At 26.7% G+C, this 144,179-nt stretch overlaps 8 protein-coding genes across 13 annotated transcripts; 4 read left to right on the top strand and 4 right to left on the bottom strand.

Moving 5' to 3' along the window:
* Nucleotides 1-35,399: 35,399 nt before the first annotated feature.
* Nucleotides 35,400-73,126, bottom strand: LOC132931828 (protein unc-93 homolog A). Of its 2 annotated transcripts, none has more exons than XM_060997860.1 (8): nt 72,683-73,121; nt 65,493-65,768; nt 57,013-57,426; nt 53,469-53,715; nt 48,261-48,511; nt 43,641-43,770; nt 43,320-43,457; nt 35,400-39,307 (listed from the first exon to the last, which is right to left on the bottom strand). In XM_060997860.1, the coding sequence occupies exons 1-8, from the start codon at nt 72,893-72,895 to the stop codon at nt 39,075-39,077; spliced, it is 1,902 nt and encodes a 633-aa protein (XP_060853843.1). In that variant the 5' UTR covers nt 72,896-73,121; the 3' UTR covers nt 35,400-39,074. The 2 variants fall into 2 exon arrangements, with proteins under 2 accessions (XP_060853843.1, XP_060853844.1); XM_060997861.1 differs by having other exon boundaries at nt 39,170-39,307; nt 43,320-43,473; nt 72,683-73,126.
* Nucleotides 73,127-79,845: 6,719 nt separating this feature from the next.
* Nucleotides 79,846-85,891, top strand: LOC132931876 (acetyl-coenzyme A transporter 1-like). 2 transcript variants are annotated; one of them, XM_060997941.1, is made up of 10 exons: nt 79,846-79,985; nt 81,508-81,731; nt 81,831-81,957; nt 82,018-82,177; nt 82,238-82,392; nt 83,329-83,519; nt 83,788-83,972; nt 84,548-84,674; nt 84,873-85,088; nt 85,470-85,891. In XM_060997941.1, the coding sequence occupies exons 2-10, from the start codon at nt 81,525-81,527 to the stop codon at nt 85,683-85,685; spliced, it is 1,584 nt and encodes a 527-aa protein (XP_060853924.1). In that variant the 5' UTR covers nt 79,846-79,985; nt 81,508-81,524; the 3' UTR covers nt 85,686-85,891. The 2 variants fall into 2 exon arrangements, with proteins under 2 accessions (XP_060853924.1, XP_060853925.1); XM_060997942.1 differs by lacking the exon at nt 79,846-79,985 and adding an exon at nt 80,697-80,830.
* Nucleotides 85,892-87,441: 1,550 nt separating this feature from the next.
* On the bottom strand, nt 87,442-90,001 carry LOC132917733 (adhesive plaque matrix protein-like). The gene is made up of 3 exons (XM_060978611.1): nt 89,849-90,001; nt 88,632-88,719; nt 87,442-87,895 (listed from the first exon to the last, which is right to left on the bottom strand). The coding sequence occupies exons 1-3, from the start codon at nt 89,867-89,869 to the stop codon at nt 87,534-87,536; spliced, it is 471 nt and encodes a 156-aa protein (XP_060834594.1). The 5' UTR covers nt 89,870-90,001; the 3' UTR covers nt 87,442-87,533.
* A 3,129-nt stretch (nt 90,002-93,130) lies between these two features.
* LOC132917838 (acetyl-coenzyme A transporter 1-like) lies at nt 93,131-98,854 on the top strand. The gene is made up of 9 exons (XM_060978779.1): nt 93,131-93,423; nt 93,554-93,680; nt 95,171-95,330; nt 95,395-95,549; nt 95,927-96,117; nt 96,702-96,886; nt 97,299-97,425; nt 97,914-98,129; nt 98,525-98,854. The coding sequence occupies exons 1-9, from the start codon at nt 93,217-93,219 to the stop codon at nt 98,708-98,710; spliced, it is 1,554 nt and encodes a 517-aa protein (XP_060834762.1). The 5' UTR covers nt 93,131-93,216; the 3' UTR covers nt 98,711-98,854.
* Nucleotides 98,855-101,815: 2,961 nt separating this feature from the next.
* On the top strand, nt 101,816-109,190 carry LOC132917603 (acetyl-coenzyme A transporter 1-like). Of its 4 annotated transcripts, none has more exons than XM_060978418.1 (10): nt 101,816-101,941; nt 102,011-102,245; nt 102,354-102,480; nt 103,061-103,220; nt 103,403-103,557; nt 103,780-103,964; nt 104,733-104,917; nt 105,423-105,543; nt 108,096-108,311; nt 108,939-109,190. In XM_060978418.1, exons 2-10 carry the CDS (start codon nt 102,027-102,029, stop codon nt 109,143-109,145), a joined length of 1,575 nt encoding a protein of 524 aa, XP_060834401.1. In that variant the 5' UTR covers nt 101,816-101,941; nt 102,011-102,026; the 3' UTR covers nt 109,146-109,190. The 4 variants fall into 4 exon arrangements, with proteins under 4 accessions (XP_060834401.1, XP_060834404.1, XP_060834400.1 ...); XM_060978421.1 differs by having other exon boundaries at nt 101,820-101,914; XM_060978419.1 differs by having other exon boundaries at nt 101,831-101,914; nt 101,984-102,245.
* A 342-nt stretch (nt 109,191-109,532) lies between these two features.
* Nucleotides 109,533-112,564, bottom strand: LOC132917604 (phenoloxidase-activating factor 2-like). Its single transcript, XM_060978422.1, has 6 exons — nt 112,374-112,564; nt 112,057-112,160; nt 111,842-111,967; nt 111,177-111,304; nt 110,229-110,676; nt 109,533-109,945 (listed from the first exon to the last, which is right to left on the bottom strand). The coding sequence occupies exons 1-6, from the start codon at nt 112,495-112,497 to the stop codon at nt 109,793-109,795; spliced, it is 1,083 nt and encodes a 360-aa protein (XP_060834405.1). The 5' UTR covers nt 112,498-112,564; the 3' UTR covers nt 109,533-109,792.
* Nucleotides 112,565-112,684: 120 nt separating this feature from the next.
* Nucleotides 112,685-128,749, bottom strand: LOC132917605 (cathepsin O-like). The gene is made up of 7 exons (XM_060978423.1): nt 128,495-128,749; nt 127,528-127,733; nt 114,915-115,050; nt 114,073-114,221; nt 113,961-114,005; nt 113,620-113,879; nt 112,685-112,928 (listed from the first exon to the last, which is right to left on the bottom strand). Exons 1-7 carry the CDS (start codon nt 128,675-128,677, stop codon nt 112,888-112,890), a joined length of 1,020 nt encoding a protein of 339 aa, XP_060834406.1. The 5' UTR covers nt 128,678-128,749; the 3' UTR covers nt 112,685-112,887.
* Nucleotides 128,750-129,376: 627 nt separating this feature from the next.
* On the top strand, nt 129,377-134,663 carry LOC132932439 (calpain-D). Its single transcript, XM_060998817.1, has 12 exons — nt 129,377-129,530; nt 129,626-129,863; nt 129,920-130,203; nt 130,268-130,836; nt 131,590-131,773; nt 131,946-132,148; nt 132,206-132,705; nt 132,769-132,936; nt 133,001-133,206; nt 133,887-134,032; nt 134,097-134,275; nt 134,336-134,663. Exons 2-12 carry the CDS (start codon nt 129,634-129,636, stop codon nt 134,514-134,516), a joined length of 2,850 nt encoding a protein of 949 aa, XP_060854800.1. The 5' UTR covers nt 129,377-129,530; nt 129,626-129,633; the 3' UTR covers nt 134,517-134,663.
* Nucleotides 134,664-144,179: the final 9,516 nt, after the last annotated feature.

Raw genomic sequence — 144,179 nt, 5'->3', positions numbered from 1 at the left:
TATGTAATTATCATTTTTTTTTGATAATTTTTTTTTAAAAATAAGAATTCATATCTGACCATGAAATCAACTGATCTGTCTGAGTATTCACAGCCAGTGCACCCCGTGTGGTTATTAAAGTCTGTTCACACTTGACGCTAGATTGCACAAATTACTAAGATATGTTTCCGTGGACAGTTTCGTGATCAGGAAGAGTATGAAATTTGTTACACGTAATTATATGTAGGTATTGTTGTAAAATAGATATAATAATACATGTATTATAATATGCGTACAGATTGTACATCACAGTGCACTGTTATTACACAAAAAAATCTCAATCAAACCAAACACGATTTCCGTAATTTAATTTGTTCAATACAATGGTTTTTAAATCATTAAGTTACCTACAGATTAATATTTTTAACGTTAATATTTATTCATTATTCTATACGAGTACGAATTTAAATTTATATGTGGATGCTAAAAAAATGTTATCATACCAAATATAATAATATATTATTATGCTATTTAAAACTGTATGTATAGAGGTATTTAATATAATGTTTACACTTTACACCTATACTTAATAAATAATAATAATAATAGTATCATCATTAGATTTTTTTTTACTTTATATTTCAATAAAAAGTTTAATTTAAAGGCTTAATTCAAATAATAAGATAATAATAATCATAAAAATAAGAATATATTTGATTATTATCTCAATTCACATAGTCTCTCTTCGACAAAAGAGGTAGGTTCTCTCAGGTTTCTGCCAAAAATTAAACTTGTCACTGAAATGATATATTTACGCATCAGTATTTTTGATTATTTATTGATATTGTACTAGAATTGTAACTGTAATGGACTTCACTTAATAATTAATTAGTCTTTACTTTTCAGACAATTAATTTCTTGAAGTATACGACATACCAACGTCTTATAACAGTCTGATTCTAAAAAAATACAGGTATACATAATACATTGTTTTCGATAGAGATAGCAGGTCTATTTCATCCTTGGATACTTGGAAAACATACTAAATAAATTTGCAGTAAGGTCCTCATGTAGGATATAAGGCTTTAATCACGTAAGAATTTTTAACTTACTGTAATATGTTTATATATGCTCTTAAAAATCATTTAGAGCTCTTTGATGCGGTAAATTCTTAACTAAGAAATAGTCTTATGATATATCCTTGAACCTGAGTATTGCCCACACTAATATAATCATTAAGTCTTAGAGTTGGAGCATAGAAAATGTTTATGGTTGTAAATGTCTAGGTCAAGTTATACAATTTAGTGTATAACACATATTTATAGAAAAATAACCAATAATTGAGAAAATTACCATATTGTATTTTTTGAAAGTTTAGGCTTACATAATTTCTTAAACTGTAGTTATATTATTGTACATAATGCAGCGAGACGCAAAATTAAATTAAAAAAAAAAATTCATCTAAACATATTAAAATTTCCTTTTTGAATCTAACCTAACCTAAAATAAAGCATATAGATAAGATATAGCAAATTTACTAATAGAAAGATAAAATGTGTAGTACTAGTTGGCCAAACTATTTGGTAGGAAACAGGTGACATTATTTTTTTAAGGCCTGTGAACAAAAATGGTTGCTGGTTGGGCTTCACAAATTGTACTAAAATGTATATTAGCTGCAATTATTCACTAATAAATTTAAAGGTTTAAAATGTGGTTAATAAATAAAACGTCAAATGATATGTTTTGTATAAAATAATATTTTTTTTATTCGAAATTGTTTAAATATATAACTTATTATTGTAGCTTTTATTAAAGTTAGTCATTGTGCGCAGGTAATTTATATAGATTATATTATTATCTAGTAGATTTATATGTTATAATTTCACTAGGTAGGTATATGTTATTAAATATATTTGATAATTTAGTTTGACATTTAATGTGTCTCATATTAGGCTATACATATTTTTTTAAATTTGGTTTTTATTTTTTGTAAATGTGTCCTTCAAAAATGTCGAATATTGAAGTTATTACTTACATATATTATTTTATTGTGAGTTACCTTCCTAATTTACCGTCCACGCAATTGCAGATTGGTTGGAACAAACGTGGTTGTTTATTGCAATTTTTGGTTAAAAATTGAAACGAAATACATCCGGAATATAGACATTTATATTTATCTCAAGGAGGCGTTGAAAAAATATTCACATTTTTGTTTGAAATTTGTAATAATAGATTTCCTAGTCACGCCAACACATCTTATAATCCAATGTCAAATTGTTACATTCAGTAAGAACAAAAAAACTATAAAATTACGCATAGCTGTACCGTAGGTACATACGATACTGTTTATCTATGTCACTTCCTGGAAATAAAAAAAAAATCACAACATCCACAACAATCCTATAATATATTTTTATTGTCTATAAAGTCGCTTAAAAATGTTAAATATTTTTATATATAGCCGCAAATTGAATTATTGAATATTATTGTAATAGTAATGATATTTTTTCAATAAGATAATAAAATATAGAATCGATTAAGACTAATCTAAAGATTTGAAGTTTATAAACATAAATATATGCTTTACTTTATAATTTATAAGGACTATAGGGTGTCACAACATGATGTAAACATAACCTACACACAAAGTACATGCATTGTATTTTTAATTTTTGATTAAGATAACCAGTTTATGTTTGTATGTTTTTTCAAACCATGGACGAATAATTGAATTCATTTCTATTATTTTTTATTACCTACCTAGCTAGTACCTATTTAAATTTTTTTTTTTTTTTTTTTTAGTTAAATATATATTATTTTGTATACATTGTTAATTATGTCCAGTATAACACGTATTATTAAAGATCAAATAAAAATATAATCAAGACTAATGGGATTATTTATTATTATTATATCAAACTGGTTTAGAAGTTATGGTTATGCTTACATAAATTATTCTAGTATTTGATATGGCTTAAAAGAGTAAGATATATTATGTTTTAACATGTTTATTTTTATCATTATTTAATTTTGTATTGTATATTATATATTATTATCAAATATATTTTATATAATATATCTATATGTATACAGTATACACATATTTTATATGTACACGTTTCGTTTGTAAATTGAACGTAGGTATATTGAAATTATATAATTTATTTTTAATAGAACACTACAACCTCATGTGTTATCTTCATCTTACACATATAAAACATAGGAAACGCTGTTTTGCGCGGGGTAGAACCATTTTGGTTGTAGTGATAGTTAATACTCCAAATTGATGTATAATACAGTTAAGAATATTATCTGTGAAATATCGTTTTTATTTTTTTAATATCACTTATACGAAAAAATTGTTTCAAAATCCATTATAGTTTAACTTATATTTTTTTTAGTTACGATATCTAAAAAATAAAAACCAAACTTGACAGTCAAAGTTATCCTTTTTATATAGTAAAAATTTCGTTTCTTAGTTATTACTATAGCCTTCTCAGTTCTTTCCCGCGCTATACAAAGTTTGCTATGTTTTACATTTATAAGACGGAGACAACACATACGGGTGTAGCGTCCTCTTAATGTAATCATAATATTTTACTTTAATTGAACAAGACACCAAATCGGAAGTACTGATTTACAGATTTTATAATCTTTATGACTAAATATAATAATACTTTGATTTTATCAATTCGGAATTTAAAAAATGGCATGTAAAAACTCTATTGGAAAATGTGTATGCAAGTACATCACAAAATGTAATTGTCAAACTTTAAGCGAATTAGACCAAACCTATCTATGTATATTTATTATATTATTTAGAGTGAGTTTGTATGAATGAGATTGATTATTTATAGTCACGATATTTGAGTTTACACCTGCAAGGATAAGGTATTAGAACATGATGTCTATTATCTAAACGTATAAACTGCATTAAATAATTCTTTCCTGTCGCTTTTTGAATATAAATGAGAAAATGAAATTGGTTATTTAATAAATTAAAGAAATTCCATTATTTATAATAATGATTGAATGTTAAATAGTCATTGGGAAACACGCGTAACTATAATTATAAGTAGTCAGACACTTTTAAGTTTTGTATTAGTAACTCATCTTACAGTAACATATAATTACAGTAAGTTAAAACAGCAAAGTAAGTAGGTATGCAATTTAAAAAGTTATTGTAGCGATTACTTACCTACTACAGTAATAGATGAGAACAAACTTATAGCTTATATAGTATACATTATAGTAGTTATAAAGTATTTTTTAAATAAATTTAAAAATCTAAATTTATTATATTTATTTTAAAAATAGATTAAAAACTATTTTATCTGACAAACTGTTTAAATAATATACTAATATACTTTAAATATACATATATTTGTATAGTTATTTGTATTATAAATATATATTAATTTATGGTTCTTAAATTTTTAAATATGTTAAATTTAACTTTTAAAAATATCAATATAGTTAGATAAATATATAGAAAAATGTGATATCTGTGTTGAACCATCAAAGTATAACAAGATAGCTAAACCTATAGAGTAAAAATAATGTTTTTCAGACAGACCAATGTTGGGTTTCAAAAACGTTCTTTAGAAATTTAATAAATTGTTAAATATTAAGATAAAATAATGAGGATTCTAAATAAGATCATAATATTGGACTACTAGTTTTCAGTTTTTAAGATAATATTTAAATCATGGTTGGTGTTGCAAATACACGTTTTATTACATGCTTATTTGAACCCAGGATAGTGAATTGGCCTTGTGTATATTATAATATTATAAGACTTTATAAGGTGTGAATATTATAATACAAACTTAATGGTTGTAATTATAATTATGGTTTACTAAATGAAATCAAGATATCACATCACATTCATTTAAGTCTGTAATAAATATTTCTGTGGACTAAAAAGATAAACTATGCAAGTCATTATGACTGAACTATGGTGGTTTTATAGTGAAGAAAAAAATCCATTTGTAAAGGAGAAAAAACCATTTAAAATAATAAGTAAATAAAATTGCCAACTTATATGCATAGGCGCAACTAGACCTCTAAAACGTGGGGTACTAAAACTGTTTACAGTTTATCAATTGATGCTATTTCACTAAAATAATAATAGTAAGGTATAAAAATAAGGGGTGCTAAAGACATTTTGCACCCCCCTATTTGGGCCACTGCTTATATGTTGTTTTCGTACCTGCCTAATTATATCAATCGATTAAAAACTGAGTTAATTTCATTTGAAATTCAATTATTGTTAGACTGATAATAATTTATTGAACTTCATAGTAACTTAGTTTAAAAAATATATATTTAATTTTAAGACATGTGAATTTTTGTTACTATTTACAGAAAACTGGCTTTAAGCCTTTAAATAATAATATATGTTGTTAATTTATATTATGGCTTGTTATTAATATCCAAATTTAAAATATAATTTTCATTTGGTTCAATACTTGCTGGTGGAAGTATGTGGAGCGAGACTTTTGGTGTTCATTAATGTCTCTTTATTTGTGTATCCTATTTATCTTGTATAACTAATTTAATATAATAGATATATTATATGAATATGAATTAAGATATTAAGTTCCGTACGTATAAGAGTAACTTAAAATATTAATACCGCCGAACACATTATACTTAATAATGCTTGTGGAATCTAATATTGAAATGAACATTTAATAAAAACTTGAGTTAAAAAATTGTAATTTGTTTAAATGGAAATGTAATCTATTTTAGATACCTACAATTAATTGAATCTTATTCTCATGTCATGAAACATTTAAAATAAATTATCACGATATAAGCTATAAATATATACTTAAATCTTAATTGTTTCATATTGAACAATTGAATATTGAGAAATTGCTTAGTTATAAAAACATACCTTACAGGTTAATTTATATAAACATGATATAATATTAAGTAATTTTAAAAATAAAAATTTGGTAGCTATATTAAAAAAATATATATTAATATCTATTTTGTATATTTTAGTATAATATATATAAGGGTGAAATAAATATTTATAATAAATAAATTTAAATGTTGATTAAATAATACAATTATAGTTATAATTATAAATTAATTTCTTAGACTTCATAAAAAATTAGTACATAATATTATGAAAAATGGTAAACCAGTAATTTAAATTTACTGACCTTAAATTAATTTTAGGTATTTTTATCAGTTATCACCACCTACATAGCCTACAATAAATAATACACAGTTTCTATAACACTCACTTTTTCTTGACCAATGTCATGGACTTCAAGATAATTATTTCTATTATAATTATTTTTTTTTAAAATTATGTGTGTAATTAATCATTATTAAAAAAATAAAAAAACAGTATTTTACGTATATCAAGTGAAAATGCGTTTAATGTAGGTATACTACGTATAATATACATATTATATTTTTTACTATGTACATATGATAATGTAATTGTATAGTGTACAAGTAAACAATTTAAGTTAGAAAAACGTGTTCATTAAATTTAATAATAAAAAGGAAACATATATTTTTACGATTTCCCTTCTCAAACTTTTAATGAATCTATAATACATTGTTATATTATTATACCTATATAATATTGTGGAGTTTAAATTCCAAGCCAACCGATGAATTTATATTTTCTGTAGTCTTTGTAGTTTAATTATGTTTATTTTTTTACCTGTAGGCGGAAAGAGGGCTTGAAAATCTTAAAATTTATTTCAAAGTTTAAATATAGCATACTTATACCGGATGTACAGATGAAGTACTCGAAGCGATATTAATAGTCAATATCCATTCTCTATATCCAGCCGACTTTTTGGGATAACGATATGAGTACTGAGCGATCACGACTATATATGATTAGTGATTTATTATTCATGATAATCATTATAAACCGGAACACAAATTAATGTAACGTAGGTGTATGATGTACAATTAATTATTCTATTTCCATCTATGAGTATTCTGCGGATGTTTTGGATAATGTGCGTTTGACGTTTCGTGTATCTATTGCAAGAATTGAATAGAATAAACTACGAAGTACTTACAGAATGTAAAGATAGTAAATACTGTAACTACCTAGGTACTACCTAGTATACCTGCAAAACGTAGGTACCATCAACACGCTAATGATACAACATTTCTAGCTGGGCAGCTTCCAAGGTCTCCATCCTATTCTTAATATCGAGTAACTGAGGTCAATGATTATCATTATACTATTACTGTATTTATGCGACGAAAACGTAACATGTGACAATAGCAAGGAAGAGGTGTCGGCGAACGCTGACAGTTCATAGACCGATAAAGAATGATAGAATTTATACCGACCCGAGGTACAGGTTAAATAATATGTTAATTATATAGTTATATATAATGAAGGGTTATATAAACTAGGATTTGGGATTATGTGAAAGAGCGAATAAATGAACATTAAAATATCATATAAAAAGAGTTAATCACATGTATATAAAAAAAGTTCTAAATTTTCTTCTAAAATGTATATTGTATACAGTATTTGATAATACTCTATTAAATGCAATTTCACCGCAAAGTTTTATCAATAGGTTGATTCCTCACACATATCTAAACAACAAAATATTTAACATATCACTTTTGCGTGTGTATTGTAAAAAAATAATTTAAAAATTGTAAAAAACATTTATAATGAAAAAAAAAAATTAATTTTTGAAAATGTATAGGTACCTAATAGAATTGATATACATAAAATGTATTATGCTTTAACCACTAAAATGAGAACATAACCATAACCATATTATGTACCATACACATGTTATGCGGAATAATATTTTTCAATAGTCAATAATCAGTAGGTATCAGTATCAGTAAATTACTCAAATAATAGAAAATAATATAATCGAAAATGGATAAAAGCTAAATCCATACCCAATACGACTGCAAAGTATACCAGCGTTAGTGTCACGCGGATCGTAATAAAGACATGTACCAAGTACAGATTATTATACTTCATATATCTACATATTATTATATAATATATTTAGACGTGATAAGTTTATGAAATCGTGTTGACTTCAGTCATAGATCACGTATGTATTATGTTGTATAGGATAACATGGATTAAAACAATTTTAAATTTCAAAAGTTTTATTAAATCACCATGTTTAACTTGTGTCCGACTGTACAGTTTAATTATTGTAAAAAGTTCGACTCGGAAAAGCAATATTAGTATAAGAAAAAATTTAGATTTGGGACAATGAAACATAAACGCACTTTATCTAATAGACAATTTCGGATAAAAATTGTGGTCCGATAAATCTAAAATCATCATTTTAGTGCTTTATGTCGAGTCATCGTAATAATCTAGTGATAAACAAGCTTTAAATAGGTATTTATCTAGTGAGTTAATCAAATGACAAATTTCTATGATATTATCTAAAAGGTAGGCGCAAACTAAAATATGAAATAATATCTATACATAATCTATAGAAGTACATTCATTTTTTAATGCTCGAAAATTGTATCTAAAGAAAAAAAATAATCATAGTAAAGTATTCCTCACATCATTTAGAATTTAATATAGTTAAGCCAAGCTATTATTCAATTGTTTTGTGCACAGTGTACTGATCTTTTATTTTAGCCTCACTTAAAAAAACAACTACCTTATATGTATTATGTTTTATAAAACAGCTCTATTATCAGTAGTGACTAGGAGTATTTTAATATTCAATAAATTATATCATAATAATATTCTATTTTAGTCCAATACATTTCCATTAGTTCCGATAGTAATATAAACAGGAAATAAAATTATGCTTTTTTTTATTATTATTAAAAATACCGACCACGCCCATTTCAATTAATAAGATTGTAGATTATGGTCGTGGACGTTGCGGTTAGATTCACAGCAGGTACCTAGCCAAGTAAGTACATATTATAGTACTTTCCTCGCACACAACAGTAAGTTACAGTGTCATTTCCGCATCGACCTTACAGTTGCAATCCTCCTCATGGGGGTATAAGCACATTCGAAAAATAATAGACGCATAGGCACAAGCACATAAGAAATGAGAATTTTTTACCGGGTATTATGAAGTTTTTATAATATTGATAGAGAATGGTGAATGGTTCAAGGACAAGGTCGACCGGTGATTAGTGTACAATATTTAGAACTGCCACGGCGATGTAAAAGAGGGATAAACAGAGTGAAATATTTAGTTTGATTTTGCACAAGTCAGAAAAAGAGTTAATAAACTAGACAGAGACTTAGATACCGAACTTTAAGATGGATGACGTATGCCGCGTGTGTGTATAACACGTATTCCATGTGCGCGGTTTAGTTAAGCCACTGTATCAACATTACAACTACCAAAATAATCCGTGTCTAATTATGTAATAACCGTGATAATATACTAATGTCGCTATTATATTATGTTTAATTATAATTAATTAATTTTAATATCCTTATTGTTTTTATGATTATTAAATATTGATTTATGACATCATTAGTGTACCTATACTTATAATCATTGTTTATTATAGTGTAATTTGTGCATTTTCGAAAAAAAAAAATTTAATGAGCATAAATAAGGAATATACTACTAGAGTAGATGTTTTATAATGTAATTTTATAGGTAAATTACCCACCATAAAGTACCTATTATTCAAAACGGCTACAACTTAATAAATTTTTTTTTTTTTTCAAAAAAGTACATAGTAATATTTATCAATAATTATTATTTGCTTGGATTAGTTGCTAATCATGATCAGTTTTAAATTATTTGTAGGAATATATCTTTAGAAGTTACCATAAAATATAAGTTATTTGATTTTATATTTTAATGTGATTATGCGAAAATAAAAAAATGCAAAGATATACTTTGTAAGTTGTGTATATTTTTCAGTTTTTGTTTGTTGAGGTGATAAAAGATAATTGATATTATATTTCTTTTAATTACACAATTTCAACTAGTCATTGTATTGTTGATTATGAAGATAAAATTAATTTTTACTAAAATATTGAGTTAGACTTTTTATAAAAAGAAGAATAATATTAAGGTTTTATTTATTCTAGTCGTTATTTTCAACACCAACAATAATAAGTTATGAACTTAAAATTATTTTTGATTATTTTTTTACTTATTAGTTACTATATAGTATAATAATTGAATGATATTTTTTATTTGTATTTTCAATCTTATAGACATTAGAATATTTTTTAAGTTATGAAATAACGTATTTAATATTATAATACATTTTTATGAAAGTTATAATTTAATTTATGAACTTAGTTATATAGATTTATGTAATTACTAGTTATAATGTATTACTCACGTGTTTTTTAGGAATTATCCACTCCTACTTATATACATTTACATAAACAATATCTAGTAAAATAATATATGATTTATGAATTGATTCAAATGATTCAATAATATTATTTTGTCCAGGAAATAAATTTTATCATCAAATTTATTAGCTATCAATATATAATATATAAAAATATGATATAAATTATAACTCAATGTAACGTTTAAAAATAATTGCATTTATTAGGTTCATGCCATGCACATTTATAAATATTAGGTATAATTATAATTAATAATAATATGTAAACACTTATGCATATGTTTATTTATAAACTATCAATGTAATTTTATTAAAGTTATTCATTATATCACTTTATTATTAATTCTAAATGAATATTAATAGTAAAAAAAAAAATAGGTACATGTACCAATAATTTGGTGATTACTTAATATAATAATAAATGAGCTTTCAATTTGTTTGTGGTAAATATATTAATATTATTCATCAACGGAGTAATTATTTTTATACAATTCAGTATTTTACGATTACATATATGTTATCAATTAATTGAAAATATTTATTCAATAATTTATTTTAGGAGCGTAACCAAAGTTTTATTACTGATGGGATGAAGAATGAAGAGCTGGTAAATATAATAATTTATAATATACATGTGGTTTTGTGGTATACATATTCATATGGAATAAATTATTGAAAACATTTTAAGGAAAACAATCTGTGAAATAAAAAAATTAGATATTTTACAATGTACTTTAAAATAATTTAAAATGTCAAAGCACTCAATGTTTACTAATCATGATTTTTGTAATAAATTTGAATGATAATGACGAACAATTAATAATACTATCATAATTCATCAAATTTCTAATCTAAAATCATGCGTGACATGAATTTTGTATTTGTTGGCTTTAAATATGCTCAATTGTGCTTTAAATGTAAAAAAACAGCGTGATACATCATTTTAAGGTAATTATTTTTAACTCGTTCATTTCTTTATAAACAAAAATTTATGTTTGAAATTTTATCACACGATTTTCGAATAAAATATTGAGCACATTATCTATCTATCTAAGTTGAAAATATTAAATAATATAATAGGCGTGTTTCCCAGTGATATGTGTTGATAATATAAATATACAATATTTCATAGTTATTATTTCGTTAGCAACGAATCATCTACGTATGTAGTCGGCGTCTATACCTAGTACCACAATACTGTCTACATTACATTGAAAAATATGTTATAAATATTCAAATATTTTATAATTTATACCATTAGACTTTAGGAACAAAAAAAAGAATATAATAGTAATATTAAATATAATATCAAGTTTTATAATATTCTATTTTTATATGAATGTATAAATACATTATATTTTGTGGATATTTTATTAATTTTTGAGAGTACAGTAAATTATAGTTTCTATTATAATTGAAAATTGATTTATATCACATTGATAAAATTATATGTACAAGTTAAGTAAGAGAAGGTTATTATAATCCCACCTTAAAATTTTACTCAAAAATGTATTTATAAATTTTTAGATCTTATTTAGGTACTTATAAAATTATGTTAACTATCACACAAATACCTATTAGTTATTACAATAGTGGGTTGGATTAAATCTTTAAAGTATTTTGTCTACAATAGCTATCATACTATTATAGGTATTAAAGTCCACGTTTAGTCAATGGATAATATACATCATTTATATTATACTTGCTTAATGGATAAACAAATGTATACATATATTATGGCATTTTCAAATATTGTGATTCATTGAAAACAATTATATAACATTGGCCACAAAAATGTTTATACATTTTTATTTTTAAAAATAATTTTGTTATTGAAATTATATAGTATGAATAAAACTACAATTGTTTGTTAGTGAAATATAGACATTAATTTACAATACAGTAACATATAATATTATATTTTGAAAGGTGAAGTTGCATTTTAACAATACCATTGTTTCTAATTATATATGTATTTGAAACTTTGAGCATTTCTTCCTGGTAAAAATTTACCTTGAACATTGCCCCCGATTTTTATTGTTCCTCTTCCTTTGATGTTTTGTTAATAATGATAATATTATACATTAATTTAATGATGATAAAAATATTAATGATTGGTTATAATTCAAAAATGATAGATACAAATATACAACTAATTATTTTTGATCTAAATTAAATACATTTTTGGTGCAGTGTAATCTATAAAATTAAAATATTATCATAATATTATTATTTTTTTGGTTTATTTATTATTAAGCCACACTAAAATACAAAATTAAAAAATTAAATGAGAACAATTTTTAAAAATATTATTTTGTAATGTAAATTAAAATTTATTCATACATATATATTTATTAATTTTATTATCAATCAATAATTGAAGAACAATTTATTTAAATGTTAATTTAACATAAGATGATGCCTCACTCTAAAACCTTACCATTCTGTAATGTAATTATTAATGTTATTCAAATAAAAAATAACAATTTTAGTTATTGTGTTAAAAAAAATATTAGTCGTAGGAACTTGTAACTTTTTGTCATTGTATATAAAATAAATTATTTTCTTAGTAAATATTTATTTTGTAAGTTATAAGAAAATAATAGAAAAAAGTTATTATTTTAGTTTAATCTTTAACATGAATAATAAAACAATTTTCAAAATATTTAGACTAATATTTTAAACTAATTTAGTATCGATTTATTTACAGTTAATACACTATAGCAGTAGCACGTTGGTATTGACTTTTGAGTTAATAATAATATATGTTTATATATTAATATAATAACAATAATTATATAATACATGCGACGATTTCGGCAAAAATAATTGGTCACTACCATAATAGTAATATAAATAAATTATAAAATATCCATAGAATTAGAGGCGCTGACACATCGTATCAGAATCGTTTTTCGTGTACCTACCCAGTGATTTATCATTGAATTAAAATTTAACACATTCATTATAGTGACATACTCAATGACGAAGTAGTAAGTACACTCGAAATCTACTAGCGACTACCACTATGCTAATATTTCATTGTTAGTATCTTACAATCGTGCAGATTATTTTATTTCCTTTCTTTTCTATCGCCAGTTTCTGTATTAATAATAACTACCTATGCTACGTATTAATTGTACGTATTTGACGATTTGTTTCGATGGTGAAAACAAAACTTTTTCATTTGAAAAATATATTATAATGGAATAGCTGATTGGATTTTGATCAAAACTTAATTTTATAAGTTGACACAATATTGAATTTGATAAATTCTGAGTTAATTATGTTATTTCAGTATACGCCGCTAGTTTATTAATTAATTATTACATCCATTAATATATAATCGGTTAATAAAATTAATTAAATATTGCGTTAAAAATGAAAAATGATAATTGTCACTATTTTAGTATATTGTTTTATAAATACTTAATACTTTATTACTTCCTTAGTCAAAAATATACGTTTATTTTTATAAAAGTCCTTACATTAAAATAATTGAATTTATTCTTAAAACTAATTGTTTTTAATTGATTTTTATTTTTATATTTTATCATGGGTTTGCAAATATATTTATTTACAGAATTTTATTGATTTTTCATTAAGTTATAAAATAAAGGCCATATGTATTATTATTCTTATATTATATAATAATATAATTTTTGTAAAATAACTGATGTAGGTACTATTCATAATCATTCGTAATTTTTGTTATTAAGCTAATTACCTATTAACAAAAACAACATATAATATTATATGGTTTTCAATTTTATTAAGATTCAAATTTATTATATTTTGTAGTATAGTTAGTCTACAGTTTTACTCAATTTTAATTTTTTTTTAAAGAATGATCTGTGTATAAGTCTGATTTTTTCAGTTTTTTTTCATGTTACCCATAATATGTATAATAAGGTGGATCAATTGTATACTATGGTTTTAAACAAAATATTTCAAAAATGCAATTGGTAAAAATATTGTGATAATTTTTAATTAATTTCCTATACTACTACATGATCTTCCATTCATTATTCATTATTGATAAGTGAATTATAATTTGAGAACCACTAGTATAATCAAATATTATATCAATGAAATTAGAAGTGAATTATTAGTGTTGAGTGAATAAAATAATTGGATATAATATTTTTATCGATAACATATTTTACTTAACAACTTTGCAGTTGTCTGGTTTAAAGTCATTGCCATAGGTACATATAAACACGTAGGTAGACATAACCTGGAGGAGTCTAGTACGGAAGTTGAACAGGTTAAATTAAAACATCTAAAAAAATATATTTGATTTAATAACTTACCGTAAAAATATATTATTGTTTAAACCATTTATTTTACATATTTATAGTTTATAACTTTATAAGTTTCAGTTTTATAAACAATTTAATTTGTTTTGTAGGGGTAAAATATAGATAGATAATATTATATAGGTACGTATATAATAGATATAAAACTGATCAATTTCTCGTTAAAATAAGTACATGTTTAGGTATAAGTAATCAATTACCAATTAATACTATAAAACGATTATTGCATTTATTCTATGCAGTGGCACTATAGGATGCATACTGGTGTACCTTTTACCCATCTTAAATGCCACTAATGTAAATTATTCATCATCGAAATAACTTATTATACAAACATTTGTATAGATCGCATTTTTTTTTTTTTTAATAAAAATAAAACGATTGCGTTAAATTTTAATACTTACCACAGCTATCCTGCAGCCGAGGTAAACAAAGTAAAACGAGTGCCCATCACTAGGTCTTTGTCGCCTATCTGCATTTTTAATAGAACTTTCGACATAACTTGGCATCAACATATTTTGGCAATAAAAATGAGATTACCGGTCGTGAATTGCATACTATGTGCTAATATTAACCAAGGATACTATAACTTCTGAGAGCTATAAAAATTAATTATTTAACATATTATTTTAAAACACATTAGCTTTCCAGTCGACGTAGATAGTTTATAGATAGTTTTTAATTTACTCAATAGACAAGTTTATTGATATTGACTTAATATACAGCTATTAAATTCGTGTAAACCGAATAATGATATTGTTATATTTTTTTTGATTTCTTTTAATATTGGGAGTCAAAGAATATATTAGTGAATCCAATTATTTAATTTAAATTGAAAACACATATTCAACATATTTTAAATATTTAAAAAAAAAATAAATCTAATATTATAGTAATATACATATAGGTACCTAATACCTACTTATATAATAATAACATATAATTTGATATATATTATACTAATAAATTCAACCAAGTAGGTATCTAATATATTTTAATTATTTTTTTTTTTATAATTATTATTAGACCTCATTTTAATTTGTATAATATATGAAATAAAAAGAGAAGTAAAGAAAAAGTTATAGGTACATGTATTTATTAGATGAGTTAATGATAGTTATTCTTTATTATATTCAATAAGTTCATAAATTTAAATTAATTTTTTTCTTAACTACATTTTACCCACTTCTATTTTTATTTCTACCAATTTTCAATATATTTCTTATTTAAACAAAATGTGAATAATCAATATTATATTGAGATAGCCTATGTATGATATAACAGCTGTAATTATTAAGTTTATGTCAGATACTAGTCATGGTTGACGCTTATGTCACTTCAGTGAGAGATAACTTTTTAACATATTGGTATTTTTGTTTTCAGAATTCTGTTCGCAGCAGTACTTAAAGTAAATTATTTTACTCAAAATTCCTTGTTAGTTTTTCAAGATTATTTATTTAGATATTACATATTTTTTAATTTTTTATGTTAATATTTATATGAATGTTAAAATTAATGTAATGAGAATATGAATTGAAACAATACGTTAAAACAATAAGAGATTATAAAATTGCCTCTCCCGCTACTAAGGTTTAACCTTGTATTATGGAAAGAGAATGTAGTTAGATTATGATATAAATATATACCATTAATGTTGTATTTTAAGTTTAGTTATTTTAATAATTATTAAATTTGAAAATTGTATTAAATTACAACAAGAGAAAACAACACATTTTCAATACTCTACAGCTAAACAGAGTTCAAAAATAATATTTCTGTACAATGTTAAAATAAACATTCAGTTGATATTGCAAAATTAAAGAATAAAAATAAAATCAGCTAAACATAATTTAAATTCAAAACTGATGCGCAATAAAATTCACCGCAGTTTCGGAGTCGATAACTACCTAATTAAAAAAATAACCTGTGTAAAATATTATTTTAATTTATAATTTACATTCAATATATTGGATTACATAAAAATGTTAGTCTGTACTCTGTAAGAAAAGCTGATAAAAATATACTAGAAATAAAAATAAAAAACATAATAGATTAGGTATTCTAGAGTCTAATAATAATAAAAATCGCACTTTAAATTTAAATTATGACACGAATGTTTAATTTTTTTACTTGTTCTACTTCAAATAAAGTGATATTTGTATTGTGTTCAAAATAATAAAATTCATACTGACTGTATGCATATAGCGTTATCGGTAATATTACATTACGTTTATTTAAAACTCACTTGTAAGCATAAATCAAATTATTGTAGTCAAAATAAGGTTCCATCTAGGACAAATGTACTAGGACGTGGGCGATATATTCAGTTCAAATCTAAAATGTTTTTAAAAATATATTTGTTATAAACACCTTATAATTATATTGTAAATAATCCTCGAACAATGTCGTTTAGAATAAAAAAATCAACTGATAAACATAAAATGCTACATCGGTACCCACGCACAGAACTATACTAAAACACCAATTATTATTAATATTAATGCTTTAATTATAACGATTGCTTAACATAAAATATCGTACATAATCATTCACGTTTTATCTTATTGATTCAATAAATAATATTATTGAGCTCAGCTTGTTTTGATTTTTAAACATTCTTCGATTTGATCAGAGCTTTGTAATTATTTTTTTTTTCATACGATCCAAATTTAAATCAATAGTAAATATTTAATTTCGGTATATTATATAATTGGTGTTCAATAAATATATACAAGGCGATTTATCCAGCATGCAAATGTCATATTTTCCATTAATATTATTCAATTTCTAATTCATGGATTTTTAAATATACTGTAGGACTATATTTTTAAATACCTACTTAGATTTTTTTTAAACAGTTAAAGTGTCCCAATAGAAGCTTTTTTTAATGTGAATCTTTTTTATTGTGAATTGTAAAGCGGACGATTTTTTTAAAGGTTTAATGTATTCAAACTAAAATTCGAACAAATTGTGTTTGTATTACCTATTAAAATGTACATGTTTACTAATTAATTGAGAATAATGGTAATAGTTCTTTAAAATGGTTTTATAAAAATTTAAAATATTGTGTAATTTTTAATCCAGCATTTATTGGATTGAGGTATTTTTTTGAAATTCTTCAATATGCTAATATAGATGATATTTATTAGTTATTAGTTATTACCTAGTGTTATACATTTTAAATAATCATGTATAGCTTCTATATCTTCCTAGTCTTTTATCATAGACCTATTATTCTTTGTACACAAAGTTCAATAACTAAACAACTTTTCGTTTTAATTTATATAGTATGATATAATATATTTCCAAAACAATTACCTGATTAACAGTTTCTATGAAACAGAGTCATTCTCATTAAAAAAAAAAAGTTAATATTACTGAAAACTTTTTAAATTATATGAAAATTTAAATAATAGAAAAGTATGATCCTTATATTGTAATATCCTAATATAGGTATCCTTAAATAAGTATACTTAAAAATTTCTAAAATTAGAATTTTAATAAATTAATAATTAAAGGAAAAATATACTTATGTTTATAAGTATAAAAGTATATTTGGTGAATAACTTTTAATATAAAAGAAAATAAACATTGTCAATTTGCTTTAAAATATCCAATTATAAGACGAATACAATTATATATTATAAGAATATATTATATTCTTCGGAGGATAATCGGTATATCGCATCGATTTAGCCGTTTTCATCTATAATAATTAAATGAATTATAACATTTTATATTTGTATGAAAAATAAAATATATTTGTTTTTATCAAAAATCATTGTTTACTCGACTAGTTGCAACTACAGGGATTTTTTTTTTTTTATTTGCTAAATCCCAACACGACGATATTTATCCAGTAAAAATGGATTTAAGGTATGAATTTTATTTTATCCTGGCTATACGTAGTAAAACTATGTAGTACGGACTATGTACGATGTATAGGTAACTATAAACAATTTAAATGTCAGTGCACATAATACGCGTTTCATAATGACTTGTGCAAGTCGTGCGTGAATAAAGGACGATCACGATAGGTATTATTACACGCCTATACACACATTGACTTTATTATAATATTATATCCTAATATATCTATACTTGTATAGTTACGCTTACTTGTGTATAATAAACCTAGTTCGTCGCATTTTTTAATCGTAACGGTTGCCTGAAAATTGAATGGAGATTTACATATTATACATAAACAACTATACTGTAGTAGGGTCTACGACTTACGACTTACGACCATAAAAATTTTGGTCGACCAGTAAAGATATCCCGTTTTAGTTTTAAACAATCGTCCGTTTTAGAAAATAATAAGAATAAGCTGCATTGTTTTTAAATGTCTCTTGTATCAAATGTCATTCGTTATTCTCTGCGGATTTTTTTTTACTTCGTTTACGATTTTGGCACGTCTTATATTGTGTAGAAGAATGTCTAAAATGTTGCACGTAAGGTTTAATTGTGTTTGGGTCATTTTTCGTTTACTACTTAAATATTTTTAAAAGAAAACTAACATAAGAGAACCAAACAATACAAGTCCATAAAGGATATTATATGAAATAACTGAACTAAAATATATGTTTCATATCTTCTGTATACGTAGTAACCTAACCCGTGTATAGTTTAATATCTATCATAATTTAAGATGTGATCTCTAAATTTTTAATAGTTATGAAGTATAATATTAGCTCATCCAATGTGGAATACAACATTAGTTCTTGTATTTTATATGTTGTACTTTGAATATTGGAAATCTATAGCGTTAGAAATATAGAACGAACACTTGATTAAAAAGTCAATGATGTAAATTTGTAACCACCGTTTTAACAAAATTTTATTTATAATTTTTCTGTGGTGTTTCAATAAATAATTACTGAGACTTTGAATTTTTGTTGTTTTATATTCCATGATAAATATAGTCTGTGTACTTACCTATTTATAGATACATTTTTCATTTTAATTGTTCACTTGTTTTTTCAGCATTTTTTTTCTAACAAACTATTTTATTAATGTTTTCTAATTTTCAAAAATATTTATTGAAATTTTTTTTTTTATAATCGTATCAGATTTTAAAATGTACTATAAAATAAATTAAATGGTTGGTTCAGACAATTTATACTGTTTTTTTTTTTTTATTGAGTGTTTCTTATTTATATATTTAAAGTTTTGGTATACGCTTAATATTATATTCCACCTATATTTTTAGTATGAATTATTCGAATATATAATTATATTATAATATTAGTTTGTTGTCCATATATATAATATATATGTATATAGTTTTATATTAAGAGACAAAGTCAATAAAACTTGAATTCTTATCGTACATCTACCCCGATAATATTGTTTTTGTTTGATATTCTTATTTGTTTAAGTGACATACATATATTTAATATTTATTAATAATGCTAATATATCATATAGGCAATATCTATAAGTTGTTAACTATAATTAATTACACACCAACCTAGTTAAATATTTTTTAGCTGTCCCACTAAACAGTGGCGCCCAACCCTATTACTAGGTGTAGCGGTCGCTACACGTTGAAAATAAGGGGATGGTGGGTACTAGGTAATGGGTATGATAACATAAAATAATTAACTTGAAATGTGTTCATTATTAATTATTTTTATAAAATAATGATAATGTTATTGTATTTTGTTCATGCTTTATATTTCGTAAACCGTTTGAAATAAACAGTAAACCACCTATACTGTATACTATTTACATAATACTCGAAAATAAATTTTTATTTTGAAGGTTTTAATGAATTTAAAAAATATAATGCCTGTTACATATTGGTATGAATGTATATTAATGTATATTGGTATATCTCTTTAAAAATTAATACACCTTATTCTGACAAAACACAGATTATATTGGTTGGTACCTTAATATTTACTAAAATTATCAATTAAAATAATATGATAAAATGTATAAAATAATATTATTTTGACTTTTGAGTTTATAAGGCGGTGGGTGGGTGGGTAGAATTATTTCTTGCTACACCTGAAAAATATATATTGGGCGCCACTGCCACTAAATATAAAATAATATTATTGTGTTAAGCATTATAGCATTAACAAGTATGATTATACTACAATTAGATATTTTCAATTTTGGAACGTAAGTAAATTAATACTAAATATTTTTCAGTTTTTTATGTGCAAGATCAGACGTGTGAAAAAATATAAAAATTGTAATAGTTCTTTTGATTCAATAAAAGACATATATGTATCTATGTAGAAAAAAATTATATAATTGGAGCTTTAATAGCATAACATACATTAAAGATTATAAGTTATAAAATAAGTGTATTATGTATAGTCTATAAATTCACAACAGTTGGCACATAGTCGAGAAATATTTAATTTTTATAGAGAAGGACGTGGTCATACCTTGATTTTATATATTATTATATTATGTAGGTGTCTGTAGCGTAACCACTTTATTATCATAACAGACATAACATAATATAAAAAATATATTATAATGGACTATTGAAGTGGTTCATTATATTTTTCCAGTATGAAAATACTATATACTTGGCACATTTCAAACTTAGGTATATTAACACATATTCTGTAATATAAATATACGATTCGATTTTTCAATCAATTATAAAAATTAAAATTAAAACAAATTAATGTAAACTTGCAATAATAAGAGCTCGTTAAAAGATTTGTTAAAATTAAATGCATATTAAATTTTAAATTAATATTACATAGGCATAAGTTTTAAAATGTTCTTATAAAATAATTATTTTAAACATAATATTGATTATTACTTATTTTTATTCAGAATTATCGCTCTGCTCAAAATATAGATAAATAAAATAATATTTTAAACTTAGTTTTAAATTTTTAAATTATGCCTTTAAAAAAATAATATCTTTTACATACAGTTTAAAATAGTCTAAAAATATTTCGTACAGTTTAAGAATAAGCTTTATAAAAACCAAATCTTATAAAGTTTTATAAATATATTAATTTGTTAGGTACCCAACCAAAATACTTTTTTGTTAAAGACAACTATAAGTAAAATGTTTACATTGTTATAAGGTAATTTAGAAATTATATTATGTTTTTTATGTCAAGTGCTGTAATTTAAATTGGATTTTCTCTTTTGTTTTTTAATACCATACATATTTCCTTATGGTTTCAAAATACATTTTAAAATGTATGATTATTTAAAATGTCATTGTAATATCAAGTGGCTGTTAGACGAATGTTTGATATTAAAAACATACACTCACTTAATTTTTTATTACTTACACATTAATTATTATTCATTTAGTAAATAAAACTTCACGTCTATGTGTACAATAAGCATAAGCTGTTTGTGAAGGGCTTGTATTTTTAATTATAAAATACATATATTCAAAGAAAATATTATGTACTTATATACTGTAAATATTAAATTAAATCATTTTATTCGTGTCTTTTCTTTATATTTCAGTATTTTATTATTTAGATTTAAATTTAGAAAAAAAATGATAATCATAGATTAAGTGTTTAAAAGGAAGTAATATCAATGAATGGTGAAAATAACCACCGTTATTTTTTAACTATTCGACCAGCGTTTTAAAAATTGTAGTCCAATCTCTAATATAATTATAGTCTAAATTAATATGGTGTTATTATTAAATATAAATATTTTTTTATCGTAATTTTTCAATATATTGCCAAAGAAAAAGAATTAGTAATCTATAGTATAACACAGATGATAAATATTAACTATACTAAAATAAAATAAAAGTACTTATTTAATATTGCATTTTTTCTACCGAGTAAATAAAGCCTATAAGTAATAATAATTATTAGCTATTTATCTGAAGTTTTTATTTCTGGTTTTTAAATATTGGCATTCGTAGACATATATCTTGAAAATACTTGCTCAAACAACACCTTGAAAGTATGTGCGTGGGTATATTATATGTTTCCGACAAGGGGATGGGCTACATGTTTTATAGAGATAATCTCAAATGAATTTAAGTTGAGTATAATATTTATCTAACTGATACTATTACTAGTATTTAAAGGTTGTTTTTTCAATGAAAATAATATAATGATACATAAAAAATTCAAATGAAAAGATAAAAATTGTTCTGAATTGAAAAAAAAAAATCAAGACATACGAGTATAACCATAAAAAATATATAGAAATTTGTTTAGGTAAATATATATTTAATTTTCTAATGAAATAAATAATAATTATTTTATTTTACTTTTTTAACATTTACATAGATATTATGAATAATAAATATAATATTATTATTATTACTAGGGCTTTAAATTTGCAGAAAAATTATAAAATGCATTATTTTTAACTTACTATAAAATATAGCTTCCTTAACATAAAGTTAAGATTAGGAGCTAATGAATTAATTTTTCAAATTTTTATTTTTTAAGGTTACTTAATGCACTAAATTCACAAACTTTAAATGTTAATTACCAAATATTTTTTATAAATTATGTAATATGTTAATACAAAATTGGTACGGCTATGTTACGATGTAGATTATTTAAGAAATATAAATTACATTCTAAAAATCATAAATAAAAGGTATGATAATAAGATATTCCGTATAAATCCGATAACTAGACAGAGTCAAATATATAATAATATTAGTAGATAGGTAAGTAGGTATTATTATAACTTTAGGCTCCAAATGTATTTAATTTATTTAGTCACACATAATATGATATTAATAATATCATTTTGCGAAATAGAAAATTAAAGCAAATATTTATGTTCCGTAATCCGTATGAATTATTGTGTACCTATTATTGATTAAATATTTATAATTTTGCATTATATATTAGTTCTTGCTTTTAACTATAATATCTTAAACTATAAGCAAGTTTAATTATTAATTATTTATAAAATAATAGTTATGAACTAATATCTTATGAAACATTCCTCCAACTTTTAATAGCTGACTGTCTATGAGCACTAAAATAAAACATAAGAATTTTTTCTAGATTTCAACTTTAATATATATATATCTGACGATTTATTAGTCAGAAATATATATACAAATTAAAGAAAGTTATGATGACGACCTTGAATACCTCATGATGAACTGTATGACACACCAAATCAATTATAAAGGTAACAAGCTAATACTTTTGTCAAAATATAACGCGAAATAGAACGAGTGTTTTAACACAATTTTCAATCTAAACTAACATTTTTAGGTCCGATATTATTCTAACCAGTTTCGATACATTAAGTTGAATAAAAATAATCAAATATCTATTGTAACTTGTAAGTCATTATATTTTATGATTTTTAAATAAGTACCCACTATAATTATTTATTCTATTATAACTATATTACTATATATTGTAATAATAATTGTTAGTTGTGTTTTAATACATATTATATGTTTCAAGGCAATAAAAAATTCAGTAAAAAACCTCCTGAGAAGGTTGTTGATCATATATCCCCCTAAGTATAAAAATTGAGTCTTTATTATATGATGTACATATTTGACAAATTTCAACAAATGCAAAGATTTCAAGGTGGGTTTTTAACAAATTCAAAAGTTCAATTTAAGTATAATATGTATATGTAACATAATGACAAAATAACAATTTTTGTATTAACTTTTAACCTCGGCTAATTATTATTATTTTTTTTTTTTAATACCGAGACACTTTTTAATTTATAATTTATATTTAACAATATAATTTTAGAACATATTATTATTATTTTATATTTTATATATTTTCTAAAGATATAATTCCGATAGTAAATTGAATCTAATTTTGAGGGTTCAAAAATAAAAAATTCTCAGTACTTTGCAAAATAACCAAGAAAAAGAAAAAAGTATGTTGATATATTGTACTAGTAAAATAGTGACAATACTAATCATAACGTTACGCGAGTTTCCAGTATCAATAAAACCGGTAAGTCACTCTACTGCATTAGTATATTAGGATTCCAACGTACCTGGTGATTGCGAGTAGGTCATTGTAATGATCAATAATTGATGAGTTAAATTTTAATTCAATGATAATTTTGAATATTAGCATTATTACTACAACATTATCAGGTGCCAACTAAGTTACATTATTCATTATAGATTTAAAAACTAAATAATATTTTATTTTAAAAGTAATAGGTACCTGCACATTAAAATATTATGATTTTTCTATAAACACGGTAAAGTTATAGATTTTACTTAATAAATTGTCAATAGTTGTTTTTTTCTTAATTTTGTTGGTTTTTAAATCACGCTTAAAATAATATTACATAATGATTTTAAAAACTAAAATTATTAGTTTATACATAGGCACGAATGTAGCCTAACCTAACCTCGGACCACCGTATAAATTAAATTAAAACGAAACGAATTGTCATTATATTATAATATACTCCTAGTTATTATAATTTATAAATAATAAAAGGTCAAAATATTATAGGGATTTAACTATTTAAGTAATTTAAATTACTGGAAGTATTGCAGATTCATGAAGATATGTTTACGTACAAACGACGAATAACATATTTTAGTCGATAAAATGAGTTAACTTATTTAGTTTTAATTTTCTTTACACCAATACTAATTCACCATTTCTGTTTTAACGTGTTATTACTGATTTTATTTTAAAATATATATTGACCTAAGTTCCAAATCTCTCAAGTGCCATTGTATTATAATTATAGCATGTTTTTTTATCATTATTATTACTTAAATGTTTTTCTATTTTTTCATACATTTGTTAATAATAATGTATATTCTTGGTTAATATTATTTAAAACACACTAGGTAATAACAACTTATATAATATTATATAATGTATTGTTTACCGTTTAAGTTCTGTAATTTAAAAACAAAATAGTTTATATTATGATATATCATTTCATTAAATATTGGTTACACAATAGTTTAGATTCTTAAACATCTTATAATAGCCGTATACTCGTATATCTCCATAAAAACCCAGCATAATGTTAAATATTTAGCAGTTAGTATATAGTTGTTACTTGTTCTCATTGGTCATTGCTACCAATATGTATCAAGTATCAAACGTAGTTACAGAAAATTAGGCAATACTATTCTAACAAAATATGTTATATAATAATCATAAGACAGGAAGACATTATGTTTTTGTATCAATATATTCGAGTTTGCACACCATAAAAATAGTAACACCGTGTTACTAACAAGAGTAATTTATTTACTGTGCTCACGCCAGTAGTATATTTAAGGTTATTGATATGAACATAACTTACCCACTGTATACTGGAAATTGATTTTTTTTTTTATTATTGTTAATTATAGTTAATTTTTCAAATTATCGTTAAATAATATAAAATATAAAATTAATAATATTACAAGAAAAAAGTTAAAAAGTTGATAGTTGGACGTATAGGCTGAGAAAGAGAGAGGGAGTGAGAGGGAGTGCTCCGTTTCAAGAGTAATATTGTATTAAATATGTTTAAATAAATGTAGTCACCGCTCCCGCCGGGTTGAACTTAAAATTGACCACGGCCGTTCATATAGTGTTATACGACATATAATATGGAAGTCAGTGGCTCTATGTTGCGGTACATCGTTGATTACAATTTATAATAAATGATCATAATGTAATATTTAAATTTTTACTCACGTGAGCTGATCGGTTGGTTGGTGTGAAAATGTGCTGCTGCACTGGAGTGCAAATCGGTGTGGATTTCGGAGTGCGTGCGTAGATCGTCGCGCATGGGACGTATATATAAATTATATAATATTATAAGTCACTATTTCATACGAGAAATCCAACGTCGGCATAATAATTCTATGTACGACGGATAATAGTATACACGTGAACACTGAACAGTCAACGGCCTACGATTGTTTACTACGGTCCGACTATATATAGTATTAAATACTATCCGCATATCTAAGTAACTGTAATCCGCGAAGCCCCATAACTTCTGCAAATAAGTGACATACACGCGACTGTTCTGTACTGCTGTACTATTAGTACCTACGGTGACTGGTATAGTGTTTTAGATATTCGATTAGAATAGCATCTTTATACTGTATATTGCGTACTTTCGTAGAATGTATCTTATCTTAAGTCTTTTTTTGGCGTTTGGTCTTTAATTATTAAGGAGTTAAATCTACAACATTTTACAGACTGACCAGACAAAACATAGAGGGAAATCAAAAACGAAGAATTAAGCTATTTCTATGACCATCATATATATATATATATATATATTATATTCACATCGTTTGAAGAAATGTATATCCGTGTATGGTGTTCTCTATCAGTATCACCTTTAATTGTTACATGATCACGAAACTTGTTCAGAAACATGGTTTCATTTTTCATTGATTATGACTCAGTATAGAATATTCGTAGATCAAATTTTGTTGATTTGTAAGAAACCTGAAAGACGAGAACTTCACCTGCGCTTTGCATGAGACATTTTGTTATTTTGTCTACTTACAATTTACTTTATGTTTAGGTTACAGCAGCAATTGCAATTTTTCTTCTGGATTCTTTGAGGACATATCCAAATATGTCAATCAAAAAAGCATAGTAGATCAATATGAAAACTAATCAAAATTTGCAATGCACCATGCAGAGCTTTGTAAAATATAATAATTTACAAATTGGAATTTTGAATGGTATTTACTATTTAGAATGGTCAATCAAAATAAATTATTATTGTTGTATACGGTTTGTTTGTAAACCTTGATTTGATCAACTCAACAATTAACCATTTTAATATTTCAATTATTTTACTTACTAGTTACTGAGATGGCCGAAGAAAATGTTTAATTTTCAAAAAAAAAAAAAAAAAAAGCAGCAATTGTAATAATTTATGGCAATGAATGTGTCCATGAACGGCATACGTTCACTGTATAGATTCTATTAAATTGAGGCAGATTGGAGCTAAACCACAAACCGTCTTATAAAGTTTTAAATTAGTTTGGTATGTGTTTGTTTTGTATAGCATTGAATTTAATTCAATTCTTAATATGATTTTAAGCTAGTGATGATGTTTTAGTTTGTTTTCGTGAAAGTGAATAAGAATAATATTCTAAAGGTATTTTAATGTATTCCGGTAGTTGTATATTGCAGTTGATGATTTTTATAAACATAAGTCCTGTTATATTGAAAATCGTTAGTATTAAGTATTATTGGCTAACTAGCATACCTAACCTTAACACTAGATCATCATTTAATAATATTGCGACATTAAAACGCATAATATATGTATTAATTAATGAATTAATAAAACGAAAGAGACCTATTATAAAATACTAATAGACGAGTACATATATTTTAGATCTTGTCATGTATACCAATTTACTTTAAAACGAAAACACAAAATACACAATTATCTAATACTTTTGGTATTAAAAAACACTCGACCGCTCCACGGTGATATCATAAAAATCGACTACTACAACAAAAATCAATTTCATCATTTTTCCTTATTTCTTATAATATACGACATAGCTGAAGTTGTTTAGACTATTTAGATAGGTGTATATAATATATTATATTATGATACTGATAACTGTTTTAATGAACTTAAATTTTTAATATTATTAAACAATCCTTTAAAAAGGTATGATTTTTAACCAAGTTTTGAATTCTAAGAATGAATACATAACACTAATACATTAAAAATAGCTACCTTTTTCTTAATTTAGTTATAGTTTTTTAAATATCTGACATATTTACACATATTATATTACACTATTGCAGTGCCTGGCGTTACAGAAAATAACACCCATATTTTAATACTAAAACTAATAGGTTATTTAAACGATATATATAAATATAAAAATATTGAAATGTTGTGTATTGCGGCTGCTGTTTTTAATATTGTTGAGTTTCAATGCACTTAAATTAAATGTTTTACTTATTCATTCTTCTAATTTTTTTTGTGTATTTTTTCTTTACTTCAATGTCGTTTTTTATTTGTATTTATTCATATATTAAAAAGTAATCTAAATTTGATAATTTAAAAATACCAGATTTTAAAACAAAAATAACTAATAATATATTGGTATTGATGATATCAAAACAATTAACTACCTAGGTATTACACTACAACAACGTATGTCTCCTTTATTATGTATAAATTTTGTTACTTAACTATATGACTATAATTTAAATGTTTCTTAATAAGCAAAATAATTTTTCTATATTATCTAGAAATTATATAATAATAGTTCTATCATGGGAAAACTTGTAAGGTACTTTTAATTAGTACTAAGTATAATATTTAAAATTTAAAATTGTATCGAATAACGTGTGGTGTGTCTTCTTAAAAATCAATAAGAACATCACTCCGCTTCAACAGTAAAGGTATAATATTATAATGTGTATACAACAATGACGTTATTCAGTGGTTATGACATGCCATTAACGATAATGTTTACCGGACTTCAGCTGTAAGTTTCTCCAGGTTCAAGCATCTATAAGTACAAAACATATTATTATAACTCATAATATTTATAACGACATACTTAAGTACCTATATTTCGAACTTGGGTATCAGAATTATTGATGGATAAAATAAAATAGAGTAAACCATATTGTATTTCCTAAAACCTATCCTAATGAGTACAAAATATAACTGTCTCCAAATTCAATGGGTTCTCAACGTGGGTGCATTGCATTATTATCATATGATTCGTTACGACTTTCTCACCATAGTTCAAGCGTAAAACCTCAACGGACATTTTGTGAAGCTTTTTTGCCTTATTAACGCATTTTATTAATTGTTATTCGACGAATAAAATAAATTATGATAAGTATAAATAAAATGTATACACGAAAAACTGTATTATAAAATAAACATAAATCAAATCAAACAATCTATTCGTTTTACAGGATAAGTAAGTTATTCTTAAAATAATTTAATACAGTTTAATTCGATAAAATATCTAACTAACTATATGTATATAAAAGTTAAAATCAATATTAAATGTATGTATATATATAATAGGCGTCTTTTGAAATATTTAACTAAAAAAATACCTATAAAAACGTATTTCATAAACTATAATTTAATTGGTAAACATAATATATAAAAAATAAATTTTTTTTTAGTGAATTCAATAATGATAATAATAATATTGTTTAATATATTTAAAAAAAACAATACTCAATGAACCAGGAATCGAACACATCAGCATAATACATGGTTTTCTAATGTCAAAGGATATCCATTCCTGTAAAGTAATACTAACAGTCGTCGGTCAAACACTTAATGTCATAATATCGCAAATATAAAGAAATAAAGAAAAGCTTAAAGAATGCAAAATATACCCATTGCTTTAGAAATAACGTTAGGAATTAGGATCTAAGTCTGAAAACAATCAAAACGTATTATTATTCTTATGTAAAACCAAACTATAAAATGTAATTAAAAAAAAAAAACAAGTTTTAAATTAAAACATATTGTACATAACTGATATGGCTAAATGTCTAGGTAATGCAGCCGAGCCTATTTTAAATCAATGTAAAAATAGTTATAATAAAATAATATATGGTTTATAAAAATATCAAGTGACAACCTGTAGTCGAGCGTAACAGGTTGATAGGAAAAAACGCTTGGACACTACGCCAAGGTCGCAGCGTGAAGGAAATGCAATACGCATCTTGAGCAGCGCGGCGGCTGCGTATATGATATTATAAACACGAGTAAAGGTACCTACTAATTGACCGCCTCTGTCGTGGCGCGACCGCCGCCGCCGCCGTACGTGTGTCGCGTATCGAAAATGGTCTACATATTATTATTGTATATTTGTAGCACAAAACATGTGAAACATTGAAATTGAAAATGTTTCCTACTTTTGAAAACCTTCGTGGTCCAATCTCATTACTCGTTAGTCGTTTATAACAGCCACCACGTTTTAATGACTGTCGTCGAGCTTGCAGGAATTAAAGCGTGCGATTTGCTGCCGCATATTTTCCACCGATGTAGTTAGTTATGCCTAAATGATAGAGTAATAAGCTCTATCTACCTGTAATTTGTGCAGTAAGTATATATAATAATCAAAAATTAATATTATACTATCACAACATTCTAGGTACCTAATTACAGGTATACTCTTATAGGTAAGTACCTACTGTGTGTAAATAAATTGTATTGAATAGCACATTATTTTTGTAAGGACCACGCAAATTATACGTATAACGATATTATATAATAATAAGTATTCACAATTTTTTAAAGATAGAATTAAATTTGTTGGTTCACGATATCGACTGTAGAAGCCGTAACAAATATTTACATGTACAAAAAAGCGTTGTACGTAAATAAATAATACCAACGATAATATCCACGTCGTGTTTATCATGGAAGTCTTATGGCAATGATCGTATAGTATAAAAATATTTTCAAGGACACAATTCCAGAGAAAAATTTGGGTTCGCCAACTCTTCCCCCCACCCCTCACCACGTATAGTGTTTTCAGTTAGTCTTATGATCATAGAATAATCATATAATATAAATACTTAATAATGGCTTTAACATTAATAATGTATACACACGTGACACGTCCTATTAATCTAAAACATAAAAACAAATAAAATAAAAACAATTTACGGTATAAATTATGAGGGTATCGATTTCAGTACTAGAGATACTAAGTACACACAACAACACCTATCATCCAGAAGTGCACCTATAGTTAGGTATTTATGAAATATGTAATCTTTACCAATTCAAATAAATAATCGTAACGAATGGAATTCGTTATTTCTTTTTTATAATTATAACTATTTATCACGAGAGAAATAATACTTAATAGTAATCGATTGAGTTCAATCAGCATAATAACATAACAATAAAATGATTAATGACACACGACTTGTATCAACAGTCAGACAAACAAAACATAATAACGAACTGACGGCTGCTCTGTTTTCACATAATGAAACGTGCGCAGTCGTATAGGATCGGCGTGTACCCCAATCGTCTATGGCTCAAGGTTGAAAACGGAAAACTAATTCAAGTACCGGCTTGTTTAATCGACGATCTTGATAAACTATAGCAATCTCTTGATGTTAGGTTAGGTATATTATATTTGTTCAGAGAAAAATAAAAAATAAAGTCACCTCCTACCGAAAACCCGGAACTGCAAACATCTCGAGGTAATCCGATTGTAATCCGACGAGACTGTACCGTAGTGTCTCGTGTTGAACATTTTTATTACAAAATATTTCCAATAATGTGTTTATTAAGTATTGAATGCATATGATATACATGCTCACCCCCTTTTTTTTTGGTCTTCAATAATGCAGTCATTCAAAATCTGATTTTGGAATTTTCAAATATACTTAAAGACCATATTTTCTTTGAATTCTAGAGATTTTGTCCTTAGGAGTTTCCTGTGGAGATACAAGATTTTGTTTTTCAAATGAGAATACAGAAGTTTATATTGTGACTACTAAGACACTCTATTATTCCATAAATACTACAAACAAATCGCAAGTATTAAAAAATATGGTCTTTAAGTATATTTAAATATTTTATTTATTGATAATACACGCTCTATGCGAGCTCAATACAAAATAAAACATAATGCTATTAACAAGATTATTATAGAAAAATCAGGATTTGAATAAATTTATTATTACATGACAAAGTTGAAGTGTACATAAACTATTAAAACGTAACATAGTAAGTAACATAGTACGATGGCATGACGAGGTGAACGAATCCGCGATGATGACTTACTACAGGTACGAGTGTACGACGTCGATTATTACTTAACCGTGCGTTTGTTTATGATAATTATTATTTGACGGAGTATCCAACTCTATTAGATTAGTTTTAATAATATACTGTTGTAAGTGTATGTTGTATTGGTGTTGGAATACTTATATTTAAATATTGTTAGAAGCAGCCCAGACAAGCAGATAAAACGCCGCCGGCTGATTTAAAACGAACAGACCGCAACATGCACGAGTTGCGTGTAAATTATACATACACGATACACATAAACAGATAATAAATATGAACGTGTTTCTTTAATAATTCTCAAACAGCGTCAAAACATAAAGTTAAATTCTACAAATGTATGTATTAGGTAAGTATAGAATTTTGGATTGAACACGCAAGCAATAATTATAACAAAAAATTAGGTATCCTGTATTTATAATTAAAATATTCCATCGTGGGGATTTATTTTTTATTTTTTTATTTTTGTGATTTTAAAACTAAATCTTATAATATCTACAGTTCATTTTTTTGTTCAATTCTTGGGCGTTGACTAGAATACTAAAATTTATAATATTATTTTCCAAGCTTTAATTGACTTGGTGTCTTGAAATAAATCGATAAATCTCATTAATAATTAATGATAATGTAAACTGAATCAATTTTTGAACTGAATCGAACTAAGGTGTGAATTGATTTGAAACTTTTGAATTGTTTGAATGTTTGGTACGAGTTCTATACAAATTTGAATAACTTACAAAAGGATTCACAAAATATTAATACATTTAATATACTTATATACCAACAAATAAATACTTTACTAACTTATTTATTAATTTTAAATATTTACTCTTCAGTCTTTATATGAATTGTTTTATGTTAATACTATTCATTCTTAGAAATAATTTCATTTTAAATTATAATATAGTTTTTTTTATAAAGTTTATTATTGAGCAATTTTTACATATATAATATGTAAAAAGAAACATTTATTTTATAACTATAATAATAATTTAAAACAAATATTGAGAATTTCCTTATTTTTAATTAAATCGAACTTTACGAAATCGTATAGAGGATAAAAGTATTACCTTGTCATAATTTAATCAATCGCCTTTATAGTTTTTAATTGATCTATTTAAATTTAAAATAATTTATGTTTGCAATAAAATAAAATTATTTAAGTCATTATAACGAAACGAAATGTACATTTCTAAGTACATATTTAAAATTCATGTTAATTTTATATTTTTAATCATTGTTTGATATCTGCACAGATTAGTCTGCATCCCCCTCGGTCACAATTAGTGTAGATAATGAACGCTCTACAATACTTGTACATAGTACATCACTATTTTAAAAATTTCTTCAAGAAAAATTGTATCTAAGAACTAACACTGTTAACTTATTAGTTTTTTTGACCTAAAACATTTATGATAATCAATCACCGAAAGTAAAAAGTCAATCTTAATATAAAAAAAAAAAAATAATATAAGTTTTGAAAACATAATTTATTTTAATATTATAAATGAAAACAATTGTTGGTGTTTGGGATTGAGGAAATGTGCAATATTAAATATATATATATATATCTTTACTAGTAAAACTAGCGTTAGTCATACAAATTCACCTTAATGATGAGCTAATTATCAGGAACAAAAATCTTAAAATTCACATTTTGAAGGTGAGCGGTTCTAGCAAAATGTTCATACAATTTAAATGTGATGATTGCATAAATTACATTTTTATAGTATCTAATATCACTATATATGCAGTTTACTATTCTTTCTATACCTTTCTAACTTATAATATATGGATTGGGTAGAAAATGTTGTAAATGTTTCCCTGGTCAAAAAAAAGTTTACTGCGACTCTTTTTGATACCGTGATATAATTTTATAATCAAATTATTACCGAAACGTATAAACAATAAATTATTATTTATATCTCATAAAATGCATGAAATTGGAAATTCATGTCAAATTGTACTGCTATTAATAGTATAAAAACAAGAAAAATATAGTATTGTAAATTAAATAGTACAATATTATATTACTCATCAATACATTTATATAATATTATCCTAACTCACGTGTATTTTTAATTGTTTTCAGTTTATTATTAAACCTGTATCATTTCCTACCACATATTCATTATTTTTTGTGGTTTTAATATAGGAAATAGACACATGAATATCATCGATATCTAAAATTTATTTTTAATTGGAATGCAAAAATATTCCTATATTATACTTGTATAACCTAACAAGAATAACATATATCAATAACCAGATTTAAATAGTATTTGTTTGAATACAGCCTACTGAAACTGTTAACGCCTAATGTTACGTCATAAGCTCAATACATATCTCAAGGCTATTTTTAAAATAAATAACATCTTAAGAGATGAATGTGGGAGTTAGGCTAATTTTAATTCTTATATTTTTATTTATTGGTTTGATACTGAAATATAAAATTATGTCTATATATCATCTTTGTATATTATTTAAACATGCTATTATAATGATATACTTACGTATAAAATAATAATAGAAGCTATTCATATTATACTAAGAAGTATAAACGATACAAAAGCTGTAAATAACATTATATCTCATACGTTTTTATATAATTATAATTATTATTTTTAAATTTAAAATACATGGGAAACACATTCATTTACCTACTTATTAAACAAATTTAAAATATAATACAAAGCCATAATCCATACAAAATTACCCATTTTCTTATTATCTATTGAATAAAATTACAAAATTAGTGAAAATATTAAAAACAAGTACACAATATACGTGAATATGTGTTCTGCTTATAATAAATTTTACCTATCTGTTATATTGTTGTGAAGTAATTATTCCATATCAATAAGAATTTAAGACAAAACAAGTTAATGCTTTATAGTCGAAGCTTACTTTAAAATAAGTGTAGGTAACTATAATAACTACAATCATAAACATTTCATGGATTTGATGTAAATCTATCTTTCATATAGGTGTATGTGAGATTGCGTTTAATCAAAAGGTAAGTTAAATAAAAAAACAAGACATTAATCACCATTATTTTAAAACGTGTTTTATTAAAACTCTATACGTCATATGGCTAATGTACAAATTACAACATAAATCATCATCAGTATACACTTACACAGATAACTTACTTTTAGATTAAACTGAAAGCGGGAATTAATATTAATTTACAAAAAATCGCACCAAAGTGGCGTCTTAAATTTCACATTTTATAAATATATATTTAACATCCGTTATAATTTAAATATTAGTAGTATTATAATATAATATAATTCAACTAAATGCAACAGCATAAATATAATTATTATTATTTATATTTTTGAGTAATTGGCTTCTTCGTTGTACACAACAGCGACGAGAGTTAACATTATATTATTTGTGGCATGTGATATAATAAAATATTAAATTTACTCATATAGTAGCCAATATAATTATTTCTGACAATCATTACTGTTGAGCGACATTAAATAATTTTGGCGGTTAAATCATTTTCTTCAGCAACATATATTATATTCACAACACTTTATTAAAAAAGTACCTACTCTGAGATAAGGGTATACTCTAAGAGTGCCTCACAAATTGTATTAACTTCGTTATAAGTACTTAAATCTAATTCAATTTTTTTTTATTTTTTTAAACATAAATCAAAATTACATCTTAACATTCTTAACATTAAATAGAAATCAAATTCAACCACAAAATCAACTTAAAATAAAATAAATACATTAATAAATTATTAGGTAACAAATAGAGGTATAACACTTTCTATGTCAATCAGTGGCATAATTTTGTAGGGATGCATGGAGGTACACATATGTATGACCTCTTAAGTCCTGATATGATATTTTACTGTATACTCAAAGTTTTCAAGCTTCTCACATCTCATATTTTTTCAGCAGAACATAATGAGGTATATTGTTCATGAATATATAAATTATATCTAATATTTTCTTCCAAACAATCTATCGACTAAAAATATAAAAAAAAATACTTTAAATTAATACACGAGATTGATATAAACAGTCAACACTAATTAAAATATGTCTACGACATAAAATAATTAATTTAATTAGTTTGTTTATTTTATTTATTTTTTTTAATTAATAACATATTGAATTGTAGAGCGTAGACGTTTTCATTAGCATACTAAATTGTTATTAATATAGTGTATAATGTATAATAACCATTGTTTTTCGGAAATGTAACTTTAAAACATCTAACATAAAACAATTATTTTTCCCAATTATGCCACTGAAATGTTTGATTATTTAGTATAGAGTGATTTTAACAATACATTTAATAAACGATATTAAATAATACCGAAAGTTCAATAACCCATTCTCAACGATAAAATAAAATAAATTAAATTTTATTGGATTTTATTTTATTATTCACAGTCAATATATTATTTAGGGTAGATAACTAATATTGTAATTGAATTTATGAAGACATTTAAGTGTTTTACCCGAAATGCAAATATGCAATATTATTATTATTTGAAAATCAGTCAAATATTTGCTTTAAGAGATCAAGGAAATTCTTGAAACTATCATCTAAATAAAATAAAAACAAAATTCACAAAAATATTTATAACGTTTCTGTTTACATTCTAAATATGTATCGTTAAGTGAAAAGTAGTTTAATATTGTTACACTAAATAGATTATAATGAGTAGGTAATATTATATAGACTATGATTTAAAAATAAAAACACATAGGTACAAAGTTTATGAATAGTTATTCTTATTATTTATTCAAAATATCCATATTATATATTGTGATATAATATAATATTTTATTTGTTGATAGACATTTAAAATTATTCTTTTCGTATTTTACATCTAAAACATAAAAATAACATTCAAAAAAATGCGTTTATATAATACGTTCTGTTAAGTTTTTAAAGATATGCAGGACATTAAAATAGAACAATTCGGAATTTATAAAATTCCACATCTAACACAAAATAAACTTATTCAATTTTCGTAACGAATCAAAACCAATTATTGATTTAAAATTTAAATACATTTAAAAACTCAATACAACTTAATCAAGTATTTCATATTAATTTAATTAATAAATTACATCAATTACATTGTGTTGAGTTAAAGAAAGACATGATAGGTACTATAAAATCAGTAAATAACTATTATATTTTAATAATTGTTGGGTGTGGGAGGGGTAAATTTTTACTCAGATCTGAGAAACATACGCACATAACGGCCATAACTTGAATTAATAATATTCTATATTAAAGTATAGCACGAGTTTCCGTAAGTGTAATGGGCGGATTAGTGTCTATTCAATGCGTGGAATTTCAAAGTCCCATTTGTTTATGAAATATAAGTAGCAATGGAATGTCCAATTCTACGAATAATATTTATAATAACTCGCATTGGTCTTAAAAAAACGTTTATCATCAGCTGATCGAGTATTTAAGAATGAACGTAATTACATTCATGTGAAACATTGCGTTGTATATACATTTTATGATAGGTATGTATTATACAGTGTGATTTATTTTAAACAACCACTCGTCATTTCAGAATACTTAATATTTTATAAATGGTTGTTTGGATTGTATAACATTGTTAATCGTTTATAATACTATATTTTAGTTTAACGATTCTTCTGTCTTCTTACCGAATTTTACGTTTGTTGACGTTAACCGGTAGTCAGTAAATAAATGCAAATCAAGTAGATTTTTTCTATAATATACATAAATTACGAGTGGCACGTTTAAACAAATAAAAAAAAAAAACCACCCTGTATATAATTTATACGCAACATTATTACGATATCGAGACGAATATTTTATACATATACATATATATAGGTCTCCGTTAAAAAAAAATCAACAACAAATACGTTTATATAAAAATATATAACGTAGGTAATAATAATACATATTGTAATGGTCAGCGTGGACAATAAGTTGTTCATTTGCTTTGTACAGATCTATTGCAGCTAATAATAATATATTATGGGTAGATATTATATAATATTGTGAATATTTTAATTCGGCGAGACGTCACTGTGCTCTGCAACACGTGGTGCGCAAATAATAAAATATAATATTTGCGGTGCGGTAGTCAGTGCCGGATAGTGTCTCGGAAGGCCGGGGTGCAACAATACTAAAATTATTGGGAAAAAAAATCACAGTCATTTGATGCGTCAATCATATTTTATTTTTTAGGCATTTGGAAAAAAAAAGATGGATTTAAAAATGATAACATTTCAAATCACAGGACTCGCATAGGTAGGTAAGAATCTCGTGGCTCGTCGAGTGTTTCTTTAAATCGAGTCACGATTAGGGTCCACATGTAATAGCTTAACATAAATGCGGGTTTGGGTGATTTGTCGAAATACTTTTTTCTCGAACATTATTCGATATTTTGAATTTAATTGTGAACTTTCGAAAGTCAGAAAATCTAAGACACCGACCTCAGCCTCGAGGCCTTACGGTGCGTCCCTGCAACCCCCGCTAAATCCGGCACTGGGTTGCGCCGCAGACGATGACGGTTGACGACAAAGGCGGCGGCGGCGGTGATTGTGACTGCAGCGATGGAGGCTGCAGGTGCAGGGACGCGATGGGCGTCTTCGGATTAGCGGCGGGGGGGCGCACGATCATTGGTCATTTGGATCGCGGACACGAGTCGCTTTCGGCAGCGGGCTACTTGCCGGACGCGACTCCGATCTGTCGTCATGACGAACGGTTGGCGGTCCGCCGACGTTTGCCGGTCAGCTGCAGCCGCCACTCTAGCCAGCCGTACAGCACCACGGCCACCACCAGTGCGACCGACAGGCAGTACAGTTTGGTGGTATTGCACACGGCGCCGTGCATGCCGAACGCAAGCGCCATGCCCGCGTACCGGAAGAAGTAGCCGTGCGCCATCGGCCCGTGCCAGTAGTCCGGATACAGGGATATCACGAAATCTAAAACGAGAAAATATTTTATGTTATATATATATACTGTATATAGACGTCTAGTGCACAACACAGAGTGTATAAATTGTTACTTATTAATTTAGGGCTAGGATTTCTATGCAGTAAAAAATCGTAAAATATGCATTTTATTTACCAAAATATGCAAAAACAATTTTTTTTAAATATTATTTAATATTATTACATGCTATTTTTAAATTTTCAAATGTGAACGACCGGCGATTAAATCGAAGATTTATCACACGATGTTATTGGAGCATATTTAAATGACGTGATTTGTCCCGGATTTAAAGTAATATTGACATATTTTTCTTCCGTTGTTAATCACCGTTTATAATTTTACATATTTTTAGAAATGTATTGAATCCCTTATTCTTCTTTAGTATTAAGTTAATTTTAGTTTAAATAGGTATAGTATATATTTACGATAGTTCGAAAAATAAACCAATAATTATAGATGTCTATTAATAAATAAATACCATTTAAAATTAACAAGATTCTCAACAATTTATATACATGCAATTATATGCATTATGTTCAAAATATGCAAAAAAAAAACAGTTGTACTATTTAATCAAGAATAAGCCAAATCGTGGACATATCTGATAACCAATCAATTTGGACTTAAGGAAAAAACATTTGAATGCATAGAAATCCTAGCTCTACTTATTATATAAATTTAACGTAGTAATAACAAATATTATTGTGTATAATAATAAAAATAAAACAATACTACTTTTAAATGTTGACAAATTATAATAAAAACGTCGAAGTTATTAGAATCACTATCAAAGTCCAAATTATTAAGAGTTCTACAAACTCGAAGCATATGACTTTTGGTTTCATTAACACTATACGATTATGAGTGAGATGACTCATAAAAGGTAATCTTAAATCGATGTCGTGGCGCTGCTTTGGAAGCATTATTTTATTAATATAACATTATTATTCATACATTTTCTATTTTATTTCTCAAGTAGCACCTTTTAAAATATGATAATGTTATGCATAGACGAAAATGTAATATGATTTCCAGGGAATTGAGATATTGCATAAATTTAAACCTCAATCAAACCATTCTCAAAGCAATCTAAACTTATGTATTTACATCTATACATATAATATGTATGCATATAATATAATATGTCATTGTCTTTTGACATTTAATTTTGTAGACAAAACAGCAGCCGATCTATAGATATCGTCAGTTATCAAGGCGTGTCAAGTTATAATCAAAAATATTTATATTATAACTATTGACTATATTGTACTGCTTTTATTACTTACTTACAATATACAGAGTGATTCACCAAACATGTCCATCCCAATTTTTCTCCTTAATAATGAATTTATTCAAATTTTGGATTTTTAAACTTTTAAACATACTAAAAGGCCATATCTTAAAATATATAGATTTTTATATTATTTAAGAAGTAGGTATCCAATGGTAATACAATCTTTTTTTTCAAATGAGAATCATTTTTCATCCTATAAATTGTTTACCAAATAGTATTTGAAAATGTTGATATATCTAAACGAAAATTCTGTCGTACAGTTTTTTAATTATTTTATTTTGTGTACTAAAGATAATAGGTCCGTGATAATGAGTTTGTAAGATACGATCTTATGATCATTTGAAAACTGTGTGTATTAATCTATCGTCATTTTATAATTTGTAACAATTGTTGGAGTATAATAAATACTAGATCCAATATTAGATATATTTAATATTTTATGTTAAACCATTTTTAATGATTATTATTCTTAATTAGAGTATACATTTTAATTACTCAGAAACTGTGAAACTCGAAACCTAATTTTGTTTTAGATATCTAATATTATTTATCTTTAGGAAAAATAGGGAAGGAAATGCTTGGTGAATAATCTTGTATATCCGTTATATATATCTACAAAAAAAAAAAAACGTTCGAAAAATTTATCTAAACATTTTATTGTACAGTATGTATAAATAAAAACTGGAAATCCCTTATAGTAAGATAATTTAATGTAATCATTAACCAATACAATAATATATATATATATATTAATCTTATACAGTTAAATAACAAAATTGAATTCGTTGGTGCAATAAATAAGATAATAATAAATAAAACTACTAGGAAACAAACATTTTTTTGAGATAAAAATGTATTTGTTATATCTAAGACATCTAGGTATAAATAAAAACATTTGTTATAGTAATTTTTTTTTGCGGAATTGTTATGGTAAAAATGCTTATTAAAATTGAAATTTCATTTTAAATTTAACAAAGAAAATCTGTTTTTAAATTAAACTTGTCAATAGTAGTCTTAATAAACTATACAAAAATAATAGGATTTATTTTTTCAAGATTTTTACTCTTTCGATGTTTTACGTGACTAAATAATGTATATTATATTATACAAGTAGTATAATAATGTAATATAATACACTATATTTTGACCTCATGTATAATCTGGTCTCTAGAAACGAAAAAAAACACACCAAGTTCCTTCTAACACTTAAAACATGACGGCCATGGTCAAAGCCAATAAGTTCCGGCGCTGCAATCGATACAGTTATAAGTCGTGAACAGAAACGTTTTTTTGTCTGTATTGTGTCGCCCTAGCCCCACCTTATAAAATCGATTTTAATTTCGCATTATAATATTATTTGCAGACCACTCCGTATATTATGTACATATAAACGATTTGAGTACAACTATTTTTTCTGTCGCTAGATCTTGTCTACTGCGTATAGAATGCGATGGCATGGCATCTGATGTAACATATTACATAGGCATGTAGCTACCCAATTTTATATTCGTTTTACTTAACTAGTTATTGAAAAAAGAAGTTTAATAATCGTTAACGCCTTATTAGAGGCCTAGAATATAAGTACCTACCTATAAGTGAGGTCATTATTAATATAAAACAACTGAGTGTCCAGATAAGTATCTATTTAATATAAACATATGTAATGAATTATGAGATATTATGTTAATTATATAGGTATTAATGTATTATTATATAATGAAATAAGTATAAATTCGATGTTTATAAAACAAAATGTACGAAGGAATTTACCAGTCCTTGAAAAAATATATATTTTACCTACATAATATTATTTTTATAGTGTACTCCCAGTAGAAACATTACAATATTATGATTTATTAAAAAACTTTAGAAGTTGTGGCATTGTAAACACGCTCAGTACTGTAACATTACTTAACCTAATAAGTGATAATCACGAAGATAATAATGTTTGATTATATGCTTAAAGAGTCAATTTTTTCTTAAAATACATCAGCAACATATTTGTGAATAATACAAAATACGGAATTCGAATAGGTTCCTTCTAGTCACTATATAGTGACTAGAAAAATATTATTGTATCAGATATAATTTTTTTAAAAGAACATTATTTTCTCTAGATAGCTGCTGTATTAAAAATAATATAATACTTCTCTTCTAAAAAAGATAAATAAGCATAAACGTAAATTTCGCAATTTTTTTTTACCATTTAATATTATTTTAATGAATATTTAATTTCAAAGAAAGTGGCAGTCACTGAAAGACTTATGTATAATGGTTATCATATATAAATTAATTATGATTTATGATGCATGCAGCATGCTTATCTGAACCCATCGATATAATATTATCATCACCCCTTCGTAAATATGTTATTAGAACCCATTTCTCGGATACCTATAACACCTATCTCATTGTAATTAACATGGCGATATTATAATTTGAGTTTTCTTGTACTAAATTATATAGTATAAAGTAGTAGTAATATAGTATAATACATAGCCATATAGGTACCATTAATATATATTATATAATACATATACAATTCGAGTAAGTAGTTACTTTGTTAATATATTCAACAACATTTCTCAAGCATTGCTTTGATAACAAGTAATGATAACAATAACAAAACTATGAATTTAATTATAAAATGTGCAGATGTTCGGTAAGATAATCAATAATGTACCCGTTATATAGTTATTAATACTTACTAAAACACAGTGTGTTCCAAATGGCATTGCACACGCCCCAGGCGGCTGCTATGACGTACAGTAGCGCAGCATCGTCGCCGGACGGTTTCCACTTCATCAACACCATTAGCAAACACGAATGAAACGCGAACCCAATCACTGGAAAACGACAGTGCTAATAATAATAATATAATCATTACGTAATAACATCAACGACACCCAACTCGGGTCGGCCACTTTAATACGTTTTAATAATAATACACCTATATCACGTAGCTTAGGTAGATTGGTAGGTAGTACACATATAATATGCATAATATCGTAAATGTAATGTGTATATACCTATTATATGGTACCGGCGGATGTGTTGCAGGATCAGGCTCACGGTAAAACCAGCTACCAGTTGAAGCAGTCCCAAGCTCAGCAGAACTGTGGGCACATTGGACACACCCACGGAACACACGACGTAAAACTGTAATAAATTGCAAAAATAGACTATTAATTGTTATTTCATATTGTATTATTTATGTTTATAGTGCATATCACCACTGTGTTATTACGAAAATTAATTTTATATATTATTATTATTATATGCAAAGCTGGTAATACGTATATTAAGTACTTACAAACGTATATATAATTATGTTTCAGACGTTTCAAAATTAAACCATACATAATGAAATATACAATTAATACTGTGGCGATTGAACTGTGCTGCCGCACTCAAGTTTAAAATCCTATTTTTATGCAACAAAATAACGTACCTACATATACTATTTCGATAGGAAACTTTTAAAATACCATCATTAAAGTTCTATAGATATTATTTATTATTTACTGATAATCATTAAAAATTGTGAATATTAAGTTTAAATAGTTAAATTGGCCTTTTGTATAAATATTATAGTAGTATCTTTATTGTATATATATATATATATATATTATATATACACCAGTATACTATTTAAAAGCTTAGAAACTTGATTTTAATAAATATCCAAAGAAATCGTACAGTATTTTATCATCGTGTAAACGGTATTTTAAAACGTGTTTGTAGTGAGATGTGTGTTTTAAATAATACATTACTTTATAGTGTGTTCAATTATGATGTAACGAAAAACTATAGTTTAAAACAAATAACAATAATTAACGGCTTAATGATTATTTCACAATAATAATAGTATAACGTGTTAATTAATATATTGTTATCACAGTATAATTTTTTTTTCATAATTACTTATTATACGCATATGTTTCGACATCTTCTTTTACGTGGTAACTGATTTTAATTTAGTATTCTTCTAATGAAATATTAAATATTTTTCTTACTTATTCAATATAATAATAATTGTTTAACTTACAGTTTTTATTTTTACATATACCTGTATAATATTATTGCTTATTATTGTCTAATAATAACATACTTTATTGTATACCTGACCTACATTTTTATATATCGACGATTTATATAAATATTTTAAATTACAAAAAAATAACTAAAATTGTTTTTCCTTTGAACATCCAATTTCGGTAAAATTAAAACTTCGAACGCTTATAAAAAAAGTGGCTGATGAATTTTCGTTTTTTTAAAAAAAAAAATCAAATAAGAAAAACTTATAAGGAACCTTGTATTAAATTTCAAGATATTATCCTCCATCCAAAATCCACTCAAATGTCACACACAGACGTATATGAATTCGCAGCGTAAATCTATATTTGATAAATATATATAGATTGCCGTGATGTCAAAAACTTATCGCACCACGTAAAATAATCGTGTATAGGGTGTAGACACATAATATAAACGAGGTTTACCGTAATATTATCTTTATAAAAATATTATATATAATTAATTTTACCCTTATCGCGCAGTAGTAATAATTTCAAATTTTCGCATTAATTATTTCTTATTTTTTAGTGACATTGATTGTGGAATTCTAAAGTGAATATTATGCTGAAAAATCACAACTTATTAAAGATATTTCAAAAGATATAGCAGCTGGTAGTAATGTCTATATGCCGTCATAAAGTGCAAAAGTAACATGGTCATGAACGTCATGATCCACGCATTGACGTCTCAAAGAGTCAAAATCGAATGAAATTGATTAATGAATTCATTTAAATTTTAAAGTATGCTCTTTCAAAGCACACGGAAAATTTTTGGAGAAGTATTATTATGTAGCTATACGTTGTGTATGTGTTTGGCCGACTACGACGCGAGGCAAATCAACGTTTGGTCATAACAGGCTACACTGTTTATCGATAAGACCACCTGTAGTAAACGGAAAGTTCAGGTATCGTACGCAATTGTACAACGACTAAAGAAGGCTCATCTACAAGTCTACAGATATATATTGTAAAAATTTAAATTTAAATTTCTGACGGTGGACGTAGATATGACACCGTCTGATAAATTAGTTTTGATTACAGTGTCGAAGCTCAGCTGATTTAAATACAGTGGTGCAGTTAAATGTAAGTAGTAAGTACCTACCTAGCACTAAGCACAATTCCTAATACATTCCACTAGTGATTTAAGACCGTATAGCCACTAACCGTGCTCTGGTAACATATTAATAAAAAATTTCCAGTTCTAGTGCCGTACACAAATATGCAATTTTCGTTGTTTCATTTAAATTGTATGCCAATAACACATAATATGTATAATTGAAAGAAGGAGTGGTGGCGTGGTACTTCAAAATATATAAATATTATTTTTAATATCGATGTTATAGTATTTTCTTATTATAATATTGTTGGTAAATCGAATAATACTATTATTTCGCTCTATAGTAATTAATAAAATAATTTATAAAAATAAAGTTTATGGATAAAAACATGTTATTCCTAGATAATTTCGTTTCAAAACATGGTATTTCCGATTTTATTGTAAATCTATCCTTCACAGTTTATAATAATATGAAAACAACTTATATTTAAAAATTTACAATTGCCATTTGTCGTTTAATGTATTATAAAATTCCTTAATCTCAATTTGTGTTCATAATGTATAAACAACCCATGGTGTTTGTTATACAAGTCACTATTTTATTTTTTTTCTAGTAAAGTATACTAATTCAATTACAAACCAGACAAAAATTATTTATACAATATTACAAATCTAGTATCTTAATTTCTATAAGTACCACCATAAACTGTATTTTCTATTTGTATTTACTTATTTATATTTTAAATACTAGCTTTAGGCTAATAACATACGATGTCAAAGCTTTTATTAAATAATAATAAAAGAAAAATAATAAGTATTTATCTCATAAGTATATCTTAGGTTTTTTGGTTGTAATAATTTTTATTTTAAAAATCTAAGTGAAATTAAAAACACTATTTATATATGATAATAAGTAAACTAAAAATTGGTTATATTATATTGTTAACACACGGATATTTTATTGCCAAAAGAGAATTTTTAACATGTCCAACCTTCGGAATATACAATAAATGAATATAATATTATATATGTATAAAATATATATAAACCGTGTGTCATTAATATGAATCCAAAAAGGATAGATAACAATATAATCGATCACAAAATAATAAAAATATTTAATTTAAAACAAATTTATTTAAACGTATTTAAAAATTGGAAATTGGAAATTTTAAATTTTAAATAAATCTAACAATATTGATAAAAAAAAAAAAGAATACCTATATACATTCGTTATATAGTCAGTAATCATTAGTGTTGAAACACTTGAAACGAGTATACAACTCTTATGTCACTATCAATTTATTTAAAATTTCCAGTTCTTTAGTTTTCAATAAGTTAGATTTATTTCAAACTATAAGTTTTGATTGCATTATTTAATAATGAACAAGTTTTCCAAAACAATAAAAATAGATAACTATATTCAATAAATACAGTTGATTATTTAATTAAGATTCTGTTAATGATACATACGTTTTAAAGTTTAAATTGTAGTAGAAGCTTGAAAGTCGATAAAAAAATTCAAAACATTTGAAATGATATACCAAACAAATTATAATACAAGAAAAATTATATGAAAATCGTCAGTAGACATTCCTCACGACTATCTGATGACGTAGGTAATCATGGAGCTCAGTAAACGCTCAGAGCTTTCCACTACTTAACTATTTCTATGTAGTCACAAAAATGTCTGAATAGTTTCCATACCATACCAACATGGTATTAAATCGGCAACTCTGTAAACCATTTCTCGAAATTTTTGTTAATTTTTGGTAATTGTTTCGGTGCTGTATTCTTGGCGACGTCTGTAGAAGTTTATGTGCTTAACAATTTAATTTAAACTTAGCAATTTTTTGCCCATTTCTCATGGTTTACCCACCTAGTGTTCCCCGCTAAAACAAATATTTTTTTGTGCTTTATCAACTCTGCGGATAATTAATTTATGGAACTTTTGGATAAGAAATTCTTATTAATAATCAGTTGTTTTCACAAAGCTTTATCAACTTATTATGTATTTATAAATGTTATAATCATTAATTTAAATTTAAAAAAGGAGAAAAATGATTCATCTATATAGTATTAGTTGAGACAACGTTACCATTCAACAGTAAATACTTTAACGGGTATGTTAATTTTTAATTATTGTATACGATGAAAACCGATTATGTGCGAAGATGGTCAACATTTTTGCTTATGTAATTTATTTATTCATTACTTTTATTTTTTATTTACCGTATAAATTTTATGATTAAACGTAATTTTAGTTTAGTAGGTTAGGATCTGTCACTAAGGTTTATGCAAAATCAGACGACAATTCATAACTATTAATACCTTCAAAAGTTGTGACCACCGCCGTGGTAATATAAATTATTAGGTATATATAATATTATGCATTACAATACGTATGATAATATAGATAATAGCCAACAAAATTTGTTTTATTTATTATTGTGTATGGCCAGAGTCCAGATACTTACAACATTAAGTATCACTAATAACTAAACAAAAGGGTTTACCTTGGAGAAATCGGAATAGATAAATCCTTGTTCGAGTCCAATGAACAACGACAGCGGGGCTATGAGCTGAAGTTTGGTGTTGCGGAATGCATCGCGGACGGCCGTAAACGACCGAGCGCTATCCGATTTTCGTTTCTCGGACGCGGACGCGTACACGAATAGTCTAATGCGGGTCATGAAAGTCGCGGTGACAGCCACGCCGACAAAACAACATCCAGCGAACACACTGGCCAACAGCTGCGTGGTTTTGCCTGTAAATATATATTATAATATACAGCATTAATATTAATTTACTTCTTCAATGTTTCAAGACATTTTATGGTTTTAACAATTTTATATTTTATGCGTAACTATTTATCTATGTTTTTAGATTCAGATCGTAGCGCGCGGAATGTATTTGTTTTATATTTAATGTGTGTGTGTAATTTTTTTTGTTATTTTCGTATGTAGATACTTTTATAGTAAGAATGCATCAATCATCAACTTTGATAGAGTTTTCTGGTTGAAAATTGAATTTAAATAGTATTTATTGGAGTTAATAGTAAATTTTGCAATTTTTTCAAAATAACCAAAGAAAAATCTCCAGGGTGCATATTTTTTAATTAAAAATTTAGAACAAAATAGATATCTTTATTTATCTGTGAATATGAAATTTCGTAAAAGTTTGAACTTCAAACGCTTGTAAAAATGCAATTTGACTTTTCGGTAGAAATATTTTTTTTATTATGCGTCGCAGAACGTACATAGAACTTTGTATTAAATTTTAAAATCTTAAGTTTGAATATTAAAAGTCTTATGAATTTTTAACAACAAAATAATTTTGTAATTTCTGAATTCATAGAATTCGTAAAAATGTTAACTTTTACGCTCAACTCTTTTAATATTTCTATTAATAACTAATTACGAGGAATTTCGTATTAAATTTACATACTTTTTTCGATTAAACTATTTTTTATTAACATTAAAAAAATACGAATAATTCAATTGCATGTATATATAGTTTAAAAAAAAGTCAAAGTACTTTAAAAATATACCATATTTAAAAATTAATAATATAAATACTTGGTAAAAATGTAAAGTTTTTACGGTTATTTATTTATTTATTTTTTTTTTTTTTTGTAATTATAATAAGAAAAAAAAATTAATTTTATCAAAATAGGTTTCTTATAAAAATGTAAATATTTTAACTCGACAAAAAGTAAGCAATAAATTAAAACGTAAAGCTCTGAACGATCAGTGTAAGATTTTACATAAAAAATATTACGCGAAGGGAATATTCATAGTTTGAATACTATATATAGACACTATGCGGATAAGAAAAAATATTCACTACGCATATTTAAGTATGGTTCCAAAGAATTTTATTAGACTTTATAACAGATTTAGGTTAAATTAAAATAAATTGAAATTAAATATTTTTGCTTATAAAAAATTCAAAAAAAAAAGTACTGTTGGTATGAAAATAAAATTATAACCTGTTTGATGTTCATAGAAAAGTAGCCAGTTTATTTATTTCTTTGGATTTTTTCGTATAAAACCAAAAATGTACCTATATTGTAACACATAATATTTTTCATATAATTTTTTTTATTGTGATTAATTGAATTTATACTGCATCTTTGATCAATTTTTTGATTAATCCGCAAAATTTTACCGAACTAACTTGATTAATCGGTCGACTTACCCCGCACCCAACTCTACTTAGTCAAAAAAACCACGCATTACACTCAGCGACTCAGCTCAGTTGTAAGAAAATTATGCACGCGATTTGGCTAAGATAATGATTTTCACACGCAATTCGGAAATATCGGAATCTACTTATGAAAAAACTAAATCGATTTAGATTTTTATTGTAATTAAAAAAATACAATAACATTTTTCGACTTTTATTAGTTTTTATTTGACTTATATGATATGTATAATAAATATTTTATAAATGAGTAAAAAAGCATGAACATTCATCAATATTAATTTTTTCATAGATTTTGTTATAGAAATTAATAATTATTGAATTTATTGTCACCTTTTTTTTTACATGCGTTTGATTTTCTATTTATCTTTTTTAAGAGTGTGATATAAAATTTGAAAATTTGGTGTATTATATTTGTATTTCTATTATTATTGTTTATAGAATTTTGATTAAAATTATTTATAATTTCGTTGTTTCGATAGAATCAATTGTTCATTAATAGTTGTCCATATTAATTATTGTTCTCGATTTCGAATGACAACCGTGGTATATCGATATTATATTCACATAATATCTCAATGATTGAACACATAAATGAGTACTATCTAGTTAGTATATTACAGAAGTCTGTTGCTTGAAACCATGATACTGAATAGGAAGGAACATTGAATAATATTATTATATTAGTATCATACCTTAATATGTTCTTTGGTGGTAATGACGATAATAAAAAAAATTTAATACGGCTTTATCGATTTGTTCTTTTATGTTTGTTATTTATTATTAGTTTTTGTTTAATTATTTTTTATAATTTAAGAGAAATGATAGCTGAGATATGAAGCAACCAACTCAATTTATTATGTATCATACCCGTTTGCAGTACAAACATTTTTTTGGATATTTTAGTTTCTGCATGAGTGATTTCAAACTACTGGTGGTTCATATGTTCCTGTTTATGAAGTTTTGAAATGTATAGATATAGTGATGTGGTAAATCATGGAAAGCGGTCAGTTTATTTTATCCCGTGCCACAAATAAATTGCTGTATATTCATAACAATAAAATTATAATCCATATTTCATACTACGTATGCCATTTATGATCTTATATAATGTAATTCTGAAGGTGTAGACTTTTTAAAATTGGTTTTTAAAATTTTATATTAAACGAAACGTACACAAAACAGTAAAATTTCACAAAGACATAATATCAAACCAAATTATTGTTAAAAATAAAAAATACTTAAGTTAAAAATAGTATAAAGTTTATGTTTATTTTCAAAAAATGCAGATCACACTAAAACTCATAGACAATAATGCTCGAATTGGTAGGGTGGGCTGCGCAGGGGCAGGGCTCCTGTACTAGAAACGGGGGATGACACAAACTTATGTCCAAAATAGTTTTTATTAAAATGTGGATTTCAATTTACGTTAATAAAATTATATAAAGAATTTTACGATTTTTAATAACACTAATAAAACAATAATTATTAATTTTGTTATCTATCAAGTATATTAAATAAAATATATATGTTGATTATTATTATTTTATTTTAAACTGTAACATGTAGGGCGTAGGTACTACTAACAAAATATATTATAATTGGAATTTAAATATCTGTGTAGCTGGAAAGTGGTATTCAAAATATAAGTAAGGTTGGTGAGGTATCTGTGTCAAATAATTAGTCACTTGGAACTCAGTTTTTAAATCGTTGGATTGAGTTCCTCTACTTATTTTTTCCCTATTCAAGCACTGCTCATAGATGAACTTAAAGTAAGCCATCTCATTTCAGAAAGTTTGGGATCAAATCCAAAAAAATGAAAATTATATTACCAAATTATACAAGCAAATCAATATACTTAATTAATTACAACCAAATGCTTTATAAATACAATTTTTATTATTATATAATTTTTATTACAATTATTATCTCAAAAACAAATTCATATTATCATATTATTTAATTATGTAGGTATTATATCTTTATTTTTATCTTAAAGTCATTAAATATATATCGTACATTGTAACTATGTAAGGACAGCATATAAATAACCCTAATTTAAAAATGTATTTATATCAATGTATGGTCTAGTTGTCGTAAACTGAAAGTCAGTTTTCATTGTCAATAAAATAAAAATCATTTGTACAATGTTTCTGTTATGTAACTTTAAAAACGTTTGAATGAATTACAATTTACAATTTGTAGTCTATAATATTATACAACATTAAACCACTTTTTTTTTTATTTAATAATGAATAATTTTTACTTATATAACATACCCTATACGACTAAAAACTATATGATAATATTTAATAAAGTTGATATGATATGATTCGAAATTAAAACTTTAAATCATGCATCAAACTCGTATATGTATTCTACAAATAAATTTATGAACTTAAAATAATGGTCAATGTTGTTTTAATAAACGTTTGTTGGCATATACAATATAACTAATTAGAACGCAAAAGTTTAAATATTTGAAAGCTCGAAACATATTATAATATTATAATAAATACAATAAGTCAATAAATTATATCATTCAGACCACCCCATCTGCGGTCCAATCCGAATATGAAAATATATTCCGGCACCGAGGTAGTCTATAGAAGTATATAGAGTCTTGGTCATAGAGTAAAACGAATACTCAAAACGTCGCGTCTGTATGGTACAATATACAATAACATAAAAAAATTTGGTGACACAATAAGTTGGGATCGCATTTGAGATGTTTTAAAATTTCTGTCATATTCGTCAGTTATCACACTGAATTTAAAAATCTTGTTTTTCCAAGTCCGAACATACGACGAAAATATCCGTAAAATTGAATGAAACGGCCACTGCAGATACGTTCTTATAGAAACTGCCGAACACTTGCTATGGAGATATTTGGATCTCGACTATTGTAAATAATAACATGTATTATACTCTACTATTATATATATATATATATATCTGGTATTAACGGTCAGATTTTATGGAAACGTGCAATGACTAAATAAACTCGTATTTCGCTGTTCACAGTAATTAAATCGAAAGCAGTTTTCAAACAAGGCTGTATTTAAAGGGACCTTCGTTTGATTCAATTTTAAGTTTATCTTAAAATCAATTTCAGCACGAAATTTGTTGACTTATAGTCTTTATCATAGATGGATGAGCAGAAAACAATTTGTACTATTTCCTTTCGGTTCAATAAATCGGTTTATAAACTAATGATCCAATACTTGGAATACGTTATACTGTTTTTGCGGTTATACTATAAAATTCATTGATGTAAAGTAAACTATTAGAGGAAGTTTGAGGGACTTAAGAGCTTATTAGCTCTTTCCAGAAACCCTTTAGGTCCTCCCCCCCAAATATATCTTAACTTAACCCTCGTCAGTAGTATAAATAATTATGTTAATACGTATTAATTGATATTATAGACCCCACATTTTTACACCTATGGTATCAGTTTACAGTTTTTGCCATCGATTTCAAATGTATCCGTAAAACATATAATATAATATTATACTTACATGGCAAAACCATGTGATTGCGGACGTCAACCAATGCGATCGTCTGGTTGGACGAAAAATTTGCGGCGGTCACGAGTTTGATTTCCATTGTATTTACTAGCGGACAGGCGACACTACCACAAGTCCGATCTGTTCCAGGTCCATCGTCTCTGGCGAACATCGTCCCAAGGATGTCGTCCGCCCGCGTGCCACTTATCATATATGCGACGAACGCATTTCCAGCAATCAATCCCACATCGTGCGCCACCTACATTGGCACAATAGCAAAAAATTTGGTTTTATTTTATAATACTCATGTATGTGTATTATCGTATTATTCTATTTAATCATATTATTTCCTTATTGGCCTAGGTACTATAAAACTATATACGAGTAATAATATGATTTATTTGAGAGAAAATAGTTTTCACAAATTTTTACTTTTGTACTAAATATATTTATGCAGTTTGTAGTTATAGATAATAATGCACATCTTAGGAAGAGAAATGTCGAAATACTAAATTGCATCTAAAATCGGTTAAATAAAATAGCCCTTCGCCATATTCGTAATACCTAGTATTTTAGTGTTTAGTGTACTTCACGGAATTTTGTTATAAAAATAATACAAGAGAATGGGTATTACAATAAAAAATTCATTATTTTTATTATAAATCGAAATTGATTAGTTTTTTTCCAGCTACACTTTTTATCATAGTATCATAATAGTATGAAAATAATAAGACTTTATTGTAATTTAACCTCCCTGGTATGTCAGTAAAACCACTGTTTACAATAACTTTAAAATCCCTACTTTCTATGTACTTGTTCAATCTCCTATAAACGAAAAATCTACAATCTAAATATCCAATCTTTCATCTATTCCTCCTCCAGATAACTCTTATCGTTGCGTAAAACAAAATTGATCAAAAAATCTCATAAATACTTGAAAATATAATATATATTAATATAATAATAAAAAAATCCAATTTTTTTTCTGTAATCCCACACCAAATTTACCTTTTACAGATTGTACATTTTAATATTTATTCATTTATTTTTATTAAATATTAGTAAGCAGTTGATATACAATATATCTTTATAAATTTTTACCAGTAAAATTAAAAATCTATACAGGTACCGAGAGGTTTTATACGTGGTATAAAGTTTTGAATAATTTATTTTATAAAATCACTATTAACCATTTGATGTCTAATACAAAATACAAGGTTATACACAAGTAATAAACATTTTAAAAACCTATAATGACTAATGACTATTATTATTATTATTATTATTATTTTTTTTTTTATTGAACAGTTATATTAAAATTTAAAATTGGAAAATTGTCATACAAACATAATACCAAGTAAACTGAGCACTATTAAGAATAATTTGGTTTAAAAAAAAAAGATATTACCTATATATTATCTAAGATGCTGACTTGGATATAAGGTGAACTAGTTTTTTTATACATAAGATAACAGGATATTTAAAAATAAAACATTTTTTTACTAAAGATTGTTATAAAAACTGAAAATATGGTTCTATTATATAATAAATTAATATCACTGTTTATAGCTCTAAAATAATTTTTAGCATCATATTATATAGATTCAGAATACATTTGGATTTATTACAATTAAAAAAATTCTTAGTTTCAATATAATATTAAATTATTTAAAAACAAATAGACATTTAGATTGAAATCATTTTTTTTTTATTTTCACTTATAAATTATTTTTATTTCTAGATTTTATGAGGTAATAGGACTGTCAATCTTTACTGATCACTGATTTACTTTACTATACAAGTATAAAGCATAAAAGTAATATAATATTAAGTAAAAATTTAATTTTGATAAAACTGATTAGAACTTCGCAAATAGTATTAAAAGTATTAATGTTGTTCTATTACAAAGTATAATAGGATTTGGAGTAAAAAAAAAACGTAAAACTTTGAGTAAAACTCAATTTAATCGAAAAACCATTTTATTGTGTTGATAAGAAGAATTCACACTGACAGTTGAGTTATGTTCATTTCTCCCACAGTCCCACGCGTACATTAAACCAACTGTATTGGTTTTCAACCCTAACTTAAGTAATTAAAATGTTATTGTTTATTCAACTAAAATATTACTTCACCAAAATTAAATAGTAAATTCTAAAGGTCATAGAAAATGTTTTACTACCTATATTTCATTACAGGTCAATGAGTGCAATGATATAAATCGAAATAAATCTTTTTATTTTGGTACTACGCAACACGTCATTTTGCCACACAAAGTGTGTGAAATAAAGATAATAAAACCTTGCTCGTAATTCGTTCAAATCAAATGAAAAAGCAATAAGCAACTGAGAAGCCTCCAGGTTGCTATATTGGAAAAAAAGTAATCTGATGAGCTATAAATTCAATAAGCAAATAAATTTAAGTCATAAAGTAACGATAAACATCAATTCGGAAACAAATTATATCATTGAAATACTAATATAGTCCATTTTGTAGAGTATTCCGAATTATTAAACAAACTGTCCAATGACATAAATTTCGATTTTCAAAAAATTATGATTATTGTTTTATTAAAATGTATAAGATATTTGTTTTTTAAATGCATGTAAATTGTAAGAGTAAATGTGCATTAAATATGGATCAATTTTTCCACAAAATAAATAATTTGACTTATTTTTAAAATGAGTTTGCCTTTGATTCTATAATATTTTATTTTTTATTTACACGTTGTATTTTTACAGTTTCTATGATTCAAAATATGTATTAATATTATTATATTATACTTTTACAATACCTACACACATCCTAGTTTATATGTTTATGTTATTCAATACCATCAGATTACAATTTCAATTTTTTTCTAAGTATGCAGGTAATAATACCTGTTTATAATTCCATTATTTGCGAATTATGGTATCAATTATAAGCAGGCCCGTATTTAGGGGGGGGGGGTCACGGGTAGGCACATGCCTGGGGGTGGAACGTCACAGGGGCGGCAAAATATTTTAGCGAAATTAATTTTAAAAATGTAATGGAAAAAATAATAATCGCATTTTATTGAATTATTGGAAAAAATTACATTAAAAAAAAAGAAATGTGTATGTTTTATTATGTTAAAATTTGTTAATTAAAAAAAGATTTAAATATTTTTAAGATTGAATCTGCAAAATAATAAAAATAATGCGTGTGATCTAAATGGTTCGCTTTAAGTATATTTTTATTTCAAGTTTTCAACTCAACTTTATGTTTTTGATTTTTATAGACTACAATAGCTTACGCGAAAAAATCAAATGTCTTTGGTGACATCGAAATCGAAATATAATATTAATTGTGCGTCGGAATTATGTGACAAGAAGCCTCAGTAAAAGTAATTGTGTTATGGTAATTCAAAATTAACAGATTTTTACTAATTAAGTTGTGTTTAACAATATAATAAAAGTCCATTAGTATTCGTAGGTAGTTCACTCAAAGTGTGGGTCAAAAATGTATCAATTAATCTCATAATTTGCCGGTGTTACGTTTAACTGTCTTACAATATGTATGGTTACGAGCATCTCACCTGGAGTCCTCTGGCCAAATTTCTGGCCACCGCCTCTCGCCGACCGTTGCCCTCGAGTTCGAACTCTTCTCGGTCGGACAGTACGTACGCCATTTTAGATGCGAGCGCCATGAGGACTGCGGTCCGGGACGCCGTCCAGCATCCTAACCAGGCACCCATCAGGAAGTAACCGGGCGCCAGTACCGTCACCTTTGGATACAGGTGTACGGTGACGAACGCGACGGACACCAGGTAACCGGCCACCAGACATGTCCTGGTGCCCAGTCGGTGGACAGCCGTCGGCCCAAATAGCGCGCTCATCGCTGCCATGCCAAACATTGCGGACAGAAGGACAGAGCCAATGTCCGTGGTAACGGTGGTAAACCCACCATTCTGTTTCAAATTGTCCGGCCACCACCAAGCGGATATGGAACCCTAAAACATTTTCAAACATAAATCTTAAGTGTAAATTATACACCGCAAGGGCCAAGGAGCATGCAAACTGCAGTTTTGTTAGTGACATTGGATGAGAGTTTTTGGTTTTTTAAAGTAAGCCTTAAATACTATATTATATGAAATACAAAAAGTTTTTATAAATGAGCAATTACGATAATATGTAAATATAAAAAATTTAATTGACAAGTACACAAATACAGCTTTACGTCATAGGAGGTGACGACAAACTGCTGCAAAAATCTTAGGTTAGAAACAACATTACAATAATCACATTTTGATAGCAAAATAAAAATAAAAATAATTTTTATAAATGACACAGTAAAAAAAAAAATAAATAGGCGATATCTATCCGTTTATAAGTCGGTGTATAAAAGAATTTTAAATACGAAAATTATGCAACTGTGTGTGTGTGCAATAGTATCATAAGCATAATTCTAGTGAATAAAAAGAAAGGCTTATCCCTGCAAAAACTTTTTTATTCCCATCCCCCAAGATCCATTCAATTTTTAAGAAATTCATTTTTCACTGTATAAAAGTTAATAATTATTTAAAATATATTTTTTTAAATTTTTAAAATTAATAAGAATTGTTTTTCTTGACTTGTTAAATACTAACAAACTGCAATCTAAGTTGTTTATTAAACTAAATATCATACTGTCGTATCAGCTGTTAATTATTTATATTTGTCATTAAAATTAATTAATATAATAATATTTATTTTCGTGGTTTCGCCCATTGGTGTGTTTATTTCTAATAAAATATATTTTACTATAAAATGTTCGTTATCTACAATAGTGCAATGCGGAGAAACAAACATGGCTTAAAAATAATATGCATCAACACGAAACTTTTCTTTAGTACACAATTAGTTTCTTTAGTTTTTAGTATTACATTCTAGTAATATTTCTATAGAATTAATTTAAAAAAGGACTGTAGGTTCTCTTTTTAAAAATAAAAATTAAATGTACTTATTAAAAGTAGGTTAATGTTGTTTAGCTTGTTTAAAAATTTGATAGTATAATTTATTTAATTATAGGTATATGTCTAGAATGATGATACTGTTCATTTGGACAGGCTTGAGTAATATTCATAATCATATTATATAATATATAAGCACTATTCTGTTTGACATAAATCTATTTCCCAAGTAGAATATTGAAATTGCGCTAATGAACAATACAACAGAAGAACCGTACCGAAATAAACACTGATGTAGTGATATATAGTGATATATGCATGTTATTTTCGCGACGACATTGTACGACAGAGCGTTAAGTATAAATATTGTAATAATTTATTATATCATTACACGATAATAAAATAAATTGTATTCCCATAAATCGTAACAAGACCATGCGCCATCGATACGTAAAAGCTCGATTTATTGAGTAATATTATACCTATATAGGTATAATATTATACCTATATAGGTATAATATATTCAATATACACGATAGTACGATATTTACGTATAATTATCCACAGAATGCCAGTGGTATATTATACGTAACGCGGGGCGCTGGCATACAATCCAAGTTTAATAACAACGCTGAACGTTGCGAAATCAAACGTGACTGTTCTTTCATATTAGGTGATAAATATCATTGTTAACAAAACCTCCGATATTAACTATATGTTATTGTTAAATGTGTACCAATACAGTTTTAGAAGATACCTTAGGGCAATATATTTACAGAAATACAAATATTATTAAAATAATATTGTCATGCATACAATGTACATGTACCTACGTTTAATATATTATATCATTATATAAAACACATTATATCCTGGAATCGTGATTTTGTATGATTTATTATTATTAAATTTTATTTTGCAGTCAAAACACAATAGCTAAATATTTTTGTAACGCACAGTATATGAATACCAGATTACTTATCATGTTATAGTATTAGTATAGGTGCTCCGACTAAGCTGATTTAATAATATATAGAGTGCTTCCTTTCGTCGTAATACATATTATAAGGTTATAGTTATATGCGTATAAGACACGATAACGGAAATGATTAAATTACTGTCATTTTTTATATACCTTAAATCTACAGGTGTGCACGGTGTGCAGAATCCAGGTGATATTTAAGGCCGAAACCAATTTTTATTGGAAATAACGCGTATTTCAATATAGTTGGCCGATTTTTTAAAAGCTGATAAAAATAACGTAATTAATTATATTACTTATAATGCGAAATAAATAGATAAAATATTATATAGGTAATGATTTTTAGCAAGCTTCCGTCCATTATATAATATAATGCATATATCATTTTATGTCACCATTACTTTAAACGAAGATAATGATTATACTACTATCAGCTCTTGTAAATCTTAACGATGTGCAGGAAAAATATCGAGCCCGAACCCAATATTCACGTGTGTTACTACGAATTCTGATATGTTTTATGGGTTCCTTGATTTATTTGTAGCTGATAAAAAAATTTAAAAAATACATTAAATTATAATATAATTTAATGCGCTTGTACGAAATAAATAGATAACATAATTATTTTTTGCGGGACCTTTACGTTCATTTTACACCTATGCCTCTCGGCTTCAAGATCTTACATTGATTATTATTGGTAATAATATCACGTGAATGCATTTAACACATTATTTATTACTTATTTAAAAACATTAAACGTATAAAATACGTGTTTTGCTTTTATCGATAAAATTTAGTCAAGATTTACTTTTAATGAATTTTAGATCACGAAGTGTAAGTATATAATATTATAATATAAAGATAAATTTAACAAAAAAAAAAAAACTTCCGTTCAATAATCTTATTTAATGTTTTTTAAGTCTCATTATTTTTTATTTAAAATGTAATTGCACCATAATAAGTTTCATATCAGATTTTATTAAATCGTTATATCTTAATAAAATGTATCATACCTTAATTATAATATCTAAAATATTTCTATCTAATTTATATATCCTATATAGGAATATATTAGTGATTAGTGAATGTCGTATATATTATATAAAATTAACAATAACTATGAGTATCAAACTATAAGCATTGATATTATGCCTTAGAGAAAATAGCTCCACCAAAATCAAGATTAATTGCTGTTTTTAAATTTATAAATATAAAAAAGTTACCTAAAATAATAACTATGGGTAATAAATCATAGTATCAAAAAATATATGTTATGGATATTATACACATTCAAGGATTAAAAAACCATTTTAGAATTAACAAATTCATTAAACAATGTAAACAAAGTGATTGAATAAGTACTGACATTTTTAATTTTTATAATAAAGATAGTAATCATTTTAGTTTTCACTATTTTTAGTGACTACCATTACTTTTAATTTCAAACTTATACAAAACTTAATACTTTTTCTGAAACAAAATTTGATTTACAAAATATATTGACAACGAACCAAATTTACATTGTCAATCAAATATAATTATGACTTAAATGTTAAATGTTTTGATGGGCTAAAAAATAAGTTTTAAAACCATAAAGTAATTAACCCTTAGAACTAAATTTAAAATATTAATGAAAAATAATCTGTTGATTAATGTCCAATATTATTGTATAATAAAATAAAAATGTTATATTTTCAAAATGATATGGCATTAAAAATGAAGGTAAAATCAAAGTAGTAAGTAAATACTTAAAAAACCACAATGATGATAAAATATTTTAAATGTTAGTATTATGAAAGTTACATGAATAATTATATTATTTATTTATTTTTTTGGTGTAATTTTTGTATATTAAATTTATAAAAATATATATGACAATAAATTATGATTTTCTGCAGATTTTGGATATTTTTGTCAACATTTAGTTAAATAATAAGCAATATATATATTTTTATTAAAATTATAATTATTATTTATTATTAATTAAACTTAAAATATTAAAATATAGATTCATTATTAAACCGAAGCTATTTAAATTAGTTTATAATTAGGATCAAAGGATAAAGTAAAACTTATTTTAGTTGACAGCAGCCATGCAACCTATATAACTTTTAGAATTTGTGTGAAGTGAAGAATTTTAATATTATAATGAATAATGTATTATTATTTTTTTAATCTTTTATCACATTACTTAAAAGTACAATTAAATTTTTATAATAATCATTCTTTAGATCAACAATTTGGTGCTGGTGGTATATAATGCACAGTAGTAAACTGGTAAACTATAAAATGGTGACTCTACTATTGAATACATATTTTTAAATTATCGGTATGTTTAATAATTATTGATATTCATGGTTATTAAAAAATAAATTTTTATGAATACTACATTATATACTGATATATCATAATGTAATCTACTCTCAAGACTTACGGCGTCATAATATTGGTTCTTACCAATATAATATTATCATTAATTGACATTGCAAATACATTTACATTAATATTAATCAATTCCTAAAATAGGATTCGCTCAAATATTTATCTTGAATGTGTTGGAATAAGATGTTTAAAATCTCAAAAATAAGCGTGTTTTATATTATATTTTTTGATTATTTTTGTTGAAGTGCGTTGTATGAAGTATATCAGGTTATAACAAATAAAAAGTATAAAGTAATAATAGTTTTTTTTTAATTTTTAGTAATAGGATTTTGAGAATAAAATTTCTGCTTCTAGGTAACACTATTTTTGGTGAATTCTTCTATAGTTAAACTTATTAAGTGGGTGAGATAAATGTTAAATTCTTCAATTTATTTAAATGTTGGCATATTATCTACTAACATACATGATTTTTTTCGAAACTTTTCAATATTTTAGATTTGTACGACTAATGTAAAATTTTAAAACAATCATGAAAATAAAACTGTAGATTTTTAATGGATTTAGAAGCTAGAAAAACATTTTACCAGATTTGCATTTACATTATTTCTCTGATTACAAAAATAACAACAATTCAAATTTATCGATTGGTACCGTTAACACTACTCGCGTTTATTTCTATTTTCATTTTAAAGCCGTTGTACGTAATGAGCCATCGAGAGCTTAACTAACAAATTGTAAACACGAAAGCTGTATATATCAAACATTTTATAAATACATATATATTTAGAATTTACATATTGTGTGTGGCAAAAGCCAAAAATTGTGAGGATCTTGTAAGAGATACCTCGTTCATAGACCTATAAATAATTTTGAAATATAACTGACATCTGATAAAGGTACTAAATAAAACCATATAAACATTAATTCAGTCACTCACTCTGTGATAAATATCACATGATATCAATGAAGAAATATCGTTTGTCTTGTTAGGAATATCTGAATCTAGAATCAACATAGTCATCATAGCGAGTTAAATCGATAATAAATGTATACACTTTTATTACACGATTATTTACTTTAATAACCAATATTATAAAAATCATAGAAATATAACATATTTAGCGTATTAAATATACAAATATCGTTTTATTGTATCATACCACTAGTCGACGATATCGAAATTCAAATAAATGGGGAGACAACGAACTCCATACAATTCCAAAATAGTATGATTGTATTTGTACAACATTATTACCTTACTGCTCATTTAATAATATAGAGAGAGATGTCTGAAAGGAAAAAAATTATTTATTTTATTTTTATATCTATTTATTTTCTGTCTACTCTTAAACGTCAAAAATACCTATTACAATAGTATCACTACTCACTAGTACGTGTTCAGCATGTTAAATCCTCATATTACACTCATATTCCATATTTAAGGTACATTTTATTTTATTTATTTTGAACCAAAATATGTTTCATTACAATTTTTTTCAGTGCAAATTCAAAAACGCAATAATATTTTATATTTTTAATTTTAATTCTACTTGAATTATATACACCTAAAACAGTAATTTATATTTCATTCATTGTGTTATTATCTTACTTCTATAATTTAAAATATATTAAAATTAAACAAAAACTATTTATTTTTTAACAATATAATATTATTATTACGTCAGTAAAATATTATAAAATTATAGTATAATAATAACATAATTTATTATAAAACTTAATGTGATCATATGAGATCGAAATACGAAATATATTTGTAAGCGGAACTTTATTCGTATAGTTGTATTTCATTGCGTAATGGACGAAAAACAAATTAGATGTATACTAGACAGAATAAATATCTTGTTTAAACATTAACGAAAATCCATCAAATAAATTTATTTTGGATCATAATTAGGCTTAGGCTTCGCGATAGAATCAACAAAACACGATGAAACCCTAATGGCCTAATATATAACAACTAATAATAGTCTTAAACTCTTACGGTGGGGCAAGATGGACACAAACTCATCTAATTCACACGAACTCTCGTTGATCGTTAGTTTTTGTGTTTATCTATTTTATGTTTTTGTCCATTCTACCTATCTAATATCTTTGAAAACACGATTACATATATTTTCTATCAAATAACAAAGAAATCATTCAAATACGACATGAGCTAGTACTAAATAATACGCTCCAACAGTCAAAATTATAAATATGCAATTTCCAAAATGATAGTAAAATTTAATATTTTTTTGTTTGCTTCAAAAATAAATCATACCTATCAATGTTATATGAATGAAAATTAGTGCACTTTTCACGAAATAATCAATGTTAAATATTATATGGTTATATGGCAATAGGTATCCTGAAATCATTTACACTTAAAAAAAAAATAAAATAAATAATGTAATAAATTATAAAATTAAAAATTAAAAATGTGTGCAATACTCGTACCTCTGTGTATAATTAATAATTAATTTAACTAATATTATAAAATTATAAGATTTAAAATAAAATTAATTGAACATACAAAATCATGTTATGAAAATGGTATTGATAAATACCATATGAAAACATATTATATACTTTTTCTTTGGTGAAACACCGTAAACTAATTTGGATCTTTTAATGTTGGCTTAATTTGAAATTTAAAATATACCAAATGTAAAACCACATACTCGTTAAAACAAAATTTTAATATTGTAACGTCATAAATCATTTTTAAATTAAAATATTATTAATCATACAACATTTATGTAACTAAAATGTAGTCTATCAATGCATTCATGTACCTATATCACCTATACAATACGCCGTACTTGGGATTAAATTTAAAAAAACATAATATTATGTACCCACTATGGCCAAGTGTATAAAACCTTTAATCTATTTGGTGCAGAATAAAAATATACTATTATTTTAATTTATAAATATTATTTTATTTTAAAATAATACTAATAACTAATATCAATATAACAACACATTTGAAATATATTTTGCATAATAAAATGTTTAAAATTGCTCGTAAGAAGATTTTTAAATAATAGGTAATACAAGGTATTCTAAAATATAGTGCATAGTATGATATAATATCGATAGATGAAGATAATAAATGAACAATAATTATGTTAGGATTTTTCACTTATCTGCATTTACATGATATAATTGTTGAGACAAAAAATACGACGTTAAACCAAAGTGCTGTCTATAATATATATATTATTAAAATGATGTGTTATTATTTTATTTATTTATGTTTATTGTAAGCTCACAAGTGGCGTATGTTTTCAAGAGTATGTGTTATTCTCTTTTTATCGTTATAATCAACGAATAAAATAAAATTCACTGCCGCTAAAATTGTGGAATAATTATATTTGTGTACCTACCTATGAGTTCAAAGTCAACAGTAACACAAATATAATTTAATGATGGTTTCTTCTACTTTAAATGACATGGATAAGTGTTGTGACTTAATTCGTGTATTCTGGTATACATGCCGCAGATATATTCTTTAAATTTGCATTTCAGAACGATCAGATATTATATATATATACATATTGGAACAGTGCTTCGTGATGTATCTCACCCCCAACCCTGCAGCGGCGAATAGCAAAAAGACAAAAAAAATATAAATCGCGATCTTGGAACACGATCCTTCCACCTGCAGTCCCCCCGCAGTGCCATCGGAAATTAGTAACGTACTTTGTTACAGAATATTTTGTGCGAGTAAAAATTAAATATTGTAATATGAGGTACCGACCTGCAGTGCCATAAACGGAACCAAAGCGGCGGCGGCCGCGCCGTGTCCAAGGCACAGCGTGACGTAGTTCCGGCACAACAGCCTCCGACTGTACACTGGTCCCATGTTGGACGGGGTTGTTCGGACCACTTCGATAAGACGGCGCACCGACGAGGCACCAGCCGAGCTGGACAGCGAGTCGCGTCTCTTGCCGCTCGTCGAAGATGCGTTGACGGCGTTCACCTGACGTTGTGTAGTGGACAGCGTCGACCTGAGCGACGTCGGTGAAAACGGTTTCTGCGGCGCGTATACGGTGTGCGTGAAAACAGTTAAAATCAAAATATATAAGACACTATTTATGCACACAAAATATTTGGAGTGGACGTGATTACGCATATAACATCTGATAATAGTTCGAAAAACTGGCATAGCAAAATACATTTTAAAAGTAAATTCGCATAAATTTCAATAACCGCCCACGTTTTTATAGATACTATAAAATATACTATATAGTATTTATAAAAGCATAATATTTTACATTTAAACAAAAATTATCAAAATACAGAAACAATATTTGAATTATTTTAATGAGCAATCACCCATTTAATATTATTATTTCACATTTGAATTAAACATATTTGTTTTATCGTTGTTTATTTTATATTAAGTAAGCCATAATAATAGCTATGATAAAAATGTACATAATATTTGATTATAGTTTCATAATATTCCATATTGTGTTGAACGTAGCAATTTCAAATTTTAACGCATGAAAAATAACTCACTAAACAGAGAAAAATAGTTATTTATACACCCGTAAATACTTATACTGAAGGTGGTTCAATATTATTTTGGTCTGTAAGAAAATACATAATCAAAACCTTATAAAAACATGAATATACGAGTAATATAAAATAGTTTGTGGTTTTAACCCATATTATTTTATTAAACCTATAAATATTGACGTCAAACGGTATGTGTTTTAGTCTCTTTTTAGTAAAAAAAGTGCGTGGTATTAAAATCCGACAATTTAATATCATATATTTAGTTATATATAACGCAAAAAAAATGTGTTTTTTTCGAAAATATCAATAACTATAATTTGGTTTGGTTTCATACGTTACATTGACATAAAATTTATAATTAATTCGAATGACATTAAGTGACTTTTTTTCCAAAACCTCTAAAATTTTCCAAATTTCATATTATTTATATGTATATGTGTATATTATATTAATAATTTTAATATTTACTTTCATGGCTAGAAGGTATATTATTGCGTTTTAGATTATATTATTATAATTATATTTTTAGGGCCCATCTTCGATAGGTAGGTACCTAATTTTTATGGTGATATGTACATGGTACAATATAAAAAATGATTTATTATATTCCCGGCAATAATGACAATTCAAGAAATAACTTCTTTATTGATAATATTGTTAAAATTAAAAAGTATTTAAATGATTGAAGTTAACGTAGGCAATTATACCATACAGTAAATTATATAAATGTATTTCTACTCAATTTTTATAATGTTAAAATCTTCAATAAGGTAAAGTTTAGGTTCGAATAACTTACTCCGTACGCATGTATAAACGTACTTACCTATATCTATATATTATGTTATAAAATATGTTATTATATTAACGACATTCCGTGACATAAAATTTGTTAACGACTTTCACGTGCTGACAGTTAACGCCATCAGATCTAATATAGATACGGTATTATAAGATATATTATTTCTCTATTTAGATGTTGTGACTTGTCAGTTTTTTCAGTCTTATCCAATTGTCACGAGCATAATGTTGCACACGCGCAAAATACAATTTATTACATTTTAAAGTATTTTATTGTTTTATTTTACTGTTCTATATTTTTATCATCTTTTATTAGGATTTAGTACGGGTTTAAGTGAAATGCGCAAAACATTGATTGATATAATTGTATTTTTTTTTAAATTGTGATTATAATAAAGCTTTTTCGAATCAAAACAAATATTATATTCCACGGACCACGGTTAAATAAAATAATACCATACGTTTATATTTTATATTTAAGTTTTTTTGGCCCAAAAGATGACTATATAATCTGACGTTATACGCATTAATAAAAGTATAAAATAAAAAATATGTACGTAATACCAATAACGTGTACGTTGTAAAATAAATATTTCTAAAATATTTGTTTATAATATAAATACTGACACTTTGACATTTATTATTTATATCTTGGGGATTTAACAAAAAATAAAAATGAAATTAGATTTAAATCCACCAAAACGTAATATTATAAAATATTGTATACTTTTATAGTATCTGTATAATAATATTATAAACTTGACATATACTATATTATAATACGTATTATTAGATACCTAATAGTTCATATTGCATTTCTTTTTCTCAGATTGTTATTAATATTATATTTTATTTATTGTACGTGCATAATATACCAAATATGCATACCCATATTGTATATGTACTACATTTAGCATTATAGACTTCAGCTTATATGTTTTATGATAATAAACAATATCAAGTTTACTTCAACAAAACTCAAGAAAAATCGTAACATTTCTATTAAGTAAAAGTAAAATAATATTATATGTTAAATAAAGACTAGTAAGAATATAATAAAATATATAAGTTCGAATTTTAGTAACGAGTTGTGATGAAAATCGTTAAACATAGTTTCAAAGCATTGTGATAACTTCAATTGAATTTTGAACTCAAAATATTTAATAGTCAAAAGTTTTAAGTAACCAAGCGTCCATTAGTAGTATGTTAGTATGTATTAAATTAGATTTCTATACGAAGGGTAATCCGTTTGATTTTTGTTTATTTTATTATGAAGAAATCATTTGATCTTCTATCAAAACCAACAACTGTCATCTTTAGAGTAAGTTTAATTTTACTAAAATTCCGGTACTGCATATTATGTGCGACGAACCCAAAATAATAACTAATAGTCTGCACAAATAATAGTTAATGAGTTAAAATGACAAATGACAAAATATCATAAATGATCAACGAATTAAATATTCAAATCACAGCAAATTGATTGATACAATTTAACTGATAATAAATAAAATGTACACCTATTCTACAGGAACACATGCAGTCTGTAAGAATTACATTTATTGCATACGCTTAGTAGTCGGTTGTAACGGTTAAACCTATGCCCATACTTGTATAAACTATAAGTTATAGTCTAACATAATAACACGATGGTTCGTGTCTAATTGAATTCTAAAATAGTGATATGAATTTTTTTATAACAAATATGTTGATATTATTATGTATTATAAAAGTGATTTAGTAGGTCACTGTTTATTTAAATATAAAATATTATGATTTCAAAAACAAAAATGAAAAAAAAAATAAAGTGTAGTGATACATTTTAATTACAACAGTTTTTGTACACTTCACACTCGTATACGTTGGTACATTGTTTACCGACTTACTGTTATATATCTAGTTTATGTGTGTATATTAATTATTACGTTTACTGAGGTTTAATGGTACACACGTGAACCGTGTAGGTAACAAAAGTTGACATAATATTATGATTTATATAAAATAATTTACAACACACTATTAACTCAGAAATAATAATATAATGCTGTTGCTGTATAATATGCAAATTATATTACTGTACAATTGATGTATGCCTGTTAACGGTGTTGACGATGTACCTAGTCGTGAAACCACAAATCGAGGAATTAATAATCAAGGCTATTATTAAACAGGTATATTAGGTATAAGGTATATACTATATATACTTTATTATAATATAACACAGTATAATAATACAGAGTATCTTCAAATTTCAGTGTCTAAATTATTTTATGTCCACTTAATTTTCCCAAGGACCACTAGCTGTCAAGTCAGCTAATATTATTAAAAGTAGATTTGTGCCATGACCGTTATTGTAACAATGTAACATATATTAAAGTGATGTCATCTAAAGATCACTGCACTCAAAATGTTGTCCGTATCCAAGTGCATATAGAACAACAAAATAACCATGATGTCCTTTGGTAACATTGCTATTGGTACATTTGGTTGAACTGTGCAACATCCATGGCTCTTAAAATATGATCTTAACAAAGAATTGAATCATTATCTTGAAATTAAAAAACGTATTTGGTATCATAGAAAAAAAACAGTATGTAGTATTCATTTAAGTATTTAAATATAATACTTGATGATTAACCATGATACGTTACTTTTTAAATAATAATATTACCTATGGTATACGAACGATATCTTAACAGTTGTAAGATGTATATAATATATATTTTATAGCATTACAGTACACGCAGTACTTAAAAGTTTAAATTGTATTATGTAGAACACCCAACTCTATAGAAAGTCACGACTATGTGTTTACTCGAATGCTTAATACTTGACTTTTTTTCTATTGGAAAATTATCAGGTAATAAATATTGGTGGTAAATATATTTTTATTTTACCCAATCAACTGAAATATTCAAACCACGTTTTCGTTAATTAAAACGCCTACGGTTAATACTGCAGAGTTAAGCTGAAAATTAACCACTTTCTCTAACTACTATTCTATGATAATTAATGACAAAGTAATTTATTCTATCCATCGTAGTTTAACGGTTTTATCATTAAACTGTAATATAAAATCTGATAATATACTTAAATCATTTTATTAAATTCCATACTAATATTTTATCATGGATGTATGACATAATGTAAAATGCTAAGATAAATGAGAATTATTTTGGGAAAATTATTACTGCGATAAAGTTGTTATCATTTTTGAATGAACTATATATATAACAGTTTTTCCAGAAAACAAAGATTTATAATAAAAATTACAATTTTAAGGAAAAAACCGATAGCTATATGATACATGTAACAATGATATATTGTAAATCCTTGTCTGTTGTATGGCCACACATGGTACCTTACCTACTAATAAACAATAATATGGAACGTTTTATTATACTATCATAATATTGCGTTTCCAATCGAGTTATCATAACCGTTCTGAAAATGCGATTCAATTTCATAAATGGATCCCAAATGTGTGTAATGTGTATGTGCATACAGTATTAAGCTTTCTCTATGGTTTGTGATGTTTGTATACACAGTAGTCAATGAGACTATAATATACATTATACAATATACATTTGATTATATTCATGGTAAAATTTAAACATAACGGTACGTTATTACAATAAATATTTATTTTTATTGAACAATATAAACTGAGTTCAGTGAAAATTAATGCTGCAGATAAACGAATTATACTGAGCGAGCGATGTTTTAAACTTGTACGCAAGATAAAATAACTATTAAGGTGAAGTTGGTGTTTATTTCAAGAACATCATTATCATAAAATCATAAAATTTATCTACAAAATAATCATAGATTTGTTAACACCCTATGATAAATTATTTGAGTTTGAATCTATACTCTAGGTTAGTTTTGTAAGTAAAAGCAATATATACTTAAATTATTCAGTCAAAGAAATTTCGGGGTAGTTTTAAGCAAAACTTTTTATCGTATCGGCAACGTAAATTGGAAAAAATTGTAAGCTGTGACATCTATCAGTTGTAATAAATGTAGGTACCTAGTTCGTAATGCGTTAGTTTTTATTGATACTTATTATGGAATAACTTTAAAATACAAATTAATTTAAATCATCGTTTTCAAAAATTCACAAATACAGTTAATCATATAATTACTTTAAAAATCTACACGCATTATACACGAGAGGTTGTTAAAAATGTTTAAGATCAATAGAAAAATTACTTGACGTATTTACAATGTCTTTCAGACGTATATTTCATACTTATAATTATAATTAATGCTATCAATTATCGTTAATTTTATTTTCATAATCCAAAGGTTTAAATTTAGAGATATCTAATATCTCAACATACAACATTAACGCTTTCAATCAGGAACCAAATTTATCCAAGTGCGTTCATACAAAAATTGAATGACAAAAATAAAATCATGAATTAATTAATAAAAAGTTATTTAAAATTACGCAACCAAATAAGATAATAGTTTAAGAAATAATACACGATACACTTTTTTATATTAATTTATATATACCAAATATAAGTAACAAATAATTGTTATAACTAAAGATACTTAAACATTTTAATAGGATTAAACGATATACATTTAAATGCTTCGTTTCTAACCACACTCATTATACCTAGTAATTTCAAACAGTTAAAATGAAAACTATAGGTACATGTACGACTTATTACAACAAACCAATAAGTCGAAAGAAAGGAATTAAAAATTATAGCATATATATACATGGCTGCACGGAAAATGTTTATGATTTTCAATCGTTTCAATATGTATTCAACTATATTGAGCTATAAAGTTTGGTTGGAGTTATTCAATCATATAAAACGCTGTTTATATTAAAAATATATGTAATAATATAAAAAGGTAACGTCACTATAGTCATTTAATAATATGAAAATTTCAACTCTCGACATGAATACGATAATAAATATTTAAATAATCCGAGTAGGTACGTGAACCGAAAACAAAAGTCTATACAACTTAATGCATTTTTTAAAGCCCACGAGTCTGGGCTAATATTATTATTTTATTCGTTCTTTCAGAATTTATAACAGTTCATCATTATCATATAAGCTGCAAAACAACACGAATTCGACGAACATTTCCTACAAAAACATAGAACAAACATAAAAAAATAAAACTGCAAAATATTAAATTTATATAGTTGTACTACACGATTTTTTCTTTCGATTTTTTCTTTCGATTTATTCCCTTTAGTTTAATGTAACAAATCGTCGTGTTTGTTTAGGATATTCATTAAAACTCGTCGTCTATCGTCATCACGTCGCATTACGACCGTCTCGCATCACGCAATTTATATAATATATTATATTAATTTATTATATATTATAGTTATATATTATATGTTATAGGTACGCATATCTAACTGCAGTTATCGCGCGCGAAGATGATGCGCGTCATCGCAGCGGACGAAAATCGCATGGAAACATTCTATATACTTTCGGTCCGCGCGCGCGCTATAAACGTATCACATCATAGAGCAGTGTACGGCGGCAACAACGATCTAAGACGATCATCGTCATCGGACGGCGCGTATTATTATTATTATTATTATAATCGTATTGCCGATATAATATCGCGGCGTTATACTATACCGACCTCGTCGATCTGCGTGTCACCGCCGATGACGCCGTAAAAGTTGTTGGTGCACAGGCTGTTGGTCTGCTGGAGCCGCCTGTGCTGAGCGCGGCTGGTGCCGCCACCGCCGCGGTCTGGACAAGGCGACAACCTCGGTACCGCGGGCGCGCACACCGGTTGCTGCTGTTGCTGTTGCTGTTTGCACAGCTCGTGCAGGTTGGGCAGCGAGCCCATCGCTACCGGATATCTCGCGGCGGCTGCAGCGTGCGCGTATCTGTGCTGTGGTGAACCGTGTACAGCGCGCGTGCACACGTATATCGTACTGCGCGCGAGTGGCGTATGTCGCGGCGACGGCGATAGCGACAGCGCCACGCGCGTACAAGCGCACGACGACAGCGGCCGACACTCCGTGCGCCCGCGCGTTAACGCGACGTCACGCTCTTATTTGCGCGCAAACGTGTCGCTATAACGACCGCGAAGGTGCGCGCGGCTTACGTGTGCGGTACACGCGACGGAATCATAAGCGGCGGCGACCCGGACCGATGATGCGAGCGCGCGCTGCGCACCCCGTTGCTGGCGTGCTCGTGCGTCGATCGATAGACGCCGCGACTCGACCTCGGAGAGAGGTCGTCATCGTCGTCGTCGTCGCTGCCGCCGCCGTCGCCGTCGTCGTAGCCGTCATCTGCGGAGGTGGCCATCGCGGGTGCCGTTCGCGCTCTGCAGCCTGTTGCACCCGCTATGTCATCATAACAACATTATTGTTGTTGTGATGTATTATTTGGACCGGACGTCCCTTTCGCAGATGCAGAGTTTATCACCAGCCGGTGCTGTAGCGTCGGTAGTATAATATAATATTGTATTGTACATTGAACGCTTTCCTTATTTTCCGTTAGACCTCTCAGGAAAAATAGTGCGTTACACGACATAGTTCTGAGGAGTCGATTGGAATTCGTATACCTTTTACAGTATCGGTACTTTGTACGGGTCGTTTTTGTATACAAAAATGCGCACGGACGACGACAGACTACATAAATTGCAAAGGTTTACTTTTAAATTAAAATAAATGACAAAATATTAAGCTGAATACTGAATAGATTATGCATTCATCAGTAGTTACGCGCTGTTAGTCTTTTTTCCTCACGTTCGTACATTACGAGTACGGAGACGCGTGCGGATCGTATAATGCCTAATGTCGTCACATATGACCACGGCAATATATAATAAAGATAATTAAAACTAAATAAATCCTTTTTAAGGTTGGTAGTTGAATAAAATAATATTAATAGGATATACTGACCATAGGCCATTTGTTTATATTTAATATAGTGGTTTACGTCTTGGCGACATCGATACAACTAAATTAAGCATATCTGTATATCGATATAGATGTTAATGGCAAGTCAATATAAAAGTACCCATATCCATATGACATACTAAGTATACTAAATATAAACAGCAAAATATTATTTCATATCATCTTAGTGTTACATAATTGCAGGTTTGTTATTTGATAATAAATTGTATAAATTACCACGATATGGATAAATTATTTAACATCTTTTGTAACACAATATTATTAGGTTTATTTTACAAAACTCTATATGTTTTTGAATTACAAATATTATAAAATAGTCAGTAAATTCATCATTTTCCTGCTACTAATATAAATTAGATACGTGAGTGAAATACTTGGTGTTTTTTCACGTATATAATTATTTTATTATAAAACGTTTAAGCCATAAGCGGATCCAAATAAGGATGTGCAGCAGTGGCACAACTAAGGGCGTGCAAAAATGTCTTTAGCACCCCCAAGTTCAAATTTGGCACCCATTGTTTTTATACCTAACTATTATTATTTTAGTAAAATACCATCAATAAGTAAACTGTCGGCAGTCTTAGCACCCCACGTTTTAAATGTCTAATTACGCCTATGGTATGCAGTGTATGTGGTGGCACCCATAAACAAAAAAAATAGTTCTTCACAAATGACACTGTTAGATTCTAATTCAAGTCAACGTGTGTAATATAATTATCATATTATTATGATACAGCTAGGTAATCTGACATTTTTTAGTTTTAAGCATTTAGTTACTAAACACAATAGGTATGTAGTATAATATAGTATACATAAATTGTAATAATAATTTTATGAAAGGGGGGGGGGGGGTTAAAATTTCCAGAAATATTTACATCGTCTAAACATAAAGGCTGATTCCACCTATGTTTTAACCTATTAATTATAATTATGATATAATTAAATTATTTTTTATGCTCACTAAATTGTAGCACGTCCAAATGTCGCATACCTCAAAATGCCACCTAACCTTACCCTAATTATTTTTTGTTGAAATGCGAAAAGAATACGTGTTGCTTAAATAATATGTGGCATTAACTGTAAGCTGTATAGAATTCTATATATATCAATTTAGCAAATCCAGAAATAAGAAATATAATTGTAAATGAAAAAAATATAGTCATTTAAAATTTTGTAGGTGTAAGATGTAAGTATGTAGTTTTAAATAAATTGAAACTGTAAGTCTAAATACTTGTACTTGATACTTAAGATTAAAGTCTATAGGAATATTCTATTTTAAAACTTAAAAGTATACCTGTATCTTTTAGAAGTGGGTGTACGGAGTGATGAACGTATTGATTTTACAAAATGTTTTTTTTTTATTGAAAGGTATTTTTTATAGAAAAAATATGTCTTAATATTCAACTTCAATATCTTCTCTTGTAAAAAAGTAAATCTAGTTATTACTTTGGGGTCAAAGGTAAAAAAGGTAGAAAAGTGGATACCACTCTGCTATACATTAGATATGGAGTGAATCACTATATAATATTATAATGGTTGTGTCAAACAGTCAAACTACTCAAATTTAAATTCAACGATTTATCATTGTTTGCGCAAAACTATTCTAAGCAGAGACCATCTGTCATCCTGTATCACAAAGTATATATATTTTGTGAAATGTTTTTTTGATACCTACAGCTATTAAATTGATTTATTTTACTTTTAATGCTACAGTAAGTTGATAAAATTTTTACCGAAAACAATGCATTTATTATATTATTATTGTTTATTAGTATTTAACTATTACTATAGTCAATAGTATTTATTTATATCATATAACCATATTATATAAATGTTATTAACGTTTAATAATAATAATATATATATATATATATATATAATATATACATATAATAATAGAATACACGATCAGGCGTGTCGCCGTAACAATAATATAAGCAAAGAAAAACAATAAAAAAAATCAATTTTCTTTTTCTTTTATGACCAAAGGCCACTTGTTGATGTTATTTTCAAAAAAAATTCTTTTTAATTCTTTTTTAGAAGGTAGGCTGGATGTGAGTCTTGTAAAAACAGCATTGAATATATAATGGAACGTCGTCCTACCTTTTAAAACAATCATACGTGGGATTATCTAAAAATGTACTATTACAGCTATTAGGCTTCGAAAAAATGTATTTTGAAAAAACTACATTTTATGCATTATCAGGGTGAAGGAGTAAGAATTGGACTTCAAAACTGCACATCCACGATTATGTGTTACTAAAACATTATACGCATATAAAAAGTGAAAAAAATTTTTTTTTCATTTGGTCAGCTTTCACCTGTCGATAGGTAGTTGTTAAAAAAAAACTAATTTTATGTTTTTTAGACATGTAATGTAGGATGGTTGTGAGACTTCTATAAATAGGCTAGAATGTATAATGAAACGTCAATCTAACTTTAAATTAACAATAGTTTCGATTATTTCTAATAATTTGTGTATTACTATTTGCATTGTTATTAGATTTTAAATTCCAATTTTTCTATCATATTAAAAAATTCTGTAATATATAACATAACACTATTATTTTTTTTGCAAATAGTGAAATAAATTATGAAAAAATCAGATTTTCATAAAACTAATTAGATAACTTATATTTGATGTTAATCTCTTTAGACCAAACATATTCTAAGTGTTAGATGAGTCATACAGATATATAAATGTAAGTACTTATTATAATTCATTTGTTATTAAAGAAGATATATATATACTGAAGAGATATATTATGTACTCGTATATTACACCAGTTATCATAAAAAATTATAAATGAACGCGTATAATGTAGCTATATTTATCTATTGATGAAGTATCTCCACTGAGAGATCTCTTCACTCTGTGTTTCCTGTAATTTGTAAATATTATATCAACTAAGCTTATTCTTCTATTTTTTAAGTAGACTGTTAATAAAAAGTTATGTAAAATTAAAATTATCGCAGATGATTTTGGAACTATTGATGACAAACACGCAGCATTGTCTTTAAGTATAGATATGTCTTGCACTGATCGAATTTAGTAGTCATCAAATTTGACAGATTCAAAATATTTATCACAAAATTAACTATAGTCACTGGAAATGTTTGTGTTCTATTAAACAGTAGCGTCGCGATAATCCTAAGGGAATTGAAGAAAGGGGTCGTTCGGATTATACCTATGACTTCGCTTACGTGGGACCATTCTCATGTACTTTTTTCGAAGGCTGTGCATTAACGAATTAAAATTTAAAATTAAGTTAAAACGTAAAGTTAATTAACTCGTAACTTTTTTCAAATTAACTTTTAACTTAATAAGTTAACGAAAAAATATGAGTATACATTTTAATATTATTATTTTAAAATAACTTAACTTAATGAGTTGAAAAAAATCGTTAACTTTCCCAGTCTTGCTTTTTTCGACAAAAATGAAATCACTAACGATCACTACAATAATGTAAGTATGACACGCGAATAACAATCGTTATCGACGTATGAAATCTAACGACGCACATATGTGATATGCAGTCGTAATAATCGTTATGATTATTATTTTATTGGTCTACAATTCTACATAATATTATGTACCAATAATAGAACGATGGAGATGTACACTCGTTGCCGTGACGTCTTTCGGATTAGCCTATGTTCGGATTTCCGTGACGCTACTGTTTATGTATCCATATTCTTAAAGCTACTGTCTTTTTAATGATAACTTAAAATTATATACTTATTTGCAATGGATAAATTTATATTTTAGTAGGTAATTATCTATAACACTATAAATCTTTTCATACCGATGAAAATGTTTGTTGCCTCCATTCTATCAATTATCCACCGATTGGTACACGTATATATAGTATATACGCCCAATGCCCATATAAATAACCACGGATTCTTTCCTCAAGTCTACAATCACATCCATAGTCACATTCATCAATATTATGCTTTTTATATGGAATTTTACATATTGTATAAATTATTAATATACAAAAACCCTATAAATAAAATGAAAGTACGTGCACGCCAGATGGGGGATTATAATTTACAACTGTTACTATATAGACATCGTCTAGTTTTTCGATAACGAATTTGAGTTCCAGAATAGTTTGTCTATTTCGATGATATAAGTACTGTATAAAGTTTACGGATTTATCATATTATAATTTATAACATCTACCTATAGCAAACACCAATTATTTCAAATTATGCCCTGTCAATTATCGCTATTCGTAGGACGCTAGGGTGTCGGTTAGGTCACGGACCACGGTTGATATAATTTCGAATGAACAAAAAAAAAAACAATAGTCAAATCGATCATTGAATACTGAATAGTATTTTAATATATATTACCTACATATTATTGTAAGTAGATTATTCAAATATTGTAATCCGTTCGATTTTTTATAAAACGTCCGAGTTTTCAATTACTTTTAGTTTGAACCAGACACGTATACAGGGGTGGGGGTGAACCCCCCCGGAAATATTTTCGAGTAACGAGGAACAAATTGTTTTATTATGTTGTATCTTGTATGGCACAATTTTTATTACTATATTTTGTACCCCCCTCTCCCCCCCCGAATTTTTTTTGTATACGTGCCTGGTTTGAACTGTTTGAAGTTTGAAGTGTGAATATCCTATGAAAACGGTTGAAAAAAGCAAAACGCTGATCAATCGGCGATAATGTTCGTCCTTTAGTCTCTATAGGTATGCAACATTTAGGTTTTACCAGAAGAGTCAATGTTTATATTAGTTCGGTTTCCTATTCTAATGGTGCTTACATTCACTTTTTATATTTAAAAAAAATAAAAATACGTAGACGCATATTTTATTTCGAAATACCAAGTAGCATACATACAATTTATAGTATTATTTATTTATTACAGACTACAGTAATAATATAATACAACTATATTATGTTGTGAGTGTATGTGACTCACCGACGGAAGAAGATAAATAATAAATCTAATAATTGTATCTTTTTTATTTTTATTTTTATTTTACAAGACAATATGTTTACAATCTATAAATACAAAGTATAAAAAGTGACAAATTTGACAATAACAATAAAAATTATAGAATGGGAAGGCTCCCAGCGGTGTCACTTAGCATAATAATTGTATCTACAACAATATATCTTTGTATCAATCGTCCATAAGACTAAGATGCGTACACTAGTGAACTACAGGGCTCGGTGACGAGAAATGTCACGCGACTAAGCGAGTATCGCGAGTACACAAGTATCGAGTGATTGAACTGTTCAATGCTCATCAGCACTTAAAAACGTATCAAGTCGTACCAGTCGTGGACAACTGGACAAGTAGACAAGTAACGACATGTCTCAGTCCAGCTGTGGTTCTATTAAAGATAGTGTTAATCTTGATAACGATCGTCGTATCTGATATCAGTCAGTGTCAGACCGTTACAACTGTTACAAGACACTCACTATAGACGGCGAGACACGACGACAGCACTGTACCACTCTTGTGCCACACGTGACACGTCGGACGTCCACCGTCCTCAGTCACTTGAGTTCTTCACTACTTCACACCCTCTTTCGTATTTCGTAGTGACTAAGTATTTTACTCACGTAGTTATGTCCGAATGTCCACATAATTATAATATTAAATATAATATTTATGACTCATGTTCCCATATCATGTCATATTATAGTTTTTAATAATTGTTATTGGCAGTTTCGACTTTTCGAGTTAGTAATACGTTTTTATTCAGTAGTTAATCATACAAATAGTAATAATAATATTGTTATTCTCTTCGAGTTATTAATTATTAGTTATTAGTTAATACTTATTATTCTGTTATTATCAATGGACAATCGTTAATACTCAGAATGTTATGTTATTATGTAACATTGGAATCAAAACCTACAAACATAATTGGTTAAAAACCTAATTTAATATTTAGTATTTAGTACCTAATAATATTATATTATTTCAACTGCACCAAAAATCAGAATTGTTCTTTGTTCATAAATCTCATGTGAGTATTTAGTAGTATTAATATTTTCATTCAAATATTGAATGTATATCTTGTTCTTAGGTTTTTCCATTGAGACCATATCTCCAGGCAAATTTCTTTACTTACATTTATCTCTAAAAGTTGTCATGTTAAATACAGTCAGTCATTCCAATGTCACCGTGATCTTCTGAAATGTGGCTTACTGCTAGGTTATTCCATAATGGTGGATTTTACTATAAACCCTTGTTTCTCAATGTATGTTTAGTACGATACAATTTTCTTTTCAATTATATTTATGTGGCTTACAGAAGTTTTTTCTAATTTATCATTGAGATTTTTTCTCCGCACTACTGTCTATGTCCATACTGAAGCCATAATATAATATTCTGAAAATGTTTCTGTGGTATAATATTAAAGAATTAGATATATTAACGTTATACATACATCAGTATTTTCAAAATTCTTGATATTGATTTTGAGCTTAGTATTTTTCCATCCAAGTCCAAAGTAGGCATACTTTTTGTTTTCTTGTATTCATTCCCATTTTTAGAAGATAACCCAAGCACTTTAAATACATCATTATTTTATGTTCCACGTTCAATGTCCATGAAATGTCTTTATTGATATTCCTACTTGAATCAACTAATTATTAATTTTTATTTAGTCCTTGTTATACCATATACTACCCAACATTTTTTGCTGTTACTATTAGATTTTATATTCTATTTCTATAGTATTTTACTCACGTAGTCATGTCCGAATGTCCACATAATTATAATATTAAATATAATATTTATGACTCATGTTCCCATATCATGTCATATTATAGTTTTTAATAATTGTTATTGGCAGTTTCGACTTTTCGAGTTAGTAATACGTTTTTATTCAGTAGTTAATCATACAAATAGTAATAATAATATTGTTATTCTCTTCGAGTTATTAATTATTAGTTATTAGTTTCTACATATCTATTCTGTCTCTGCCTGGGAATTTACAATAATGTTATGTTATCCGCATAGGGGTGGTTTATCTTTAAATTAGGTACCTAGTGTTATTCTTTCACTTACGTTCATTTCTCTAATACATTTTTAATACTTACTTGAATAACAATAGTAAGAGTTCATCTCTTTGTCTTAGACACGTTATAATTCTAACAGGATCTGATGTTTCCACTCCCACTTGTATTTTTGATGCTAGCTATTATATGTATTATGTATATCTAGACCAGAAATCGATCTATGTTAATAATAATATAAAAAATGTTTATTAAAGTACTCAACTTCAATTTCCTATACTTCCTAAACATTAACTAAATGATTATTTACATAATACAGTTAGGTAATGTAATAATGCTAATTAGAACAGACATTTTCAGAATATTCTTCTAAATAATTGTTTACTTTGATAATCAAGTACTCTTTATGACTTAATTACAGCAATATCCAACAATTTTAAATATTTCCTTTTGTATTATTAATATTTTTTTTGTAATTTGACTATAAGTTTTATGTAATTATTAATGTAGTTTTATTTTTATATCTAGCTACCTGTTTACCAAAAATGTTGACAACACCAAAAGATGAATATGAACCAGAAAGAAATAGATTGACTAACGAGGCAGTTTTAATCAAGCCAAATTTGAAAGGTGATTGGTTAAACTTTTTTATGTTACTATTACTTTACACTATGCAAGGCTTGCCTTTGGGTTTATCTTCAGCTATACCAATACTTCTACAAAGCAAGAAAGAAATATCATACCAAGACCAGGTAAATTGAAATATAATATTCATATGGTTTAATATTAATTACTCTTATCTAGAGATTGTATAATGTATATTTCACCATTAACAAGTTTGTTTGTTTCAGGCTTTATTTAGTTTAGTAATATGGCCATTTAGTTTGAAACTCTTATGGGCTCCATTATTGGATTCACTATATGTAAAAAAAATTGGAAAGAGAAAATCTTGGCTCATACCTGTTCAATATTTAATTGGTAAATAACATATTATATTTAGTACTTATCATAGTTTATTTTATTATTTATATTTAATAGGAATAATATTACTTTATATGGGTAACAGCATTGATGTCTTGTTACCTGAAAAAGGAAAACCAAAAGTTATGATACTGGTGTATATTTTTTTTGCAACAAACTTCTTATCCGCCACTCAGGATATAGCTGTTGATGGTTGGGCTTTAACAATGCTAAAAAAGTAAGTGTTATTTTTGAACTATGAATCCAAGAGAATAATTTATGATTATAATTTATGCAGGAATAATGTAGGTTATGCATCTACCTGTAATACATCTGGTCAAATAATAGGTGTGATGATTGGTTCTGTATTTTCCATTCTGTTTACGTCCGAAGACTTCAGCAATAAATACTTACGAGTTACAATTGGTATAGGAGGAATTATTTCTTTAAAATGTAAGTAATTAAATACATATTTAGTGCAAAAATTGTATTATTAGTAAACACTAATGATATAAACAGTATTTAAAACATTAAAAAATGTCAAACTTTAGTTTGTTAATGAGTTTATAAGAAATAAAAATAATAAAAATGTATGATTCTTACAGTTACATCAATTCTATCTACAAAGAAGGTTAGACTGCAATAATGTATAATTAATTTAAATGTAAAAATCAGACCAAACACAGAGACTTGATATTGAAAACTCTTCTCATTTTTTTCATTTTGGTAGTTGCTAGTTGGTGCACAACCATTAATAATATTTATACATTTAAATGCATTTAATATTGTATCAAACAGAAGTCAGTAAAATCTACTACTAGTAGAATTAACCACTAAGTCGTATGTATTTTTTAGTAGCTAGTATATATATTTCCAAATCCAATTTTATCACTTAATGGTTAATTTATTAAATAATAATATATTATAAGTTTAACACTTATTATTATTTATACAAATTTTAATATCTATCATATAAATTATATGATATGATATAATTGTTAACCAAACAAATTAAAGTTCGTAGAGTATTCTACTGCCTACCATGATAACTGTATATGCATGCTAATGCTTTTAAGCAAACAAAATAATGAATAAAATGTTATGGAATTTATTAAAAATTAATGAATATTTTAAAATCCACTTTATTATAATGTATATATTTTAAATTATACATCTAAACAATAAATTATATTAAAATGAATCTTTTAATAATTGTGTCATTGTACCTTAGTAAATTCCATGCATTTATTTGAAGTAATTGTTTTTATAATATGTTTACTTAATTAATATAATATACTAATACATATTATGTTTATTGTATTATTTTTGATATTATTATAACATTTAACATTTAATAAATACTTATTGTATATTTGTAAATTTGTATAGATTTGTTATACATTTGGGGTATTCTATTTATGGTGATAACAACAATGATTGCTATATTCAAAACAGAAAAAGATAGTACACAAGAGGATGGTTATGTAAAACTCAACATCTCTAAGACCTATTCGTTATTATGGGATATTATAAAGCTTCCTAGTATACGGATATTGGCAACAGCTTTATTGACAGCAAGGGTAAATATAGTAAAAGCATATTTAACTCCTTTAATTTGTTTGTATTATAAATTGTATATTGAATACATTTTTAATATTCTTAACTTATAAATTTAATATGGAAAAAAAAAATTTCAAAATGTTTCTATGTATTACATTATTATTGTACTGAGGAACTTTCATTGAATTAACAATGTTACAATTTTATGAAAATGTATTAAATACACAGTAACAATCTTATTTTATCGTAATATTGTATTAATTTTATAAATATGATTCTTTAATAAAGATTGGATTTGCTGCAACAGATAGTATATCAGTTTTAAAACTTATTGATGCTGGTATACCTAAAAATGACATTATGGTTATTAACACAGCAATGTATGGGGTAAAAATGATAATACCATTAATTATAGCAAAGTACACTTCAGGACCAAAACCATTAAGCTTATATCTAAAAGTGACACCTATTAGGTAAATAAATTTATTTCACTATAAAATAAACAATTTTTTTTATGATTAATTAATTTAGCTCATATTAAGAATTATATTATGTACAATTAAGTAATAAAGTTACTATACAATAACAAATTTTATACTTAATTATACAATTATTATTTCAATATTTATCATATTTTTATTTCTTATATAATTGAATCAATGTAATATAAGTCAATATACAATAAATAAGATTAAAAGCACAACAAAATAAGATTACTTCAATACATTTTAAAAATATTGGTACTTAATACTAATTAGTAATTAATAATATTACCTACTAATAAATGTTTTAATTTATAATTTTTTCATTCACGGGTTTTCCCATGATGTTATGTGATATATAAAAGTATATAATAAGTAAAAATATTAAAAATTATTATTTCTTTATGCTTAGTAGGGAATTTGTGTGAATACTATTATGTTTTAAAACGAAAAATAGTTAAATTTCAGTGTTAAATAAATTCCAAGCCCCTTTTCTAAAATTGTTTAATATGTTACTCTTTACTATATTATGAACTTGCTTCTACATTTCAACATTTATATTTCAGATTACTCTGGAATATTGTATTTATTGTATTAATATACTATACACCAGAAATAATAAATATTAATGAGGTGGTGAATATTCCAATATATTACTATGCAATATTCATTTTTATATTATCGATACAAGAAGTAAGTTGATTAAATTTAGAATAATCTTTATTCTATTTCAAATTATTTTACTATGAGGTAATAATTATTTGTTTTAAAGATTTATCAAATATAACATTGTGAATTAAAATATAGTATTTTTTAGTAAATTGATTTGAAAAACATTTATATTTTACTTAAATCACAAAAATTAACAAAATGTTTATAATCTTTTTTTAGGTCCTTTCATACATGATGTTTGTAGCTATATTAGCATTTTTTTCTCGGATTAGTGATCCTCGTTATGGTGGTACTTACATGACATTATTGAATACACTTTCAAATTTAGGATTTGTATGGTCATCTACTGTAGCACTTCAATTGATTGATTTGCTAACAACAAAAGAATGCTCATTTGATTCCATGAATAATTGTTCTACATTAGATCTTCAAAATGTAAGACATTCTAAACTGAATTACTGATACATTTAATTTATACTAGTTTTTTAATAGATTATATTAACATAATATATTGTTATTTTAGTCTTTAACAGTATTTTACAAATGTACATTATACATAAATACATAATAAACAGTTTAATAATATAGAATTATTAAAGAATATGTTTTTTTCTATTTCATTAAATTAAAAATTTGAACTATACAAGTAATATGTACTACATATTTAAAAACATAAAAATACTGATATATAAAGACTGATATATTTGATATTTATTTTAATAGTTTTAATTATGATTTAGAAATAAATAATTTAAAATTGTATCATAAAAATTTTCAAACTTTGTTCTAATCTTATTATATTTTATATTTTATTAGATTTGTAAAGTTAATGACGGCAATTGTATTGTTACAATTAATGGATATTACGTTGAAATGATTCCATGCACAATTATTGGAATTGCTTGGTACATTTATTTCAGAAATATCTTGAAAAATCTTCAAATAAGAAGTCCTTCTCATTGGTTAGTAAATGTCAAAAAACCAGTAACAGAAAATGTTGAAGAGTCATACCCTTTGGCCGTTACAGTGTAATATTATTGTGTGTTTAATTAACCATTTAATTAAATAGCCTAACATAACTATTGCATGTAAACAATATATTATACAAGTATCATGTACTGGTACTGGAAATATTGATATGAACCAGATAATTTGATATTTATATTTTAATAAAATAGAACCAATTGAAAATTAGTGTATACATAGCAATAATAATAATAAAGGTACTTTTGTTGTTATTTTACAGACTATTTAACTAACTACATCATTCATTTATATTTTATATTCTTAAAAAATAATATTATTGAATACAACTTTGTGTTGTAAAAACTAAGAATAAATCTACGTCATTATATTTTTAATGATTGAATCATTAAAAATGTTTCAAGTTTTCAATTGAACATTAGACAACCTCAAATGTTAACTATTTCAACATTTTTTGTTTATAGAAAGTTAAGTATTAAAAAAAGGAGATACTTGCTTATAACATCCCAATTGGTACCTACCAAACTAAGAAGTTTTAATATTTGTATGTTTATTGAGATAGAACTGAAAATCAATTTTATGGACTATTTATTAATGTATATATTATAGCTATAATAAGTTTTTTGAGCTAAATCATAGTAAAACATAAAAATTGTATATTATATATCACTGAATCTAAATAATCAACAAAATGTGTGTAATATGTATTGTAGTATTCCAGTTGAACCATTTCATTACATGATGTATAGTTATAATGGATATAATAATAGTACCTAAATGCAAATATGTATTATAAATTCATAAAGTTTAATGTAAATATATACTAATAGACATTTGTTTGTTACAGTAGCTAGTGTATAGATTTTTAAATTATTTGAAGTAAAAAAAAAAAATCATGTATTAAACTTTAAAGAACCCAAAAACTTGCTCTTTAATTATAAGTCCATATGATATGTCGATCTACTCTCTGTTTGAAAAGTTATTGCTTTTGAAGATTGAAATAAGTGATTCATATGTTAAAAATTAGCTTTTTTTTTTACCTTTTCACTCGAACTATTTGTACAGGCCTCTGAATTCACCATTATTTTGATTTGTTGACAATTTAAACTATACCTACAATTAGTTATTCAACCAAAATTTTATTTTGATACAATTACTTTAATTTTGAGAGCTTAATAAAAAAAAATAATAAATCAAAAGTTGTAGGTATTTAAAAGGTCGAAAAAATTAAAAATCTGCATTACATGTTTAAGAATTTAAGATAAAAATATAACTGTCTATATATTCGTGTTCATTTGTCACTGTTTACAGAATTTAGCTCAATTTATCTAAAAATCATTAATTTTATCTCCGAAAAAAGTGTAGGTAATATTTTCGTACTGTAGTAGAAATAGCCAATAGGAATGCTTTATTCCGTATATCTATGGTAATTATATGATTTTAATATAAAAATATAAAACCAATAATATATAATGTTAATATAATTATAATTTTATCATGACCTACGGTATGCATACATTAGTAGTTTTTCATTATTGCTATCGACAAATCCCACTATTTCCTATGGCCAAATGTTTAAACAATAAATGTTATTATATTTGGCCATATATCGAACTATAGACTGATAATTGATTGGCGAACGTTGATTATGTATAGTGCAAAGTGCATATTGCATAGTATACATAGGTACACAATAAATATACGTATAGTAATAATATCATATTATAATTATATTATTATAATTTGCCCGATTGTCCGTCACAACCTTTATGTGTATAAGAAGATAAATAACAACAAAGTCGACTGATGGCAAAAATATGATCACTTTTTATTGTTAAAAATAAAATAAAAAACTACAAGTTAAAGAAAGGTTGAGAGTCATTGTTGTGGGAGCGTTTAGTAGTGGTAAGCGACCGGATATCCGGCCTTGTAGGCTGGGATGTAAGTCTTTTCGTATTTACCAGGCCAGTATTTGCCGTCATCTTCTGGATAGCTTGGATATCCGGCCTTGAAGGCTGGGACGTAAGTCTTTTCGTATTTGCCAGGCCAGTATTTGCCATCATCGTGGTAGCTTGGATATGCTGGAGCGGTATAAACTGTTGCTGGATAGGTTGCTGCTGGGTACGTTGCTGCTGGGTATACGGCTGGTGCATGGTATGCAGCTGCAGCTTTCACGGCATAGTTGTATGGGTAGCTGGTGTAATCAGAGTATCCATATGAAAACGATCCAGGAGCTGAGGCGGAGTAACCTAAAATTGCTGTAGACAAAAAATAAAGTCAATTAATATCACTTAATTGTATGTTGATTAAAATCGGTTTTACTGCAGGATGTATTTTGATTTTTACGAGATTATTCATATAACTTCCTACATATAGGTAATGGGTATATCGTATAAACCAAACGATATATATATAACGTAAGACCTTCATTATTAAAAAAAAAAACTATTAACATATTTGAAAATATTTTTAAAATAATTTTAAGCTGTTAAAATACTATTTTTACTATTTTGTTATCGTTATAATTTTATAAATGTTTTACTTTTTATATGAAAATATGGTCAATTATTTATTTTAAAGCATAACACTTTTTGCTTTACTTATATGTATAAAAATCGAATTTATGACGAGTAGCTTACGAGCTATTAGTGGATAAAGCTTCTATGAGTAGACTGGAGTACCGGAGTTATACCGGAGTATATCTTACAAAATTGAAAATATTGATCTACTACTACACTCATTAAAACTTGAAGTACCTATGTGAAAAAACTTGTTTAAAATTTGATTTTTAGATAACGAAATACTTCGAGAAAAATTCTGCTTTAGAATATATAATTAAAAATTTTGTTTTGTAATGACTTAAAACGATGTAAAAGCAATATTTTCAAAAATATTAGTATTTTATGAAATAACGAGTGTCTTGTCACTTGGGTCACTGATCATCTCGTATAAAGGTTATCGTATATTAAATTTATTTATACAATTTGCACTTACGAGCTGGCGCAGCGGCGATGTAGGCATGTTTCTTAGCTCTTACTCCTTCTTCAGCAGCAACGGAGTACACGGCCAAGGCGATGAATATCTGTAAGACGGAAAACCGTAATAATTATAATATTGTTATTTATAATTCGGATTTGATAGTAGAAATAAAATAGACAGTAAAGAATTTTAACCACGAGTCCACGAATCATATTTTTTTTATTATTTTTTAATATTACTATTTGATTTAAAATTTACAATCTACAGCACAATGCGATAAAATAATAGAATATAGTCGGTATATCTAGATAACAATATTAAAGGCCAATAATTGTTATTCACTTTTAGTATTTTTATGGTGCACATGTGCACTGCTTGAAGTTGTTGTTGCCTTATAAGTATATAGGTAGGTAGTATTGTAGGTATATACACTGCAGTGGTTATTAACATTTAAGACTAACTCTCATTTAATAAAAAAAAAAAAATTAAAAATTTGAACAATTCTTTTGTCGTTTCTATTCTATAATTTAGCATAGCTATGTAGTTACGTGTGGCCATGTGGGCTATTATATAGAGTATCGTAGATTCGTGAACAGTTATATCTATAGATACGTAGAACACGTATAAAATATTTCTATGTTTCTTCTGACACGATAGGAATAGTAATACTATAACAAAAGCCTATGTGTTTTGAAAATTTTTCGGCGGTTATTCGGAAACTATATATATATATATATATATATATACATTATATGATCATTTTTTTTAATCTTACATTTATTAAAATAAACAATCACGTCATATAATGTCGAATAATTAATATATATTATATTATATAAAACAATATACTGCACCCCTGAAAGCTGGTTAAAATTGTATGTTATGTAGATAATGATAATGATTATTAAAATATATCTCATATATAATTTTGAATTGTATTTGAAGGCCTCCTCTGGGTCGTATAGACACTGCTCAATTGAAACAACTGTCAAGGTAAAATTATATTTTATCAAAAATCTTTCAAGAATCAAGAATTTTACGAAAAATATTATTATAACTGGTGTGGGAATTTTTATCTATACGAATCAATCGAAAACCATAATGTTGTAAATTGTAGCTTTACAGAAAGGTAATAATATTGATCTTTCGTACTATAATATGGACACTATAGTGATAGGTTAGTGGATAAAACCTACGCCGCGATATAATATTGTGTTGTTAAAATCACTCACCAGATACTTGAAAAAAGCCATTTCGTGTTTGGTGGTTTCTTCTTGCGTTGTATACAACGGATCTGCAAACTTCAACCTGTGGTCGATGCGTGTACTTGGGGATGTGAGTGATATGTGTGATGCCAATACCGGGTACTACGGTCTTTATATATAAGTAGCTAGTACCAATACCTAACCGTGGTATCCTGGGGTGGGTGTTCTGGCCCCTACCCAACATACAGGGCGTTGCCCACCTAAAAGAATTAAATCCGGATCGCATATATTGACACTACCTATATACTTAAAGTTATTTATACATACATACCGGGCGGTGGCGAGTGAACTATTAAATGGCGATTCAAGGCGACAATGACCTTGGATCTTGACCCGCGTGGAAGTATACTGCATGATGGTGGAGTGCAGCTGATCGCACTTAAAAAATATAACATTTTTTAAGCAATGAAATAAAATAACGATATTAATAAAGTGCACAGACACTAAATTAGGCGTTGCCGGATATTATGATTTATATATTTTATTATTTCATACCTACTACACGGGTGGACACTACACAATATTATACGTACCTACATTTAAGTACATATGAGATTATGTGAAAATAATTAAATATCCAAAAAGTGACGTTGCACTATTGGCTGTCGGCGTAGAACGTGTTGATCACTTTTAATTGACTTGTACTTGTGTACATAGGCGTAAATTGGGGGGCTACATTTTTTTTTAAGTTTTTCAAGAAATTTTATTTATTTATTAGAAAAAATTATAAAATGTAAAACATAATTCCTAATCAGGATATACGATAGCCGACAGGTATGTGTTATGTGAACATTTTAACTTTATGTATGAAATTTGTATTGTAAATTTGTAATGAAATTAAAATGATTGAGCTATATGTTAATATTTTATAACGACAACGATAAAAAGTTATGTATTATACGCTGTTAAATAAATAATTTTGAAGTTTTTATATACATTTTACATAATATAAGTGTCTAATATATATGTAGGGGGTACGGGAGCGAAGCCCTCCGCGGCCTGTTCTATGTTTATGATTTTAGACCCATCTTCTAACAAGGAAAATCTACGCCTATGCTTGTGTACTATACAAGCGCAGTTGTTGTAGCAGAGCTTACGGGAAGTAATCCAAGTTCACGACGGATTCTCAAACTTTTTCTCTGCCGGACCCCTTAATGAAAATGAAAATAAAAAATCTGCCTTAAAAAAATTGAAGTTTTCCTATAGTTGTGACTTGTATCTATGTATCAAAAGACTCCTGTTATTGGACAAAAATGTATTATTATAATATATCTGTAATGTTGATATTTTTCACTAACGACTATGGATTAGTTATAGGTACCTATATCCAATATTATTTTTAATAATAAAAAAATCGAAGAACTACGAGATCGTTCTGTAATTTGAAATACATAACTGTATACGAAAAATGATTTTTAGCAAAAACGGCGTGATCAGACGCCAGACTATTTTTAAGGATAGGTACTTATAATTTATTTTTCTAATATGAATGCAATGTATCCATTGAATTAGTTAACTAGTTCAATAAAATAGTTAATTTACATTAATTATGTATAACTCATGGAACATGCGTTTTACATTCATAAGTTATACAAAATAATATACTTACGTATATTATACAAATATAGTTACAATAGTTACATATAGTAGTCATATGGGTATTCATATGCTGACTTTGTTTATATTATGATATTTTAAAGTTATGATGATTATACTTACATAATAATTATCGAATTTACAATGTCATTATACAGAAACAGATTTTAATCTACGATGTATAGGAATAATACAAGAAACTAAATTAGGAATTAAATACCTATGGAGTTGAAGGTCATTTTTCGAATTTTAGTCAAATGCTTAGTCATAGTCCATACGGTCATATATTGAATTCAGTATTTCAATCATTTCAATGAATATCAGTTATCACAATTATTAATATTTTATAGTTTTATATTATTAGAATTTATCAACATATTATATAAATATACATAACTAATTGTTTATTATATTCGTTCAGCAATGTAAAAATTATGATTACTGCGAACCATGTGGTATAAATAGATACTACAAATGTCCAACCCACTTTTAAAGTTTTTTGTATGTTACCATTTAATTTCTGGCACTGGAAACGACAGTACACTCAGTTAACGTAAGAAAAACTCGGGTACTCGGGTTGCATATTTTCTGGGTGAAAAAGTATACCAAAAACATTCAATGTTGAACCTATAACTAAATGTTAACGGCATAATTATACCAAAACAGGTAGAAATATTACAGTTGACCTCAGATACTATGTACGAGTATACTGAGTTGAGTAATAGCTTTAAGTTATAAATTTATATTACCTTGCTCAACATCCACCAAAGTACCAACCACAATAAAAATATTGTTCTGCTGATCTATCCAATAAAAAATTATCTACATAACGTACAGTATATTACGTATGTACTATTTTAAAAAAATATCACATAATATAATTATTTATCTTTGTTTATAATAATTATAACAATTTTATTTTTTTTTACACATATTTGGTTAATTATAGGTTCAACGGGTGGAACCCAAACTTGATTTTATCGTTTCACTTACAAATTTTTAATACATTAAAATTAACTTAAAAATAGCTATACATTTATTATGTTTTAGTTTAATTTAGTACCTATTAAACAGAGCATTAGAGTGAGGCAAAATATACCTACATTGTTCTTAAAAAAATTTTTTTACTAATTCAATTTTTTTTTACAAATCATAATTTTTTAATCGAAAATTATTTTAAATGTATTCATAATTTAAATATCATCTTTACCAAAATTTTATTGCTTCACTGATAATCAAAAAAAATATTTATCATGTGAATTTAATGTGATTTATATACAACTATGTTTTTTCACTGGAATTTGAATAAAAATTTCATCCAATTTATAGTTTTAATATTTATAGAAATGGGTCGTAGATAAGTGCTCTTTTAATTAAAACTAAAAATGTATCCTGCTACTGAGAATCTACGTGATCTTTTTCATAATATTATTTAAATTAAAAATTTAATTTGGAAATTATGCATTTTGTAACTCTAAAATATATTTTCAATTTCGTATTTAACGCATTAATATACAAACACATTAAGATAAGTTTTAAAAATATATATTAATTACAACACATTATTTGTATGCGAATTAATTGCTGCAATTAAGATTATACTATAGGTCATCAAATTATGATATGATAATAACCAAAAGACATCTATTCGTTCTGTCTTTAGTATGTAAACTGTAGCGATTAGTGCAACTATATTTTACGATATTTCGAAAGAAACCTGCATTTAATGGTGTTTAAATATGATATCGTCAAATATAGACGAAAATGAAAAGGACAAATCTACAGATGTGTACGACTCGAATTCTTCCAAGCCAAATCTTAAAGGAGACTGGTCGAATTTTTTCTTGCTGCTATTACTGTACACTATGCAAGGTTTCCCTCTGGGTCTTACTTCATCTATACCAATACTTTTGCAAAGCCAGAATGATATATCCTACCAAGATCAGGTAAATTGATACATAATAATAAAATCCAAAATGTCGAAGGTATATTATACTTGATGTTGGATCCAATAAACCATACGTAAATATCATACTATATATTATATAATTAAAATATTGTTGTATTTTTTTTCAGGCTTTATTTAGTTTAGCTGGATGGCCATTTAGTTTAAAACTATTATGGGCTCCTTTAGTAGACGCACTCTATATAGAAAGAATAGGAAGGCGAAAATCTTGGCTCATTCCAGTCCAATACTTAATGGGTAATAAATTTAATTTTTTTCATTATGCTTCTTTACGATCAATTAAACGAATACAATATAACTTGCAAGAGAATTAATATCGTTTAAAAAATATTATTTCAGTTTTTATAAATAAAGAAATATTTATTCATCATCTGTTCTTATTTGGAACTTATAACCTGCATGTGTTCAGATTGAGTTGGGTCGTAAGCTATTAATTATTAATGACTTTATTTAGATTTATGTAATAAAAGTAAGGCTGTGGATTTAATGAACTAAAAAAACATATGTAGATGTAATAGGTATGTACATGCGTTTTTATTACACTTGAAATTATTCCAAAACATGCGAAATCGTGCAAAACAATAAGCTTATTAAAATTAATCTAGAGATAGGTATATGTATAATAATATGTATAGTATAGTATATATGCCGTGAAAAATACCAACAAATACTAAATAGTAAATACATTAAATATGTATTCAATTAAATCAAACTTATATTATGAAAAAAAAATGGGTAGATTATAGTTTTAAAAGAATGTATGTCAAATAAACTTTTTACACTAAAATATCGTTATTCAAATATTATGCGCCGGTTTAATTACCAAATACAATAAATAATAATATTTTTTCACAAATATGTAATAAAACACTAATAAAATATTATAAAAAAAAAAATCATTTAGGTATACACATAATATTATATGCACTAACATCTACAACATTTTAAAAACAAAAATTAATATGCAGTATTTAAAAAATGTATATCTTGAATGAATGCGTCTCTCACTTATTTTGAATTCGGAATGAAATTCTTCGATGTGTAAAATCATTAAATTCACAGCCCTGCACATAAGCGTATCTAATACGTATTTCGGGATTGGAAATGTATGCAGATGTTATACTTTAAAGTTCAAAAAAATCTGCAGAATCACAATATTATATATTTATTTTACGATGATTTCTTATGATATATTATGTATATAAACCATCAATAAAATAAACCTAGCTTATACGAGTTACAATATATTTCATTTGATGTGAACAACATTTCAATTACAAGTGATCAAAACTGATTTTATTTTAATTTCATAATAATTCATCAATAATTACTGTCAAATTAAATTTGATAACATGTAATGACATGTGCCGCAGTACCTACGCATGCCTGAAAACAGATTTTTATATTATACACTGCTTATATAATTATACACACTATATTATACAGTTTAGTGAATACGAGAAGGACGAACAGGGTAACTCCTTGTAAAATTAAATGTATACAATACGTTTAAAGGCAACAATGTATTTGAAAGTCACTGTCGCCTATCAGTTTCTTGATTTGAAATAATCTAAATACATAATTTTTTCCTGGGGCCTGAAAGTCCTAGTTGTGTGTCATTATAATCGTATTTTATAATATAACGAATTTTAATAAATGGATGTTGGTTATACATTTTTCACGGATAAATACTTTTAGTTATGTTTATAATGATATATGTCGAACAGGAACATGCTTTCTCTATATGGCTAAAGATATTGACGATTTATTGCCCAACACGGGAACGCCAAACATCGCGGTATTGATGTGTATGTTTTTCGTCTCTAATTTCCTAGCCGCCACGCAAGACATAGTTGTCGATAGTTGGGCCTTGACAATGTTAAAAAAGTGAGTTTTATTTTTCATACACGTGAACTAACAGTTCAGTTAAAAACATTTTTGTTTTGTACAGGAATAATGTAGGCCATGCGTCTACATGTAATACTACTGGACAGGCAATTGGTATCATGTTAGGTTCCGTGTTCCCGATATTGTTTGCGTCTGAAGACTTCTGCAATAAATACTTACGGGTGACGCCCAGTACGGGAGGATTAGTGACTATGAAAAGTAATAATAATAATTGGTTAAATTACCTAAATTTGTATTTTAGAAATTTGATAGAATATTAACTAATAAATTGTTTATCAATAGAAATGCGTTTAAGTGACATGTATTTTCAGCAATTATCCTCTAAAATATGTATGCATATTTTTTTTGTTTAGCCACTAAAAATGAGTCATAATATTACTATTTACTTGAATCCTTGAAGTATAGATTGTATAAAATATTTTTTTATAAAATATGTTAATGATGAATTTAGTTCAAAGTTAATTTGGTCACATATAATGTGTAAATTATTTGAAATTTATGTCACATTTCAAAAATTTATTTTGATTTGATTAGTATTTGATTTATACTATAAGATAGTCGAATTTATTAATTAGGTGTACTATACGCTTGGGGCTTGATATTTATCTGCGTGACAACATTGATTGCCATATTCAAAAAAGAAAATGATTGTAGATTAGAGTTTGATCATGTAAAACTCAACGTCGCTCAAAACTATACACTACTGTGGGATATTTTAAAGCTACCTAGTATTCGGATATTGGCAATAGCATTACTTACAGCAAAGGTAAATATGACTGAGGATTTATTACATATTTTAATTTCTGTGGGTTATACTGGTTTTATTACTATCGTTCGTGGCCCAAGGTTAAGTTAAGTTCAATACTTCGTTGTTGTTTAATTAATCGGTTTTTTGATTAATTTACTCAAAAATAGGCGTTTGATATTATTAAGAGAAGATTCATTTTTTTTATGATAATAATAATTTGTCCCAATTCAGTATTCGCCATTGAGGCAAGGACTTTATGTTGATGGAATGGGGGAATTTTTTAAGCAATAATGATTCTTAAATTATTTTTTTAAACTGCAACCAAAAAAATAAAGTATAAATAGGTAAATTATAAATGTATTACAAGTTCTACAAGAAAATCAATATATTTCCTAATCGTTATTCGTTGTACACTCGAAGTTGTAGTTTCGTAATATTTGAATTTACGTATATCCATTTCAATACTTATGGATACGTATTGAAAATTGTAATAATTAAGTTGTTATTTTTACCCAATTGACAAAAAAATACGTATACCTGCACAAAGCACATAAAAATGAATCGAAAAATGTGTTGAATTAATTCGAATTATGTACGTCAAGGTTGGATTTTCTGTGACGGATACTGTGACGTACTTGGAACTTGTCGATGCCGGTGTATCAAAAGATGACATTACTGTTATTAACACAGGTATGTTCGTGGTGAAAATACTTATACCACTAGTAACAGCAAAGTACACTTCGGGACCAAAACCAATGAGCATATATTTAAAATCTACAGCCATGAAGTAAATAAATACAAAATATTAAAATTATTTAACTACTAATAATGTTCATAAAAAAAAAATGTACCAACTGTACGATATGGTGTTGCATTAATTTCCGGATTTGGTATACGTCGCGTAATGTATGGTCTTCAAGTAAATTGTATTAACTACAATGATTTTTATTTTTATTTGATAATATTTTGGTGGCATTAAATTTTAATATTCTGTAATTTAATTAACTTTCGTGAGATTATTTCAATTGGATATTGAATATCGTGGACTATTGGTACATTAAATTGATTTTTGTTTTATGAATTTAACTTTATATATCTGATATATTTTAACAAAAATATTTGTTTTTATAAATTATTATAATTGATGTTTTTTAATCGTTAAGTGTACAGTAACATGGTAATATTTTCATGAATTTCAGATTAATCTGGAGCTTAACATTTATCTTATTGGTTTACTTTACTCCAACGCTGATAAATGACGATGGGGTCAGAAATATTCCGATATATTATTATGCTATTTTAATATTAATACTGTTTGTAGACGAGGTAAGTAAACAAAATGTTTATACATAATTTCTACACTTACTTAAACGACTTAGTCATAGTAATTAATATAACGATTATCGATTAATTATTGAAATTAAAAAAATAACGTCATTTTTAAATCTTATCTTAATTTAAAATTAATTGTTTCGATGTTCCTATTGTTCTTATGTGCAATAAATTCTTAAAAAAATAACATTTTATATATTTTTTTTCTCTTGTGAAGTTTTTATTTACATTGTACTCATTTATTCAATGAAAAATGAATTCAGTTTAGAAATGAACTAGTTTTCCTAATTTGATGTGTACTTCGGACTTCCTAAACCATTTCTTCAGAAAAACCATAAAGATTCAGATTATTTTAAATTAATTATAACACACTTAGTTGTACTTATAATTGTGATTTAATACAACTATAAAATATATGATATGATATATTAATTAAGTCTAAATTTAACAGTAATATATTTTTTTATTCTTTTGTTTTGTAGATCCTATCTTACATCATGTTTGTTGCTGTGTTAGCTTTTTTCTCTCGGATAAGCGATCCTCGTTTTGGCGGTACTTACATAACATTTTTAAACACAGTAACAAATTTGGGTGCTACGTGGACGTCCACAGTTGCACTTGGAGTAATTGATTTACTGACATTCAAAAAATGTTCATTCGATTCTTATAATTACTGCTCTACATTAGATTATAAAAACGTAAGACAACGTTATATGGTTTTTTAATTTACATACATAATATAATATTATATATAATTGGATTTATTAATTTGTATTGACTTCGATAACTATTGATGTATATTTTAACTGCAAAAAGGAAAAGTAAAACATTATATCTATTTATATTATTAGTGTATTTACTATAACTAATAATTTGAATAAATATAATACATGATAATAAAATATTTTATAGTATATACTATATACCTATGTTATGATAATAAATATTTATTTAAATTTTCAATATTTAATTCTAATATTATGAATAACTATTAAATAATAATATTGAGCACATATATATAATATATATAATATAGGTAAAGTAAATAGTTTATAACTAATTTAAATTTATTTTGCGTTTTTAACATTTTTAGACATGTGAAGAGGATGGAGGTGATTGTATTACAACAGTAGACGGTTTCTACTTAGGAACACTTTTAAGCGTTACATTTGGATTTGCTTGGTATGGTTTTTTTAAGAATATCATTAGAAAACTTCAAACTAAAGGAGCTTCTCATTGGATGGTGAATATAAAACGACCAATTTCAGAGAGTATCTAAGTGTAATATACTATGACTGTATGTTGTATAATCATGATATTTAATTTAATTATCTACTAAATAGATCAATTGTGACTAAAATAGTTATACTTTGTTATGTTTTTTATTAAGTATAATTATTTAATACAGTAAAAATGAAATCTATTAATGTAACTGTTGATGTCGCACGGATTAACTTAATAATATTTCTTTTTTCATTAATAATCCTTTTGATGAAAAATATGGAATAAATTGTATTAATATAAAGTTAATAAGTTAGTTTTAATATAGTAAATATTGATCTCATGTTTTTTAAATTAATAATGTATTTACTCTGTTAAATAAAATATATATCTAATTGAAAAATATATTACATGTTTAAACACTTCGTTTTAAGTAAAACAATTATGTTAAACTTTGCATCTGCATCTTGTTTTTCAAAGAATATTCATATGAATGTATATATACATTCAATCATCATAGAAGTAAGTTCACGCAAATTTTAATATATCTAATTGCATTACGTTATTTGATTTATATTTCTGTTTCGACCAATTCAAGAGGAGTATAGATAGTGAAGCAAGTTTAATCAATTATTTCAATTAAATGTAATTGTGCACGATGCAATGAAGCATTACATTTACATAATAAATTCTAATACCTATTATTATATTGTGTAATATGCATAAGTATTCAATGGTGTTATTGCAAGGGGGGAGTTAATTTTGCAACCCAAATAAGTATACATATTTAAAAAAAAAGAAAAAACATCTTTTAATACTAAGCGTATAAATATTTTGACGAGTACCTTATTATTATTATTATGACTAATGTTAATTCTGAGAAAATAAACATGGGTTTATATTATAAATGAACAATTATAGGTACTTACCATAGTTATAATAGCTATTAGTTCTAGTCCAACTAACAAACTGATTAGAAATCATTGAATCTATGTATTATGTATAATATGAATATGAATACATTTTACCATTTAATGAGCAATAATAATACCATTAACACCTAATAAACTAATTAGGTACATCAGCCAGTTACCTTTAATAATTGGAACACCTGAATTATTTCTAATCACGTGACCTTAAAGGAAACTGTGATTCATATTAATAATTTATGCATAAAAACAAACAAGCTGATCTTATATTATGTAAGGATCAAGCGTCTAGTCATTAGTTATTATGGACCAATATAGATCCACAACGAATAAATAACCCATACAAAGGACAAAGAATTAATTCGGAAACTACATTTTAATCACACTATAAAAGGGGCTTATGCTCTTGTCCTCTTGATCAGGAGTGGCTAACAGGAATAGACTTTTGATCTACTTCTGAGTTTTTCTAGGTTGTTATTAATGTAAGGATGTGTATGTTATATCTATATTTATATGAATTTATATATATATATATATATATAGTAATATAATGAATATCCATAGAATAAAATGTACTTGTTTTTAGAGTATAATTTCATTTTTCATTAAGCTATTTATTGTCATTTTCCAGTCACAATCATTAATAATATTATTATTATTGCTACTAAAATCGAATGCTGTGGCTGTAATTTATTATTTTTTTTTATTTATTCGTGGGTTAAAGAGATAAAAAAATGTTAGTTTTCATATCTTAAAAACCTTTGGATTATCGCTTTTGGAAAAAACATAATACTGAACTTATATACTGATCTGTAAGTTTATTTATTTATATCAAAAAGTAACTGTAAGTAATGGTTTATGATAAAAAAAGTACGAAATATAATTTTTTTTTTTTTTGTAAATGTTCGGGTGTGTATTTAGGACCATGTCACACTGTTAGTTTTCACTTCACGAAATAATATATTACTAGGAAGACCAAAAACCGTTCCATTTTTTTTCGTTACAGAAATGTTTTTGTTTACCCTCAAACATATAACGTATTAATATACAAAACTCAATGAAAGACAAAAGAGAGTTGCTACAGACTCAAACTCCGACACCGCGACCGATCTATTGGCATCCTTTGGTATTGAATACCTTAGACTAAAAAAATGAGATAAAATTAGTGATGGGTAATTTCAATTTCGTGTAAATTAGTAACCTGATGATCAATCAAAAATTCTTTGGAAATGTTACTTGAAACAAATATGAAACAATAATGAAATAAACAAACTATTGCGGTGGGTACGTGTTTTACATAGCAGTCGAAATATAAGTGCTTGTTTGACTGTTTTGAGTTTTTGACCGTAATAGACCTGGGTCATGGGATCAACTCACAACATATATAAAATGCAAAACGAAAAAGTTTTCATTACAACTTTGAAACACCAACACTAAAAATTATAAAACTTTCGTTGGCACTGAGAGCTTGTACGAGTATATATACGAGTATATAGTGAAAACAGTAAACGCAGATTCGCTTGCTAAAACGAAGCGAAATATTGAACCTATAAATATAAAATCGGGGAACTTGTTAAGACTAGCAAGCAGAGCGAAAAAAAAGCGAGGAATGGGAGGGAGGATAATCGTAACGCGGAATGTTCATGACGTAGACCGTGGTCGTATATTTGTATTCAACGAGTATTTTTTATTATGTGGTATTCCGGATTTGATGTTTTAAACATTCCCACTAATATATTTTTTTAGTTTATCCGTAATAATTTTTAATCATAAAAATATCCATTTCATCTCAACCCACACCCTTCCGCAAAAAAAAAAACAATTACCAAATACGGCCGGCCATGACGCAGATCATTGTTTTTCTTTAAACGAAACCGCACAGAGGCATTCGCAAATCGCAATTACATATTTAACAGCGATGCGTCACTATGGATCATTGAAATAATTATTTCACCGCCAATTAAAACTTATCACTAATAATAATTATCTGTATTATACACACACACATACATACACAAATATATATATATTATAATATAAGTGTCATATAATATGCTGCTGGTGAGTTTAAAAAATAAACTACACACTGCTGTGCATATTGCTCGCACTAATAACATGATGATGTCCTGCATCACAATGTGATATCCTACGTAATGACCAATTAACTGGTATGTTAATCAATAATTAGTGTATAATTTATAAAGATGATAGTATAAATTAATATTATATAATAGTTCAAAACACGGTATGCCCGCTTAGGATCGAACCAATTGTTATTTTACGAGAAAGGCAAATTGTATTAGACCGACCGTTGCATAAAATACTTCTATTCGGTATGATTTCAATGAACGGATAAATCGGTACCTGGTTATTTACTGGTAGTAATTATTGTATTTTTATAGTAATATTCATAGTGTTTAATTTGTTAGGCAATTAGTGCGACTGATGATGGATGATCACGATATTACAATTAGCACTATAAACCTTGTGCCGATACAAAATGCAGAAAACTGCAAAAAAATCAACAAGGTTCATAACTTAAACGGTGACAGATGGAATTTAGTAAAACTCTTGTTTTTGTACATATTGCAAGGCGTACCATTGGGATTCAGTGATGCATTTCCGATTTTACTAAAATCTAAACAGTTTTCGTACTATGACCAGGTTAGTATACAAAACGGTGTACATCGAATGAGTTTTAGTAATTAATAATGTAATGTTGATGGATTGATTGCTTAAAATGTATTAATTTAATATTACTTCGTTATTTAGGCAATATTTAGCGTGAGCACGTGGCCGTTTACTTTCAAAATTTTATGGGCTCCGTTAGTAGACTCTATTTATTGTCCATCAGTGGGAAGACGAAAAATGTGGCTTGTTCCTGTATACATACTGCTCGGTAACTTATAGCGGACTAAACATTTAAATATTAAATATATTATACGTTTTTAGTATATTAATCAAATATATCTGTTTTCATTTGTCAATCAATAATGACATGATTATTGTTCGTTGACAAAAATAACAATGTTTACAGTGCACTTGAAATTATGTAATCATTTTTAATTAATACTTAATTTAAATGTTAAAATCAATCAACTGCAGCTGTTAATTGATTTCGATGAAAAAAACATTATACTTAGCAGATTACAGAATTACTCTATTTTAGTGTTCTATATTACTATTTGTACAGTATATATACAATAAACCGTTTTCCAGGCCACATTAAACGTCTTGTCATTAAAAGAATTATTAGAAATGAGAATTTATATTATGGTTATTGCAAAATGATATAATTAAATTTATATAATAAACAAAGAAACTATTTTAGTAATACCTATCACTAACAATAAGGCTAGGCAGTAATATTAAACTAAACTAGAGCAATTGTCTATATTGAATATCTTAAAAAACAAACAGTTGATATCGAGTCCCCTTAGTAGTATTTATTTTAGTAAAAGTTTTGATTTTATTTTTAGGCACTTGTCTATTGCTGTGTAGTTTTTATATAAATGGCTGGTTGTTAAACACTGGGGATCCAAATGTGATTCCGCTGACTATCGTTTGGTTAATCATAAATTGCCTGGCTGCTACTCAAGATATTGTAGTTGACGGATGGGCATGCTCTATGCTACAAAAGTATGATATATTAATTATATTATAATATGATGATAGTTTAATATTTTAGTGTACATATATAAAAGTAAACAATTGCACCAAGTTAAATTTCTTAACAATTCTAAACTTTAATAATACGCAGGTTTAATAACTGAAAAACTGTGAATACTATTATAACAGTGTAAACAATAGAACATTTTTAGGCATAACATACACTACTCGTCAATGTGCAACGCGACCGGTCAATCGTTGGGATCTTTCTTAGGATATGCAGTTCTCTTATTACTCGGATCCGAAACGTTTTGCAACAATTGGTTACGTTTTTACCACAAATCCGGTGGTATTATCACGATAAAAGGTAAACCTACCGTTAACCACTACTCACTAAATATAGATTACATATAGATTAATATTTACATGTTATTTATTGGTATGTGTGTGTGTGTGTGTGTGTGTGTGTGTGTGTGTGTGTGTGTGTGTTTGTGTATTTGTGTTCAAATTTCAATATTTTTAAATTATAATAATTAATAATATAATGCAGTATTTATAAAATTATGTAACAGTCGAGAGTTTTGCATAGGTTATCTGTATTTTTGGGGAATCGTGTACATTGTAGCAGCGGTATGTGTATCCAAGTTCAAACGTGAAACCCAACCGTCGGCCGAACAAAAAGGTCTGGGCGTGTTAAACACTTACAAGCTACTTTGGGACATCATAAAGTTGCCGAACGTTCAGATTCTAGGCATGATATTTCTAACTGCAAAAGTAAGCGAAGAATATTCATTACTATATCACTTAATGGCCTAATTCCTATTTATAATAATATTTAGACTCGTATTATTTAATTAAATCATATTGAAACAATTTTATGAGCGTTTTTAATTATTATTTTTGCAGTATTTTTTGATTTCCATATCCAATATGATGTATAGTTTAAAGTGAGATATCTTCGGCCTATACATCTGAAAGTCTTAGGTAGAAAGATTTTCAATTTTTAAGGAGGTATCATGTTATTATTTTGGGGACAATTTTGATTTTTAAATACTCCGTAACCTAATGTAGGTACTATCAATTGATTATATAATATATTTTTGTATATTATTTAGAATTTTTAGATTTTTAATATTAATTATTACATAGATATTTCTATGTACCTACTTCTTGACTCTTGTACGAGTATGAATGATACACGGGTACTCAATTACATGTAAGTGGTTAATGTGTAATGTGTGTTAATTTTGTGGTTTTGTCATGAATTTTTTGAAAAAAATGTTGATACCAAACAAATTATATCATTTAGAAAATTTCCGTAAAATTATATATTTTTGTAAACGCTTGAACTTAAACTTAAATTTTAACTATTATATACTAAGCTTCAGTGCTTCACTATTTCTATGATTTTTATTAAGCATAGACACGTATTATAGTACCTATATGTATTATGTAATACCTACAAAGTTTATATTTTTATAACTGATCGGTTCTATACTCTATATAGTATATAGACTAATTACAACTTACATATTCATATAGATAGGATTCGCCACTATCGATACAGTGACAAATATGGAATTCATGGAAGCTGGAGTATCAGAAAACAATATTGTTATAATTGGCATATTGGTATTTTTAGTGAAATTGATAGTTCCTATAGCTATTACTAAAATAACAAAGTCAGCGAAATCGATTGATGTCTACATGCACTGTGTACCATACAGGTACCTATTTTATATATTATATAATATGTTACCGGCAAAGTGTTGAATATAAGCATTCTATAAATGTCCTAGGCATTCTATAGAATTCCTTGAATTATTTGACAATGTATTAAATTTGTACATTTATTTATAATATGGTTAGGCAATCTATACATTTCATAGGATTTTTATAGCCAATACTACATAGTTAGGTAATGTGTTAAATCAAAATATGTTTTTATTATTATTTATAGATTGTTATTTATTTTTATTTATTTATTGCAGCATATAGTTGATGCATGACATTTCGAACTACATAAAATATTATATTTTACATAGAAACATTTTTTAGATTGACATTTATCAACTATTTATGATTTTAGATTTACCATGATAATAAGTTATCATAAATTAATAAACGCTTCAAGACATTGAATAATAGGGAAAATCATAAATGTTAATAATATCATAAACATCGAATCGGATACTTAATTATAATTTAAAAGCTATTATAATATATTTTCAGGTTGCTGCATGGTTTAGCATTTTCGTTGTTGTTGTATTACACTCCAACACTTTTAAGAACAGGCGGTATTGTAAAAGCAGGTTTTTACACCATGTTGGGATTCACCTTTATAACACATCAAGTAAATCATGTTTATATATTTTATGTTCTACCTATGTCCTCTGTGTCTATCAATGTTATCTTTTGTGCAAAATTCTACAAATTCATAAATTATGTTACTGCATCCAAATTCTATGCAAAAAAAAGTCCGAATTGCTTACCATCTCGTACAGGGAAATATCCGAATTACATGCTGTACATAATTTTACTTGTCATAATAAATATATATAGTGTAGTAGGTATATATCTACCAATATATAATATTTTATTTAAACAACATTGCGTAATTCTAATAATTCACATTTTACATTTCCTTCCCACTTTTGCAGACTTCAGACTGACAGCAAAACCTTTGTCTTACCAGTGGAGTTAAAAATGTTACATTTTATTAATTCCATATTATTAAATTTATAAAATAAATGCTTTAATTTTAAGATTAAGTATTATATAATTTTATTTTATTTCATTATTTTGGTTATTATATATAATACCATTGTCATTTCCAGCGCCATATATACTAATTGATTATATATTTAATGATTTATCTAGCTATCAGAAATACCGTATTATAATAAACAATTAATGTTTTCACATTATATCATTCTACTAAATTCTATATTTTATAATTGCGTCATCGCAATTCCTCTTTGTTTAATATTTCCCGACATCTATTATTTAAATTTGAACTACGCATTTTTACATAACGAGTAAATCACTATATATATACTAAAGATTTAATACATCGAATAATTGAAATATAATAGGACTTGGAGAGTAAAACATGCTATTCAGTTTTGAATGGCATGATTCGCAAACATTAGTTGTATGTTTAATGTATTGTAGAATTCGAAAATTCAGCCCAAATATAGATGGAAGAAATAATTTGTTAGCATTAGACATCTCATATTAAGTTTCTAAAGAAGTAGTCATAAAATGAACATATTTTATCATCGTATTGAATTACAATAATGGCGGTTGTAAAACAATTATTATACATCATTTAGATTTAAGAATAACAGTTCAAAATAAAATTTTAAAAATATTTTTTTTTTTTTTTAAAAAATTGTGAATACACCTACTAATTAAATATTTCTCCATCATGCTATGTTAAGACATCATCCTTTTCTTATGGAATTTGGAAAAACCACTAAAAATGCAGAATGCACCTATAGCTAATTAAACATCAGCGTAAATTATTTTTGGCGATAAATTTAAGTTCAAGTCGTTCATATTTATTATTTATTATTTATTATACTGCGTAGTAAAAGCATCTTCATACATTTATTTTGTTTTTCTCGTTGGTAAAAAAAATTTAGTGGCGTTTCAGCAAGGGACTTCTATGACTTTCGCTATAACGGGATTTTTCGTTGTATTGGCATTCGTTGTAATGGGAATTTACTGTATATATGTATACATTATGATAAGTATAATTATAAACGGCATGCACTTCAGATAGACCCCTATAAGAAGTTGCGTACAATTTGGATTCTTTAATTTATGTTTATTTCTTTATTATACAATTCGGATGAACCGAATTGTATATTTCTAATATAAAAAGGTGGGCAAGTGATGGGTGTCGAGTGGGTCACTATGATGAATGTGTCAAATTTGAATTCAATGATATATTATTGTATACGAAAAACGATTTTAAGTGGGAACAATCTGTCAACCTTTATCACTAAGTATATTTCATGTTATGTTTTTGATATTGCTACTTTGTAAAATAATTTATTTTATTATTAGTAATACAAAAGGTTGAATTAATTTTTCTGAAAATAATTGAAATATCATTATGTATATAAAACAAAATAATACACGTGAAAATTGTATATGTCTTCACGAATAATGTTTTAAAAACAATATAATGAATACAATTACTTATTAATTAAATATGTAATTTGGCCAAATTTTAACTTAAAATTTTTATAAAAAAAAATATATATTTGATTTTAATATTTTTATATAGATATAAAAACAAGAACAACTATTATTGGATATTAAATTATCAAAAATTTTAATCCAGCGAATAATTTTTTATCGATGTTTATAGACATAAAACTAAAAAATTTGAAAAATTTTGAAAATATTATCATTTGTAGAAAATTATCATATAAATATTTAATGAAAATTTCAATTACTTATACACAAATCTGGCTACTTGTTACTTGTAGTTTTCGAATTAACCAATAAACTCAAATCGATTTTATTAAAAACTGGTTTTACGTTAAAATGTCCATTTATCTTTGATTAATTTTTGTTTTACTCGACGATTCTGAAAAATACTGGAAATGTTGACTTCTTTAAAGTATAAAATAAATTCAATCAGAAATCACCCTAAATTTGCAAATTGAATCATTTTTTTAACTACAAACTACCTAATAATTGTTTATACTTACGCCCAAAAATAAAAACACAAATCATTTTATACTCAATCATACATACCTAACCACTCAAAACCTAATATTATGTACCTACTGAAGTTAATATTTTTAAATTTTAAATTACTTTTTTTATGAACAATAATATCATGAACAATTTTAAATGTATTTAATATTGTTTATTTAATTCTTATAGATTTATTCATTCATTATGTACGTCATTTACCTGTCGTTTGTATCTAAAGTAAGTGATCCAAATTTTGGCGGGATTTACATGACATTGCTATGCACTTTTGCAAACATTAGCTTAGCTATAACAAAGACGGGTTCACTTTGGTTGGTTGACGTTCTTACTTTCAAACAATGTACTACCAGTTCTCAAAACTATTGTTCGGCTTCAACATTGATCAAAGTAATTATCGAAAAACTAAATTAAATTTTTATTTAGAAAAATGTTATTGTATATAAACACGACCTTTCCTTATGTTTATTATATTTGTATTCGTAATTAATTTTTCTTATAGTAATACCTATTGGCTATTATCTTTTGAAATAGGTGATATAATAATTACCTATTATACACCTACTTCAGTAAACTATTTGTATAATGACAAAGTATGTCAAAATAGATTTCTATTTAAAACCAAAATAATTTAACAACTAGTGTTGAATTTGAATTTGATTATAATAATTTAAAAGCAATAGTAATTTTCGTTCTTTTCCAAAATAATAATAATAATAACTTCATTGTAAAATAACAGATGATACATTTTATAAATACTTAACTTAAACTTAAAAATTACAGAAAATGCAACAGATCTGAAGAACTTAAAACTAAGATTAATATTTCAATATAGACAATATAGTATGAAATGATAACAATCAATTATAGTTATAAAAACGTTTAATTATTTTAAACTATTATATTATCCTTTAAAACATTACTAAATATATATTGTTTAAAATTATATAAATGTTTGTTGTAAATAATTTTTAAGTTTTAAAATTTAATAATATTATTTAATATTATTTACTTTAGTCTTGTCGAGCAGCTGGTGGTAAATGCAGTACCATAATCGATGGATTCTACGCCGAGGTAGTTATCTCTTCAATTTTAGGTGTAATATGGTTTTACATAATAAAAAAACCATTTATTAATTTACACCTCAGTGATCGAAAAAATTGGCTTGTTTACAAAGAAGACAATTCAGAAAAAGTAAATGTTAATGACACTACTCGTTTTTAAATAATAATTTAAGAAAAATGTATTTAAATGAAAGTATAAATTTTATTTGAGACTGTACAATTATTTCAAAAACTATTTATTCCTTGTTTTACCTTGTTATATTATAGTAATAAGTAATAACTCATAACAATAATAATAATAATTTATAATAAAAAATATTTTTTTTTTGTAATATTTTTATGTATTTATAAGTAGATAACATATAATATATGTATATATATATATATGATGTACTAAAACTACAGTATAAACATATTTGATTTTTTTCTAAATAATGTATATCAACTTTTTACCTCTAATATGAATTTTAAATTCTATAAAAAAATTATACGTTTTCCCACAAAGTAATAGTATAAGATGTTTGGTAAATTTATGATTAGTATTAGACCCAGTGAATTTTGATACAATTATTAGTGCCTATCAGCATTTAGATAAGATAGAAATTAAATGAATGAAAGAGATACACTGATTAACGATATTATAAACGAATAAACGATACAATTAATGTATTTTTTTTTTGTTTTTATAATGTTTAAAATTATAAAGTTAAAATAACAAAAATACTATACCTTGGTTTTTGACCTCAACTTATACAAGATTAATTAAAATAATAAAATATATTAAAAAAAAAGTAAAATTTCTCTATTTTATAATTGTTTTTCAATCCAAGTAATATAACTGCTGACGTCAATGTAAACACCAGGTATTGATGGAGTTCCGCATCCAATTCCCCAAGATACTAGTCCAATAAGATGTGAAATAGAATCATGTTCACACACTAAAGGTGAACCTCCGTCACCCTACATAAGACACATAAAATAATAATATTATATAAGGATTTTATAGAGTATATATATTATCTAATATCTATATATTAAATCTATACATATATATCTACTAAAAATATACCTACTATAATACATTAATACATTATTAATACCAAGAAACAATTTTCACCAAAATTCGAAAAATCAATTATATTTCCTAAATGGCGTGCGAAATGACAGCGATCGTGAATTAATTAATTGGTAGACGATGCGTATTATTCTAATGTGATTTCTAAATGGCGTGTTTTTCACTCACCTTGCACGCGTCTTCGTTCTCCTCGCCGCCCGCGCACAAGAATCCTGAGTGCAACTTGAACGCAGTACCGAGTCTTGTGGTTCTCAGACTCTCGACGCACCGTTGGCGATCCCACAGCGGCACCGGTACCTTCTTGAGCACGCCAGGGTACCGCGGCAGGTCGAAGCTCTCCGCACCCCATCCGGATACCTTACAACCGGTCCATCGGTGGCGCGGAGACACGGCGTCAGGCGGCGGTTTCATCGGCAAACAAACCGGACTCACGTGATCGGTGACCGGTACCGGGGCGCCCGACAATGTAATCACCGCGATGTCGTTGTGCATGTTTGACGGTGAATACTCAGGGTGGATCACAATGCTGGCCACGGGCCTTTCGACATGTGGCCGGGGCTCCACGTCTCTGTAGATGTCCCAATCACCTAACCGCACTTTCAGCGCACTGACATTCCTGCAATGCACACGACCGGAACAATATACGTTTTAATTTTTTTTTCACCACGGAAATTATTTTTGTGTTTTATAATACATATAATGATTTATGCTGTGCGTTCGAAATTTTCTCTATCCAAAACATCACCGATTTGTAGTGATGCGAATTCAAATAAGCGATCTCACCATTACTACTATATATATATTATAATCATATCTAATCTATCCATCACTATACTCTCTGAAAAATTTCCTGTGATTTTTATGTTGATAAAGTACTCCTAATCTTTCCAATTCCGAAAACGTCTCAAATTTTATTTAAAACCACTTAAATCTCTTATCAATTTGATATAAAGAATGGGGAATAAAAATTCAAAAGGGAAAAAACCAAGTTCTATGAGTTCTATGTATATATTATAACAATATTCTATTTTAAGTTATGGAATTGCAGATACTGAAAACACACATATATATATTAGTAGTTGTAGGTATAAAATATTATATTTTGTATTACATTACTTTGAGAAACTAGTCAAGAAGTGAGCAGTAGATAGTATATGTTTATTGTCTATCAAAGCTCCATTTGAGACGAATGAATTTCCATCTGTCAAAATTAAAGCTTGCCATGGAAATTCTCCAAATTTAGCCTGTTTTAAAATAAATTAAATAATATATTGATTATAGTATTTTATATAATAATTTAATATACGGCATATACCTAAAGTATTAATAAAGCTAAAAATAATAATGTCATACTATTAACGATCTATTTATTGTATAAAACAATTTTATCATTAGAGTTTTAAATCTGTCAACATAAAATACTCGAATAAAAAATGTATAAATTATATATATTATCGATATTAATTATCATAACATTTTTTCGAAATTAAATGTCAACACTTTATAGCTACTTCTCTCTACTACATTTAGTGAATTTCAAATTGGTTTGTACTTTTAAGTTATTACTTATTTCAAACAAAAGGAAAATCAAACATATTTTGTTTCATAGAATAAAACGTACCTAAATTGAAATTGAATGATATGTAAAATGTACCAGTACTATACTCCATACTAATTTATTAATTATTAAACTAATAAAGGAATCATAAATAATAATAAATATAATATGTTTTTCGCAAAAATTAATTAAACCATAGATGCATAGCCTTCTATAGTCTTACCTGATCCGGATGGATTTTTATCCCATCAATGTCCTGCGATTTTACATTACCGCACGTTATTAGTGGGTTTTCCAACGATGGATCAGAACAACAATACACTTTTCCAGGTGGACATTTATCTGGTTTCTAAACATTTCAAAATTTTTTATCGAGGACTAAATTAATAAAATATATTTGAATGGTAGGTAATAATATGTAGTACCTATAGTACCTACTGTGATTATTCTAATATCTATTGATGCATCATTTTCATCGGATATACATTCAGATATCATAACACACTTACATTCTTCTACCCATTCACTTTCATGAGATGGTTCTGAAATATTCAATTATTAACAAAATAAATTTTAGGACTTTATTATTAAATTAATAAATTATAATATAAAAGTTTCATAGTATATAATATAAGTTCCTACTTATTTATATTATTTATTCAACACATTGTACCAATAAACCAATATTCTTATAAAACATAAATATCTAAGATTATATATACTGCTATTGTATAATATAACAATTATATACTTACTATCTTTTTTTATTTGCATTTCAAGTCTTTCAAATGACACTGCACTAGTAGCATCATTTGGTTTAGAAAAATGTATTTTAAAAACAGTTAAAAACACAATGAAATATACTGTATTCAAAAACATTTTTTTAGTGATTTCTCCTAATATTAATACTATAGTATGGAAAAAATAATATCATACACTCTTTAAATATGATTACCGTACAATAGATTTTTAATTAGGAATGTGCGTATTTTATAATATTGTATGAATAACAATACTTATATTATTACCCACAATTATAAAACATTAAATTGACGTACAATATATAAAAAACAATTTAGAATTTATTAATAATAAGGTGCAATAAATTATCCAGTATAATATATATTTAGTGGACCATGATGTAAAATATTCAACGGATACTTATTTTAATTAGATAAATTATTTTAGAAATGTATAATAAAATACGTTGTCACGCATTAGTAATCTGTATAACAATTGATATTACAGCATTTTTACAACAGTTTTACGCTACACAACGTTTGTAACCACATCAACTTCCCATCCAATTCCTGAAAATGTTATTAAATATATCAATATTTTATTATTTTTTAATATTAAATAGGTACATTGTCTATTATAAATATTATTTTTTTAACTATTTTCTATTTTTAATACTTTTGATAATTAATTAAGTGTGATAATAGGTATATTTGTTATAATACGTATAATTGTTTTCAATTTTATAGTATTGAAATTAAAAAAACCCACGTTAATATGTGTCTAACATGCTATTTTTTTTAACTTAAAATTGTTTAGAAGCAATATAATGGTATAATATATATCTATAGCAGTCAGTGACATGATTTGAGTTTTGCAACATCAAATACGTATGTAATAAAATATTGAATAAATATTCGAATAACGAGTTATTTTTATAATTTTTTTTTTAATATTAAAAATTAAAATGTATCTATACTATTGATACTATCATAGGAAAATTCTTTTAATATATACCTATGTAAGTAATTTAGATTTTTAAGCACTAATTTTTATTTAATAAAGTATCACAATATTAAGTATAATATATGCACTGTGCAGTGTATTATCATTTATCACCATTCAATAATGCATATTAAGTATATTATATCTACTGAAACTGAACTATTTTTTAATAAGTAATAGAAAGTATACATTATTACTATAAAATGTATTATTACGGATAGAATCTAAATATTATTTAAATTATTTAAAATGACTCACCGCATTCATTGTTTCCAATAGCTACGTATATATATCCATCATTGCCAAAATTAGTTCCCCAAGAATTTTTCAAAATATAATATGGGTTTTCTCCAAGCTTGTACCCAACTATTTCTGCTGCATGATTTAATGAGGTCATACTATTATCACATTGACTAAGTACGCCTCCAACGTAAAACTGCCACGGCAATGCATTAAGAGCTACAGAAACTGGGCTTTTTGATAAATAGGATAATAATAGATCTTCACGATTCATCAAGCTAAAACGTTACACATATCTTAAAAATGATATATCGTGGTACAATATGTATTTAGTTAATTAATTTTATATAATGGCTTACTTAAGTGTTAAAAATGATTTTACTTTAATTCCTTTATCAAAAGTTCTGTAATAAAAAATGTTTCATTGATAAATTTTTTAAATTATTAATTTATTTTATTTTATTAACGCACTTATCAAGTGTACATATCTGATTTTTGTATACAGTTGGATAATTTTCTTCTTTAAATATAGTTATGTTATTTTCCACTAACCATAAGAGTAAAAATACAGAACTTCCACCAGTACATCCTTGATTGATTCCTCCTGAACAATCTAACATCTAATAATGTGATATAATAAATTTAGTTAATATTTCTACAAAATAATTAGGCACAAGGCACTATCACATAGTCTTATATATTTAAAAATGAAAATGTTATGTTTATATTGGTTCGGCAGATACATAATAAAACTGTATACTTCGAATTTATAGATTTTTCAAAATAAAAGGTGACTTTATAAGAATTTTTATTATATTCTAGTGAATATTACCACATACTATAAATACATATTATAGGGTTCAGTCTGTTCAGATTTATTCCACTAAAAAAGTTCGAAACATTCAATTAAAATTATCAAACAATTATTCTAAAATATGTAACTAAAATGTATTACAGAAGGAAAAACTACACGTTATAGTATACTTGCTAAATATAAACATCTATTTAAGAAAAGATAACCTAATATGAAATCAATAATTGTTAAAAATACTTAATTTGTCAAATATACCAAAACTGTCAAAAATATGCAAAGGTTAGATTAAGCAAATTCAAAATCCTTAATTATAAGTAAATAATAATTTCACGATAAACAAATAATTGTGTAATATAATATTTTAAAATCGCACGTTTATGTATTTTCAATTTAGATAATAAAACATGAAAAATCTGTAACATTTTTACCGTGACAAAATTGGCAAAAACCAAAATCGATAATTAGACCAATTCGAAAAACAAGCATTTAAATTACTCACTTCTTGTACACTAAATGTTTGTAACGATCCTGTTTTAATGGCATAAACAGATTCAATCAATTCTATTACGCTAATTGCCCAACACGCTCCACAATTTTTTTGATTTCGGACAGGAGTCACCACTTTTTTTTCTCTCCTTAAAAAAAAATAAAAATAAATAAAGTTACAGCAAAAAATTATTTTAGTAATTATATTGGTGATTAGGCGTAATTTACAATCTCAAATATATTAAATTATATATTGATAATATAATATACCAACATTATCATATTATCTAACATTACATGATAAAAATGACTTTCGATTAGTTAAGACTATTGTTTATTATTTATTATGTAAATTATCAACGAGCTTTATAGCGGTGTAGATAGAGACAGGGTCCTGATAGGGATATTTAGCCAATGATTCCAGGAGCATAGTGTTGAGTTAATGAACATTTTACCTAAGGAAAAAATTTAAAATATCAACTTTTACTATCTTTCTACCCCTAACAAAAAAATGTAATTAATTATAAAACATTAAACACTTTATAGTTACTTATGTTAATACTGTATGTACCACTTTGAATTATATCTCAATTTGGTGTATCTCATGTCCTGATATAATTTTTCCAATTGGGGCCGTTTACTATATTTCATAATTTATAAAAAAAAAAACAAAAACAAAAAGTTGTACATTTATACCAGTTTGTATTATTCAGTCATTAATCATTTACTTGTAAGTAATGAATTATTATTATTATGTTTATATTACTCAGGGTAACCTGTTCTTTTTATATTAATGTTAAGTTAATTTTAATAATCTTTTTTTTATTTTTATTATTTATATATTTACAGTACGTACTTAATTTTTTTATAGCAATATACTATACGCTTAATGCTTTTAAACCGTATCATATTAAAAACTTATAGGTGTATACTGTATAACTCAAAATGTGTTATGTATAATAATCAGTCTCGTTAAGTATTCGAATACTTGTATTTAAATATATTATTTTTATTTTTATTCTAGATTACTAAAATATACTTTTTTTATTCTAGTGTTTTACTAAAAATCCCAATTACTAACATTTAAAAAATGTCGGACCACTCCACATTTTTTTTCCAGTTTCCGCCTTATGTCAAATACTGTATAAGTATTAGTAATTACATACTATTTTGTACCGATTAATGTATTAAATTTATTAATTCAAATATGACATGGTACACAACGGTCGCCGATTCAAAGTATAGGCACCACAGTAACCGGTCTGCACCTTACCAATCACCACTGCAACGACGTCGCGATACTGTCGATTTTCCCACCACGCCGCAAAGGCGCAGAGCAGGACAGGAAGACAAGTCGATCCAGACGAATACCGGCTTCCGGCTATCGTTCTCATTTGCCTAAACCGTTGGATTGACCAAATACCTTGCTGCTCTACATTTTCGCGAAATCACGCAATCGCGTTAAAATATTTGTGAATTTATTTTGTCTTTCACGAACAACGAGTAACGACTTTATTGTTTGTCGTCGCAGTGCGATCGATGTATATGTATATACAGTGTGTTCACGCTATGAGGTACCACGAAATATTTCACTTGGATAACCTTGTATTGAAATGGGGTTTTCGGGGAAAGAAAAGGACTACCAAAAATACACAATTTCAGATAAATTTCAAATTTTTAGCCGTCGGTACGCGCATGCGCAACACAACTTACTTTTTTTTAAATGACAATACCATTTTTTCCTACAGATTCGATTAGAGTATTTTTTTAAACAGTTTTTTTATAAAAAGTTTTTTTATAGCTACAAAATTGTCAAAGTTATAGTATGTTGAATTTTAAATTTACGAATAATCTGTTTTTGACAAAATTTGAACTAAATTCAACTTTATGTTACTTTAAAATCGAAATAATATTTCCGATATTATTGTTAAATGCCTGTTTGTAGACAGATAAGATAATAAAAAGAACTTGGCGATATTCGCTGGTAATTAAGAAAGTAAATCCGGTTCGTTATACATTTATTTTATAAATAATTGTTGATAAATTATTTTCACTGAGACACTGACTAGTAATAATTGTGTTAATAATTTAAAACTAGCCTTGTGACAATTGCTATTCACACTACGTCGTGTTTTTAAACATTTATTAAAATGAATAACAGTGAAAAAGTCGAACTTATTATAATTTTTGGCGAATGTAATCGTAGTTCTCGACAAGCAGCTCGGGAGTACGCAAATCGGTATCCAGATAGGTTTCACCCACATCATAATTATGTCCATAGACTTCTACGTGGATTAAATGAAAACGGTCAATTTCCTAATAATCAAAATAGATAACGGCAGCCTAGACCAAATAATTTTGATGATTACACTGAATTGCAGGTAATGGCTTACATACGAGCTTATCCACGTTCATCAATAAGACATGTATCTCGACAAATTGGTATATCAGTGGGGGCAGTACATAATATTTTGAAAAAATACACAATGCATGTGTATAAACCTGAGTTTACCCAACATTTACGAATCGGAGATCCTGAACGTAGATTACAATTTTTGGCATGGTTTAGTGTTCAATTTGAAATCGACCATTTATTTTATAATCGTATTTTGTGGAGTGATGAATCTAAATTTACAAACAACGGAATAATGAATAAACAAAACAATAGATTTTGGGACGATACAAATCCACACTGGTCTCGAGAAACTAACTTGCAGACAGTTTGGGGTATAAATGTGTGGTGTGGATTAATCGGTGGAAAACTTATAGGTCCTTATTTTTATGACGGAACACCTACAAGTAGAAGATATCTAGATTTTCTTGCTAATCAGTTACCATTACTGTTAGAAAATGTTCCAAATAATTGTTTATTTTTGTGGCTCGACGCATTATTGATATTACCGCCGAATCAACACTGCCGTGCTCATTTTTTGATTAAACCAATCTACCGAATAAACGTAGAGTTTATTGCTGACAGAGCAAGTACATTCGAAGTTATCGTGTTATTATTATATTTTGATAATTAAACCATTTTAAACTGTGTTCAGCACTTATCATCTTTAAGTTTTAACATAGCGACCAGCTCACCGCAGCAACATCCATCCGCCTTAGCAGTGTAAAATATTTATAAATAAGTTTAAATACCTATCTATTTGCAAATAATGTTAATTATATATTAATTAATAATTATTAATAAAAATAAATATTTCAATAAAAAAGTTATTGAACTAAAAAAAGTATTTGTTTAAGTATTTTGAATGCTTTTAAAAGGATGAATTTTAATATTTTAATATTCACTATTCTGAATACATTTGTAAAGTATTCTTAACAAAACTGGACTAATAACATATTTCTGACATTTTTGTAATAAATACCATAAAAGTGTAAAACAGTAAAAATAAGTTCATAGTATAAAATATATAATATTTTAAAATACATTAAATATGTCGTTGCATAATATGAATAGTAAAATTCATAATAATATAATGAATACGTTTTTAATATTTTTAATTGAGAAACTAACAACTTACGAGGAACTTTGTATAGAATATTTTCAAAATGCTTGCGGAATGCATTTTTAACCACCAAAATATCTCACGAAGTCATGACGACAACGTTTGATGATTCGACAGTACAAATTAATGTTATTATTGTTCTTTATATAATTATATATTATGAAATTACAAAATCGCAATAATAAGAAATGAACATTTGAATTAAAAGAACAAGCCTTGTAGTCAATAGACATATTAATATATTATGACAATATAATATAGTCATATAGATTATAATTTTTTGTCGAGAGGGGGGATTTTTCCGTTCGGTGTGGGGGAGGATGCACAGATAAGGTTCTAGAATCTAGATTATTCTTTTCCTATTTATTATTATTATTTTTAATAATTTCTTATTCCTAATCTTATTATTATTATTAATATTACTATTTTTATTATTTTTTTTTTTTTTTTTTTTTTTTTATTTTAAGGCTTCGACAACTTAGGTCATTAGCCTGTAGGTTGGTAGGGTTGGTACAGTAGGGTTGAAACAGTAGGGGTGTTACACGTGAGTGTATTTGGCAGAATTTTTAATGGGGCACCCGTAGGTTTCTGCCATGCCCCGGGGTGGGGGGATGGCAGCACTTGTTCTCCGGACTCCGTGACTTGCCCGGAGAAAAATGCCACCCAGTGGCCGAGGATCGAACCGGAGCCGGCTGCGCCGCAGCCGACGAATTAAACCGCTCGACCACCCCGTCCCCCCATTTTTATTATTATTATTATAATTATTTTATTCTTATAATAACTTTTATTTAAATTGTGCGTTTATCGGCGATTGCACTATTGGGGTTTCTACAATTTCTTGTTATCTGTCACAGAACACCGGGTATATAAGGCCCGGCGAAACGACCAGCATTGACATTCACTGTCTGTCCTCCGTTGTAGCAAGACCCACCCCGGGCAGACTTGCGCGATGAGGGAAAGCATGTGGTATCTATATTTTTCTATCTTTAACATATTATTATGTTGCCTGCACATTTCATTGCTTGTATTCGTATTATATTAAATAGTGATTTTAATATTTTATTCATATCTATATTCATACCTATTCGCAGTTCTAAAATTGCCTTAGCTCAAGCTCTGGTATGCACAAACAATATTCCGTGGCCTATATAAGTCTGGCACCGTTCGGGCGCACTGCCAGTGTTTGGTGTGTTGCGTTTGAGCGAACACTGATCGTCACATCTGTATTAAATATTTGCGTATTATGTGATAAACAGTCATTCGTAGGACTACATTATTCGTGAGTGTTCAAGTAAGTTTCCAAACAGAACGTATATTCGTAAAAACCCCGTTTCCCTGTGCGTTATCGACATTGTCGACACGCGCAGAGCTACAGCAGGTTACGTTCCGCAGAAATGACGATTCGCGCGTACGTCGGATCTAGTGAGCAGATGGCACTGTTCCAGTGACTCGTCAGAGTTCCGCGTTACGGGTGTATCGCTCTCGTTTGAGCTGCCCGTCTCGTGTGCCACTGTAATGATCTGACAACGCGCGCGATTCGATTCTGATCCGATTATTCGGTGGCTGCGATGCCGTTGAATGACATACGAATCTGTTCGATACGTTGTACATATTACGAAATGTTAATTTTTTTTGTTTTTTTTTGGTAGATTTTTTAAAATTGTAACGTATAATAATTGTCTATTATACAAGATTTTTTTAGTAATACATATATCCACGTTCATTTAGTGAAGTTTATTATTTAGAAACACCTAGTTGTGAATATATATTTTTTTGATATAGTTCCTTTCAAAAATGACCAATTAACTCAACTGTAGTCAATCGATGTTAAAAGCGAATTAGTGTAAAATTTGTCGAAAAAACACTCATATATTTGACATTGTCTTCTTATATAATAAAAAGTGAATTATTAACTAATAATAATTATTATCACTCATCAATTTTTTTCCTTCTTATTATTATAATTATCTTATTAAAAATAAAATAACTTTTATTTAAATTGTGGGATTATCGGCTATTGCACTATTGGGGTTTCGACGGTTTCTTGTAATCTGCCACAGAACACCGGACAGGTCCTATATGTTATCGCTAATGAATCAGGTATAAAAGGCCCTGTGAAACGACCAGCATTGACATTCAACGTCTTTCCTCCGTCGTAGCAAGACCCACCCGGGCAGACTTGCGCGATTAAGGAAGGCATCTGGGATAGGAGTATCTATATTTTTTGTCCAAGATTTTTTGATTTTTAGCATATTATGTTGCCTTCACATTATATTGTTTGTACTCTTATAAATAAACAGTGATTTTATTCATACCTACCATTCGGAGGTATAATTATTTTATTCTTAAGACAACTTTTATTTATATTGTGCGATTATCGGCTATTGCACTATTAGGGATTCGACGGTTTCTTGTTGTCTGCCACAGAACACCGGACCGGTCCTGTGTTATCGCTAATGAACCAGGTATAAAAGGCCCTGTTAAACGACCAGCATTGACATTCACCGTCTTTCCTCCGTCGTAGCAAGACCCACCCGGGCAGACTTGCGCGATTAAGGAAGGCATCTGATGTCTATATTTTTGTCAGAGATTTTTTGATTTTTAGCATATTATGTTGCCTTCACATTATATTGTTTGTACTCTTATAAATAAACAGTGATTTTATTCATACCTACCATTCGGAGCTATAATTATTTTATTCTTAAGACAACTTTTATTTATATTGTGCGATTATCGGCTATTGCACTATTAGGATTTTGACGGTTTCTTGTTGTCTGCCACAGAACACCGGACCGGTCCTGTGTTATCGCTAATGAACCAGGTATAAAAGGCCCTGTGAAACGACCAGCTGGACATTCAATGTCTTTCCTCCGTCGTAGCAAGACCCACCCGGGCAGACTTGCGCGATTAAGGAAGGCATCTGATGTCTATATTTTTGTCAGAGATTTTTTGATTTTTAGCATATTTTATGTTGCCTTCACATTATATTGTTTGTACTCTTATAAATAAACAGTGATTTTATTCATACCTACCATTCGGAGCTATAATTATTTTATTCTTAAGACAACTTTTATTTATATTGTGCGATTATCGGCTATTGCACTATTAGGGTTTCGACGGTTTCTTGTTGTCTGCCACAGAACACCGGACCGGTCCTGTGTTATCGCTAATGAACCAGGTATAAAAGGCCCTGTTAAACGACCAGCATTGACATTCACCGTCTTTCCTCCGTCGTAGCAAGACCCACCCGGGCAGACTTGCGCGATTAAGGAAGGCATCTGATGTCTATATTTTTTTCAGAGATTTTTTGATTTTTAGCATATTTTATGTTGCCTTCACATTATATTGTTTGTACTCTTATAAATAAACAGTGATTTTATTCATACCTACCTATCTTTTTACTTATTTCCATCCAATGGAGGCATGTTGGTTGCCTCCAGCGACTTTGGGCCTGGTGCCGGTTGGGTGATTGAGGGTGCCGGTTTTTCCAGGCGGTACTGTTGGGAGGTGGTGGGTTTGGCGGCCTTTTTCTGTCCCCGGTATTCCCATTGGATGGAAATAAGTAACGAGATGAAAAAAAGTGTAAATGAAATTAAGAAAAAGATGGAAAGTTTACAAGCGTCATATAGAAAGGAACGTCGCCTTGAAGTAAGCACAAGACGTTCTGGCGCTGGAGCCGATGAAGTGTTTCATTCCAAAAATTTCTAAAAGTTTAAATTTTACAAACACTAAAAAAAAAATTAACGTTATCGTAATGTGTACAACGTTTCGAACAGATTCGTATGTCATTCAACGGCATCGCAGCCACCGAATAATCGGATCAGAATCGAATCGCACGCGTTGTCGGATCATTACAGTAGCACACGAGACGGGCAGCTCAAACGAGAGCGATACACCCGTAACGCGGAACTCTGACGAGTCACTGGAACAGTGCCATCTGCTCACTAGATCCGACGTACGCGCGAATCGTCATTTCTGCGGAACGTAAACTTCCGTAGCTCTGCGCGTGTCGACAATGTTGATAACGCACAGGGAAACGGGGTTTTTAAGAATATACGTTCTGTTTGGGAAACTTACTTGAACACTCACGAATAATGTATTCCTACAAATGACTGTTTATCGCGTAATAAGGGAATATGGAGAAAAAAAAAATACACAAATATTTAATACAGACGTGAACGATCAGTGTTCCCGCAACCGCAACTCACCAAACACTGGCAGTCTTGCGCCCGAACTGTGCCAGACTTATATAGGCCACGGAATAAAGCCAAGGTTGAATTTGGTTTGTGCATACCAGAGCTTGAGCTAAGGAAATGTTAGAGCTACGAATAGGTATGAATAAAATCACTGTTTATTTATAAGAGTACAAACAATATAATGTGAAGGCAACATAATATGCTAAAAATCAAAAAATCTTGGACAAAAAATATAGATACTCCTATCCCAGTTGCCTTTCCCAATCGCGCAAGTCTGCCCGGGTGGGTCTTGCTACGACGAAAGAAAGACAGTGAATGTCAATGCTGGTCTTTTCGCGGGGCCTGTTATACCTGGTTCATTAGAGATAACACAGGACCGGTCCGGTGTTCTGTGGCAGACAACAAGAAACCGTCGAAACCCTAATAGTGCAATAGCCGATAATCGCACAATATAAATAAAAGTTGTCTTAAGAATAAATTAATTATAGCTCCGAATGGTAGGTATGAATAAAATCACTGTTTATTTATAAGAGTACAAACAATATAATGTGAAGGCAACATAAAATATGCTAAAAATCAAAAAATCTCTGACAAAAATATAGACATCAGATGCCTTCCTTAATCGCGCAAGTCTGCCCGGGTGGGTCTTGCTACGACGGAGGAAAGACATTGAATGTCCAGCTGGTCGTTTCACAGGGCCTTTTATACCTGGTTCATTAGCGATAACACAGGACCGGTCCGGTGTTCTGTGGCAGACAACAAGAAACCGTCGAAATCCTAATAGTGCAATAGCCGATAATCGCACAATATAAATAAAAGTTGTCTTAAGAATAAAATAATTATAGCTCCGAATGGTAGGTATGAATAAAATCACTGTTTATTTATAAGAGTACAAACAATATAATGTGAAGGCAACATAAAATATGCTAAAATTCAAAAAATCTCTGAAAAAAATATAGACATCAGATGCCTTCCTTAATCGCGCAAGTCTGCCCGGGTGGGTCTTGCTACGACGGAGGAAAGACGGTGAATGTCAATGCTGGTCGTTTAACAGGGCCTTTTATACCTGGTTCATTAGCGATAACACAGGACCTGTCCGGTGTTCTATGGCAGATAACAAGAAACCGTCGAAACCCCAATAGTGCAATAGCCGATAATCCCACAATTTAAATAAAAGTTATTTTATTTTTAATAAGATAATTATAATAATAAGAAGGAAAAAAATTGATGAGTGATAATAATTATTATTAGTTAATAATTCACTTTTTATTATATAAGAAGACAATGTCAAATATATGAGTGTTTTTTCGACAAATTTTACACTAATTCGCTTTTAACATCGATTGACTACAGTTGAGTTAATTGGTCATTTTTGAAAGGAACTATATCAAAAAAATATATATTCACAACTAGGTGTTTCTAAATAATAAACTTCACTAAATGAACATGGATATATGTATTACTAAAAAAATCTTGTATAATAGACAATTATTATACGTTACAATTTTAAAAAATCTACCAAAAAAAAACAAAAAAAATTAACATTTCGTAATGTGTACAATGTATCGAACAGATTCGTATGTCATTCAACGGCGTCGCAGCCACCGAATAATCGGATCAGAGTCGAATCGCGCGCGTTGTCAGATCATTACAGTGGCACACGAGACGGGCAGCTCAAACGAGAGCGATACACCCGTAACGCGGAACTCTGACGAGTCACTGGAACAGTGCCATCTGCTCACTAGATCCGACGTACGCGCGAATCGTCATTTCTGCGGAACGTAACCTGCCGTAGCTCTGCGCGTGTCGACAATGTCGATAACGCACAGGGAAACGGGGTTTTTACGAATATACGTTCTGTTTGGAAACTTACTTGAACACTCACGAATAATGTAGTCCTACGAATGACTGTTTATCACATAATACGCAAATATTTAATACAGATGTGACGATCAGTGTTCGCGCAAACGCAACACACCAAACACTGGCAGTGCGCCCGAACGGTGCCAGACTTATATAGGCCACGGAATATTGTTTGTGCATACCAGAGCTTGAGCTAAGGCAATTTTAGAACTGCGAATAGGTATGAATATAGATATGAATAAAATATTAAAATCACTATTTAATATAATACGAATACAAGCAATGAAATGTGCAGGCAACATAATAATATGTTAAAGATAGAAAAATATAGATACCACATGCTTTCCCTCATCGCGCAAGTCTGCCCGGGGTGGGTCTTGCTACAACGGAGGACAGACAGTGAATGTCAATGCTGGTCGTTTCGCCGGGCCTTATATACCCGGTGTTCTGTGACAGATAACAAGAAAGTGTAGAAACCCCAATAGTGCAATCGCCGATAAACGCACAATTTAAATAAAAGTTATTATAAGAATAAAATAATTATAATAATAATAATAAAAATAGTAATATTAATAATAATAATAAGATTAGGAATAAGAATAATAAAAATAGTAATATTAATAATAATAATAAGATTAGGAATAAGAATAATAAAAATAGTAATATTAATAATAATAATAAGATTAGGAATAATAAATTATTAAAAATAATAATAATAAATAGGAAAAGAATAATCTAGAACCTTATCTGTGCATCCTCCCCACACCGAACGGAAAAATCCCCCCTCTCGGACAAAAAATTAAAAGTTAAAATATTAAACAATTATTTATTATGTACAAACTTTTCACGGAATTTTAAGACTTTTCCAGAGTTTTTCCAACCCGTTCTTTTCGTATTTGCGTAGTTTGCGTCTTTTGAAAGCTGTGGGTATATACGATTTTTTCGCCGTTTGCGTTTGTAGCGGTTGCGATCGCGGTAACTATAACTAGTACCACCGCCGACGACAGTCTCCCGCGGACGTTTTTCTTCCTTCTTTTTATTTTCGCACATAGGATCGCGGATGCCGATTGATGTACATGATATTTATTCTATTGTTATTGCTTAAATGTACGCGTATACTATATACGTTTTATTCGAAGCCCATTTGTCGATGTACAATACTGTTTTTTTTTTTATTCAATAATAATTACATACATTATATATTTATATTGTTTTTGTTGTTCTCGGTAGCTAAACTTTTACGTCATACTTATATCTTCAACCATGGGTTGTGCTATATACCATAAAAGCGTTTCTTGACGACGTTTGTGTCGCACAATACTGTATTCAATTACATGGGTGTAATTGGTGTATATATGTAATCACTAATAATATATGATATGTTTTTTGTAGGTGTATTGATGAGTTATTATAATAACATGTTATAATATATCTTTATAAATCGTAATTTAAATTAAAATGTCATTGGATGATTTGTAATAAATAAATAAGTGTTTCTTTATTTTAAAATATTTTTATATAAAAATTTAATGATTTTGGGGATTATGGGTGGCTGAAGGTGATGTGGGAGGCTTTGCTCCGCATAGTAATGTGATTTTGAATTTTGTGTGGAACACTCGTTCATCCAACATCCACTGAGTCCCCCTTCTAGTTTTTTTCCAAATCAAACACTGCTTATTATATTATTACATAGTTAAAATTAGGGTATTATATATATACTTACCTGCAATGGCCTTAGACACCGAGGCTTAATTTAAATTTAAAAAAAATATATATATGTATTTATATATTTATACAATATATACACAAAATCTGACCTTATGGTGTATACTTACTTAAATCAAATAAATTGAAGAAAAAATGGGCGCAACTCTTTTAAAAAGTTATATTCGAAGTATTAGAGGTAATTGGATGTAGGTTTCATTTAACCCTATCGTGGTGGAGAAATGTGCTAACATTTAGATTGGCTACACACTATAAAGATATAATAATTTATTAATAAGCAATTAAAATTATTGATTTTTTTTCTATTTATCGATCAAAACAATTTCACTCTGTCAAAAGCTTTGAAAATCTAATACATGGTTCCTCATAAGTTATTATTCGGAGAAATAAATCTACCAAAAAGTCGAGTGTAAATCCACAAAAAAAAATGTTATAAATGTTTGAAGTTAAAAATTCATTAACATCACGACAATTGCTTTAAAAAGGCATACTTAGAATTATATAACATTTTTAATATTTATTCCTAAGGGCTAAGATTTAAAAATGCAATATAAAGTTCTTTTTCGTAATTTTGCATAATCTATTAAAAAAAACTTCTTCCGTGATCTGTAATGTAAGTTTTTTTCATCAAATTATGTTTGCTACTTGTAATTCAAAAACTAAAAATCGTAAATACATACAATTTTCATCAAAGTTTTGTACTAAAATTTTGTATACATGATAAATCGTTTTGACTATTTTTGAGAAGAATATATTTTACCGTAAATTAATAGGTATTTAATTTATAATTGTCAAAATTTAAATTTAAATAATTTTTATAATTAAAATATGGAAAGTCAAAATGTTTACGGATTTTTGTATATAGCATTTACATAATAGTCTTAGTTATAGTCTTAGTTAGGCAACAAATAATTAGGTATTTAAATTTAAACTTAAATTCTACATAGTTGTGATTATTTAAAACTACTGTATTGGTAAAATAAATTAAAATAATAAAATGTAATATAGTTTGAAAAATAAATAAACAAATTAAGAATTTATGTTACCATCGATTCCCAAAATCAATCTAACCTTATTATATGTTTGAAAATTTACTTAGTTAGGTTAGCGCTTATTAATTATTATTATTTTTTTTTTCATTTGTAGGGGGGGGGGAGAAACGGTATAGGTTGAAACACGTTTGTATATAGTGTATACACCTATCCGGGAGCTAGCAACATCAGCCGATACGTGCACTCAGAGCGTTTCTGCAGTTGAGTGTACGATCGCACCACACCAAGCCACTAATTATTATTAAAAACTTTAAAAATTTGATATTTCTATTTACCAGTCAATGCTTAGTAAGGTTGCTGTTGTAATAGATCTCCTAGATCTTGTCATACTAAAAGTTCCCGTTTGTGGTATCCTTAAAGTGTTTGAATTGAGGTATATTTTAGTAAATTCATCTGGAGATAAATCTGAGAATTCCGTAATTCCATAATTGGTACATCCATTACAACTCTGTCTCAAAAGTTTAATAGTTTTCAACGATTCCTGAAAGAATGATTAACAACAAATAAGTTACACAAGTTTTATAAAAGTTTTTATGTACAATATTTAGTTGTTTTAAAATACTTTCTAGAAATATAGTCTCTAGTTCTCTACTCTCTCAATTGAAATATATTATTGTATATAGTAATAGTTGTATTTTGTATAGCTAATAATCAACCTTAATAGTTATAATGTTCATAAAAGTTTAGAATAACAATTACTGACATACTGATTAGTTTTTGTATAGAACTAATTTTTTAGATATTTATTAAAAAATAATCATATTAATACTAGTTTAAAGTGGTAATTTATAATATGTATTATTTCAAGTTACATACAAAATGTATAATTAATTTAATGATTCACTAAAATCATTGAAAAATCATATTTTACTATTTTAGGGACTATTAGGTACTATTAGCTTACTATTAAATATTTAGTGATTATTAATATGATTCTGTATGACGGTATAGGTTAGTGAGATTCCTAGACCCTTCTATAGTGAAGGGGTGAACTCCATACATTATATATATAAGTGAACACACAAATTGCTGAATACATGAAATAAATTACGAAAATTTGAATGAATAAAGGCCATAGGTAGGGTGGCTGCCCCATTCGCCCTCCCTGAAGATGCCTTTGGTATAGGTATTCCATTTTAATAATATAGGTACCTATATGTTACACTATTTATAACTTTATAAGTAATCTTTAGATACATAATGTATATATAATATATAATGACCTATATTATATTGTCTCACCTTAAACTGTTTGAATCTAATGCTGTGTTCTGTCCCATTCACGTAACTCTTATTGTACTTTTTAATGAATTTTTCAAACCTTTCTTGGTCTCTGGTAAACTGTGTGAATGACATAATAAAAAATAATATTAATACAACACAACTGACAACGAGCGATGCTTTTAATATATTTGCAACGGCCATCGTTTTAAATTTATTTTTACTGCACAACAGGAGAGAGATGAGAAATGTTAACACTTATGGCATTGAAATCAATATGAATAATGAAGAGAAACGGGAAATATGTAGATGTGTAGACGTGTAGTATATACCTATTATGGCTTCATTAGGTACCTATATACAGTTATAAAAGACATCCGATATGTAACTATACTGTATACTTGAACGCCAACATGTCATCATCTATAGAATTGTTCTAATGTTAACGTAAAGGATAAAGTCTTAATATTATATATTATTTATGATTAATGATTATATAAACCTGTTTTCTTTTTAGTTCTTAATACACTGGACGCAAGTAATCTAATTTATTTTTACATTAAGTAAGAGTGTAGGTAATATTTTTTAATTAAAATATAATACTGAACTGATACGTATTTTGACTAATGTTTGCAAGTATTCAGTGACTATTGTGTAAAGTTAAACGAATGAATTATGAGTGATATTCGATGTTTCCATTTGATATTTTGAAACGTTTTATACGATCCGCGGGAGAAAAATACTTGCAAAATTTCCATATCAGCAGCCACTGTTGGTAGCGTGAAGTGAGTTTATACACGAACACGTTAATCTGTATTCGAAATTTGGTTGCCCTGCATAAATCGCGCGCACATTTGATAATATCAAATATCAATAAATAAACACCATAAACAGCTGTTTTGATAATGGCTAAAGAGTTTCAAAATGTAATGATTTATTTTTTACTGACTACTCTATTCTTCTAATTTAAAAAAAAATGAAACCAGACCAATTTACTCGAAATTTCGATTCATAGAACGGAATCGTTCTACAAATGTATTTAAGTGTGATGTTTATAGTGAGTTAAAATATGATGCCTAATTTATTATTTGTAATTATTCAATTAACTGTGTTAACATTTGTTTTGTTATTTTTTTAATTATTATTTTATAGTTGTTGACATGGGATCGATTGCTTCGGTCCTTCAATGGCATTGTAGTTCTTGTTCACTGATAAATCCCACAGATCGAGTGACTTGTATTCGATGTAATGTACATAGAAGTTATGAGTGTAAGAAAAAAGTTGACCGACTTAAAACACGGACCATTCATGGATGTCCTACGCCTTATGTCACCGATATTCTGTGCGCTGAGGCAGAAATTGCTGCTGGAGCCTTAAGACTTGATGATGCGTAAGAGAATTACTATATTTTATGAATTCAAATTTATAATGTTTTCAAATTCACAGAGACCCAACCAATATTGATCATAAACCATGTGTAGTTAAGCTTCAATTTAAGTCTGTTATTTTACAACGACGTAAATCATGGAATGGATTTGAGTATCATTTACACATGTCCGTTAGGCCATCAAAGAGTTCAACACTACTTACAACAGAAAATGACTCTTGGTTATGTAATACCTGTAGAATTAGAAACTGTTCAACTCAACAATGTCAAAACTGTGATTCGTTTAGAAGAACTAAAGGTCGAAAAAATGAAATTACCCCTATTACCATTAATATGCCAAACGGTAAGTGTGTAATAAAAATATCTTTTCTAATCAATAATAGTTATGTATTATTAATTTGTTGTAGATTTTGAAAAAAAATCTACCAGTAATTGGACTTGTGAAAAATGTTCTTTTACTTTAAATCCATTTTGGTCAGATTCCTGTGAATCATGTGGTTGGAATGCTATAACAATGATGCGTGACTGTGTACGCTACACGCCTCCCAAGAAAAAATGGGCATGTAAACGTTGTACCTTACTTAATGAATCTAATACAACAGTTTGTAATGCTTGTGGTGGATCAAAAGCTAAAAGTCTTTGCCCTGATGATGGAACATTACGGGAGTATTGGACATGTGATAAGTGTACATTGAAAAATAAAATATCAGCATTAGTATGTAAAGCCTGTAAAACAGACAAACGTGCAAATAAAAAAAGGCGTTCAGATAGCCAGTGTCCAACTTGTACTTTTGAAAATGAGCCTAATGCTAAAAGATGTGCAATGTGTCACAAACACCTTGAACCAGAATATTATTCTTCTATATTAATATCAAATCATCCAAAAAAACAAAGTGAATTAATGGAAAACTTAAGAAGAATTGAAGAACAAGAAGCACGAGAAAAATGGAATGAAATAGTGCTATTTTGTATCCAAGTAAATAGATTATTTTTTTTATCAATGTTATTCTAAATTACTGTACAAAAATTATCATGCTTTTAATAATTCATAATAATATTTTAAAATCTAATTTTCAAATCTATTTTAATCAATTAAAAATAGTAACAAATAAAAAACTAGTTACAAACTAAAAAAATATTATTATTATTAGATTTTGAAATAAAATATTTATGAATTATTAAAATAATATTAAAAATCAATTTTTTTATTATAAGGTACAACATTTCTATTGCATTAATATTTTCTAATATTTATTTTACAACTTTAAAAATTCATTAAAGTAATTAACATGTACCTAATATAGTATCAAGATTTGATATTAAAGGTACATGATAATTATTAGCATATTCAATTTAATTTTTATTATTAAATAACACGATATTTCTAATTTCTGTTAATGCTTTACAGTAGTTAACATATTAGACAGTTAACAAGTTTATTCATACATAATTTCAATATTAACTTACTAATTATTTTTAGAATCTTTTAAAAAAATTGTCATGATTAAGTAATCATATAACTGCAACAATTTTAATACAGTAAAAACTCTTTATAACGGAAAACTATGTAACGTAAATATTACATTATATTGGTTTGATTTATAACCTGTTATATAATTCCTATATCCTATATTATGAAAACTCTATAACATAAGAAATCTATTGATTCCTTCAAATTCGTTATAGAGAGTTTTCACTGTACTATAAAAATGTATTTTTAATTTTATAGAACAGTCAAGAATTTGTTGATGATTCTTTTCCCCCCGCTGCCAAATCTTTATATTATACAGAAAAACACGAAAGCTGCCGAGTAACACAATGGTTAAGACCTGAATCAATTATCTGTTCAGAATTGGATAAAGAATCGTGCTGGACTGTATTTAGAAAACCAAAACCTTCAGATATAATTCAAGGTAAATATAAAGTAAAATACATTATAAAAATATATAATTTTAGAGTATTATCTTATTTTTAAACTATTTAAAAAATAAAAAAGGTAACATTTATTAAGCTTGAAAATATTAGTTAGACTAAAATTATAATTGTGTATACTTATTATTAATCATTAATGCTAATTTCATTTAGGTGTTTTGGGTAATTGTTGGTTGCTAAGTGCTTTAACAGTCTTAGCAGAACGTGAAGATTTAGTTAGACATGTTATGGTTACCAAAGATTATTGTCAACAAGGTGCATACCAAGTTCGACTTTGTAAAGATGGAAAATGGACCACAGTTTTAGTTGATGATTTATTACCATGTGACCACAAGGGAAATTTAGTGTATAGTCAGGTTTGTACAATACCTTCTTATTTTTGTATATTAAAATAATAATTAATTATTCAACAGGCAAAGCGTAAACAATTATGGGTTCCCTTGATAGAAAAAGCAATAGCTAAACTTCATGGTTGCTATGAAGCACTTGTTTCTGGTAGAGCAATCGAAGGACTTGCTACCTTAACAGGAGCCCCTTGTGAAAGTGTGCCATTACAACCATCATCAGTTCCAACAGAAGATGAACTAGATCGTGACCTGATATGGGCACAGTTATTAAGTTCTCGCCTTGCTGGTTTCTTAATGGGAGCATCTTGTGGAGGAGGTAATATGAAAGTTGATGAAGACGCTTATCAAAATAAAGGACTAAGACCAAGACATGCTTATTCTGTATTGGATGTAAGAGATATTGATAATCATCGATTGTTGAAGCTAAGAAATCCTTGGGGACATTTCTCGTGGAATGGTGATTGGTCTGATGATTCTGACATGTGGTCAGATAAATTAAAAACAATGTTGATGCCAGATGGGTGTTGTGAAGGAGTATTTTGGATATCATATGATGATGTTTTAAAGTAATAATTCAAAATAATATAGTTTTTTTTTTTTTTAATTAAAATATGTTGATTATATTTTAGATATTTTGATTGTATTGATATATGTAAAGTAAGAAATAATATGTGGAATGAAGTAAGACTTAAAGGATATTTGCCACCGCTGTCTTCAACTGATCACTTATCATGTGTGGTCCTCACAGTCTCAGAACCAACCGAAGCAGAATTTACACTTTTTCAAGAAGGACAAAGGCAAATTGATTTTAGTTTAAATCAAAAATATTTACTAATATTGTTATATATATTATGTATTTAGGAAATCAGAAAAATGCAATAGGAGTCAACTCGATTTGTGTGTAGCAGTAATGAGAAGTAGAGAAGTTACAACTGAAAAACCTGTATGTATTGGTCGTCTTGTTGAACACAGCAAACGTCAAGTCCGTGGATTTGTTAGCTCACACAAGATGTTGGAACCAGATGTTTATGTTGTTGTTTGTTTGGCATTTAATCATTGGCATACAGGTTATTTTTATTTTTATTTGATATTTTATATTAATTTTATGAGTACGCTAAAATATATACTAAGTGATTAACCAAGCATGACAACCCTCTTGTTCTTTAATAATACATTAAATTTCTGATTTGTGGAATTTTTTAAGTAAATTAGGATTATATTTTCAAATATCATTTAAGGAATATCTTAAGACATATATTAAAATGTATGTACTAATTAATAATAGTTCTTAATAATGGTTTTACAAAATTTAAAAAAAATATTAATATTTAGTCGCTCAATACTCATTAATTAGTCATTATAATATATACAATTATAAAAAGTTAATACATATTAGTATTAATTAATATAATTTTCAAATCATTTTATCTTGAATATTTATTATTGTGAATTATTATTCTTATTTCAAAAAGTTTAGTAACTCAAAAACTAATACTAAGCAAATACTGTGTATGTATAATACTAAAATATAAAAATGCTCATAGTTTGATGTTGAGGTAAAATGTTTATGTCCTATATTATAAACTATACAAGCTGCCTCTAGGTCTTAAGTATAAATTAAAATTTACAAAAAATCAGAATTTGAATACAGCATCTTTGGTAAATCACTCGCTTAGTATCATAAAAAAATAAAATAAACCTAGTATAACTTGTAATACTTATGTACATGCCTATATTATGTTTACAGATTTGGTAGATCCTTCAGTATACCCTGAGTTTGTTTTGGCAATTCATAGTTCTAAACGATTATTGGTAGAACAAGTGTCACCACCTTCCTTTGTTTTGGCTGATACAATTATTAACTTAACCTTAGCAAAAGGACAAAGACATGAAGTAAGTTTATCTATTTTAATTAGATAATATTATAAACCATAATTTACTACAAATAATGTTATAGGGCCGAGAAGGTATGACTGCTTACTATTTAACCAAAGGATGGGCTGGACTTGTTGTTGTTGTAGAAAATCGTCATGCAAATCGTTGGATACATGTGAAATGTGATTGTCAAGAAAGTTATAATGTTATGTCGACTAGAGGATTACTCAAAACGATTGACTCTGTTCCACCCCTGCATAGGTAAGAAACAAGGTCATATTCGTTTTTTCCATTTAAAAATAATTTATATAACTTTTTTAGACAAGTTATAATTGTATTGACTCAATTAGAAGGAAGTGGAGGGTTTTCTATTGCTCATAAATTGACTCATAGATTGGCAAATCAAGCTGGACTTCATGATTGGGGACCACCAGGATGTTCTCATTTGCCACAAATACAAAAATCTATTGAAGGACTACACTCTCCTAGACTGATTACTTAGTATTATAAGGCAAAAAATACAGTTAATATACATTTCTGTGATTTTCATTTTTTTTTTACTTTCTATAGTGCGAGTACAAATAATTAAATTAGTTAAACCAAAACTATTGTAAATAGGTTGCAAATAAAAAACAATTTGATTTTGAAATTGTATGTATTCTCAATTGTGTATTTACTTAGTACTACATCTATACTTAATTCTTAGGAACATAAAAACTATTCATTTATGATTCTCTTATTTTTATATTATTTTATAATTTATTTAGTTATCTACAACACAAGAATCTCCAAAAATTATAAAATTAATAAAAATTGATTATATTTGTTTATTTGAAAAGCAAAAATTTTAATAATTGTGCTCAGAGATTTATCTTTTGTTTGTAATTGTATGTTATCTTTAAATTTTGATCTATTCTTTTTTTTTTGTCATATTAAATACACTATTTTTTTTAAACAAATATTCATTAGTGTGATATAATGTTATGTATATATATATTTTTTTTTAATTATAATATATTAAATCACAAATTCTCGATTTACATTGTATGAAGATTCATGGTTTTTAGTCACTTTTATTACTATCTTTATTTGAAAATTATGACAAATTCTATTTGCATTTTACTGGTATCGTTCAAACATGTTTGAGTATTAATAACTAAACAATTTAAATAGTCATTGAATGCTAGCTTAAAAAAAACTTATTTATTTCATCTTGCCAATTTCCAGAGTTAAAATAAATAATAGTTGAAAAAGAAAAACCTAAAAATCTAGAAAATTCTATGTAACTATACAAGTGGAAAAGATCCGCGGAAATTTCTTTTTTATAACAAAAATAAAAATAATAAAAATAATAATAATTATAAAATAGTAAAAAAAAAAAAAAAATAGTTAAAAATAGTAAATAAATAAAGTAAAGTAAGTAAGTAGTATATAGTTAATAAATAGTTTTTGCTACCAAGCTATGTTTAAAAGTTTTATTGTCATTAAAACATATTAATGATCAATAATCATTTTTCGAACTGTCCACTCCACTAGTCCATTAGAGTTCATGCACAAATAGTAAAAAAAAATTTACCAATAGCACACACATTACCTGGTCCTAATAAAAAACAAAATAAATATAAAAAGAATTGTTATTGGTGTTCAAAAGTATTGTTGTTTGTTTAAAGTAATTTCAATTGATTTCGAATATGTAATATAAGTATTAAAGACGTATTTGAAAATTAAGTAACAATACACTTATGATATTTTTACAAAAATCAGTCTATTCAGAAAAAAGTCCAAGAATTAAGATTATTTAGCCATTAAGTGTGTATAAAGAAAATAAGTAATTCAGATAAACCTTTAAATTAATAATCGCTTTGGTATTTTTAATCGTGGATATTATTAAAAAAAAAAGGGTAATATTAATTTTGTTTAATTACCTATACATAAACATGGTTATTATTATACATTTTTTTTTATATTGTATCTGTAATCTGTATAATATACCTACATTTAATTTTTAATTAAAATGACGACATACCCAATAAACTAAATTATTTTGACACAACGTACGTCAAAGTCGGAATTTATAATGCAACTATAACAAAGTTTGAAACAACGTATTTAAGTAACTAACTACGAATTTTCCCATTTTATTTGTGAAGGTAGGTATGCATCAATGCAATGCAATTGTATACAAGTATCTACACGATATAAAATGATAAATTGTTGATAAAATGTTTCGATTATAAAAAATTGGGATGGTTTTGGGTATATGAAATCGGATCTAGTTTGTACTTTGAAAAGGTTTAACTTAAAAATTCTTGGTACTTATTTTTATAGTTTGGAAAAATAAACAAAAAATTGAAGCAAAATTGAAATTTTTACGTATCTAAATACATTTTTGACAAAATCGTTTGTTTTTTACCTAACTTAAAAACTAATAACCGCAGATATTTGAACTTACAAAATGTTTATATTGCTGTCTTTTATTTACGATAAAATTTTCAAAATATATTGACTATTTTTAAGCTATTTATAGGAGTAAGAAAATTTCAATCTTTTTTTAGCTTTATTTTTTTATAAAAATTTTGTTTAAAAAATATTTTTTGTAGAAATGCACAAAAATTTAATATAATAAAGCTCATAAGTCATAAGTTTTTAATTTCTCAATTAAAAAATATCGAAAATGTAATGTCACAATATTTTATTATAGGTTTTTAAAGCGATAATTTTGACAAAATTCATAAAAATCCCGAAAATTATTTTATAGATAAGTTCATAAAAACTTTTGTTTTTATACGTTATAGGTACTTATGATTTAAAAATGTAGTACAAAGTTTTTTTATTAGTTTTTCAAACCTATAGGTAACTTGACCTAAACTATAAATTTTACCAGAATGCTAAATCAATGTTTTATTAAAATTTCAAGTTCAAATGTTTACGACATTCGATATTCACCATTAAAATAATTGCTTCTCTTCAAACAATTTTTGGTATTTTATTTTATTTAAAAAAAAAAAAAAATATTAAAAATAATAATTACAATAGATACTTTAAATTTTTACAACATTTGTAAATTATTATTTCCATTATACGATAATATTTTCAATTTTTTAAAATTCTTTTTGAGTTATTTATAGTCATAATTTTTTTTTAGTTTTTTCTATAAATGTCGATAAAAATTATTTGTATAGACATTTTAAGTTCCAATCTAAACGAAATTACTTATTCAAACGATAAACAATGATGTGTTTATTATTTTGCTAGATTTCAAAACATTATTCATTGGAATTTCAACTTTTATGTATTTTATATGGTATTATGAATTTTACTATACTTACGTAATAATACTTAATACGCAGAATGATGTTATTAAAATATGTCCAACACACGTATATTGTACAGTGTGGCGACACGTTTATATTAAATAATTAACAACACAAGCATTTTGATGCCAGGATGAAGAGTGTGAACATAGTATTAATTAATTTAACCATTAAAGTACATTTACAAGTCTCTTCTTGGAAAAGTCGAAACTCGATGTCCCACAGATAAGGATACGAATCGAGAAGCATTACTAAATCATGTTACGAGACAAACCTTCGTGTCAAAAGATTCAGCACCACCACGGTCCATGACCGTATAAATTTATATTTATAAAAGATCCAGTATATATAAAGGTTCCGATCATGTATAATATATATATCATAAATCATAATAATTGTTAATAAACTTTTTAGGGTTTTCTTTGGTTTGTTCTATTGAAATGAAAATAAATGTTTTAATCCATTACAAACTACAGTAAAACCAATACATTTCTTTTTTCGCTAAGCAATTATAGCATCTAAAATTCTAAAATACTGTTTGTCTAAGTTAAAGACCTATTCTAGACATCTATATTATGTTATCTCCATTTAGACATCAAATATACATACACCACTAGGGCGTGGATGCTGTAACATTTGCAACTTGTTTTCTGTTTTTTCAATTTATTGCCATTTACGTTTTAAATGTACTTACATGACAAGTATGAATTAAAATCTAAAAGTTTTAACTGCTGCAATGTTTTGGAATTTTTGGATTTTTATTGGAATTTTATTGAATTTACTCATTAATACAATTATTTTAGTTATAGTTATCAGCCATCATATTATTATAGATAAGATTATACTTTACCACTTAACCTAACCACTCAACACCTAATGTACACCAGAGAGGTACCCACTCACTTACTTTTTTTATTATTATTTAGGTATTAGGTTTCAAAAATATATAATATGTTTGTAAACATTTTCAAAAATAGTGTCTTACCTATATAAAATATATTTTTAATTTTTAATTTGTTTAAAATTTAAAATGTTTCAGCACACCTGGTCATATTACAAGTAAATTGAATATATATTATAGCATACATTCTTTCGGATTATCTTCACCGAGAATTTATTGTCCTCATTTGTCCGCATATTGCGTTTTTTACGAGGACCAATTGTTCTAAATCCAGGCATCGCTAATAATTCCAAATACAAACTTTTATTCACGTGTATTACTATTGATAAACAATAATAATAATTATGGCCTATGGGTATACTTAAAAAATACTGAACGAATTTTAATTGTGGTTAATTATATATATATAATATAAAAAAATGATTCTAAGGATATTTAAGTCTTATCATAAAACTGCGTGGTTACGCATTTATTAAAACAATTGTAAACTAATAAATGCTCAAAATTTACAACAATAAACATATTATAAATATTTATAATAATATAATATCATTTAAGAATTAAGCAGTTTCAAGATATTTTGCATTTACAGTAGGTATATATATTTGGTTAAACAGATAATTATAAATAATCCTTAAGTGTTTCATTTTATTTGTAACGTTTTATAAGCAGAATAATTAACTACCGTTCAACAAAAGAAATTTTATAATGACTTGCGTGCTCATATTCTTTATTATTAACTTGAATTTTTATTATTTCCCTTCTTATTTTTATCATGATTTACTTTAATTAGTTTTCAAACGAATTTTTGAAAATGTATTATGGATTTTTGTGCATTCAAAGTACCTATGTTTTATACAAAAACATGTAGATTTAGTGTGAGATTTGCCAAACTTCAAAGTTTGACCATACTGGTAGGAAAAAGTAGTATACAAATATTTTATAAACTTATGGTTCACAGAAAGTAAAGGCTGATGATAATAATTAATATGGTAATTAAGTTCTATGATATACTACCTCATTCATATTTTATTAAATAGAAAAATAATATCATGCTAAAACAATCATTTTTATACGATCATATCTAAATATTTTTATACGAATAAATATAATTTTTACGAAATAGATAAACATTCATTATCTAAAAATAAATCATAAATAATTATTTTAACTTGTTTATGATTTAAATTTCATCCTAAAATAGGCATATTGTTTTTTTTTAATCTACAGAGTTCACATCTTAAATGCTATTATTTAATGATGAAAACATTTTTAGTAACTTATCAAAATTACTTATGAACTAAAATTATATAATTTGATCATATTAAGTTTTGTATCTCAGAAATTTTCTCAGGAATTTTCCAATTTATTTGACGTCAAATCGAGCGGAACCTTCGTAATTCGGCATACTTTTAGAGTAAGAGAAGTACTAGAATTCATAAGCTCCAATGACAATATACATGTATATTATGTATATTGTATAAACATAGGAAATCGATGGGAATAATATGTAATTATAAACATGTATCACTATTCTGTATATAGTTATAACATTTTGTAAATCAGTTTAATCTAATAGCGCTTAGCCTTTTAAACCATTTCGAAAACTAGTCATTTAACATTGTTTTACAAACTTTTGATCAATATCGATAATTCAAAAAGAAGTAAGCTTAATAAACCTAAAACAACTTTCAAAACTTGTAACTTGTAATGAGCCATAGAAGTAATTAGGTTCTATAAGGTTAATTTTACATTAGTTACCTACTCAATAAAGAATATCATTATATATTGTATAAACTTTAAATTTTTTTCTTACCAACTTTTTATGTTGTTGTTAAACATTATTTCAAGGAACCGAGCTTAAACTAATTTATACTGTACTAGACATTAGTATAAAAGTTTTAAAATAAACGTGACAGATGAGAAGTAGCAGAAGAAGTTTTCATATACATAATTTAATTATAAGATAACATTTGATCTAAAATACGATTGAGCTGCAGACTATACTAGTTCGTTCTTATTTCAATTTGCGGGATTAAAAAAATAAAATGTAAGTACTGCACTTATGAATAATATATATTTACCAACCTATGATAAATCAATGAATGCATAGGAATGTGTTTGAAATTGTTTACCTGCGGTTAAATTTACATATATTATCATTATTCAATTAGACTGATTTGATTTATGAGGGTGTGTAAAAACATAAACTACCTACCAATATTTATTATTTATAATTTTACGAATTAAATATACATTGAAATAAATGACAATTTAAAACGCTATGGTAGACAATATAATAATTTCATATAAATAAAACAAATTTTTGAAACATTGAAACTATAGTGTACCTACGGAGTAGTACGGACTCTAGAGGATTTGACAATTTTATATTGAAATTACTGAATTTAAATATTTTATAGTCGTCATATATATAAATATAACATGATACATTGATACATAAGTCTAAAGAATGGATTTGATTTCTCAGATTTACACCTTTTTTCCTTTTAAGTTAGTATAGTCACTCCGCTGTATAATGAACAAAAATTAATTTAAAAACAGTGTGATTCTTAAAGAGGAACATGTTATATATTGTACAAAAAACAAATGTATTTTATACACATTAAACACTTATAGAATAAATATTTCAATTTGTTCCTCCATCCTACTCTTCACCAAAAAAAGAGAATCAATATACAAAGTACCCGAATCTAAATAAACTAATACATGGTGCTAGTAGTTAAATTAACTACATTATACGAATGTACAACAAAAGTTGTTATTGTCCACATTTTAATTTTTAACTATTTTTGTCCTAAAATTATTTTAAAATAATTATTGATTTACAAAATTATTAGATAAATGCTTCCCTACACCACTGTCAGTTTTGTTTTTTACTTACAAACAAAATGCATTCTACTATTCTATACTTATGCTATACGTACGTATTTACATGTTTAGAAAACTATTTCGTTTTCTAATATGAATTTTAAATCACGGGGCACTGATAAAAAAAAAAGTTACCGATATAAAAAATTATAGGCTATTGTAATTTTTCTGGCATGATTAACTTGAAAATTGAATGCGTCTTATATCAAAAATGAAATGCGTACTCGTAAAGCGGGTCGGTCTGGAAATATGTAAATACTATTATAAGTCTATAACTAACATAAGTCCTCTATCGACTATCACCTATCACTTAATCTAAGTATAGGTGATAAATAGACGCGAATCTACTGTTTGAAAATATTTGGGTACTAACAACCGTAGATTCTTATTAGCGTATGCCCCATCGTAGTGACGACAGGCTGTTTGAATATTTTTATTAACATCGTGGTTCGTAGGGAAACAAATTCAGAAAACTCGAACTTTATTTCCTGGCGATTAAAGAAAAACTTTAAAATGTCAACACAGCCGATCGCTATCGCTATAAAAGTGTGTTTTGCCATAATAATTACAAGAATACTTTTTTAATTCTGAGTGAACCTGAGCTTTTCTTCTGTAACTATGGTACTATCTATTTATACATGACTTATTGTATAAGCCGATGGGCGGTGGCGCGACGGAGGCATAAGCTCGAAATCGTGTAAAGTGTAAACATGACGACAGTGTATAATATATTATGTACTTGGTTACATCGATGGCACTTTGAACATATAGTTGCATAATAGAATGATTATGGTAGTGTCGTCTGCTGTAAAAATGTGTCGGTGACTAATGACCTACAAATTAAAAAAATATATCATACACGTAAGTATGTATTTAAATAATTATAATATACGATTTTTGTAATCTTTATAGTTGTAGAAACGCGACACTAAACGACAGTCGACATAACCGCGCGTGATATGATTTTAAGGTTCGATAACAATGTAAATAATACCAGTACGGGTTGAAAATGATATAATATCAGGTATATAGATACTGTATTATGTCGTGCAGATCAAAATCTGTGGGAAATAAAAATTAAAATTTTTACAGGAATTTAAATGCAAATTTACGGACTCTGCGATATAGTCAATTTAATTTCGCCTCAAACTTCTTGACCGATCTGCATTATATTAACATCTTAGGATTCGATTATTATTCTGGCCATAAGACTGCTCGGTCGATTAAAACGATGTTTTGAATTGGCATTTGTACAACTGCGGTTTGACGGCTTTTAACTCCGTGATGGTTAAAAAAAAATGCCTATAGGCTATAGTTATATCCAATTTTGAATTGAATTTGGTTATCTCCATTTGAACAGGATATTAAATGCCAACAATTATAACAACTTTGCTGCCCGAGGCTGTATATTATATTTGTACGCATAAAATAATATTACGTGTATTGTATACATACTGTACCGATCTTCCACCATTTGAGTTTGTCCGTGTATCTATTACTATTAAAAAAAAAACTATATTTCGGTTTATTCCGCAGGGAAATTCATCGAAATAAAAAATATATTATAAATACCACACAATCGATAACACAATATATAACAATAATGTTCAATGGCTATATTTAAATAACAGTCAAAACTATTTTCTATATTACAATAAAATATTATTTTTAAACGTGAATAAATAATGCCTGTTGTACTATTTATGCCTGTTATTATATCATTAAATTAAATATTTATAACTTACTTAATTTAACTTAAACATACAAATATAATGATATAGATATATTATAATATATGTATAAGTTCATAAACATCATAACCCTTGAATTAGAATAATTAATTGGTTTCAATAATTTAAATTATTAGATATTAATGTACATAGTCAGTATTTTTAATGTAAATATTTATAAGCATGGTTTCGTCGTTTCCTGTAGATAATATTGAAAAGTTTATTATAGTATTACTATTAAAGTTTACTAATATTGCCCTAATCCAACCTTTAACTATTACAGAGCCTCTAAATAACATCTGTGTTCCGTTTCTAATTTACTTATCTATATACAGGATGATTCAGTAATAAACATCCTTTTTCTTCATTAATAACGCAGATATACAAAATCTGGGTTTTGAAATTTTAAAATATATTATCGATTACTATAATATTAATAAACTATATTTTAAATCTATTGAAATTATTTGTACTGCTTAAGGAGGGTCTATTGAAGATAAAAACTTTTAAATTATTTAAAAATCAATATTCGAACGAGTATTTTTTTAGTTCTTTAACTTTATATACTAAGGATAATAGGGGTCCATTATAATAGGTATGAAATATATGAAAGCTATGGCATTGATTAAATAAACATATTAAATATAGGTACATTTTTAATCAATAACTGTGGCAATTTGAACATTTTAATAATTTTTATAAATCTATAATCAATCATTTATAATTTTTAAAAATATTTTAAGTATAATGAACTAGATCTGATTTATTTTGTATTTTATAAAATAATTTTTAAGAACTTTTATCTTTAATATAAACATTTTTTTTGTACTTCTCATTTGAATTTTAAACTAGGTAGATAAACATTTTTAAAAAATTATCCACTAAATAATTTATATAAAAAAAGCTCATTTGGAAAATAGAATTTTGAATTTTGAAGTTTTTATTATGGTTATTCTTTTTTTTTTAAGTTCAACTGAAAATTCTAAAAAATAATCAGAATTAGAATAAATTCATTATTAAATAAAAAAAAGAGCGAGCATGTTTGGCGAATCACCATGTATATATACTGTGTTGTTTAATTTTTAATACTCTTGTTGAACTTTTTCATTATACTTACTCAAAACAACAAAGTTTAATTCTAAAACAAAGCACACATATTATAATATACATTATACATATCATAAAACCAATATTTCTTCTCATTTCCGAATCTATAGCAATAATCTTTACGAGATTAGAATTACGTTTTATCACAGTTTTATCCCTACATCGCGTTATGTGAAAATGAAGCGATCAACTTGTAGATTTACGTACCTTTTCACTAAATA

The sequence above is a fragment of the Rhopalosiphum padi genome, chromosome 1 (genome assembly GCF_020882245.1).
Source record: "Rhopalosiphum padi isolate XX-2018 chromosome 1, ASM2088224v1, whole genome shotgun sequence".
NCBI classification, from domain to species: Eukaryota; Metazoa; Arthropoda; class Insecta; order Hemiptera; family Aphididae; genus Rhopalosiphum; species Rhopalosiphum padi.
Note: the sequence above shows the minus strand (reverse complement) of the source record. Positions and strands in the feature narration are given on the sequence as shown.

What these genes read in the sequence shown, in the direction of transcription:
- LOC132917604 (XM_060978422.1), bottom strand. Translation starts at nt 112,497, where the DNA reads ATGTTTTTGAATACAGTATATTTCATTGTGTTTTTAACTGTTTTTAAA. An exon ending in AATGCAAATAAAAAAAGATA is followed by an intron (nt 112,161 to 112,373) that starts GTAAGTATATAA and finishes TGAATATTTCAG; the next exon opens with AACCATCTCATGAAAGTGAA. An exon ending in TAGATATTAGAATAATCACA is followed by an intron (nt 111,968 to 112,056) that starts GTAGGTACTATA and finishes TGAAATGTTTAG; the next exon opens with AAACCAGATAAATGTCCACC.
- LOC132931828 (XM_060997860.1), bottom strand. Translation starts at nt 72,895, where the DNA reads ATGGGCTCGCTGCCCAACCTGCACGAGCTGTGCAAACAGCAACAGCAA. An exon ending in TCTATTCCGATTTCTCCAAG is followed by an intron (nt 43,771 to 48,260) that starts GTAAACCCTTTT and finishes AATTTATTACAG; the next exon opens with TTTTACGTCGTGTGTTCCGT. An exon ending in TTGGAACACACTGTGTTTTA is followed by an intron (nt 39,308 to 43,319) that starts GTAAGTATTAAT and finishes TTCTCGTTTTAG; the next exon opens with ATTTCGTGATATCCCTGTAT.
- LOC132917605 (XM_060978423.1), bottom strand. Translation starts at nt 128,677, where the DNA reads ATGGCCGTTGCAAATATATTAAAAGCATCGCTCGTTGTCAGTTGTGTT. An exon ending in AAATCATTTTTAACACTTAA is followed by an intron (nt 113,880 to 113,960) that starts GTAAGCCATTAT and finishes GTAACGTTTTAG; the next exon opens with CTTGATGAATCGTGAAGATC. An exon ending in TATTGGAAACAATGAATGCG is followed by an intron (nt 112,929 to 113,619) that starts GTGAGTCATTTT and finishes TAACATTTTCAG; the next exon opens with GAATTGGATGGGAAGTTGAT.
- LOC132931876 (XM_060997941.1), top strand. Translation starts at nt 81,525, where the DNA reads ATGTTGACAACACCAAAAGATGAATATGAACCAGAAAGAAATAGATTG. An exon ending in CAGCTTTATTGACAGCAAGG is followed by an intron (nt 83,520 to 83,787) that starts GTAAATATAGTA and finishes TCTTTAATAAAG; the next exon opens with ATTGGATTTGCTGCAACAGA. An exon ending in CTAAAAGTGACACCTATTAG is followed by an intron (nt 83,973 to 84,547) that starts GTAAATAAATTT and finishes TTTATATTTCAG; the next exon opens with ATTACTCTGGAATATTGTAT.
- LOC132932439 (XM_060998817.1), top strand. Translation starts at nt 129,634, where the DNA reads ATGGGATCGATTGCTTCGGTCCTTCAATGGCATTGTAGTTCTTGTTCA. An exon ending in ACCTTCAGATATAATTCAAG is followed by an intron (nt 131,774 to 131,945) that starts GTAAATATAAAG and finishes AATTTCATTTAG; the next exon opens with GTGTTTTGGGTAATTGTTGG. An exon ending in TCATATGATGATGTTTTAAA is followed by an intron (nt 132,706 to 132,768) that starts GTAATAATTCAA and finishes ATTATATTTTAG; the next exon opens with ATATTTTGATTGTATTGATA.
- LOC132917733 (XM_060978611.1), bottom strand. Translation starts at nt 89,869, where the DNA reads ATGGCTTTTTTCAAGTATCTG. An exon ending in TGGCTTTTTTCAAGTATCTG is followed by an intron (nt 88,720 to 89,848) that starts GTGAGTGATTTT and finishes TCCGTCTTACAG; the next exon opens with ATATTCATCGCCTTGGCCGT. An exon ending in CATCGCCGCTGCGCCAGCTC is followed by an intron (nt 87,896 to 88,631) that starts GTAAGTGCAAAT and finishes TTTTGTCTACAG; the next exon opens with CAATTTTAGGTTACTCCGCC.
- LOC132917603 (XM_060978418.1), top strand. Translation starts at nt 102,027, where the DNA reads ATGATGGATGATCACGATATTACAATTAGCACTATAAACCTTGTGCCG. An exon ending in AGTTTTCGTACTATGACCAG is followed by an intron (nt 102,246 to 102,353) that starts GTTAGTATACAA and finishes TTCGTTATTTAG; the next exon opens with GCAATATTTAGCGTGAGCAC. An exon ending in TCACCTTTATAACACATCAA is followed by an intron (nt 105,544 to 108,095) that starts GTAAATCATGTT and finishes TAATTCTTATAG; the next exon opens with ATTTATTCATTCATTATGTA.
- LOC132917838 (XM_060978779.1), top strand. Translation starts at nt 93,217, where the DNA reads ATGATATCGTCAAATATAGACGAAAATGAAAAGGACAAATCTACAGAT. An exon ending in TCCAGTCCAATACTTAATGG is followed by an intron (nt 93,681 to 95,170) that starts GTAATAAATTTA and finishes TATGTCGAACAG; the next exon opens with GAACATGCTTTCTCTATATG. An exon ending in CTACATTAGATTATAAAAAC is followed by an intron (nt 98,130 to 98,524) that starts GTAAGACAACGT and finishes TAACATTTTTAG; the next exon opens with ACATGTGAAGAGGATGGAGG.